The sequence below is a fragment of the Antedon mediterranea genome, chromosome 6 (assembly GCF_964355755.1).
Source record: "Antedon mediterranea chromosome 6, ecAntMedi1.1, whole genome shotgun sequence".
NCBI classification, from domain to species: domain Eukaryota; kingdom Metazoa; phylum Echinodermata; class Crinoidea; order Comatulida; family Antedonidae; genus Antedon; species Antedon mediterranea.
In genome coordinates, this window is record NC_092675.1 from 20797217 (window position 1) to 20908246 (window position 111030).

The 111030-nt window shown below is 32.7% G+C and overlaps 1 protein-coding gene across 1 annotated transcript; it reads right to left on the reverse strand.

Moving 5' to 3' along the window:
• Positions 1-232: 232 nt before the first annotated feature.
• LOC140052170 (extracellular matrix organizing protein FRAS1-like) lies at positions 233-82116 on the reverse strand. Its single transcript, XM_072097605.1, has 63 exons — positions 82059-82116; positions 81316-81541; positions 77805-77836; positions 61170-61277; positions 55208-55297; positions 50357-50516; positions 49736-49869; positions 44417-44602; positions 43533-43590; positions 40698-40831; positions 40259-40348; positions 40027-40174; positions 39601-39741; positions 39263-39403; positions 38691-38834; positions 37905-38045; positions 36301-36441; positions 34790-34960; positions 33933-34073; positions 31193-31333; positions 30634-30789; positions 30048-30191; positions 29058-29201; positions 28700-28840; positions 28315-28455; positions 27919-28059; positions 26985-27664; positions 26055-26214; positions 25471-25649; positions 24863-24985; positions 24341-24596; positions 23716-23976; positions 23177-23576; positions 22546-22841; positions 22004-22194; positions 21276-21512; positions 20519-20699; positions 20057-20245; positions 17096-17215; positions 16615-16919; positions 15517-15657; positions 14811-15152; positions 14050-14200; positions 13360-13586; positions 12961-13056; positions 12432-12597; positions 11773-11853; positions 11480-11649; positions 10885-11008; positions 10533-10744; positions 9997-10144; positions 9291-9653; positions 7452-7652; positions 6959-7146; positions 6436-6519; positions 4926-5842; positions 4502-4629; positions 3968-4128; positions 3443-3555; positions 3031-3197; positions 2535-2740; positions 2082-2228; positions 233-1907 (listed from the first exon to the last, which is right to left on the reverse strand). Exons 2-63 carry the CDS (start codon positions 81407-81409, stop codon positions 1371-1373), a joined length of 11910 nt encoding a protein of 3969 aa, XP_071953706.1. The 5' UTR covers positions 81410-81541; positions 82059-82116; the 3' UTR covers positions 233-1370.
• Positions 82117-111030: the final 28914 nt, after the last annotated feature.

Below are 111030 nucleotides of genomic sequence, written 5' to 3' on the forward strand. Positions count from 1 at the left end.
GTTTTATTTATTATTTTTCAAAAGAACTGTATGCAGTGCTATATCTTCTTTTAGATATGTGGTGAAAATAATAGTTCATTCTTATATAAGCAGGCTCTCAATGAAAATTTTGGATCGGACACGTATGGCCACACAATTCAAGACCATAGTGAGTGCAATTTTGACCTAATCAGAGCTAGAAAGAGAAAAACGCAAGTAAAGTGTCTTGCCAAGGATACGAGCTGTTCTTCTGAAATTCGTTCACTTACCATTTAAACTATTCAATATCATTAACCTATTAACAGTATATTAACAGTATAATAAATAACTTTGCTAAAATTACAGGAGCTTTAACTGTAATAATTGACTAAAATATAAAAGCTATATTTACAGAAACTATCTACAAAGGTCTACCTTTACCTGCCTATATTCCCAACACTAGCATTGTTTTTATCAACTATGATATGACAATTCACACAGACTATATTTATATTTTTTTAAACAATTTTTTATATAAAAAAACTATATCTATAGCCATAAATTAAAATTCAGTTAAACCTGAATCGCATAGTATTAATATTTAAAACTTGACTTATAAAATAATTGTTTTTCAGAATAAACATAATACAGTTAAACACAACTACCGGTGGTAATTCAATGTAAAGTGTGATATAATTTTAAAATCTTTTACACTATCTATTTAAGTTCATATCATATTTAAATTTTTTATAGTTTTTTTTTTAATAGAAATATGTGCTACTGTATTATCGTAAGTCATTTCATTTACATATTTAAAACCTATACATTTTAAAACGTTAAAAAAGTAGATTTTAAAATGCTTTACAATCAATAAAAACTACTAAAAAATTAAACTGGATTGAAGAGAAAAACCTCTCTTGTTCCATTCTGAAAACTGTTTAAGCACCAGACATCTGTATGGGAGTCATTAGAACTTTAGTCATTATGTTATGATACTTATATTGTAATGATACTTATATTGTAATGACAAATGTTAACTAACAAGCGAGGTAGAATTGGCATTCTTGAACCACCATGTTATTATTGTTAAAGTGTATTTATAAAGGTCTGTCTACACTATTAAACTAGTTTTACAAAAAAAGTGTGATGTGCCTAAATATGTTAATGATATGATGTCATCATGTCCATATATGGGCACACCACATTTGTTGTCACATAAAATTATATATAAAATAATGTAGACAGGGCTTTATGAATATTTACTTGTACATTACCAGATTATACTAATATTAAATAATTGATTTTATTCACATTATCACATATTCACATTATTTCCTGAAATTTTTATTACATTAAGTTAAAATTGGATAAATTAAAAAAAATATTCTGGCAATGCTATTGTGTCAGTAGATTTAAACCTCGGTACCGCCCTCGTCTGATGCTTGTGATATTCTATCTAGATGTGCTTCTAAGTTCACTTTTTTAATTCTTGTTGCGGCTGTCGCTCTGTTGTCTGGCTTATCTAAGTTCAAACTACTAACTCTAACATTTTTACTGATGTTCATTTCAAATTCAATTTTATTATCTGATTTATCAGTTCCTGCAATATCTCTATTTGTTACTTTTGTTTCTACTTTCTGGTCTAGCAACTGGCGGCGACGCTTCCTGCGAATTAAAAAACCGACAATGACCATAGAGATGATGAACAACACAGCTATTGCTATAAAGATGGCTGCGATTATATTAGTACTATGATACGGCGTTTCTAATTGGTCAATATTGAGTGAAAATCCTCGCATGTTGGTTCCATCTTGCGATGTGGTTCCGGCAACACCATTTGTGCCTCGTTTGTTGATTGATGACATGACAGAGCGACGGAAACGTGGCGCATCATCTGAGGGACCTATTGTATAAATAACTTGCATGTACCACTGATGGCCAGACATTACCTAAGAAAAGACAATCATATCAGTTTATCACAATTGAAATCATATTAATTTACAACCAGTGTTTAGAGACAATTTCGTAGAAAGCATTGTATAGATCTAATTACATTAAACCAGGAGAAATACCTTATATGGTTCTATGATTTTGCAACCAATGTTGTGTAAACTGAAACTTACCCTATAGAGAGGATCAACAACCATTGTGAATCCATCCACTCCTGGCATTTGATTCACAAGGGTATAATCTTTGTTATATTCAGCAAATTCAGCTAAAAATGGTATATCTTGGAAATTTGATACTGTAGCATCAGGATCACCACGGTCCTATAAAATAAAAAATAAATTTATAAGAATAAAAAATGATAACCATTTACCACGTGAGGCTAGATAATGTGCATCCACCATGATTAATTGTTTGTTTTGTATGTCTATTGTCTCTATGGAAACTTGTGTTGTGTATTTATCAAATACTGATATAGGTACGTTCCGATTTGATAATATTGATAATCAAGCCAGAGTAACTCTCACTTCAGACCTCTTTTATATCAATATCAATCAATATATTGATATTGATAGAACTCTTCTGTACCACTTGTGGAAAATATTGTGTTTTTGACTATTAAAACTTACCAGTACTAAGAAGCGATTCATAAGGTTAGGAGATTCTTGCATACAACCAAATTGTGGTCCATTGTGATATACCTCGCCTGTAGGATCATAGTTGGGTACATATCCATCTTTACCAGTGCATAAGAATAGCTTCTCAATCTGTAATCTATATGCAGTGTCAAGGTTTTGATCTGGATTCCATAAAACACGTCCAAATATTGTTTGACCTGAAAAACATGGCAAAAATATTGATAAATTTAAAACATTTGCTGTAATTAATGTCTGTTTAATATCATAAGCAGATCCATTTGGCAGCGGGGTAGAGCAGCTACAGACAGGGCACATTACAGGCTGGTTTTCCATTATGCATCATTCTTGAGCCTAGAGTGTTGCACAAATTTTGGTATGTTTACAAAAAGCGTAGCGTGCAATAGTACTCCCATCGTGAAAATAGGAGGCAATAATGCACGGCAATCTTTGAAATGGCAGGAACACACTTTTAACATTCTGATTGTACCTTTAGAAAATGATCCTTGGTAGTCCATCTCCTGTAGGGACATCAAATCCTGATTAGGATCCATCAGGAATACTTTCTCATTATTCATCAAATGGAATTCAGTATTGAGGGAATATACAACTGGAACTGGTCTATTTGTCTGCTGGAATGCTATGGGTACTACAAATCTGGTACAAAAAATAAATAAAGTGCTTTGGTAAGTACAGTGTGATTATTTTCTTGATTGCCAACATACAGAGAAAAAACTTGTACAACATCAATTGCATAACAATATTAATGTAAACTTATAATATGTATGCATCAGGAAGATGATCATGTTATATGAAAGAAGGAAAAACAAATAATAATAATAAGGTATTCTTTTTTAAATTTAATAATAAGGCGTAATATAATGCTTTCAAATATTACTTACTTTTCTGGTTGATGCGCTGTACAAATTAAAGGAGAATTGTCTTCAGATTTATAAGATTGTGTTGGTGTCACAGTACATGGCATCAACTCAATGATATAATCACCAGAGAAATCCTAATAACAAAACAGAGTGCTCAAGTTACTTAATTTTGCATTACATTGTCTATTTCATGAGATTCCTACAGTCTATACAGGTAGAAAGTTCACTCATTGACTACCAGCACCATTGTTCATAGACTACCAACACTGCTGTTGGTTTGGGTAATTTTCATCAAACGTATCTATATACTAGAAACAAAGGGCAGAGAACTCTCCCAAAAATTTACTTCAAAAACGTTTAAAAAAACCCAAATACGATTGTGTGTACTATTGTAGAAAACAGGATAGAGTTTCTTAGGATATTATAGTACACAACCAAATGTTCCCATAGCTGTTAAAACATACATTTCCTTTTAATCAGTTTTGTAAACCAAAAAATATGTAATACTGTATATATAGTATGGATATTAAATTACAATTATTTTACCTTGAGATTAAAAGAACTAGTGGCACTCCAAAGTTGTTCAGGTGCATCAAACGTGTTCTCACTCCAAAGCAATTCAAGCTCAAACTTCATACCAACAGCTAGTGGTGACAGAACGCGTGATTTGTATTCTGGCAAGGTGTGGTGGTTCATTACAAACTGACCTGAAGATAAAATAAATGATAACTTAATTCCAAATGAATGTAACAAAAATAAAATACATGGATTTAACTGTTTGTAACCTGCTTTATTTCAAAAGACACTTTTAGACAGCTTACTCATTTCTAACCTCTCATCAGTCAACTATTCTTTAAAGGCCAGATCATGCTTTGCCATTTACCAGGTTAAGTTGGTTTCATGGGCCAATTATCTCTATCTCTGGCAGGTAGATCTCTAACTTACTTGGGTTAATAACTAAGGGTGAACAGACACTAAAACTGTATGGTACTGGTATGGTTTAATTCTTTTAAGCCGATTGGTTTAAAATACAATCAGCTCAATTATAATTGATTTTTTAGATATGCTACACAATATTACCTCTGAATTTTGGTGTTGTTTTAAAATCTATTACTAAGTTTCCTTTGTCTCCAATTCGAATTCTGATAATTTGTAGTCTTCCTGTTATAACACTATCAGTTTCCAGACCTGTACGCCACAGAATTGAACTATAAAAGATAAAAAAGATAACAAATTATTTCAAGAAGTCTCGTTGTAGGAGAGTTTGTGGTTTTCCTGTATTGGGAGAGCCAATTATACTCTTTAGTTTAGCATAACAACAGATCAAATATGAAAACTTTTTTTAATTTATGAGGGATGAGGGGTGACAACTACCTTTGAAGGTAAAAAAAGGGGCTTTTTAGAAAATATTTATGAAGAACTCTATACTCCCATTCACCACCCAATTTCTCAATATCCTTAACCCACCTCTGGTATTTGTGAAAAATAATAAAATCAAAATTACCTGTAAAAGAAGGAGAACTCCATTTCTGTTTTATGGTCAAGAGAGGCCCAGCCAGTTGGTGCCATGACGTATATGTAAGACACATACATTGGTACTGTCACAGTCAAATAACTTTTATCCATATCCCGCACTTGGAAATCGGTTGTAACAGCGCCCCCACACAAGTCCACAAGTTCTGTCATGTGATAATATGCATCAAAACTCCATGTGCAACTTTTCAAGTTCAGATGCCGGTATAGGTTTATTGTCTTCTCCTCTCGAATGTTGGGATCAAATTGGTAAGGGAAGTCGTAGCCTGGTCCGTATTTTAACATTTTATAATCGAGCGGTCCAAGGAAACTATAGTCTTGTAGTCCAGCTGCCATGCTATTTAACATGTTGGAGCAGATGTGCTGACTGCGGTACACTGGTTCTGTTAGAAGCAGCCGGATGTTATGAATTGGAATCGTTGAGAGTAGTGGAAGCATTCCATCCTCATGCGGAATATCAATGTGGATGTGTATCGAGTTGGGGTGATCCACGTCTTCAGGTTCAACATATTTCAAATCAGCTATAAACGACTGCGCTTTGAATCCACGCACATCACCAGATGTCACTGGTGTATGGCACACGCTATTCTCTCCACTTATTTCTACAATACCACTGCGAAGAGGAACTCCGGCCCTACCATTTTTATCGTACGGTTGAGCTACACACCGGACGTGGAACCTTCGACTGAAGTATACACTATCCAATACCTTGGTATTCGGGCTGGTGAATGGTGTATGATCTACGATACGCTCAAAAGGTGGTCTTGAACCGTCCACGTCTGTTGGCATGGCAACCTCCCAATGGTATGCGATGTTTGAAATGTTGATGTTTGAATTCTTGCACATGCTTTGAGTCAGAGTGTATTCTGGGTAATGAGGATCGCAAGACTGTACACAAAACAAAGTAAATATAAATTGTAATTACAATTTAAATATAAACAAATATTTCCAAAACATTCAGATATCTATACTCATTATCTATATTCATTATATACCAAACAAAATGTAATAGTTTTAGCAGCATGTAAAAATACATATAGATAAAAATAAAAAAATATGAAACTTTGAGATTTCATATTTTACCCAACAGGAAACTTATACTACTTTTATAGCAACAAAACTGGTACATGCTAGAATGTAAAAAAAAATTTGGTTTGAAATGAAAAACTATGTAAGTTATTATTATAGAATTCCTATGAAGACCATGTAAGCAACCAACACCTATTTTATCATGCTTGAAAAAAAACAACCGAGTACATTACAATAAAAGCAATGTGAACAATCACAATGAATATGCAAACAGTGAGAATAATTATTAATCCCCAAGAAAGAGTACTTACTTTGCCTTAAAGTTATTGTAAAGCCATAAAGACAAAAGTGCAACAAATTTATACACTGAATGCATATTAAATTGCATAGGGTAATAGGCCTAAATACAATAAATAAAGAGATTTCAGTTTAACATAATTAATGTTACCTACCGTAACACATATTATGGGATATCCTGCAGATGGGTTCTTTTCAATTCCTTCTGCAACATTACCATAGTCCATTAAAGACACAACCTACAGTAAAATAATAATATTGTATTAGTTCACTCCTTTGGAGAACAAAGGAACACATGAAAAGATTCGACCATATAAAACAACATTTACAAAAAATATACAATTGAAATAGAAGAAAAGATACTGAGAGGATTGGTTGAAACTTAAAATAAAAAGAAACTAAGTACAGTTGAAGTAAAACCACATAAATGTAGGGAAGATACCATATATCAGGTTAGGTTAGGAATCAATTGAGTATTTTGAATGACTGAACAGTTAAGAAACAGGCGACAAAAATCATAGCCATTTCATTGGTATGCATATAATTATTTCTTAATGATGAAATATAAAATGACTATTGAATCCTTTCCATGATGACATGAACAGTATTTCAATACTTGAAGTATGTAGGACCAGGGAAGAGTCCCTGGTAGGACTATGTCTTGATCTTGTTACTTACAACAGGTGCAGCAGGCAGTATGGTACTGCCAGCAGCCTCATCATCTATGATGGTCACAGTAGCAGTGGTGACAAGTCCTAGCAGTGCATTGACTGGGTCCTCTGGGCCTAGGATGATGCTGAACGTTTCATGCCATTCAATGTCTTCATTGTGTAAAACTTCTACTTGGAGATCAATTGAACTAACACCTACAAAGAAAAATAGAACCGTTTGTATTAAGAGTGGTTCATAGGTATGTTCACATAAACAAAGTCTTTTGGAGTGGAATACAGGATTTTAATTAAATACAGAACACTGGGATAGGGTAGCCCAGCATTTACCCTCAAACCATAACTGCACATGTCAGATTATGCAAAAGCGAGACTAAAAATATTGTACTGCATACCTAAAACAGAGGATCTTAAACCAGAATACCTTAGACTGTTAATATGACCAATGATTATGCTGGGTGAGGTTCCCATTTTATTTTACTATCAATTAATACTGTACATACCTGGTTTAAAATGAAGAAGTTTAGAGTAAGCATTGTAGTCTAGTCCTGACTGAGCTGAACCATCCCGAGTGCTACACCGTACACGTGATGAGCCAGTTTGATCTCCTGTACGAACAACTGTTATAGTCACGAATGAAACTTCATCGCTGTTTATAGGCTCACGTACGCTGTATGCCATTCTTTTGAATTGGACAGTTGGAGCTAAAATACGAGATTTAAAAAACAAAATGCAACATATATTAATATGTTTTTAAACCTAAATGAGGCAATTCAATCTTAAAATTAATTTAAATTTTAAATGTAAATGCTAGGTTTAATGTATTGAATTTCCACAATTTACCTTTTTCCTGCATTGCACAATTTTGATAATTTCAACTTCAATATTTAAAACTGTATACATTAAATTATTGAAAGAATCTCATTAAGTTTAAGAAAGAAATAGTTAACCTGCCAGTGGCAGATTTTGAAATAAGGGTGAGCCATGACATTGAAAATTGTAAAAACTAGAGCGAAGCGAGCGTACCATCTAGGTCGTGCCCACAGATGGTTCTCGAATACACAGTAATTTCAGCGTTAAAAAACTGGCGATTTCAAATGTACAATAATGCAGGACAATAATATATGTCGTTTACAGGAACGATTAAATAGACACTGTGATTTATGTACTCAACTAAAATTAGCACACTAGGAATTACTTCCGAAAGAGAAACTTGTCACAAAATGAGACCAATTGTTTAAGTCAAATTTAAACAAACTTAATTTGTGTTTTGTATGTAACATTATGGTTGGAGGATGGGGAAGAGGATAGGTGCAAAGAGGAACATTTTTTAAATATATTCTTTATTTTGTAACGAAATATTAATTAACATGTTTTACAAATAATATACCACTAAACACAGTAAAACATTGCGATGTAATACTTTGTTGAAACTATCACCGTCGTAGTCGATTGAAATAGTACAGTACATGTAACGATACACTACGACGTATGTTTATATATAATGTTAAACAATTTGTGAAAACCACCTCTATTCGGGGCAAATCATAAATTCGATTTAATCGGTAATAAATATTAAATTACGGCGACTGAAAACGCTAGCTCATTATCCGTTTAAAAAAAATTATATCCAACCTCTGCAGCACAGATTGAAAAAAAAAATGGATCGAATTTCTGTTATGAGTATACAGTACTTTCCTTTACGACGCCTGAGGGAATAGACACTTGTGGAACGACACAGAGATTGGAATGTTCCATTCATCGCAAATCAATACATTTGTATAAACGTATATTAAATCTATCAAAATAGTATTTTTTTTAAGAAAATCGGCCTGTCTTCAACATTATGATACTGTACTCGAGCTGTTCAACCGGTTTTCAGCTATTAAAAACAATTATCGTAGGAGGAGATAGGAAAATGCGAAGCCTCCTCGCATTTTTGTGGCGGGTATTTTTCAAGATGGACATCCATTAGACAGTGTATACCACGATCGGAAAACACCCCTATTTGGGGCAAATCGTTGAACCTAAATTCGTTTTAATTGTCAATAACTAATTATCGAACTCAATTTAATTAGTAAACAGGGTTACATCAGGTGGTTAAAATCAGTACCGAAAGTACGAACCAACTTTATATACCATCGAGTAAACATTCTAGAAATAACGCGCGATTTACCGAATTTTGCCCTTACGTAAAAATATATAAAGATGATCATCTCAGGTGCCTCAAACCTCAACCAACCTGGAATTCGCCTATCACCTGTGTGTATTATTGGGTATATTATGTCACCAGCATTTGTATGTCAATTGTTAATACAAAACTGTAGTATATTAGTACATACCATCTTCTTTATCACTGATAGTAATCGTAGAAACTTTTGTTTTGCCAATTTTCGCATTACAAAACTCATTGCCTAATGCTGCCGTCAACTTCACTTGAAACACTTCATCTGCCTCGTAAGTTCCATCCTCGACGATGTCAATGCTACAGTTTTTAACTTTCTCTCCTGGCATAAACACAATTCTTGAATCATCTATGTTACGCCTTTCCTCAAAATCCATCATGACCTGGGCTGAACGCTGACGTGTGAAGCAGATTACGGACGACTCGTATGATAGGTCACCTGATCGAATGATTGGCACATGAGCAATTCCAGATTTTTCCTCAACTGTAAGCTTTGACATCATGAACTGCATTGTTGGAACTAAGAGTAAAATAATAACAAAATATTTAAAATGAAAGACCAATTTAGTTTAGTTATTAAAAATTAAAATAAAAAATCCATCATTCTAGCTGAATATATGATTTGGATTTACATAAATTATATATATTGTAGACAGTTTGCTGTCCTTGCATTTCTGTAGATGACAAATTGCCTGATTTACATGAGTTCAATTTATGCAAATTACTATGTTACTAAATTTATTAGATCTTATGCAAATTAGTTATCAAATCCTTTATGTAAATTACCTACTGCATAAACTATAAATAAAAATTACATAATGTATAATTTTTGTAACAGTACATCAGTATTTATAGCTACTTACTGTCATTTTCAGTGTCAGTAATGACAACAGTTGTCTCTGATGGCACTGATATGATAGATCCTGAGGCTGACGCCAGGTGAACAATGAATGTTTCATTGCCTTCAACTTGAGGACTGGCTGAATCATCCATCAAAGTTATCAAACAAGTCTAAAGACAAAATGAAATGAAATAAAAATTCATTTAGTATGTATACTATTTTATTTGTTTTGTTTAAACATAATATTTTCAAAATAATTTTGGTTATTGATTATGTTCTCTTTTCATTTCATAGTTGGGAAATGTTTGTATCATTGAGAAATTTTCTCCATGCATATTTTGTGTTCTTGGCCTGCTCCATTTTTGGTAGGGGTGTTTTAGAATAATATAAACTGCAGATAATGTCTCACAAAACTGATTTCATTAAACTTTTGTGAACGTATGTTGTTGTTGGCAACAATAAATTTAAAAAATGTATAATGGACACAAAGGTTGTCTGTATCAATTTCTTGATTTCAATGCGAAAATAAAAAAAAAATTGAATTGATCACCTCCTTACCTCAACAGTTTGTTGTGGCTGAAAGGTAATCTGACTTGAGCTTGGAACATAATCTTCACCAGGCCTAGCTGAAGGTGGGTCAGACATCCTAGTAGCACACCACACAATAGATATGTGGGACAGGTCTGATCCGTGTCGTACAACTTCTAATTGCACTGTACCGGAATTCTCATTGAATACATATTTATTGGAACTAAATGTAATCGTGGATACTGAAATAAAAAACAGTAAATATTTAAATAAAGAAATAATAAACATATCTGTTGAGAGTCTTCACAAGTCGTGGACAAATGAGGCTAGATTGAACGAATATGTTTATACAAACTCCTTTTAAGTAAAATATGATAATTACCATCATTTGGTCCTTGTATGACAATTGTTGTTTTAGCTTGCTTTCCAATTTGTGTCATCAGAGATGGTTCAGTAAGAACAAGCTCAAATTCCTCCTCTTCCTCATAAACAGAATCATCAACAATCTATACAATTAACATTTATTGTTAAGTTGTGTTCAATAAAAACAAATGTACAGTATGTTGCAATAATATCATTGTCGTGCAATAGACTAATCTAATAGTAATCAATTCACACACAAAATTAACATACGATAAGTGAAAAGAATTTTACTTCCAACACAAAAAGTTTCCAAAATCGTTCTAAAACTTGGCAGTGGCGCAGTGTGTTGAACGTTGGACTAAGATCGTGGGTTTGAATCCAATGCTCGTTGCATTGCTTGTATCCTTATTTTAGACACTGTACATTTGCCTCTCTCCACCCAGGTGTACAAATGGGTACCTGGTATAAGGTCAAGGCACACCTTGGCGCTGACTACTAGCATTTTAATAGGAGTATCTTTCCATATGTGTTTGATCCAGAAATGATCGGGGTAATAATATGTCCAGCACTTTGAAGTTTATAAACCCAGGATATTATTAATTATTATTATTTACCTGAACATCACATGATGCTTTACTGACACCTTGTGGGAAGACAACCATGTCATGAAGACCCACGCCTCTTGTGATATAGTCTGAGCCTGTTTCTAAACCAATCAGTGAGCTACCTCTAGCTGTCTTTGGCACACTCAAACAAACAGCAGTAACTGTTGCTGAATTATCACCTGGCAACAATAAACAACAATGGCAACAATAAACAACAACATAAACATAAGGATTCAAATTATTATATTTTTTTAAATGTTCGTTTTGTTAAATCCCAAATAAATACAATTAATTCAATTTACCTTTCCTGATAACTGGTGCTGAGAAGAAACCAACATCCTCATTAATGCGATACTCAGTGGCTTCAAATTCAATACTTGGTTCTGAAATTATATAAATTACAATAATAGATAATAGGTACTTGCAGTAGAACAATTGAAGAACTAACTTGTTAATTGTTGAGAATATTAAATATTATGACTTTTGATAGTAAACAGTTCAGTTCAGTCTCCTAACCCCTGATAGTTGAGGCACCACTGCTGATTTTTGGACAATCCTCCTCCATCGATCTCTGTCCTCTGTAGCTCATTGCGAGTCAACAAAGGTCAAAACTGTCCATTCCAATATTAGTAAACATTCTTCTCATAAATATTTTATTTGATTAACATACTGTTATGTAATACACAGTTTTGCAATGAATTTGTTTGGAATAATCCAGGAAGTTAATAGATGGTTGTTAACTTGACAATGGTTAACTCTATTTTTCCATAATTAAATTAAAAATAAATTAGTAAAGTCTAAATATTTCCATAAAGTTAAATTCGAAAATAAGAAAAGAAAAAACAATAGCTATATGATATTTGAAACAGTACATATATACTATACATAATATTATAGGAGATTACTTTATGAAAATGTTTTACTTTACTGTGTGCAAAATAACTTTAAATTTAAAACTTACTATCATCAGAATCATCAATAACAACCACAGCATGTGATCGTGGGCCTAGCAGTGAATAATCTGGCATCTTTAGCTCAACAATAAAACTCTCTGGTCCTTCATATACCAAGTCATCTACGATCGTAATACTACATGTCTTGGTTGTTTCACGCTCCTCAAACTGAATCTGCAAAATTACAATTTTAAAATAAAAATTGTACTTGTATCAATAATGTTTGTTCTGGAAATGCACAAATGCTGGGTGAACATCAAATAAAAATCTATATATAAATTTCTGTAAGGGCAAATTTCGGTACATTCGCTATTGTACCATCTGTACAGTATTTAAAATTGCTTGAAATTAGACATTTACATAAGTATTATAAATGCTCTTTAACATCTACACTATCAAACTAGTTTGACAAAAAAAGTGTGATATCCCCAAATATGGTAATGATAATCCCAAATATGCTAGTGACATCATCATGTCATATATGGGCACATTTTCATCACAAAGTTTGATAGTGTAGACAGTGCTTTAGTGTCTTACCTGACTGGCATATTCCCTGTAATCATTTTTACCAGGTCCAGCTCCCAATAGAGAAGTTGCTGTGGCCTGTTTAGTACCACACAGCACAACAGCATACTAAATTAAACAAAACAAATATATTTTTTATACTAATTTCATTAATTCATCTTACAGCAGGTTGGTCTTCTCTAAGTATTATGGAATGTACAGTAAATAAGTACTACAGAAATTTAGCCCAACATCAGACATACAGAAATGGAGATACATATAAAATATAAAACAATATTAACAAAAATGTATGGAAAACACCACTAGAACAGAGTCATAGTTTTTCATGTAGGCCGCAATAAACACATTTTTCTGTGAAGACACTTAACTGTAAATTGAAAAAAATAAATAAATAAAAAAGTAAATGCATACCTGGTTAAGATTGCCTGACCGTTTGACCTTCAAATCAATAGTAGTGACCTTCTCGGAGACATTATACTGCTCATGTTCAAACTGTAAAATCGGCCACTGAATACGGAACACATTACCGGTCACAATATTCGGCATACTATCAGCCAGGTCAAAGATGAAACTGTCGCTACTCACATCCGTGACACCAGATGACAAAACATATTTGATTAAACCATTTGCAATATCCTCTGTTAATAAAGATACAATGACTTAATAAACATTTTAACATACATAGTCAATTTTAATAAATCTATAATCTAGGTGTTTAGGATCTTCTGCACTTCAACCAGAATTACCTATTGATAGTTAGACACATGTATTATTGTCAGTTTAGTCATTAACTTTCAGTCAGGCATCACAGTCTCTATAGCTTACTAGGCTAGAAAGCGTTCAAGTCCTGAGAAGACCGACACTCAACTGGAGCTAACTGCAGTGCATTCGCTTGAACTCTAGTTAGCGACGAAGACATCGACCATACTTTGGGACTGGCATAAACACTCCCATTCTTTTCTTTCAGTTGTTTTACTGACAATTACACTAGTGTATATACGGGCAAATATAAGTGAATATGTGTTAGTGTATTGGCCTACCTATGTTTCAATAAGGTTATAGGTAGCCATGTGGTGGTTGATTAGGAACTAAAATGCCTACCTTGAGTGAATGTGGCAATACGAATATCTCCATGTGCACTTGACAACAAGTAGCCATGTGCTGGCTGTGTTGTTATTGTGTACACCAGCTGCTTGTCTGGTGTGTCATTGTCCATAGCCTGCAGGTTTGTATCTGTTATCAGTCCAACTGCCTACAAATTTATAAATGATAATATTAGTGCATGTGATTATGTTTCTGTTGCTACATATCAATTGAATGTATTTATCTCATGTCATTTTTCGTTCTTAAAGGAATTCTCTTCTCTTAATTCTTTAACAATTCAAAACACTCACCTTATAATAGTGTTAATCTTAATGTTTTGAAATACCTAACCAATACTGAATTACCATTTTCAAACAAGAGACTAGCAGTAAAAGTGATGGTATATATTAGGCCTAACTATAGCCTAGATCATTAGGCCAGAGACTGGAATACCCTTCCATACTCCACAACTGCAACCATTATTTCTAAAACCTTTCTGATTCTTAATTTTGACTAGCTCCCTCTCCTAAACCTCTATCCACACATTGAGTGATATTCCAGTTGGAGTTTTTTAATTACATAATGACGATCAAGATTTTTTCTCCTCTGTATACTGGATACATGCTTGAAATACATGCAACTTTACTATAATTATTTTTTGGGTTTGTTCAGGATACACAACTGAAGAAACACAGACATGTGAATAATAAAGTAATAGAACTCTATCACTGGAGTTCATCAGAAGGGCAGAAGTGAGTGAGTTTTAAGGATATATTTACCTTGTCATCAATGTACTGGAGGAATGAAAGACCAACATTTCGGGTAAGACGTGGTGTGTTATCATCAACAGGAGCCACACTTATATCAAACACTTGCGCAATATCCGTAGATTCCAGATTTCCAGCTACTTCTACCAGGAACAATTGGTTTGTGCCATCAGTAATTGTGAATGAAAAACTATCAGTCAGCGTGTTTGAGCCATCATGGATGTAACTGATACGGCTCTCGTAGATGTCATCCATGGAGAAGACGGTAACGGCTGAATAACTCTGTTCATCTTGCGTAAACTGTATTGCACCGTTTTGTGGGATTTGTCTAACGGTAAATGTTATATCAGTTGGCTGTAAAAAGGAAAAGATATTTAGTTGAAACAAGATTAAAAACATCATGCACAAAACAAATAAAAAAGTAAATACACATAAAAGAAAGTCTTAGGTCAATGGTTGATGAAAAAGAAAATGATGTTAGTAACCTATGGGTTTGAGACCTGTCTTTGCCATATTGCTTGTATCCTTTAGGAATATGCTTTGCCTCACCCTTCGGATGGGACATAAACTTGATACACTATTCAAAAAAAGTAGAGAATCGTCTCTCTGCACTGGTAATCTTGTTGTCATGTAGAGGGTCTAATTTGAATTTTTAAATAAATAAATACATCTACAATTTTTAAACAACAAAATACAGTACCACTATATTATATCTTACCTCTGTGTCTAAATCAATTGCTTTTAGTTCAAACTCGGTGATTGTTTTTCGAATTCCTTCTTGGACACGCATCCCCATGTTGCTAAGCAGCGGGAGTGAGTCATCAACTGGAGTGATTGTGATGTAGAAAGACAATGTAATCTATAAAAACACAATTATTTATTAATTTAGTTTCAATCAATAATTAAGCACTTTATATTGATCTATCTTAAGACATATTCATGTCTTCTCATTTACTCTTTTAATTCCCATAATAACAGATAATTTTAATAGAGTGAATGTTTGGTGTTAAGGAGTACCTAAAATAGGCCTAATATTGAAACTGTCTGGTAGTCAGGGGCATAAAAACAATGGGAGCTCAGGGGTTTGGTTCGAGAGGCAGTGTACAAAGTATGTTTAGGCCAGCTGCATGCAACCATTCCAGTAGAAATCTTAGCTTAAAACACACGAGAATGCCGATGGTAATAAAAAGAGTTGAATGAAAATATCAAACTCCAGAGAAAAAGGGGATTATTAAGGTAATGGTGAACCGTATAGGTTATTGAACCTTCTAATTAGTATTATACACAGAATTGAAGAGCTGCAATTAAAATCTGCCAGCCTACTCAATTATTATATATATCATTATTTAATTTGATCTTAAGGGGTTCCAAGAAGACTTAAAAGATAACCATTTTAGTAATAAAGTGACATTAATTGCTGTAGTTTTCCCAATGGTGACACTCATTCATAAATTAAATTAAAAACCCAGACATATTGAACTATCAATGTATATCCTTGACTGTGGTATATCTGAAGTAACAGGCAAAATGTTTTTTTTTTTACCATTCAGAAGTAATCTTAAATTTTGATTGATTTAGTGAAATTCAATTAGTGAAAAATGAAAACTGCCTAAATGCCTGTAATTGTTATTAAATATTTAATTTAATTAAATTGAAATTAAATTTGATAAGACTGATCACCAGTAAAAATAAAAACCTGTTTATAAGGTGATATTCTGAAAATACATGAATGTTTGTTTATCCCCATCAACTCTTGGTAAATCAAACATCCGTAATCTGCCAAAGTGCTATAAATGACAAATGAAAATATGTTTACCTCATTTGTTCCATCACTTAATGTAAAAATAAAACTATCCATATGGATTTCTTCAGGGCTGGTATGCACGTACAACACACCCTGTTCAGCAAGGTTAGCCTGGGTGAATGAGATGATTGGAACACCAGGAATACTTGTGAATTCCAGCTGGCCTAGCGTAGGCCCATTTGATATGAAATAGGTCAACTCTCCTGGAGAGCTGTCCCTGTCAGTGGCTGATAGGACACTAGTGGTGATTAGTTTTTGGGATCCTTCAACGACTGTAATACCTTTATTGGTAAGAACCTTTGGTGGTATGTGATCCCCTGAATCAAGAAAAAAAAGGTGCATATATAGAATTATTACAGAATAAAAGTAAAAACATACACAATTCATTAATGTTAATACCTCCTACAAACCTGTAGATATCATTTCATACATTATGATCAAGATTGAGGCAGTTGAGAGGGGAAATGTTTTGAGATAGGAAAGCATCACTTACGATAGACATCAATTCGGAAGGATTCATCAATCAACTCATTTCCATCCTCATCGGCAACGTTGAATTTAAAGACTACTAAACCAGATGGCTCAGACGCATCATGACTATACTTAATATATCCTGAAAGGCAAAATGTTTATATATGATCTAATTAAATAAAAATTGCTTAAAAAACTAAAGCTCTGTCTACACTATCAAACTTTATGTGACTAAAAAAATGTAATGTGCCAAGACATGACATGATGATGTCATAATAAAACCATATTAGGGCATATCTCTACCATATTTGAATAAGCATTAGATATCCTTTTAGAGATTGCATATATGGAAAAATGATTATTAAAATGATAATGACTTTTGTTTATGATAATGTTGAGGCTATTAATCAAGGAGAGGATGATAATGTAAATAAGACAAGGATGACGATGTTATGATGATAATGTTGCTGGTATTAATGAAGGCAAGGATGATGATAATGGTGAAGACAATGACAATGGGGTAGATGATTTTGATGTACTGTACTACAACTAGTACTGTTCATGGTGACGATGAAGACAATGACAATGGTGGTAATGATTTTGATGTACTGTACTACAACTAGTACTGTTCATGGTGACGATGAAGACAATGACAATGGTGGTAATGATTTTGATGTACTGTACTACAACTAGTACTGTTCATGGTGACGATGAAGACAATGACAATGGTGGTAATGATATTGATGTACTGTACTACAACTAGTACTGTTCATGGTGACGATGAAGACAATGACAATGGTGGTAATGATATTGATGTACTGTACTACAACTAGTACTGTTCATGGTGACGATGGAGACAATGACAATGGTGGTAATGATTTTGATGTACTGTACTACAACTAGTACTGTTCATGGTGACGATGAAGACAATGACAATGGTGGTAATGATATTGATGTACTGTACTACAACTAGTACTGTTCATGGTGACGATGGAGACAATGACAATGGTGGTAATGATTTTGATGTACTGTACTACAACTAGTACTGTTCATGGTGACGATGAAGACAATGACAATGGTGGTAATGATATTGATGTACTGTACTACAACTAGTACTGTTCATGGTGACGATGGAGACAATGACAATGGTGGTAATGATATTGATGTACTGTACTACAACTAGTACTGTTCATGGTGACGATGGAGACAATGACAATGGTGGTAATGATTTTGATGTACTGTACTACAACTAGTACTGTTCATGGTGACGATGAAGACAATGACAATGGTGGTAATGATATTGATGTACTGTACTACAACTAGTACTGTTCATGGTGACGATGGAGACAATGACAATGGTGGTAATGATTTTGATGTACTGTACTACAACTAGTACTGTTCATGGTGACGATGAAGACAATGACAATGGTGGTAATGATATTGATGTACTGTACTACAACTAGTACTGTTCATGGTGACAATGAAGACAATGACAATGGTGGTAATGATATTGATGTACTGTACTACAACTAGTACTGTTCATGGTGACGATGGAGACAATGACAATGGTGGTAATGATTTTGATGTACTGTACTACAACTAGTACTGTTCATGGTGACAATGAAGACAATGACAATGGTGGTAATGATATTGATGTACTGTACTACAACTAGTACTGTTCATGGTGACGATGGAGACAATGACAATGGTGGTAATGATTTTGATGTACTGTACTACAACTAATACTGTTCATGGTGACAATGAAGACAATGACAATGGTGGTAATGATATTGATGTACTGTACTACAATTAGTACTGTTCATGGTGACGATGGAGACAATGACAATGGTGGTAATGATATTGATGTACTGTACTACAACTAGTACTGTTCATGGTGACGATGGAGACAATGACAATGGTGGTAATGATTTTGATGTACTGTACTACAACTAATACTGTTCATGGTGACGTTGAAGACAATGACAATGGTGGTAATGATTTTGATGTACTGTACTACAACTAATACTGTTCATGGTGACGATGGAGACAATGACAATGGTGGTAATGATATTGATGTACTGTACTACAACTAATACTGTTCATGGTGACGATGGAGACAATGACAATGGTGGTAATAATATTGATGTACTGTACTACAACTAGTACTGTTCATGGTGACGATGGAGACAATGACAATGGTGGTAATGATTTTGATGTACTGTACTACAACTAATACTGTTCATGGTGACGTTGAAGACAATGACAATGGTGGTAATGATTTTGATGTACTGTACTACAACTAGTACTGTTCATGGTGACGATGGAGACAATGACAATGGTGGTAATGATTTTGATGTACTGTACTACAACTAATACTGTTCATGGTGACAATGAAGACAATGACAATGGTGGTAATGATATTGATGTACTGTACTACAACTTGTACTGTTCATGGTGACGATGGAGACAATGACAATGGTGGTAATGATATTGATGTACTGTACTACAACTAGTACTGTTCATGGTGACGATGGAGACAATGACAATGGTGGTAATGATTTTGATGTACTGTACTACAACTTGTACTGTTCATGGTGACGATGGAGACAATGACAATGGTGGTAATGATATTGATGTACTGTACTACAACTAGTACTGTTCATGGTGACGATGGAGACAATGACAATGGTGGTAATGATATTGATGTACTGTACTACAACTTGTACTGTTCATGGTGACGATGGAGACAATGACAATGGTGGTAATGATTTTGATGTACTGTACTACAACTTGTACTGTTCATGGTGACGTTGAAGACAATGACAATGGTGGTAATAATGTTGATGTACTGTAAATACGGTTCATGGTGAAAATTATGTTGATATATTTTTACGATGTTTCTTTTGTATGTCAAGGCAATGATAAAAAGTACAAATGTAACATAGAAGTAGAGAAACAACAGATAGATATAAAACAAACCTACCTTCATCAATGTCAGACTGCTTGAAACTGTTCTTAATGCTATATATACTGATGTCTTGAACTAGTCCTTTTGTGACAAACTGTAGCTTGCCCATTTCAGGGTCTTTAGTGAGTGTAAAAAGTAATTTTTTATCATTTGAATCTACATCAGTAGCTCGTAGGATTTCACTGGTGATAAATGCAGATGTACCTAAACAAACCAACAAAACATATTATAACATCTTTGGTTGATATTAATTCGTTCTACTAAATGGTAAAGTGATATTTGATGATACTATACTACAGTCATCTTTTTATATACATTTTGAGAATTTTGTCTGTAATGTGCACTGTTTACAACTGTTTTACTCCACATCTGAAATTGAGGCACTGCCTCTTAAAAAAGCCTAGCCATCTTCTCCATACTGCGGATAGCACACTGTGCCTCCAAATTCACCACTGATTATTCCTATTCTAAGCTTACCAGTTTCAAGTCTAAGGCCATGATTAATGGTCAGTCTAGGTGTTTCATCATTTAACAGTCCAATTACAATGGTCACTTCACAAGTCACTGTAAAAAGGCCATCGGTCAATGACACAGAGAATGCGTCTGTCTGAAACTCACTGCTATCATGGACATATACGATTAGCTCACTCAAAACATCCTATGAAAACAAAAGAAATGTAAGAAGGCAAATATAATATAATAAGAGATATACACATAATAAGCTATAACAAAAACATTTAAAGTCTCTCGATAATTGCAGAATTTCAAATCTCATCTGCTTCTTAAGCTCTGTCTACAATATCAAACTAGTTTGAAAAAAAAAATGTGATGTGCCTAAATATAGGAGTGGTATGCTTAAATATGGTAGTGATATGATCATATATATATCATCATGTCCATATATGGGCACATCAAATTTATTTGTCACATAAAGTTTGATAGTGTAGACAAGGCTTTGATGTGTGACTGATTGATTTGGACAAAAAGGAACATCTGTATAATGCTGATTCACAAGATTTAAAAAAAATAGCACACTCTATGTTTGGATGTCTTGCATCCACTATGATCTAGCAACGCTTTAATATAATCTCTTAATGTTTTGGTTTTCACAGTCCTCTGATTAAGTGTAGATTAACAAGAAAGATCAGAAATGAGAATTCATAAAATTGAATTACATGAGCTAAATACCTAATAATTTCTACAACAAAGAATAAAGAAAACAAAGACAACTAACATCAAATGTAAACGAGTCTCCCAGCGTCAGAATCTTCCCTGTATGCATCATATCTTGTATATACGTCTTGCGTCTTAACATGCCATGTTCGGGTATCGCGATCACCGTGAATCGCAACTCATCATCGGGAGAGTCAATATCGGATGCAAAGAGTGTGGCATTAGTGATGGTAACACTATCACCTTCCTCAATTTGAAGTGGTTGAACGATGATCTCTGGTTCTTCATCATTTATCAACTATTCAGTAAAAAATACAATACAAAAAATAAATGATACTGTCATTTTTATATAACTTACAGAAGAGCCTACTGTAACGATTGGTTCTTGGCATGCTTTGAATGGCTCTACATCAAGCTCAAGTGTTCTTAAGAAACAATCATATATGTACTGTTGTGACAATAAAGATTTATTGCTGTGTATCTATGAATTTTACAGAAGTTTGTTTTTTATATAACAAATAGGTAGGTATAAGCTATTTGAACGCATAATTGGGTCAAGTTTGGGAGCATGGATTATGCCCAAGTACGGTAGCAACTTGATACATAGCCTATATTTATTCTGTTCTAACCTAAATAACCTTAAATTAAGTCTTCACAAAAGACAAATATGCACATGATGTATTGTGATAATTGGAGTTAGTTGTCAAATAATGTCATTAGACAGGATTTGAACTCAAGACTTGGGAGGTGGTATTTTTCTTTTAAATCTGTGTAAAATGCCTCTTGTACCTGAATTGAGATATTGAGTCTGTACAAAGGTGATCGATTCTCGCCATCAGTAACATAGAATAAAAAGCCATCAACTGTTGGTTCCATGCCTTTATGAATGCTCTGGACATAAAAGATTGAGTTATCCAACAAGTCCTGCACTGGGAATGATGTTATGGGAATTCCTGATTGAGATTTCTCTGAGCCTTGAGCTGTACATGTATGAAAAGTAATTTTAATTAAAATATGCAACAAAATTGAAGTTTATTATTTGAAGAAATCATAATAATAAATTTTAAAGGTATATGGAAGAAGCAAGAATTAAGTAACACAAATTAAGAGTATTTTTTGAGTGAGAAGTTTAATGAAATAGGTTGTCATGCGTGAGAGTGTTGGTGTCCATATTCGGCATAATGGCATTTGTATTTTCAGACAGGGATTAGGATGATATTTCATAAAAGCACCATTTTATCAATTTTAATTCAGATCAGAAAGATTTTCAAAGATTAACTTGAAATATTACTGACAATGACATACCGTAGGACAGAAAAGTAATTGATTACCTGGCTTGATGCTTTCAATATACCCAAATGTTGGTGGTGAATCAAGAACAATGACCAGTTGAGGAACTCTTGTATCGCCATCAGAAGCTGTGATCTCTTGGATTGAAATTGGTGCTCTACCTCCCTCAATCACAAGGATATCACTATGAACGGATGCAGAGGGTGGAAGGTCGTTGACTGGTGTAATAGTGGCAGTAAAGAACTGGTTACTGATGACATTGTTATTCACATCGCTTACATTGAAAGAAAAGATGTCATTGACAATTTGGTTACCAATCTCCCCTTCAGCTTTATATCTAGTGTAAAAAAAACAACACATTTATAATTCCTTCTGATTTTGTATACAGAAAATGTTAGATTAAGCCAGTGACTGTGAATTTCTGAGATCAGTATGATGTGATGGTAGAGTGGGGAATCGTCTTCCAGTGAACCATCTTCCGGTGTACAAATCATTGTCCTGCACTGGGCCCTCTGGGAGAAGGAAAGTCTTGAGCTGAAGAGGTCACACCAATATAAGGACAGAATAAATGTTGGACAATACAATGTATTACAGTCAATATATCATCCTCTTCATTTTAAAACTATAATAGATGGCTATTTCAAATAAATGAACTAAAAATTAACTACAAACCTAATGTTATAGGCATTAATATCTGCCTGACTGAAACGCATTCCAACTTGTATGTCCTCATATCCACCTGCCCGATTCTTTTTCTGAAGTTTTCCATAGCGTGGCGTTGATATCAAACGGAAGAAAATCTCCATGTCATTAGAATCGTCATCGTCGAATGAAAGCTCTGTCCTGGTCACACCAGCGAAGGAGTTTTCCTGCAGTAGTAAGACCAAGCTGGCATCAGGGCTAAGAGTAGGGCTCATGCTGTCCACTTGTACTATGGCAACATGCATGGATATGCGAGTGACATGTGCTCCGTCAGTGACAGCAATCTCAAAGCTGTCTTCATTGGAAGGGGTGCCATCATGGTTGTAGTGGAATGATTCACTTATTAGTTCGGTATGAGAAAATTCATCACCTATAATATTTGTAAAAGGAAATGTCTAAATGTTAGTTACAAAGCATCTGTTAAAAAAAAACCTTCATCATTCACATTTATAAATAACTGGCAACCATTTATGTTTCAAGTTAATACATTTGTGTTTTTAATGACTTACCCTCCTGTAAATAGACTCTTCCGTTTTTCACAATATCTCCATGTTTCGGTGCTACAACTAATGAATACACCAAGTTTGAAAGAGGGGTGTCCAAATCTTCCACACTTATAAGATCCTTGCGAATAGGTGTATGCTCTCCCATCCTAACACTGAGTACTGGATTTGGTACAGGAAATACTGGAGCAGCACTATTCTTTGGTACTACAGACACAATGAATGGCATAGGTGCAAGAGTATTGCCACCAGTAAACGTATCAGATACTGTAAATAAAATAAATATAAATAAAAAACATGATAATTTTTATAGTTATATAACATACCAACAAGGCAATTTAACAAACTGAACCCTTTATTTATGTATAAATCCAAAGAAAAAATTCTGAAAAGATGACAATGCTGTTGGTATCAATGGAGATACACATGAAATACCCTTTTTCTGAGCTTTTTACAAGAATATCTTGATAATCTTGACACAAAAACATCACATATCATAATAATACGGTAATTCTTTATTGACTCTCACCATACATTGCAGTATTATCATAGAAAAAAAATAACAAATAGCACAGAACGAAACAAAATTAAAATGTTTACAAAAAAAAAAATATAAACAAAATATATATACCTGTAAAAGTCATTGTAAACTGCAATGTATTGGGACCTATATCTCTCCTAGGTGGTCTATAGACAATCCTCTGTGCATTAATGTCAGCCTGGGTAAAGTATCTAATAGTGAACTCTGGTTGGTCAATGTTTTCTATAGAGCCCTGATCAGGAGCAAATGGCACTGTGATGTTATAGATGAGGAGAGTATCTGGGCTATCTGGATCGGTGAATGCTAAGTTGGAACGATCAATAGGTGTTACAGTGCCTTCCAAGACCTAAAAAGTAAATAGAAGTAAAAGAAAACAAAGTTAGATTTAACGTATTATTCATTACCATTTTTAAGTTAATAGGTATTTATATTATGGAAGTAGTGTATATGGTTTTTGGTTAATTTTTTAAAACCATGTATAGATTTAGCTTGTAGTAACAGCAATTGGTAACATAACATATTTTGCATTTGTGTTTTCTGATGTTGAACCAGCTATTTTTAATGGTAAAAAGAGATAAATGCCACAATAATAATAAGCCAGAATGTACTTACCATCATTCTAAATGGTTGTGGCACACCAGCGCTAGGCCTTGGTGGTTCATCATTATCAGCAGATACAGAGATTTGGAAGGTTTGGTCTGTCAGAATGTTAGGTGGATTAGCTCCATCAGAAACCTAGACAAAAATATTGGATTCTATTTATAACAACAGATTTTGGAAGGAAATGGTAAACTAAAGCAAACTCTGTAAATTTGTTGAAATAGGTGTTGAAGTTGTTCCATAGAGGGAGCATGTAATATTTTTCTAACAAACAAGGTTTTCCTATGACTAGAAAAAAATAAGTATGTGTTCTTAAAAAAATTTAGTTCTTAATTTTGTTTTCATTCTATCATGCTAAAAATCTTATTTAACAAACAAGATTTGACATAATATTTCTGTAGAATTTATCTGGTTTAAATGATGTAAATTGTTTCTAATTAAATAAAAGTTAAGCTATGTCTACACTATCAAACTTTATGCGACAAAAAAATGTGATGTGCCCATGAAAATATGTCATAACACTACCATATTTGGACATCTCGCTACCATATTTGGGCACATCACACTTTTTGTTGTTGTCACAGATCATTACTCAACATTCTTTAATAATTCATTCTTACTTCAAACCGGAAGGTATCAGAAGTGCTCTCTTGCCCTAAGTGGTGATAGTACACATGGCCTTCTCTCATGTCCTGTTGGTAGAAGTTGTACAGCACAGTATACATCTGTTCTTCATTTAAAGTCTCCCACCCCTCAGGTAGATCGCCTTCCACACGCTCCACAACCATAACAATTTCACCTGCAAATAATTTATGTAGGTTATTGGTTACATGTTTTGTGTGCTTTGAGGAGTATATTGTTATTTTGAAGTGGATTTGTTTTGAGTTTGAAGTGATCATCATAATCATAATGTTGCAACAATAAGTAAAAGGAAACAGAAACATTATCACAGAATTAAGTAGAAGCAGACTAGAATAACATTAAGAATTATAATAATAAACTAAATGCTTAAAGCTATTTGTAAACATAATTTTAAAGTGTGTGTGTTTATTTTAATTCTTATATCGATTTATTAAGTTAATATATAAGTTAATAATTTTGACATTTGACATCTATTCATTCACAGTCATAAACATACTTTATGTATGCCCAGAATTTAAATATTTCATATTTATAGTGAATTATAAAAACAAGGTCAGCTTACCATATTTGGGGTTATTCATTGGTGGGTTAAGGGTAAACATAAGGTCATCATCATCGGTGTCGCTATCTGTTGCTCGAAGTAGACTAGTTGTAATAGGGGTCATGTGACCCTCTTTTACTTCAGCTTGTACATTTGTGATAATCATTGGTATCTGGTTATCCTGAAAATAAATTATGAATAAAATTACACAAACCAGAAATGGTGTTGGTAGTCTATAAGTGCTGCTTACCTGGATAAACCCGACGTTAGATACTCTGTTAGGTGTGTGTTTGTGTGCTTTGTTTAGGCGTTCTTCGTCATCATGCCAAAACAAGAATGCATCCAGTGCAGGGGCCCACGAGCAACACTTAAGTGGGACCGCCACATGCGGTGCGTTAGCTGCCGCACGTGCAGCCAGTCAGATCCGTGCGAAGTTTGCGTACGCTGGACGCCTGCTAAATTCGCATCGCTTCCACGTAATAGACTTAATTTGCATTTATTTTTTTCAATTTAAAACAAAATCCATGTGCTCAAAGAACACAGCACAGCACAAACTCTGGTTGAATTAAATTTTTTTTACAAAAATTCATAATATACAAATACAAAGATGAAGAATGACAACACACAGGTGAGGGATTTTAAAGCTCTGTCTACACTATCAAACTAAATGTGCCAAAAAAATGTGTGCTCAGTCATATATGGACATGATGACATCATATCACTACCAGATTTGGGCACATAACACTTTATTTTGATAGTTTAGACGGTAGAGCTTAACTGTGACAAATAGAAAAGATTAATTTTAAGTTTTGTAAAAAAATAAACACTTTTTTAATAGTAGTGATATATAAAATATAGAACCAGAAATTAGAACCAAAAAGATATTATTTAACAATGTATGGAAAACAAGTATTCTAGCAACAAGCCTAAAAATTACAAGAACTATTTTACCGTTGGAAGAATATGAATGTTAAATAGAAGGTTTCTAAAATTATATCCATCTGTAACTTGAAACATAGCAACATCAAACTGAGTTTCACTCCCATCATGCTTGTAGTAAACACTTCCTGTTCGTAGTTCCTCAAGCGTAAAAACTTGAACATCGACAACTTCAGCCACTCGAAGCAATCGTCCATGATGAGGGTGCTCAATAACAAATAATTTCACATTTTCCGGATTGTCATCGTCATGGATGAGTATATGGTCTGTGCTAGTTATTCGGGCTTGCTGTCCTTCTTCTAATATAAGTGGTTCGTTTCGTAAGACTATTGGCGGATTGGGAGAAATAGCCGTGATGGGCACGCTCTCAATGTTTGAATCAAACTGTCGGTCATTCACTTTGACCATTAATTCCCCGATAAGTTCTCCAGAAGCATCGTGAACAAATCGTATATTTCCGTTTTGAACTTCGACTCCTGTGAATACATCATTATCCACTAAAGTACGTTCTATTCCTTTGTTAATACGAATGAGATGACCGTTGGTCGGTGTTCGCACTAAGTAGAACAGTAGGTCAACAAATGCAGTATCTGGATCGATTGCACTGAAGAAACTTGTGTCCAGTGGAGTGGAACCACCAATTGTGGTGATGACTGAGCCGTTGATGTATAGAGAGGGTGGCTGAACATTCACTGAAATACAATATAATCAATATTATAATAATAAGTAGTTGATACTGTAAATAGATTGATTAGTTATAAGCTTGGCTTGTATTTAACGTTTATGTTTCGGTGACTAAAAACAATTACAGTCATTAAAACACTTTTTGAAAACCATAAAAACATATTAGAGCAGCCTAAGAGGGTCTGCCATCCGCCAACACCATTGGGACCAAACAAGGTGTCCCCTGTTAGGGGTGTTCCAAGAAAGGGGTGCTATAGCTTACCTTCACAAGTATTTGTAAGAGTATTAGTAAAGAACCCGCTACCGCAGTCTTCTACACAGCGCCCTCGCTTCAAGAAAGAATCAGAAGTACATTGGGTACATTCTTGAGGAGTACTACATTCCACACAGTTATTGGGACACCCTAAAAAAAAAAGCAGAATAAATTGTGAGAACATTAAAACAAATATTTAACAAATAAGGTTATGTTTATGCATACAGTGCATGACACAAGCATTTACTGAACTACAATTATTCAATTTCTCTTCATCCCATTGTGACATAGGTCTACTTGTTTTTGTAGCATAGTGATTAACGACAGGGGTTGAAATTGACAACACACCGGGGTAGTGCTTGGCCACTAGACTATTGGGAATGGTGGGTTCAATCAAATACATACCTATGCAATTATGTGTTGAGTAGTCACTATAATAACCAGGGCCACATCGATCTACACATTCACTTCTGAGTAGGAGCTCAGGAGGGTAACAACTTGTGCAACGTCCTTTTACATCGCAACTTTTACAGCCACCAAGACAAGCTGTAGAATTGAAAGAACAGTTTCAAAAGAACCGATTTAACACATTATACCTAGGATGTTAAAATTGTATGTAACAAAAAAATGTGTATCCATATATGGATATGATGATGTCATATCAATACCATATTTGGGCATATCACTACCATATTTGGGCACATCACACTTTTTTTTGTCAAACTAATTTGATAATGTAGACAGAGCATTAGCCTTGCTAACCAAAAAGGAACATCATTATTTTACTAACCTCTGCATCTACTTCTGACATCATAGTAGCCATCACCACATTCAGGAACACATTGACCATTTTTCAGGATCATTCCATCCATGCATAAAAGACAGTCAGTATGTCTCGGGCCCACACATGAATTACATGTCCAATCACATTCTAAAACAAAATTAAAATAACTGTATTTTTTTTTAACTACTGGAGGGATAATGAATGAATATTAGGAATTAAAGCTTAATGTCTGACAGATATTATAAAATAAGATAGTATATACATTAAGTGCATTTTTGGAAAAAAAAGGGGGGGGGGGGGAGAACCTCTCCCCCACACCCTGTATTATATAATCCTGGATACGAAATAATTGAAAGTAAGCTACCTCTACATTCTCTGGTACGTGGATCAATATAGTATTGGTCTGCACAAGAGGATACACATTCACCATATGAAAGAGCTGCCGATGGATCCAAACACTCAAGACATGTTGATTCACTGATACAAAACAGACAACTGGCATCACAAGCTGTTGGTAGAAACAAATCATATATGTTAATTAGGGGTTGGGTTTGTTATCTGAATTATGAAATATACAGCCACAGAAGATATATATGTTATAAACCACTCTACCGTTATTTATAGACTCATTTATAAATAAATAGTGAATTATTAAGAATGTATATTATGTATTATTTTTGGAAAATTAATAAACAACAACAACAATTACCCAAAAAATATGTCAGTTAATTCATAATTATAGCTATTAAAATACCCTCATTGGTGTTGAACGAATTTGCCCTGTGAGGGGCCATATTTATACACTGCTTCATAGACTAATAAGTCAACTGTACATAGTACCTTATATATGTAGTGGTACTCACATGTAAGTTTTTATTTTTAATTTCATACTGATAAAATGTTAATGATCATTCTACAACAACAACAAAGACAACACAAACAATCGGTATCAGTAAAAATAATTTTTAAAATAGTAGCAAAAGAAATGCTGGTGAAACTTCATCTTGTATCAATTCTATTTAATGCAATCGCATCAATATTTTATAATGCTGCTTATCAATAAACACATTCACATATCACCTATCAAACATTCAGGTTTGGCTTAATGTGTGTATACGGATATTGTCTGATAAACATGCAGTAGTCCCAAGTGCCCTTCTTAAACTGTAGATTCATAACCTTTTAAGTTCTATTGCTTCAGCAGATCTTGTTACATTTAGTCCCTAGAATGTTCCAGCAGATTTAAAGATTTGATTGGAATTGAAGTAATATAAATATGGAAGTGATCTAAACAATTTTCTTTGAGATATTACTACTTTATATAACATTTCAGTTTTTTACTCTCATAATTTACCTGTGCAAACTCCATTGTTGTTGTAGAATCCACGGTGACATTCTAATGTACACATCCCATCATGTGCTAGAACAAAACCACTCTTGCATGACAGGCAACCCTGTATTCCATCACGATCACATGTCAGACATGTTGGGTAGCATTCTGAAAAAAATAATAATAATATCAACAAACATCAGGGCAAAGATCAAAAATAAAAGTCATGGCAACCATAAAATATTATGCTTTCCTATTTACATAACTAAATTATATAATTAGGTTTATAATAATATAATAGTTTATTCCTGCTCTTTTCTAGTTTCGAAATCCATGCCTATATGAAGCAACTTAACCTTTTATGAAAAGGGGTGTTTTAAATTTTCTACTTTATACTCTTTAAGGAGATTATGTTATTTTCTGATTATCCAGGTAAGTTAGGCACAAAATATATATATATTCAGTTTGGATACTAAAGCAAGTTTGTTTTGTTTGGATAAAGTCACTTCAAACTTGACTTGTGCTGAGAGGAATATAATGAAACTACTTGGAAAGATACCCTCCATGTGTATGGATGTGTGCAGCAGCAAGTAGCAAACTCTCTATATACCTTTGCATGACCTTGACTGACTATTATAATACCCATCACCACAGTCCTGTACACAACTGTCGCCCAGCGTAAAGAAGCTATCATCAATACACTGATCACAGACACTGTCTTCAAGCCCTGGTAAGCCATAACACGTGCCACAAGATGATGAACAATCTGAAGAAAAAAAGTATAATAAAAAGTAAGAAACATGTTTCAAGGAGATTATACAAGTCATCTACATTTATTTTTTAATCAATGGTCGAAAGTACTATAGTTTAAGAAATTTGTTATTTTTAAGACAATTAAAAAACAAACAGAATGGTCTATGTAAAAATATTATTTATACTAAACATTTGCTGTCATGCTACATAACTATTAACTATTTGATTCTTCTGTAGGCGAAAATCCTTCCTTATCCTTCCAATTAAAATTCTTCACACTGATTGTTTTTAAGTTGTAAAACGTAACAATTTAACAATTATTAAATATATGTTAGATGTTGTCAAATTTATATAGCGCTTTTAGCAATAGCAAAGTGGTGAAAATAAAAATAAAGACAAATTACAAATTGCATTACCTTGACAACTATTAAACATATCCAGATATTGTGTACTAGCACATCCATCAAAACACTGGCCTCCTTGTGGGCTATTAGCTCCACATGATTGACAGTCACCAGTACCTGCCCCACTACAGGTATTACAACTAGCATGGCAATCTGAAAGAAAAGCATTTTTGATTTGTGACTAGTTATGTCATGTTAATTCATTGTGCTCATGTGTAGACACATGGTTTCTCAGTTGATTCCCCCGACAGTTTTGATGGATTATAGGTTGAAATGATGAAAGACACAATGTGACACAAAATGTGCCCATATATAGACGTGATAATGTCATATCACTACCGTATTTGAGCATATCACTACCATATTTGGGCACTTTTTTTGTCAAACTAGTTTGATAGTGTAGACAGAGCTTAAGGTAATAAGGTGCTAGGTCATCCCAATTGGAAAGCTTCCTATTGTTCTGATGGCCAGAGACAACTAACATTATCTCATTACCTGATAATGGCAAATCGTGATATAGTTGTTAGATTTAGTTTTGGTTATAAAAAGAGAATATTGGACATAATACAGTTGAACTCCTATCAAGGGGACAAAAGGTTCATGCTTTTAGGCCTCTAGACATGACATTTTAAAAGTATCATATATAAGTGCAATTTACAAAGTCCTGCAGCTCTATTTTTTAACATTTTCTCAGCTCCGCACCAACTATGGTAGGGCTGGTTCTGGAGAGTTATATATTCATCATCTATCCATTTTCACCCAGAAAAAGGATCTGCATTCATTTGTTTCACAGTGTCCCCTTAATAGAGGTTGTCCTTGAATAATTAATACCAAATAAAATGCTTTTTCAATATTTTAAATCGATGTACTGCAATATAATATGCTTCATCATTGTTGGAACATACTTGAACTAATTTCAAAATGATGTACTAAATTATAAGTGTTTAATTTCATCAGCATTTCCACATGGATGTCTATTCCACAAGGAGACGACCTAGACCCTTAACAACTAATAATGCTTTTCCCAAAACATGCACACTAATCTAATATAATAGAATGTGCTTAATAAGTATTCGAACATAGTTTTATTTATGTGAGTATTACCCACATTTTTTCCCTCATCATTTTATGAATACAATGGTAAGCATCATCACAAATTTTAGTTTTATTACAAAGATTCTTAATTATCATGATTAATTTTATAAAATTTTATTCATGCATAAAAAAACTACGACAAAAAGTCCAATTTGGCTTGGAGTAAAGTCTTTGGTATCACAAATATTTTCTAGACTTAACCCAATCTGCAAATAACAATAACCATATTTTGTACAAGCTATAGTAATTAGCATCTATCTTAATGTACAGGTAAATACAAATTTCCTCTGACCTCCATCCAAGAACATTTTAATAATGAAATAATTTTCCCAAAAGTTTCATTTTCATTTATAAGGGTACACCTGTAACAGGTACGTTGTTCAACACAATTAGCTGCAATGTATTTCCGGGAAATACCTGTCTAATTTACTTTTATCATTCTAGCCTACAGTAGGTATATTTATTCATCAATTAAAATCATACAAAAGGCAGCCAAAGGCTGAAATAAGTGCAATTTTTACAGAGGTAAACATTATTAAAATGTCATGTACAATTACTATAATACAAGGATAAAATGAGTAAAATATTAACGGAAACAAAATTATTTTGATTATTAGCATTCAACAACTCATATGGTACTGTACAAGACTGGTAGGAATCGTTTTAGTATGTGCTTTAGGTATGAAAGTGTGTTAAACATTGTCTACACTATCAAACTTTTTTGACACATAAAGTTTGATAGTGTAGACAAGGTTTTAGCATTATACGCAGTTTTCTATCAGATTTAGGACTGATAGTAGCCAATAAGATAATAGAAAGCACAGTATGTTTATATTTATAGAATTCATCATTGTTTTGTGACGTTACACTACAGTATATCTTGAAAATAACTATCTAAAACATATATAGTATAGTAGCCAATCAGAAGCAGAGTATATTTAAATTTCATAAAATACTGTGTTTATCAATTTGTTGTTGTGTATTTCCTAGAAAAGTATGACCTATCTAAATTACTGTTTCCATGTAAATTGAGAACTATATATTAACCAATCACAAGCAGAGTATGTTTATATATAAAAATAATGCATTCATTAATTTGTTGTGATGAATTTCCTGGAAATACCTGTCGAAATAACTGTTATCTTAATTCGTATTTAAATTGTATGCCAACAATATTCAAGCCAATCAGAAAGTGAGAAGCAGAGTGTTTGATACGATTTAGTTTGTATTTCAACTATAACCAATCAAAATGAAGAGATTTCATGTGTTTACTGTTTAGTTTATCAACTTCATTAAAGTTCAGATTGTTTTTAATTAAATTTTACTTTCCATAAAATCCCAAAAGTACACTTAAATATAATTTTGTTTTTTAATATTAAGCATTTCTTTCTTTGTCTAATACTGAAAAAGAAATGTATTAAATAATAATAACAAACAAATACATAATAAAAATTTATCCCTGTGAGATCATTTACACTTTTGCTAAGAAAAGAAGAAAATAAATAACAAAAATTCCCACTCTAAGTGAATAATGTGAAATCCAAAAATATTTATGAATTTAAGTAAAATACTTTTAAGGGTAACATCTCACATCTCATTGGCGAATACAGCCATGGGTGCATGATTGCATACATGGTTGATAAAGTTTTAAACTTACTAAAACATATGCCAGAATCTTCAAACTGTCTAGTATTACAGGAACGAGCACAGATACCATTCTGTAACACTAATGGAGACCTACAACTTGTACAGTCACTTGGAGTGCCACCGGTGCAGGTTAAGCAAGAAGAATGACAAGCTAAATGAAACAAGAAAGAAAATAGTTAAACTTGAGAAGAGGAAGAACAAAGACACCATTATTATTATTATTATATTTGTGCATGGTGGAAATAATTAAATAATTATTTCAGAGTCAATCAGACAGTACTATTGTATTTTGTTTGCTTTCGAAGTAACATATTTATTTGAATAAACTCCCCCATAAAACATCATTTTGAATAATTGCTCCTCGAATAAATGCCCCAGGGCCTTTATTTATTTACTCGAATAAGCCCTCTGTTACATGCATTATCTACACACTATTGTATTACAACACATTTCTATTTGTAGTAGAATTCATTGATTGACATAATCTACAATTTATCAAGCATTTCGAAAAAATTGTTACTGTATTTGATCACTTCTCGATTGTGTTGTATTTGTTAACAAAATTGAAATGTATTCTATAGTCAGAGCCACTAAAGTAAAACGATAAAAGTACATATTATTAGTGTGTAGAAATATATATATAATGGCATAATTAGCCATTGAAAGACTTTAAATCAATACTACACAACTAACTTTCAACCAGATTACACTCATTAGAGTTAACATTTTCTAGTAACATGTATTTCATGCTAGATAGAGGGCAGTAAACATTTCTACTCTACTATGAACAAATGAAACCATAAAACTTTGAACCAATCAAAGAAAATTATTTTATTAATTTGATAAAAAAAAAAGAGTTTTACTCACGATAACATATACCACTAGGAGTTGGGAAATAGTTGTTTCGACAGCTATCTACACATGCTCCCATGATACCATCATTTGGTGGCAAGGCTTGGAGAAGTCCACTCACTGATTTACAAGATGTACACTTGTCTGGCCCTGGACCTAAACAGGTACGGCAAGAACGGTGACAAGCTAGGATAAAAAAATATCAAAATAAGTTAGTTTTTCACAAATATGAATTTTACCTTATGAAATCTTACATCGATGAAACTGACAAATTAGTGCAGTATATGTGAATAAACAACAATGTTTGCTTATTTTCGAGAATGATTTGAATAATTATTGAATGATATAGATAAGGAAGAGTGACATTCTTCCCTGATATTAAGTATAAAAATCCATATAATTATGTTTACTCTAACAAATCAAAACATAAAACAATAACATTTGTACTGGACTTATATTAGAAATCTTTGTAGAGGCCACAAGAAGAGAAACCTTACCAACTGTCTGCCCATGGAATTTCTTAGTATAGTGAGTTTTATTAGAGTCATGATAAAATTAAGGATTCTTGTGTACAATATGTGAATAAATAAGTTTCATTGAGTGACAGCGTTGGCACCAGATTTTTTAGTTTAGATAAAACTATCTCCATAATTTTTACTGGACAGTCAGGGAAAGTTATACTGGCTGTTAAGTTATTGTGGTATGGTTGGCCCATAAATCTTTTAAGAAAAGCTCTGTCTACACTATCAAACTTTATGTGATGTGCCCATATGGACACGATGATGTCTTATCAGTACCATATTTGAGCATATCAGCACCAAATTTGAGCACATCAAATTTTTTTTGTAAAACTAGTTTGATAATGTAGACAGAGCTTTACTAAAAAAAGCTAGTTTTACTAGTCAATAATAAGGCACACACTTTTTCTGTCATACAGTTATTGTAAAAACGTTTAAAAATAATGTAGACATGACAAGAAAAAAGGATTTGAAGTGATAGACAGAAGAGGTTGAAAGGCTGGTCAATGGGAAGGCATAAAATCAACAAGTATTATAAATGTCTATCAAACGATTAAAAAGGACTAATAATGAAGGAAACATTAATTCAATAAAAAACAGGAGATAATTAAGAAGGAATGAGTTGACCTCAAAATATTAATATCAAAACATGTTTAATTTCAAATATATCTATAAAAAAGCAATGTTTCAATCAGGGTTGAGCTTGAGCTACAGAAAACCCATTCCCATGGGATCCTATAAGGAGACACTTTCCTGTAAAATGATTGAGGGGAAATGTATATTTTACCACTAGGACAAACTCTTATTCTGGGGACAATTCTATTTTATTCTACTTCCGAAGTTATACTGTACTGAAATAGAAAGTGAAGATTTGCCCAAATATGGTAGTAATATACCCAAATATGGTAGTGATATGACATCATCATATCCATATATGGGCACATCACATTTTGTAACATAAAGTTTGATAGTGTAGACAGATGATAGACATGATCTCAACCCACTTACCATTGCAAGCCCCTTGGTCTTCATAGCTACCATAGGAACAGTTAGCCACACATCGGTTATTTAGGAGCACTAAAGGAGCTTCACAGCCTCTACATTGGTCAGCATCGGGTCCATGACAATACAGACAACTAGGATGACACGCTAATAAATATATATAATAATAGAAATTAATAACATCCATAATATCTGACATACTTAACTCGAAAATAATATTAACAATGACAATGTTTTTGAAGAGTAAAGTGCATTGTTTTGATCATTTAAATTTTACTATTTTTATTTTCTTTTAAATATAAAAAAAAATATTTGTAAGTAAAACTTGGTCAAAACAACTATTTGTCAATAGGATCAACCTAATAATATTATGTGGCTAATGTTTTTTCAATGTAATCTTAATAGATTTACAAGCCCTGTGGATGCTTAGTACCATTGCCAAGTGTACATACAAATAATGCATTTCTAGCCTAGAAGAGTCAGATGTAAACAACAGGATGGTCACCTCAACATAAACAGAACTACTTAAATTAAGTAGCTGAAATTGATTTTGATTACTAATCAATAAATTGGTGAAGATGTGTGACAGAGAAAATATAAGAAGGAGGCCCCAAGAGGGAATTAAACAAGGAAGGGACCTGGAGATGGGAGGGGCTTTATTATTATTAAGGAAGGAGGCATAGGGTAAGGGATTATGACGGAAGGGGGCCTGAAGTGATGGATTATTGATGACTACAAAGTGACAATTAATCACTTCTGGAACAAAAAATTATGAGTTCCCATGAGAAATGTCGCTTGAGAAACTTTAAGTTAGGAAACACATAAAAAAACACAGTATTCAATAAGAAAGTTAGAAATCCTTGCCAAAAAATTATCTACAATATACATCACGTTTGATTTTCATTTTAAGATTTTAATGTTTTCCTTTGATTTATATCTTAATATTTTTTTGTTTAGGTTTATTTATAAAAAGGAAATTATTATATTATAATGTCGAGTACTGTATTAAAAAATACCCTTGTTTAAAATACTGTAGTCATAAAATAATGTGACATAGGCCTACTATCATGTCCAATATATTTTATTAAGTTTAATCACAACAGGTGGGTGGCTTTGATCGCCATGCATAATGAGATGAGGAAGTTCTATATTAACGCAGGATCGCAATGAAATTGAGCACAACTGATAGGGATTAACAAATGACACTTATCAGTCTTGCTACTTTCAATCATATGCACCGGAAAAGGTGCAAAAACCTGGATGGAATCAATTTAACAAAAATCACCTTTGATTCAATCAGGTAAATGTTTTAAAAATAAACCAGACAATTTTGTTGAAAAGAAGAGTGTATTAATCATCTTGCTCAAGGCAAGGCAAATTGATTTAAATAATAATTATTATTAAATTATCTAATATTTTATGTAATTTCATTACGGAAACAATGTGAGTTTAGTTTTAATATTTCATTGTCACACAAAGCTTTTGTTTGCTTTATTTTTTGTATTTGAGAAAAAAGTGTTTAAGGTATGTATGGAGAATATTAAAAAAAAAATTCTTGATACGACAGATTTGTTGATGATGTCACTTGTTTATAGGGCAACTATACGTACGTTCACACCGAAGATCGCCAGCATCGTAGAACCTTACGCTGCAAGTCTTCACACATATGTCGCCTTGGAGACGGTATGCATCAGGACATGTACGACAACGAGGATTGTTATGGTAACACGTTGAGCAAGACGCATCACATTCTATTGAAAAATATTTATCAGATAATACTACAGTATGTTCACAAGCAAACAATGCAACAACAAAGAAATGTATCTTGACTATCGTTTGAAAAAGAAATAATTGTTAATGTATGACTGATCAATCTACTAGGGTAATAATAATAATCATCAAGCTATTATATAGATTATAGATGGCCGAGTGGTTTAAGGCACGGCACTGTAATCCATCCATTTCAGTGGTATATTTGTGTGTGGTCAATTGCTCCAAGATCTGCTATTGTACACTATGTGTGTGTGTGTATGTACATCTAACAAAATATTGTTTTTATACTAGTTTCACACTGTCATGGGCATCTGAATCTCAAAGTTACAGCATGTTGTAACATCTGATTTTATTTTTGTATTTGTCCACTTAATGAGAAAAGGGCTACTGGTATGTGTCGGTGGTATATCCAATAAGCTAGGCACGAAATATTAATTAATAATATTATTTATATATACAGTCAACTTTTCCAATACCAGAAACCCTTAGACTGGCCTAATATGTTTGGTTTTCTCTTTTCTGTTTTAATTTTTTTAAAGAAATTAGGACCTTTTGATCTCAAGATGACTGTACATATATTGATGATGTAGGAGAGAATGAATAAAGCATTTTGTGCAACTTACGGATACAAAGTACGCCAGACAAATAGTAACCATCACTACATTCAGTAACACACTTCTCTCTTCTTGATAAATATGCAGAGTCACTGCAAGCCACACAGTCACCTTTCGTTGGACCAGTGCACTCAAAGCAGCCTTGAAAACACTCTGAAAGAAAGATTTAATAATTACTATGATAGTAAAATTATAAGGATAGTATTCATGAATATAGTAAAATACTTTTCCAGATTAATTTTTTTATTTTCAAAATATTTTTTATTTCATCATGAATTTGACCAGCCTTAACACAAAATAGAGGCCCAGTTTAGCAATAAGGAAAATGACAAAATATAATTCTGTATATAAAACTTCGATGTGATTGTTGATGTAATGAGAAAGTATCACAAAATAAGTAATTGTATTTGTTCAACAACAAAAATTAAATGAAAATGTAGATATGACGTTCTATCGATCGTTTGTACATGTCTTCTTCGACTCTTGCATCGATGACGATGATGGCCTCTGTCATAGCCTAAATAGTTTCAAAAACGAAAAAATGGAATTAAAATTCACTTAATGAAATTTCATATACATACCTCCACATTCCCCATCAAGCTGATAAAAACCAGGCCCACATGTAGAAAGACACTGTCCCCACTTAAATACTAATCCAGTCTCACATGCCATGCAGTGAAATTCAGTGCCAGCTGAACATTCTGCACATGAACTATGACAGGCTATTGGGGACAAAAATCATCATTGGTTAATGGACACTAGTAAATACAGAAATTTAAATAACAACAGTGACATTGTATTACATTGGAATTGGCATTAAAGGTATTAAAATCTTACTCTCTAGAAGTAGAACTCAATTTGAATTCCCCATACATAAATAAAACATTTAAACAAAACACAATAACAATGGATGACGTACATAGACAAGTGTTTTGTGTAGATGAGTAAAATCCACGACCACAACGATCAACGCAGCGGCCATTTTGGATGACTTTTGTTGAATCTCTGCATGACGTACATCCAAAGCTGTTACAGTTGATACAGTCTACATCACATTGAACTGAAAAAGAAGACAGAGGTTGAAAATATTTTCGGGTTTCAAGACTTATTTCTAAGGGGCTATATTGCTCTTGTATTCTTTGCCTTTGTATTGCATTATTTTCCTAATAAAGACTAGAATAAGTAAATATCAAAATCAGTACTCAAAATGTAGGAAAACCAATTTTGATACAATGTGAATCTAAAGAAGAAAATAGAATTATTATCCTAAGATTTTCTAAGGTGTTGATTATCACGGCTGTCATCTTCTATCAATAAACATGTCAATTATAAGCAAGACACTCACTAGCTTCACACCGATGGCAACATTCCCCATGTACCAAGACAGGAACAGTCCCTAGTTCACATGGGGAACAGTCAGGTAGGTAACAAAGGATTTCACCATTCACACATCTACAGATGCTACAGTCATCAAACTGCCAGACATCTTCATTCTGTAGGAAAAATGACCAATAATGATAAAACTTAACTTAATATTTAACTCATACATTGTAGTATTTGCATTGTAATATACTCACAGTATAAGTGACACCATCAAAGAAGCAGATTCCCTCAGGTTCACCACATTCTGGACAGCAACGTCCAGCTTGGTGTTTTAATACTTGACCCTATCAAATAAAATATGTAAATATGATCAACCTGACATGTATTTATGGGCTGGCCTAATATGTCTGGGTTTCCAGGTATGTTGGTATTCTGAATGTGTTTTTAATGAATTTGAGAACTATTGGAGAGAGTTTCCGGTTTTGAGAGAATCTGATAATGGGAGGGTCAGTAGTCCATACTATACTTTCATAATTTTTAAAATTTAACTAGCATTAAACATAAAAGTAATCAGTGTGCAATTGGCCAAACATACGGTAATGCAAGCAAGTTTATTTATAGTAAAATGATTACAGGGGTGGGCTTACACCTGTATCAGTATGGTAATACAAATACACATTCAAATTAGCATACCTGTGTACATGTTATACGATCACAGTCTGTCTTATAACAGTTGACAGTTCCACGACTACATATACAATATTGACATGCTGTTGCATTCCACATATCCCCATGATATTTAATACTTTGATCATATTCACAATAATCTGTAAACAAACAAAAAGATAAATAATCATTTTAATATTATAATAGACTAATATTTTTACAAAATTGTTTGTTTTATACTACACTTTGACATTAATACAAAAGATCAATACTTATTTAAAGATGAATTGTCCCCTGAAAAAATAATTCTTAAAAACATTTTTGTTGAATATGCTATTTTAATGTAACTTAGTAGTTATCCACTTTGACCAAAAATTGGATCGAAAAAAAAATGTATTTACATGAAAAAAAACATATTCCATGTCGGATTTAATTAATCTTCATTTACCTCCGCCAAGGAGGTATATGTAATCGGTAGCGTGTGTTTGTTTGTTTGTTTGTTAGCAGGATTACTCAAAAAGTAATTACAAGATCTTTACCAAAATGAATATACAGATAGATATGTGGTCAATGACCATTCCATTAAATGTTGGGACCATTTGGGACCATAATCCCAATTCTGGACCACTTTTTGAGTATACTTTTCAGACCTGCTAGTATTAAAAGATAGGACAGAATTTTTCAAAAGCCGGCAAACAGTCTTAAAGTAAGAAGTAAACTGAAATTGCATTTTCTCGAGAACTACTTCATTCATTCCAAAGAGGCAAGAGTTATAATTTGTGATTTGTAATGTTAAAACATAATTTGATTTAATGTGCAAGTTTTTTGATGCGAGTAGTTTAAAAAACCTTTTGTTTTTTCAAATTCACTTTGATTTTCGCGTTGCTGTTCTATTGTTAGTCAACTGAAGCTATTGTTAATTGAAAGGCTTGTTACATAACCATTACACCAAACTCGCATACACATGCTTGTAGTGAAATTAGCCTAAATCACAAACAGCATTAAGACACGCACAAATATATAAATATATTTTTTTTTACCGGAGAAATCTTATGTAGGAGAATTTTACAGTAGGCGGAGGTATGCACTCTCGGAGTGGCTTTCTAGTTTTTCATGTTTTTGGGGGACAATACATCTTTAAACTTTGTTTCATGCACATTCAATGGATAAACAATATACAAAAGTAGTATGAAGGCTTAGAGATTAGAATAGAAACAGTTGTAAGTTACAGCCCTGTCCCTTTCTGAGGATTGAACCCTGGAGATGGGACAGCAAGGCAAGCATGTTACCACCAAGCTATACATTCACTACTTTGTTACTCCTTAATGAAATATTTTAGCCTAGTGTTGATACGTTACGGAATGTGAACCTAATTATTCCTTTCAATTTATTATTTACCCAATTTTTTGATAAGCCAGAAGCCCACTTTATTAAGCCTAGTGAATGTACTGTAAGTGGTTTGCGTTTCTTCTAAAGCATTCAAATGATCCAAAATGTCATTAAATGATAAAGCACATTCACAGATAACCCAGCTTTTCGTAGACGACATGTCACTTTTATCTTGCTGGGATGTGATTCACAGTATTTCATGTCACGGGAGGGGTGTTTAATAAATCATTCGGAAAATGTCATGGGAAACGACTGAAGGCCATTTTCCACTAGATAATATGATATCTGTTGCAAATACCATAAATGAACGAAGCTAAGATTCCATGCTAATTTGAAATGGCAGAACAAATCAAAATCAAAATAGTGTATTTACAGAAAATGGTGTTTTGACTTAATTTTATTTATTTAACATGCAAACAATACAAAAAGAATGCATGAGGTTGGGCTGTGTTCACCAATCACACTTAAGTGAGATATTTCCCCTAAATTATTTCACTTACCGTAAGTGAACAAATTTCACTTAAAGTGGCATTCATTTTGATAGGTGAATTATAAATGTGCAGGGTTATTTTTTTTCTAATAGCCTATTAGAGTGATTCCATAATGATAATGGTATTTCACTTAAATACAAAGTAATTCTTTATTAGTAATAGTATTATATTATTAGGAAATCTTAAAAGGGTGCTTAATTTTTTTAAATATTATTTGCTATTTTAACTACTGTACTAAAAAACAGAGAGTGTGTTATCTCTATATCAATAACCTCTAAGGATGTAAACAAAATATCTCTTACATTTCCAATGTCATCTGCAGGGAAATTTAATTAACCATTCCCAAGTGCAGATATCTAAATATTATTATTTTTCTATTCCACAAGTTATCCTGGGATTTGGTAAATTAATCACTAATTCCCTAAGTAAAAGATGTGGGATGTCCTTCCTACAGCATCTGTTAAAAGTAGTTTACTCAATTATCAATAAATTACAAATCTAATATCCCAAAATTATGAGAAATGGCATAAAAGAAATTCTATCCTTTCTATTAACAGAGACAAGGCATCACTTTTTTCATCCTTTTGATATAGAAATCTGTTTCTGTTGAATAACTTCAAATAAACAGTTTTCTAACAGTTATTTATTGTAGAACTCATCTTTTTAGACACTCCTTCATTCACAAGCTTCGTTCTCATTTGGACACAACGTAACAATGCAAGTGTATACAACTGAGTTGACCAATCAGTCAGTTTGGATTATCCAGCACATCGTAATTGGTCAAATTACTTGCACCGCATTGTCATTGCGCTGCATCCAAGTGGGAATCAAACAAAATTGATAGCTGTTTTAAACTATTTATTTGAAAACATCATGTCTTAACAAGGTACTTAGTTTTAATTTCAAGAAGATGGACGTAATTTATTCACACACCCTAAGATTTTTCATATTGTTAGCAAATATTTTTTTAAACAATCATTACCTTCTGCAGGTACACATTCTGCACAGCATTCTCCTTCTCGTACAATTCTCCTTTCATTCTAAAATTACAACAAAATTCATACATTATTTAGAATAAAAAAATACCTGTACTAAAATTAAATAAATATCAGTAAATCATATTTCTATAATATATAATTCGTAACACAAATCTGAAAAAAAAATTGTATTGGAAGACCTATTTGAATTATAGCATTTAGATATTGTTTTTTTCATACATATTATACAGTATATATAATTATAATAGATTTCTATGATGTATAATGGTTAGAAATTGAATAAAAGGTTGTTATCATTGTTTAAACATAACCTTTAAAAGACCCTTTGATGTACATATATTTATAACTGTGTACAAACATTAGTAACTGTTTTTGTTTAGATAATCTATTTATTAAAACTGATTTATCAGCTGGCCTATCGATATTGAAATGGTAGCAATTCGTAATTGACTTTATATAAATTCTAAAGTCTAATTCACTGTACTGTACATGATACAACATTTTTTGCACTAATGTTGATAAGCATGATTTACAAAAGCAAGCCTGCTTTCCAAAATTTTTACAGGGGGGTTCGTTTTCCACAAAAAAGACAAACATCATCATGGCCAGTTAGGCCTAGCCTATAATTTAGCATACTTTCACCGTGAAAGGGCACTTCAGGAAAAAGGATTTGTTCACAATGCGTTTGAACAGCAATTGTAGTTTGTACACGCAACTGAGGTGATGATAACCCCTAGAGCAGCTTCAGCCTACCAATTATAACCTTTACAATATTGTGATGCCCAGGCTTAACTATAATTTCTGATATTGCCAATTGATATCAAGTAACTATTACCAACGGGACCTGCAAATTAGCAAAACTACTTACGTTGTTACACCGCCTTTCGTAACAATCAAGCTCTACACATGATATTGATTGCGCTTTACACGAGCAATGATTACACGGACTGGTCTGCCAAACTTCACCCTCAAAGTAAAGAGCGCTATCGTGTGTACAGGGTGGATTTTGACACTCCGGACAACACTGGCCATCTGGAACTACCATCAACTGACCCTATCAATACAAAAAAACACAGTTTAATGAAGATTGCAACATAATAACGTTCAATTTAAAAAACATGGAATAATTGGTTTTGCAATACTATTTATTAGTATTGAAAGAAATCTCAAAATACGAAATATTTTACTAGAAAAATACCAGTATATAAACAAAATGAAAATGATTAAAATGTATTTATCTCTGTGTAATAGAAATACTATTATACTTTAATACAGTAAAACCCATCCTTTAGGACACCATTATTCCCTTTATTAAAGGGACACTTTCCTGTGAAACAAAAGAAGGACAATATATGTCGCTACTCAGGGGACATCTTTGTTCAAAGGGACATCTCTATTCAGAGAACACCCCTATTCAGAGGATATCACTATTGTTGGGCCCTGAAGGTGTTCCTTAGTAGAGATTCTTCTGTATACTGTGACATTAATAAAAATTAAAAATAGAATCATCACGATTTGGCTTTGGATTGAAAATTAAGCAGTGGAGACAATTTAATTCCGAGGTCAACCAATTGCCATTAAAACGTACATCAAAATTTGTATAGATAATATATGTCAGCACTTTCAAAACTCCTCTATGACTCAAAGTGTTACAAAATAAGAAGTACAGTAGTCCTTTAATTTCACAGTTTTTCCTGTCAGAACCTGCAAAATTATCAACATTTTCAAACACCACTTTAACACTTAGGAAATCAGAGTGGTTAAAGGGCAGTAAATATTTGGAGAGAAAGTTATGAGTCATACTGCTATAATGCTCCTCTTAACATTCAACATTATATGAACTGATATTTAAACGTCAAACTAACTACTAAAATGTTCTATAGAGAATTCAAGTACTACATTAATCTTTATTGTAAACAAAGTTAAACAGTTTGCTGAATATGATAGCCCTCATGTTGAGTTTACAGTTACTGTATACGAAGTGTTTGAAAAGTAATATGTACTAGATTGAGAAAGTGTTTATTATTTCTTATAGATGGCATGCTGATGGTGAGGAAGATAGTAAGTGAATGATGTTTAAATGAGAGATGTATGATAATAATTGTATACCTTCAGTAGTGCCAAGTAACAACAAATATTATTTAAATTCTGAGCTAATGTCTAATGTTGACTTTGCTCTACTAACATTAGAGATTTATGGTGTAATGATAATATCTGACTAGCATGGGTTCGAGCCTATCTGTACCATACTGATTGAATTCTTAGACCACATGCTTTACTTTCATTGTCTTGTCCTTCGGATGGGATGTAAAGCCGTTGGTCCTGTGACATATAGTACATGTTAAAGAACTTGGTACACTATTTGAAAACATAGATCATCTCTTGGTGTGCTGATCTGGTAGGCGCTGCACAGCGAGCTGCCGTGGGTTCATGGTGGGCAAAATCCAAATTTTCTCAGTTATCATTTAAGCTTGAGGACCAAGCATTTAACATTAATTCAACATTTGACATTAATAAGAGACTGTTTAAACATATGGAGTTCTTGTTTTGTATCATATACAGTAGGAAGGTACTATGGAGATTAGTGGACTCTATATGCTATGAAAAGAGATGCTTCAAATAGAAAATGTACATCAACTACATATTATTCAGTCAGTAACAAGGGTGTAGATATACAGAAACCCATTATTCTTGATAATAAATAAGGATCTGCAGTTTAACTGCTGAAAAAAAGGCTTATAAATCTGTTAAGTTAGTTGATGTTGTAGACAGTGTTTATATAGCAGCAACTGTTTCACAAGACAAAATACAAGACTTGCTGTTTATTGTTTTAGATACACAGTTTGCTTTTCTTCCTACTAGTTCATATAAAAATTTAGCCGCAAAGATCCAATAAAACTGACCAACAGGAATGCTGGCTGGGTTGGAATAAAGTGAGTGATGCATATAATATGCTCAGTATGATTATATAGTTTCATCTGAAAAAATATGGAAAAATACAGGACTTCTGAGCCTCAATTTGTGTGATTTAGTAAGTCATGGCCAGTATTTTACAAAAAGGGACAAAAACTAGCTAGGCTAGTTAAAAAAAATCACATCTGCTGTTGGTCTCTACTTTGAAAAGAGAAATTCAGGAAAAGGGAGGTTTTGTTTAAACATTTGAACATGGAGGTATAAAGTTTATAATTTTAAACCTTCATGATTTGAACCCCTTGGCTATGGGCTAGGGATACATATATACTACAATTCACACTTTGTTGTAAACTTTTACCTGAAAATGTGTGAGTTACATTGACTTTGCACTCAGCCATAATCAATCAAATTTTAATTTAAAATCTGACAACAATATAAACTAAAGTATTCTTATAGAATGAATGGTGTTTTTTTCTCTTTTAAACAAATGTTCAAATCAATTTCATCACCTAATCCTCTTAATTAGTAAAAAGAAGGATTTAGAAATATATAAATTTATCAATATAAATGAAGAATCTAGTAGAGATATCACTGTAGTAGATTTAATATTGATTCAAGAGTTGATTATTAGGGAAACCATTAATTTCTAAGGAAATTAGCAACATTCAATTTCTATATTTAAAGATTTATTAAAGTAGGTAAATCACTCAAATTAAATTCTCATATGATAATAATTTGTCTTTCTTTAGATCTAGGTTACTTAAAAAACACTAATTAAAAGTATTAAATAAAGTCTAAAAGGGTAAAGCAACAACACTATGAGTGAAATGCATGACTATTAAATAGATCAAATGCCACCATGGTGTCCCCGGAGTTTGAGGGTACACACTGGTTCTTTTGGACTTATTTGATCTGAAATTAATTAGTGGATCTTTTGATATATTGACACAAATTTACTTGCAAGATATTATGTCAAGACATTTTTTTCAAAAAGCTAAATATAAAATATGAAGAAAAAGTAGGTAAAATTGCGTATCACTTCTTACTGAGTCATTGATCAGACATATAATTTGGTGTAATTAAATATTGACAGCAAAAGATGTGAGTAATATCAGAAAGATTATCTTAAATAAGGCTTCTAAAAAAATATTAGCGAGATGCTGTATTTGGCAGATCAAAACTTTGTAGATCGGTCAGCAGATAATTTACAAGGGTTTCAATATTGTATAAATATGCTTATAGTGCATACACATACGCAGACTCTTAATGCGCTGTACACAAATTAAGAAAGAAAATAGCACAGTATTTAGATAAAATGAAAAAGTTTGTTGAAAAAGAGTAGCAGAGGTTGGAGCTGTCACAGCAAAAGCTCTTTGAAAATTGGTAGATGTTATAGCCTGTGTAGTCATAAGCTGACAGTGACAACCTTGCCCTAATAAGAAATCTAGTAGTAGGCCGGTAAATCTGCACAATCTCAGATAAGTAGCCAGATGTTATATTGTGTTGTGCCATGTATGAAAAGATCAACACATTGTATTCAATTCACTGTTGTGATTCTTTTTATAAATTGGGAAAAACCTTTCAAATCGTCGTGCTAAACACAAATATGAAACTTAGGGTTCCGCTATAATGTCACTGTTTCAAATTTAAGTTGGTTGAATATCTGAGACAGTTATGGTACGTCTCCAAGGCGGTTATTATTTTGTCTGTCTATCTCAGAATTAAGCATAATTTATAGATAAGATTAGAAAAAACACAATAACCTATTTAGAGTAGTCCGACAGAAATATATAAACAAGTCTAGAATAATAACAAATTTAATGTTATTGTCTGTGATATAAATTGACCTAAATAATGGTAATAATATAATAAAGGCATAGACCAGTTTGTTGCTAAGTCATTCTTTCTTGCAATTGTAAACACCAATCTTAATTAAGATGTCATATTTTTTTAAGGTACTTTACAGGTCTAAATACTGAGCCGACTGATTAAGGGAATTCCCCAAGAAGCACAATGGATTATAAAAGGAAATCCTTCATATAAATCAATTATTGTTATACAATTTATGAAATACTTATGTTATTATGAGTGCTGGAGTAATATCTCATGGGATATCAATTTTTTTAAACCGATGGAACAGGTGATCCAGGGTATTGTAATAGCTTCAATTGAGAATGATTCCGTGAAGATAGAGAAAGATAGCGGCCTAGCTTTTGCCATAATATCTACAACATTAGGACAAACAGGTGGTAATGATGAAGACAAAGCAAGGGCCGATCTCAATGTCCCAGTGAATTATGAAATGAAATATTGGCGAATTGTCAAAGGATAACTGCCCTAGGATATAAATGACCTATGAAATGGATAAGACATATAGAGAAGTGTAAAAAGCAGAAGAAGAAGAAGTGTTGAAAGCGGAAAATGAATCAACACAATAAAAAAATCAAATTCAGTCATAGGTGAGCTAGCTTTAGGTATATTTTGCGGTTTTATGGTACTTTGACACATCATGATTCGAACCTAGGAGCCTGAAATTAGCCAGAAAGTAGGTTCTGCACTAGGCGAAAGTACCACTAAATAGAGAGCCACTGATTTGCAACAACCTAAAAATTATACATGGTTCCTTTGTAAAGCTTTTTAAAGTTTTCCCCGTTATGAGAATTACATCCAAAAATGTTGAATGTATAAAGTTTAGTTCCCACTAGGACGCAACGCAAGGAAGCAGGCGCAAGTTGACCAATTAAATGTGACTATTCAAATAATCCATCCCTTGAGATTGGTCAAATCAGTTTGCTTTGCAATACGTCCTTGCGTTGCGTCCTAGTGGGAACCAAGCTTAATACAGAATCCAAAGTCATCACCTAGACCAATAGACAAAATTGTGTCCGATGACTTGACAAAAATTGCCAAAGTCAAACTTAACGTATATGAATAGTACCTTCATATGACATCATAAAGGACAAAGGTTGTCGCAAGCTCATTAATGTTGTCTAGCACTTTAAATCTGATTCTACTTACCGTTGAAATATTATGTTCTAGGAACATACATTTCTACTCTAAGCATGGGCATGTAGTCAACTGTAGTTTAATAACAATATTTTTTGTACATCATGTACAATTTCTAATACGGGAAGTAATACAAACAAAATTAAATTAAAAAGATGAATTGATTAACATAGCATATTCATTAACATCATTAATTTGAACATTATATATTCCACAAATTGATTCTTGGGAAATATCGTTTCCCTATCATGTTAACACAGTTAATTACCTGCAGACACGATACTGGCGGACAATCTGCGATATAACACTGCGTTGTCCCGTCGGTACATTTACATAGAGCACATTTGGCAGGACTCCAGGATTGCCCATGACGGTACTGTTGACTCTGATATGCACATTGTCCTAAAAAAAAATGTAGTGAAAAAAAAAAACAATGATGAATCATTAATTCTGACAATTGTAAATGTTCCTTGTCAAATTTAATAAACGTTAAATGAGTTTTTCCGCTTTTTAGAATTATTTTTTTTACCATTGACATGTACAGTAATAGCCAATGTGCAATAACACATTATAAGTCATTTCCCACAGTGTAAAAACATTTGGTTTTATACAAAGAGTTATTTTTCATCTGATTTAATTAATATATAAATCAAGAGTGTTACTTCAATGCAAGTTGCGAGTTGATTAATTTTAACAGTTTGGTATGTAGTTGTTTATTTTTGAAGGACTCTATCTACAATGTTATGTCTATGACTTGAAAAATAGTGTACAGTATTAGGCGAATTCAGGCAGAGGAAAAATGGAGTTTGGTCAAACTAAGCTAATATAACATATTTGGTTCACCAGCATTAATATTCTAATGGTAAATTAAAATTTAATAACCACTTACTTCCGACTTTCACACACTGGGGGCAGCATTCACCATGTACATTTTGCATTACCTCGTCAGCGTTGCACTGAATGTTGGGGCATGTTGAATTTATACATTCTACGACTCCATTTGTACAATAACACGTTGCACAAGGGGTAGGGCTCCACTGAGAATTATCCTGCAAAAAAAAAAATTTATGTAATACAGTAGAACCTCTATTAAGGGGACACCTTCAGGACCAACAAAGTGTCCCTTTATTAGGAATGTCCCCTGATTTGGGGTTTGGCCGTAGTGTTATTAAATACATGAAAGTGGAGGGTAGACTATTCTGATGTAGATGTATGAACATGGTAGAGCTTCATCATTTCAACCTACAATAATGTGAATGAAAAAAATCCTTTAATGATCCCCAATATACAGTAATTGGAAATGAGGAAATGCAGTTAGCCCATCCCATTAATTCTCTTTTCCCTCTCTCCACCCTAACCCTGAGCCCACTATAAAATATGTTGCTAATTTTTGTGTAAATTTTAATTATTTACAGTTCAAAATACTTTGAACTTTTAGTCATTGGTACTCCTGTCCTTTTCATTTATAAAATTTAAACCATAAGGTGATAATATGGATAACAGCATGAGACTAAAATGGTGTATGCTTATAGTTGCTAAAGTCTCTGGTATGGTCTTGCAGAAGAGCACATATACAATTTATAAAATTATTATCAATTTTGCAATAAAATAATGTTTTTGTTTAAATTTCCAGTATATTTGAACTCAAGTCAGTAAATCATCCTCTTACCTATGAAAAGAAACATATTATTTAAACAACACTTATATTTCCAGATGTGGGACAGCAAATTTATTGAGCCAATGGGATACACTCTTGTAAAGTTATGACAAAGTGTTGAGAAGTCTGATACCAATTGTTTAAATTTATGGAATAATAAAATAGGTTTCACACCTTTCTATAAAAAATATGATGTTGTTCCTGTTTATTTTGACAGGTTAACATTCGTTCAGGTATTATAATCCACATTATCAGGAAATAAGGAGTTACAGTATCAACCTATCACAAGCTGTACCGCAACCGGCGTTCTATAAGGTGTTCGTAAGTAGGCTAGTATAGCATGTACAACGTACACAAGGCTAACACTCAGCGTATCTTTTCTCACACGTCGTAACGTTCTCACGTTACGAAAGAAAATGATGACGGTGGTACGTTGGTACGTTCCCACATGAGGGCGTGGTTGCGGACGGGTCCATTATAATACAGGGGTGTTCCAGGAACTTTTCACTTTCGTATCTAAGCCCTCCCTCTGGAGAGCACGGGCTATTGTCGGTTTATACAGGTAAGCTAGGCACGATATAGACAAGGAGTTCCTTCCCTTCAATATAAAATAGCTAAGCTGTAAAACCAATCTCTATAATAATCCCACTGTTTGGCCACTAGGATGTCCTGAATGTCTTTCATTCCCGTAATCATTCCTATCTATTTAGTGGGCTGGTAAAGTTTGCAGGGTACAGATCAGTCCTTTGGGTCTGTGTAGTAAGAATTTTATGGGTGCCAACAGCATGATCCTATGGGACTTTCTAAACTGAGAAAGACCCTGGTCCAACATGTGATTTTCTTATATATAAACGCCTTTAAAAACATGTCTTAATATTGTTTTCCCAATATACTACTTTACTAGATTTTCCGTATCTAAAACATATGGTTGTTTCCCATGTACAGTTCCTTTTTACGGGATATTCCCTCTTTATTAAATGGTTCTCCCTATACAGTACTGCGTGTTCCTCCATCCCCTTAAAACATATTCTCTTCTTATCCTTATGGGATCTGAATCCATCTCTCTAACAAGCTTTTATAGGTTCCCTGTTCCAAATTCTTTCCCATGACACACGCAACAAAACCTACCTTTTCTTCATATAATACAGTAGATATACTAAAGAGTCGGCAATTATTAGATTTAACTGATTACAGTAGATCTACAGATAAGTCATTTCTGTAACACAATATCCATATTATTACAATCCAAAAATTGAGACTGAAGAATATAATTAAATTAAATGTCAGATAGAAAAGTGACACAAAATAATCAAATAAATTGATGAATACTGCTAGCTTTCACTCATATGATAACATCAATATTCAACGAAAGAACAGACCTTCTTTCTTTAGGGACAAACTTCTGCAAACAAAATAAACGGTGACCATACAAGTACATATTCAGCTTTAGACAAATAAAAGCATTTATTAGATATAAGTTGACAACTATCTGATTACATACATATCTAAGTACTCTTGGTATTTAGGGTAAGCACTGGTGCATGTAGTTTATCATTACATATCATCAGTGTAAAGATTTAAAGCATTTACTGATGCAAGTAAATACTTGGTTTCTGTCCCTTTAAATTAATTATTTTTTTAAACTCTGGCAGTCAGACAGAATGTCACTGAGAATGGATGTATGCTGATTGAAAACCATGGACATATAATTATAGGTCAATTTGAAAACGTTCATCAACTTTAAGCTAGGAATGCCTGTGCATTATTATACAATAGCGAGCTTTCGTTGTAGTACGGAAGTAGTTCAGTACGGTAATTCGAACCGAAATGTGATCCACGCATGCGCAAAAATTCGAGACTCACCGTAGCGCTAAATTTGAGAACGGTAGTGAGAAGAAATAGCGTCCTGTCTGAAACGTACATTCAGCTGTGTATTTATGGAGAACACGATGGAAGTAGTATCGTCAAGAGTAAAGCAGTTTCAGTCGTTATTTTAACTTATTGTAATCAAACATAGACTACTAGGCTATAGCATATTAAATGAATGTTCATTAATGTCAAGTTTCAAGTTTATTGTTTCACACAATACAATACAATTATAATACAGAAACATAAATTAATAATTTATTGTGTGAGGAGGACGCACGGCTTTAAGTTTGGTCTTCCAGATAAGTAGCCTAAATAATATTTAATTATTTAATTTAAGCATTACTTACTAACTAAAAATGTAGTACTCTAGATCAATGATGCCAAATATAAAATAAAAAAATTGGCTTAGAGATTCGGCCTAGGCCTAGCCTGAAATAGGCCTAGTAGCCTGAAATAGCTGTTGCATTCATCATCGTTGAATTTATCTAAGTTGAATTGTTGATATTGATCACTTTTATACTGAAAATCAGGATTGCTTGGAGAATTCATACTATACAACATAATGAATTCTTCCTCATCTAGAACATCTGAAATATAGGCAGCAACAAGAGCATCTCGTATGTAGCCTGTGGGTTCGCCATGTTGTGAGCTGCTGAAAGCCGAGTCAACTGATGATGATACCTGATCGCACTATGACGTCGGCCACATGTTCCCCCGTCGCAAGAACAAAACGAAACAGTAACAGACATGACGGGAGCCTAGTAAATGAGTACGGTCACGGTTGGTTAAACCGGCCGTACTGCACGTTTACCGTCCCGTTACGAAAGCTCGCTATTACTTTTTTACTCAGACTCAGACAGATATTATTTGTGGAAAAGTTTCATCAGACTATAATAATGAATATATGAACAAGATTTTTTTCTGTAATTAACGAAAAAGGATTTAGCTAGAATTACAGTACAACAGTATAATTTATAATAATAAGTATAATCTCATGCTCTAGTATAATTCAACTACCTACTGTAGAGGAATTTAGGTGAAATTATGACAGAGGACTTTTGTAAATGCATTAGAATCAGAGTATATCACATCCCCTAACTGTCGCCAAATTTTGTACTCAGGCCTACAAGAACTAGAATATCACGGTAATTATTTTTCAGATGTAGTGCGTGGCCAGTATCGGCTAAAAAGGGTTCATGTAACTTTTTTTTATATTTAAGGAATCCATATTTCAATTTTAATTATTTCAGAGAGTGTATACTCTCACCAAAAATCCAAACTTGTAATATATTCTATGATATAATAGCCTATGGTCAAGTCTTTCATCCACTCATAGAACTAACCTTCTCACAAAGGGTCAACTAGTACAAGGAGACTGTGGTGAACCTGAAATGAACCACCATCAGCAAAAAGGTGTGTATACAGTATTAATGGATATAAAATGTCAGTCTCAATGGTCTGATGATTTCTAAAGGCTTTTAGCTTGTTATTCAGGTGTGACCCACTTTTTGTACATCTTTACCAAGAGTTACAGGCTTTGATGGGACCGACATAAAGAATGTTTAAGTAAATGAGTCACAATCATTTATATTAATGTGAAAAATATTCCATTCAATACTATATGTTGTATAATATATTCTTTGAAAATGAAATTTTATTGGCACTCATCAAAGATATTTATAGCATCTAGGGAAATTGGAATCAGAATAAATTTGTGTTGGTATTGTATGGCCATACCACATTGAAACACCATCAGATCAAATTATGGTAACATTGTGCCAGGAACGTATATAGGAGACCGACTGAGACCAATAATTGCGATATGGTGTAAAGTAAAGCCATGTCTACACTATCAAACTTTATGTGACAAAAAATGTGTTTGATAGTATAGACAGAGCTTAGGGATTATTTGAATAGCATGTAAAGAGATCTGCCATATTATTGCTTGTATCCTTAGACAAAATACATTACTCTTACTGTCTTGTCCTTCGGATAGGACATAAAGCTGCTGGTTTCATGTACATAATTGCTCATTTGCACAACAAACTTTGTACATTATTCAAAAGGTGAGGGAATTTTCTCATGGTGTGTTGATTATATGGTACCTGTACTAACAGAACAGTCTTGTACTGAAGAAGTCACTAATATAAAGGTAGTAAACAGATTTAGAATTCAACTGAATGCTTCAAATACAATACTGCATCCAAAACTTACCCCGATTATTTCTCCATTATATTGACATGACCCTGAGTTCGAAGCACATTCTGGACAGCAATTGTTCGGTGCTATTCTAAGTTTCTCCCCCTAAAAAGTAAAATGAAACAATATATTGTGAGAACAATGGTTAAATAATTAATAATAACTACTAATAGAATTATTCATTAGCTCGACAAAAATAGTGTAACATTCTGTATTTATATAAAGGCTATTTAGATCCAACAATGAGGAATCCAGAGCAACAATAGAGATGAAGACACCCACCAATTCAGTATGTTAACACGATTTGTCGAAATGCACAAAATGGTCTAAAACGTCTCCAAATGCGATTTGAAGCTATTATAAGCACTTTGGTGTTTTTGTGTGAAAAGTTGTATCTATAGATCAATCAAAATAATTGTTGTATTCGATTGGGAACTTTCGTTGTCAACGTAAAGATTCGTTGAGTACTTTTTGTATTCAAATTGTAAATTTGTGCTCAACAGAAAGTTATTCGAATAGAAAACGTTGACAACGAAAGATTTTTCGTTAAGAACAATCTCAACGCTCAAAATACTCCGTTAAAGAGTACTCAACGGAAAAACTGTACTCAACGGTGAAAGTCTTAATCGAATACGACAAATGTGTATGTTCCTGTCATTATACAGAATTGGCCCTCTAGAGGTCAATCTGTTTAATGACACATTTCTCATTCTTCTGAAGAAGCTGTCCGATTAGTACAGCGAAACTGTCAAGCAGGTTAGTTTTGCTAATTGTTAGTTTTTTCAAAAAGAATAATAAATTTATGAATATAATAATATAAATCTAAAAACTTCTTGTTTTATTAAAGATGTATGACTTCCACGTTGCAATTTTTCATGTTCAAACTCAAAATAGCATCAATATGAAATGTGAAATTGCCATTAAAAATTGTGGTGAATTTAAAATAGTAAAGCAACCATTTACATGAACTAAATTTATTTAGAAAGTTTTCAGAATTTCTCAATATTCTGTATCTGATTTGAGAAGTATAGTACTTAGCATTATTTATACTCTATATAATTTTAATTTGCTATCCCTAGTTAATAAAAATATAACTAGGTCTACTGTACATTTTCAGGGAGGGTGAATGTACAGTTAGGACTACTCTACAGGGAGGGTGAATACTCTAACATAGGCCTACATCGGGGAATGGAAATTAATGTTGCGATACGGTACAAAAAAACACTATCAGTAGCAGATACACTTTTCCCTAGGTCAAATATAGGTCAAAAAGTAATGTGGAAGTCTCCTGCTCAAGTACATAGACTTAGTAGTTATATATTATTACCTCAAAACCATCTTTTTAAGTATAGTTTACACTAGGACACAATGCAAAGATGTACAGGTACATGCAATGTAAGTAATTTGACCAATCACATGTGAGAAATCTTCAAAACTAAAGCTGATTTGCATTTCAATCAAGCCAGGTGTCCTCAATATAGTGATATGCCTGGATCCTTAGTGATTTTATAGCTTTTTTTAATAACAAATTGATTTTTATAGGATAAAATATTTAATTAGTTTGATCTAATAATTACAAAAAAACATTTGTTTTATTAGAATAATAAGAGTTATTTCTCTAATAAACTTTTATTGGCAAGACTAGTATGGATAATTAGTTTTAGGATATACTGTACATGGATATTTACTAGTACTGTAAACTATTCAACATTATGCCATTAACTTATTACCTAATTCTTTAACCATAACACAAGAATTCAATTGATGCATTTCGGAAAGGTTCATTGTAGGGCCACCCATTGCATATCACATTATCCCTCATAAATCATACTACTCTATAGATATTTTCCATTACAACATTCAACACTGTTTTTTCTATACAATATTTTGACAGCATTTTATGTAAGGATAAATTAATTTTTCTGGTTTATTTAATTAATCCGCGCTTTCAACGAATGGTAAAAACCAGGCCATTCAAAAAGGTGGTAGTGATTTATTATCCTTTTTTCTGATGAATATTTTTTTTTTTTGCCTAATTTTCTATTAAATTATTATGTTAAAATGAATAAACGCAGTGAACATAAAAAAGTGGCGTTCAGCCTGCCATGTTTTACTAAGTTGGCCATGCAATAGAACCATTGATTAGAACTTCATGCAATAGAACTAAACAACCAATAGCATGGGATAAAAGATTAACCAATCAAATGACAAGGATACACTAGGTATGTTTAGCAGACTAGGAATGGAAATACAGGAAACCATACATATGAAAAGGATACAATAGCCAATGTATGACCTTTGAGAATTGTTTATATTCCAAATAAGGATTGAAGATACAAAAGATTCACCTAGATCTGTAGTGAAAACATGTCAAAGGTATTAGGGCATATTATACATATATGTACACATACTAGAAAATATAACTGTCAGGTACTTCATGGCTTATTTTGAATTTGACAATCAGTAAAGCTATGAGTATAAAGCTATGCATCACTCAAAGATTAACAACTCTTGTAAATTTCCAAAGATATTTAGCGATTCTCACTCAATAAACATCACATTAACCAAAGATGGAAATGATAAAAGCATACTGGGGTATCGTTTGATTTTCCAGAAGCTATACAGTATGTAACAATTTAGTTTTAATACAAAACAAATATAAATCAAGGCTTTAAAAGGTTAAAATAAAACTGCTAAAAATAAATATAAATGTATTTTACGGATGTGTATCATTCAATTTACATAGCTTGGATTACGAACTGACATTACATAAAAAAAACATTTTGATTGTACCAAACACATGTTTAACATGTGTACATCATCACTATTAACATTGCTGACTTTCATTGAATCTCACCAGTGTATTAAGTACTTTACCATTCCATACATAAAATCTTAATTAAACATTGAACTTAAAAAAATAAGTTAGTTTCACATCTTTTTTTATGGCTTTTTTAATCCTAAAAAATTTCTATATTCGGTTAAAAAATTTGTTGAATTTTCGATTAAAAAAAAGCGCTCTGAAGTGTGCAAATATTGGCCGTCAAGTTGAGTGGCCGAGTGGTTAATGGAAGGGCATGAGAATTGGCCTACAGTATGTCCAAATGGGACTAAAAGGAAGAGTAATGATTAAACAATATCATATTTGGTATCACAATCAGCTGTAGCTACTCGTAAGTCCCTCATTCATAACGCGGGGTACCTTCCTCTATTCCTTAACCTTAATCCTGGACGTGAACACAATTGTTTTTATCAGCCTTTGTAAATAATGAAAGATTTTTTCCTCCCGATTTACTAGAAAACTTTACAAACATCAACTTTCCTCTTCACACTTTCATTTTAATATCCTTTTCAATGTTTCTGTAATCATTAGAGACATAGAGTGGTGTTCTAAACAAGTATATTCTTGAACTGGCTTCGCTCCAATAACAATAGTCATGGGAATACACTTTTAGGAAGGAATATATTGAAAACTTTACATCAGAATCATAATCGCTTTGCCTAGATTATTCACTGTACTGTAGATATAGAGGTAGTGGAATTTTTTAAAGGACGGATGTTCACAGGCCTGACCGATCGCTAGAAGTTTCTCAAGATGATGATCACATCATAAAGAACTGAGATCGTGATAAGATAAAAAAATTGGCCAAACTGATTTCATACAGTAACTGCTCTTGATGTTTAGGTCATTATACCTCATGAGCAGATGATCTCAGGCGTGACACCGTGATGTCTTGATGGGCCTGTCGCTAGAACTCTCATCTATTTAAATATTGTTTCCATGCTTTTAACCACCACTTTTTGCAATTTTTTTTTATTGATTTAAAAAAGTTTAGTACTTGGCTCCTTTTATTTTTATGTCACTAAGAATATTGATTTTGTTCTAATCCTTCCCAGTGTGTTACTAATAAAATGTAGTTCATTACAAGTATGTCCACTTTTTATATAGCGTATAACACGTACAGGTATAGCTGTGTATATTTTTAAACCTCTATTACCATGGATTGTTTTTATCATGCTGGTCATAGCAGAAATGGTTGATGCAGGGTTGCCTGTGAATGATTCTCATTTTTGAAGGAATACCAACACATTTAATAGACTACTAATATTTCAAATACTAAACTGCAAGTATCACAGTAACATGTTCTACTTCAATAAAACCTACAGTAGTATTGACAGGAGATTAAATTTAAACATATTCTTCACTGCAGCTTGCAGAATTGACAAATTTCAGTCAATTGAATGTTAGCTGGATATTAACTAATGACTGCTATTTCAGTATATACTGAATAGTAATTCATCCATGTCTATTATGCAGGAGTAATCGTATCATAACAGCTACATAAATAACTACATGTAAAAAAACTACAGGAGACCAAGCTTGCTGGGGAGAGCTTGTAGCAAGTATATCACCAATTTCAATTGGTTTGATAGGAATATATTATAGAATTACCGGTATAGACTAGTAAATGCACAAAATCCAAAAGTTGGTAACAGTATATGATGGAGTGCTATAAATATTTGGATAAGTATATTAACTAAAAAAAGGTAACAAACCTTTTGTTACTTGTTCATATTGTTGGTGAAACTCAAACTAGATTTAAACTTGTTAACCATGATGTCAACATTGTATGTCAAACAAATTTATTTAACATTAGTCTCCTATCCGGGTCTCCTATTTCTATCTGTAGTTAGACGAATATCTCACAATGTGAGAATAGGTCAATTTTACAGATTAAGCTAGGAATGAAATAGCATTTATATTTAACATTATTAATGTCTTCTCAAGCGGAATTAAGATAGAAAAGATTAAACTTGAAAAGTAAGCAGAAGTCACACGAAAACTCTTGTAATAACATTAACTTTTGACATTGGTACAGGTACGTGTGTTTTATTGAATTAATCTGGCTGGGATGCAATTATGAGTAGTAGTGCACATGGTGTCACCAAGTCTACTGGAAAAAAATGTTATTTCAACAGAAAACAAAACATTGGAAAATTTGATGATAAAATGAATAAATAAAAAACTACAGATTGCAGAAAAATGGCGACAAGAGCTGGCAATCATGAGCTGAACTAATACAAAACTTAACAGTAACTTAGACATACGCCAGTGTATTTTGATATGTTGGCATACATATAAATTGGCTAAATGGTCAAAGGCATTAATGTAACTCTGATGATATACCCCAAAGGTGTTTGTAACTGCATAGATGTATTTTAGGAAAGAATGTAATAGTACTGTATGACAAATTCCAAGATAAGGACACTTGATAAAATACCAAAAAATAATATCTGACAGTAATCATAATATTTATACCAATTCACTTTGCAATACATTTCACAACTGTAAACATATCACTAGCCTATTATTTTACATGGATGTTGTATTATTCAAAGTGACTCAAAAGAAATAAGAAACAGTGAATAATGATATAAACATTGAGATTTGATAAATAAGACAGAGATATCTCTTATGTCTCAGCAGTTTGAATCATACAGTACAGATAACATGATTTGTTTAATAAATCACTGTATTTTTTTCTTGTTGGTGAATGTTTCAAACCACAAAAAATAAACATAACCATGTTATATGTAGACTTGTCAGAAGAGTGACAGGTTTAAAGGTTTGAATAATGCTACAGTACAGTATATCCTACTCACCACTATGAATACTATTAGTATTACCATGGAGGCTTTTTTATACCTCCATATATTACAGTGTATTGAACACTGCATACAGGGTAAGAGGAGTTTGAAATATGGTAAAAATGATTTTATAGTTCAATCATTTTATGTTGTTGGCCACCATATTTTTAATATGCTTCCACAGCATTTGTGAGGTGCCCTCTCTCACTAGGTTCAATCAACTCCTAAAATCAAACTTTTACCACACCACTGGTACAACATATCATTGGCAATCGTACTGTTATTGGGAGATGAAATGGAATTACCAATAGCAGTCTCATGAACTTACCCTTTGAAAATCACAACCTGGATCAGAACATTGTATATTTTTACATAAAACAATGCTATCTTGGCAAGAACATACTGTACATGGGTCTGTGGTCCAAACAGAAAAATTCTGAAAACAGAAAGTGAAAGAAATGATTATTGAGGAAGGACCAAGTTTCATGGCATTATAATATTTGATTATACTGTACATCTGCGTAAAGCTCTGTGTACACTAACAAACTAGTTTGACAAAAAAAGTGTGATGTGGCCAAATAGTATGGTAGTGATATGGCCAAATATGGTAGTGATATGACATCATCATGTCCATACTGTACGGGCACATCACATTTTTTTGTCACATAAAGTTTAAGTGTACACAGAGCCTTATTCTGTATAAAATTTACTCTTTGACAATAACAAATATATTGTGACATAGATACAACAAAAGAAAATGTGAAACAATATTACATTGTAATGCATTTCATTAAATAAATATCAAAACTGAATCGTAATTAAACAAGGTAGACATTATATTTTATATGTCTGTGAAGACAATTGATTATTTTATGCGAGTAAAAATCATTTAGACTTTTATAAAACTGATTACGGTAGCTGAAACTGGCTAAAACAACCTTGGGCTAGTAAAAATATTTTGTTTTAGGAAAGGAAAACAATATTATTGTTATTCCTATTACAAATAAAGTTCATATATTATAGTATTAATTGAGTATTTTAAACTTAATTACTGAAAATTGAATGAAAATCTAATTTCTTGCAAATTCAAATTGTTGCCCTGATTTCAAAAAGATAAATTTGTTATGAGAATTAACATTCCGAAACATTAGTAAAGAATGTTCTTAATGAATTGACAACATAATGACATTAAAACACTTTAAAAACTACAAAATGTTAAATATGCCTTCTGAACTGCAAAAATATATACAGTACAGATAGTAACCCATCGTTTTGCCATATAATATTCCTTTTAAGTTTTATGATTAAACCAAAGTTGAATTTTACAGCTGTTTTAGAATTACATAAAGAATAGGGTTGGCATAATCATTAAGTGTAAATTAATATTTTGTTATTCTTACTATAAAATAATTTACTAAATTGTGTTTTTAGGCTATAATACGTGAGGTCAAATGCAGTAGCTTTTAGGCATAAGGTCAATAAATTTCATAGGTTATTATAGGAAAGGTAAAAAGGTTCAATACTACTGGGTTTTAAGGCGTTTCAACTGCTTTATAATTTGAAAATGCAAACACAAATCTACTGTATGGATGACAATTGGCAATTTTCGGAACATGTAGTGGCCAATTTTTGGACAGGTAGTGAATATTAAAAACAATCCACAAAATTGTACTATACAGTATGTCAATTTGTGAATTGTAGAATCCACAATTTAAGAGTACAATGACATTCTCTTGCAAACAAAGTTTACTTTAAATCAAGTTTGTTTCAGAACTATAGTTTTAATTATCAGGACCAACAGTTTATTTGCCATGAACTCAATGTGACACCAATCTGTACACACGTTTGTATTGCAAGTTCTATATAAACAGATCGTGCGACCTAAATATTATACCAATATTGACTTTCTCCATCATTCCACTTGGCATGAAGGAGCCATAGTTCTTGAGCAAACATTCGTTTTATCTTAAAAATCAAGCTACCGAAACTAAGTAAATGCCAAGAAAAATGCACTCATAAATAGTCTTTAAGATTCTTTTTCCCAAATGCTTCCAACCATTGGGAGCCAGAGGCATGACATGCTTTAGAAAATCCTCAAAGGAATAGTTAACAATAATTGGATTTAAACTATACTGCAGTACAGTGATGTTTTGTTGATTGTTATAAAAAAAAACAAGAAAATGTGATTGTTTTGGTATTGCTAAATGCAGCAACCCACTTTGTAAATCAATGGATCAACTATCTCTATAATGACAAACATCATTGGAGATCACCACGGTTCACTGTTCAAAAAGAAGCCGAAAAAAACCACCGAAAATAACTATTTAACGCCACAACAAATTTCACAGTCCCTAAAGTCTCTCTAGCTGATATGAAAACAATTACACTTCATTATCATAACTATCTACTGTTTGGAATGGCTTTAATTTGTAGAGTGTGGAGAGGGGGTCAGACAATTAGTCTGTGCACTGTTTACAACAAAATATAACACCAAAGTTCAAGCCTACATATGTATTATATATTCTACAACATACAAAGTTTTACTGTAGAATAATATTATCTTTACCATAAATTTAAGAAATAGAGAAAACCTTTATATTCTGATTCAGTGTACAGTAAACAACTTGGCAAATTTATCATTGAAAAGTTGTAAACAGATCAAAGGAAGTTGAACACTTAACTTCTTGACCATGGTCAAAATGTGGTCAAATAAAACTGACCTTTTGAGAGTGCCAATGAGATGTTAAAAGGTCAGGTAAATATGTAACTGGTGCCTTAAGCTCGATATTAAAAATGATTATTATCTCAATAGCCTTTTGTAACCTAAGAAAATTGTATGATATGGTGTTAAGGATTATATGGTGTTAAGGATTATATGGTGTTAAAGGACAACTGTACCGAGGACCATATTTTAAAACGTATTAGAGGTGTACATATGATTTCAGAACCATCGCGAAATCGAGGATATCGACGCACGCGCTCGCCGTACAGCCGTCGCCGTAAATTGCTGTGACGTCAGAAGAGCATCGGAAAATTTACGTCATGGTTTTTATACTGTACAGTAAAACGTTTAAATCAGCACATCATAAATTTTCAAGTGTACTTCTTAAAAGGAACATTGTATTCCCATCCCCCATGGTTTTAAGTTTGTTCTAACAAATTATAGTAATTAAGTATGAATTTTTATCATTTGAACACTCATGGTCATTACAAGCAATTTGCCATCACCAACGGTGGGAAAAATTCCAGAGGATTGCAGAGGCTTATGTCACTACAACCAGACTTAAGTTGATGTATTAATTCGTCTGTTTCGTCGACGCTTGTAGATGTTCACAAAACTAGAACAGTGAGATAATGATTTGTCTGAGAGCAAGTTTATGAATAATACAGAACATCAAAAAAGCAATCACATCAACAAATGAATAATGGAGGATAAATACTGCCATTAAAACTTTGATTATGCACGGTTATCAAAGGTCACGAAAGTTGAGAAAGCGAGGTTGAAAACTAGCCTTATGACTTTCATTAGTTGAAGAAAGTTTACTACTGTAGGCTAAACAAACTATCTGATTAACTTTTACCAAAACTGCTCAGTGCTATACAACTCAATCAAAACCGTTTTATTATCAATTTTAATTTATTTTTTTGTTTGTTGTTAAAATTCTGGAAAGTTTCTGAATATACAAAGTCACATATCAAGTTTTCTATTGCAATACTTCAATTCAAATTTCATCTAAAATTACACCAATTGGATGGCCAAAAAAACATATAAAATTATGTATGATTATTATTAAAATAAAATACCTTTACTCATTTAAATAAAAATATTACTGTCATATATTTATTACATTTAATAATTAACTAAATTATTGAAAATCTACTTATTCTCGAAAACAAGGTTGCAATTTCTACCACTTCTCATTTTCTTAAACAACTTCTCTGTACAAAATGTGTATTCTGTTGTACTAAAGGGTTCACAAATGGGTAAAAGGACACTTCCAAAAAATTAAATATAAATAGTCTCTGCCACATGGGAGATATCATTTTTGTAATGCTTAGATGAATGTCAGATGATAATAACAACCTTTAATATAAATTTCTTACTTTCAGGCTGTAAAAACCTTGTCCTCATCCTTGGGTAAGCTGAAATTGCAATCTTTTAAATTGCAACTTTCAGTTGCACAGAAAAAGTAAATAGTGAAAATAAAATATTGTTATTGGAAATAACAAACTTGAAAAAACATCTAAACCTCTGACCACACCATCAAACTAGTTTGACCAAAAAAAGTGTTATGTGGCCAAATATGATAGTGATATACCCAAATATGGTAGTGATATGACATCATCATGTCCATATATGGGAATATCACATTTTTTGTCCCATAAAGTTTAATACTGTAGACAGAGCTTTATAAAAACTGAAGCTTTTGATTTTGTTCATTTGCTCTGTGTCTTGTGGAAAAGTAACACACAGGGGACACCCTAATTAAAGGGGATACTTTCATGTGAAACAAACAAAAGGAAAATCTAACAATATACAGTAGCAACCCTTTATTCAGGACACAACATCCTATTTAAGCGCCACTTTGTTTGGTGGGTCCAGAAGGTGCACTATTTGAAAATGAACTGTACATACAACACCATACCAAAGATTTAGGTACAACTAGATTTGATCACAGGACAGTTGTGTCTCCCTTGAAAATGACAGCTCCATGTGTATAACACAAAGTATACTGTAGTAACATTAAATTAATATAATTATACTAGTATAGTATTTGAATGGCATTAAAACTCATCAAATGTTGTTCATGTATCAAGTGATCGAGGCCACATTTCTTCAGTACTAAAACTTCATTCTTTACAAATTTGTGAGAATCCAAATTGGATTTTGCCTTTGGCTAAATCACTGACATCCTAAAGTCATTGAATAACACTTAGAAGATTATATAAAAACAATGTGCTCTATGTGGGTATACGATTTCAATTAAAACTAACATTCAATCCTTTAAACAATAACACATCCTTTAAGGAAAAATATAATACCCTTAATTTAGATATTGTGTACATTCCTTTGAGAATATAAAACAGAATTTGAAAAAAAAATTTTTTGTTCTGTCCAAATCTGAACTTGGCTCCAAATACGAAGAAGAAATTTTGAAAAACTGTATTTTGAGGGTAATACTAGTAAAGCAAATAAAGGTACTGAATTAAAAATTGAAATGAATAATTCAGTAGTATTTATTTGAATTGAAAAGTTATATGATTGAAAATGTTCATCTCGTTTGTAGTAATAAGTTATTAGAAATATTCTTTTTTCAAAACCAACAATTTAAAGTTTTAGTTGATGCTATCAATTAAATTAGTGTCACTGTTTCAAAGGTGTACATTAAAATATTTTATTTACAAATTATCAATATTTATGAATAATCCATTAGAAAGGGAATTTCCAGGGCCAAAAAAAGGATACATGGTGCATTGTACTTTACAACACTAATTTACATCATACCAAGGGAGTCCTTGTTATCTCAGATATTAAAATATATTTCTGGATATCTCATCATTTTGATGGAAGAACTATGTGGCAGCTGTTTGATAGCCTAAATAAAATGTGGCTACAGTAATGTATCTGTCATGAATGATCCACTGTCTGCCATTAATTTTTGCTGATGATTAAATTTTAAATAAATTTAACAACGAATTCAACGGATATTGACTGGCACAGTTTTAAGAAAATAGAAGCTAAACATTTCTAACTTCATTCAACAAATATCTAGACCAAGTAATTAAGACAATTACAGCACTAATTACCATTTACAATTTAACCTAAAGGTAAAACAATCACTGGATTCTCTATATGTCCAATATATGACATTACAATAAAGTCCGGTATATTTTATATGATATGATTGAGCCACCAAAGGTGATTGTATGTAGATTGTAATATACTGTACTGTAGTGGTTTTTCTTCAATCTTGATGTATTTTTTTTTTCAAGATGTTTTAAGTCATGTAGGCATTTAATATGGTACATACAATTACAATTCTTCAGGCCTGCCTTTTATGTTCACCTTTTGTGTGTGTTTTTTTAACAATAAATACCTCAATATCTTATACAGTAATTCTTATTACAACTTACAAGAGAAATGCATTAACAATTTGAATAATATAATTAAGCAAAAGCCTTGGTAAACTGCAGTATAATATAACCCACAACCTTCAGAAGCTTATCATCAGATATTGGTTAAACACCATTATTCTCTTTACTACACACCTACATGCCTGATGACATAAAAGGTTGTAAAGCCTTGCGTTACAGTATAGGAATTATGACAAAGCTGAAAATTAAAGGACTAAACATATTAAATAAAAGATTACCGGACCTGTTAATTTGGACAGGTTTGTTACAGTACTAAACAAAATGTATTGATTCTTTTTCTAACTCTTGAGGACAATCAAAGCATATACAGTACTTCTATACAAAATATACTGTAGACTATTAATACTTTTTTAATTATCAAATTTTACAATTTTATCAATTTTAGTCTTGGTTTTTTGTAATACAAATTTTTAAAAAAACAGAGGGGACACAAAAATCACAGACAGACGATGGCGCTTAAAGCTCTGTCTACACTATCAAACTTTATGTGACAAAAAAGTGTGATGTGCCCAAATATGGTAGTGATATGTCCAAATATGGTGTAGCTTTACAAGTATATATTTTTCAGGGAGTTGTTAATTAGAACTAAGAAGAAGAATTACGAACTAATTATAAATAAGTCCCTGTTTGATTATGAAAATCACTGCTTCTAAAAATCAATTTTAAAGTTTTATGCCTATAGTACTCAAATTATTTGGTTAATACACATTTAATAGAGTGTAAAGTGTTTATGTTGTGTTGTGTAGGTACATAAGAACAGTTTATTGATTATTTGTCTTTATTCTAGTGGGTTAACAATGTCAAGGGTGATACAATAGATGGGATATAACTTGTTTACTTTTCCACTTGAAAAGATAAGTCAACAAATCATCCCAGTGAATAGCAACACAGGGCCAGAACCTGGGCTCCAAACTACAGTGAATTTCTCAAACGCTGTTAGTTTTGACACCACTTGTAAATGGTCAAATACCGTGTAATCATTCAAGAGACAAACACAGTTAAAAGAAAGATCTGGCCAATTAAAAGTAGGCTAATTGAAAGATTGACCAGTACTCTATATATAATTTAATATTGTACAGTACATCCAATGATCATTGTCACAATTTCACATTTAAACCATAATATGTGTTTTGAGGAAGTAATCATAATAATACTCAACAATTACCAAATCTCATCACCTCCAAAAACCACCTCCCTCACAATCCTACACCTACCTAACTTCTTTTTACCAACCCCAACACAAGAACTAGATGAATAACCATTTTTTTCAAGCTACTCAGACCATGGATAAAAAAGTTAAGACTTATTTCACCATGTTCAGATTCTCAAACAGTGATGTATTTTCTTCAGAAAAATATGTGGCACATGTAAGCGAAATCAGATGTACTGTAAGTCGTATGGCTAGATTTGTATAGACAGCCAAAAACAATGCCACATATCAAAAATATATATATTATATCAGATGATTATTAAAAGTCTAAAAATATTTATTAATGATAAACAACAAAGTGTATTAAACTGTTTAGCTTTGAAGTAGATACTTGGTATGTAATTTGTCTTCATGCACTTAACGTTGACACAACTTGGTATAAAGATAAACATTCTAAGAATATTGTAACTGTATAGGATGATTTTATCACGTTTTTAGTTAAACTAGCCATCTGGAAAAAATACAGAAAGGAATTATATCCAGCGCTAAAAATCAAATTTGTATTCAAAATTAAATGTTTCCTATGGATATTGCTGTCATGTAATGTTATATTAACACATGTCGTCAAATGTTTATGCCATTTAATTTTACGATCAGTTATTTTAGTGGTTTTTACTAATGACCCACTTCACTGACAATAAAATATGTTATTGAATTTGTTTTTCCAATTTTGTTGTCATTTTTTTGTTGGTTGTGTATGTTGATTGGGCTGTTTATTGACCTTCTGAGATGAAGATGTGCTTAGATGAGGATGTCTCCATTATAATTGTGCCAGGCTGTACTACCTCCAGTGGCGTAAAAGCTATAAGCGCTCACTGGCTAAACCGAGGGGCCCAGAGCTTAAGGAGACCCAGAGCATGAGCAGCCCAATGCAGTTACCTAGCATTGGAGGGCTCCATAGGAATGCTCTAGACCAGGGTCTTTGCACCCTGCGTTATGTCGCTATTTTAATTGAAGACATTCTATTCAGCCAAAACAGTACTATAATCAGCAAAGAAATCTATGGGTACTAATAATTTTATCCCATTCATCCTTAACTTTTTGACACTCAGCCCTAGAATTTTTTAATAGAGTTATTTTAATCGACTGACAATACATCTTTTATAATGATATATAAAACAATTCATACAATTTTTAGTTTAAAACTCTGCTTCAATCATTACAGAAGTTCAAGTTCCAACATATGGAAGTAAGTTTATTGGTTCTGCCTGGCTGGTATACTCATGTACAGGCCAGGGTAAATAAACAACAGACAGTGGGTCAGATTTAAATGAATAATTTAGGTTAGGTCAACTGCACTATTTATCAATGCCATAATATACAATATTTCAATAAAATTTAGATGTTAAATAGTTAATAAGCCAAGGGCTAGATATTGAGTTTCTACTGTAAATTGTATCATGACTTGTTCTTTTTTTTCTTCAAACCAACCACAAGTTTTTACTATCAGTAGTACGTGAGCACAACATTGTTATGCCATTGAAAATACTATAAACAATTTCCTAATTTAACCAAATTTAATAATGTTGTTAAATCTTTTGCGGTACTATATAATTGTCAACAAATATATTGTCCTTGAATTGAGAAGTCCTTGAATTGAGAAGTGTTTGAAAGTACCCATGTATGTTAAGTTACCACAGAAAGATGTTATAAAAGATTGTACTTATTTAGGTACAGTATAAAACACTGTTGTACTGTAGCCTGTACTAATGGAGAATAATTTACAAAATTAAAAAATCTTCCACAAATAAATTTCTCATATGGACATTTATCGCAAATAGCATTAACATTCTGGTCGTATGAAACTAGCAAGCAAATAATAATTTTTAAAATCCGAATTTTAAACATTTTTATTTTAATGTAGCCTATTAAAGAAAAATGAAGATGAGAAGAAGAGTAAAATGGGATATAAATTCCTTTTTAAAATTAAAAGCAAGTATTTAGGGAAACATTAATAGCCGTCAACCTTAACTTAGAGAGCACATACTGTACAGTACTAGTATAGTGATAATAACTTCACTTTAATCTCTTAATCTTAAATTACAAAGGAAAGACTCCTGAATATTGCCCATTCAGATCTTTATCTTTGAATAGCTTCTTTTATTAATTGTTCAATACCGTAACACAGTAAAATTGACAAGAAGTAAGGCCACCATTTGTCTAATTATTTTTTAGGTACCTTCTGACTTTACAGTGCATGTATCATGGAGGACATGATTTCCTTTGAATAAAATTGTTCTGACAGTATTGCTGTATACAAAAAAACACAGTAGACAGTATAGGCTAAATTTGCATTTAAAACAAAAAACAATAATATAGAGTACTCTATAATGTATAGAAAGAGTCTAGCTAGAATACTGTATAACATACAGTATCTTTACACAGTTTTACTTAGTACTGTAAAGTAATTTGTGTGGGTCATTCCATACCAAATCACCCAAAAAAATGACATTTTAAACCCTACTTTCTTCAAATTTGCTCAAATTTGGTTTTGGGGTTATTTTTAGCTAAAAAAACCTGAATTTTTTAATTTGAGCGCCATACGACCAACGGTTCGCGCGCTACGCGCCATCGTTTCTTCGCGATTTTGCGCAAAATCGACGCGGCGGGCTATACTTAAATGACTGTATCTCCGTAACGTGTGGACCGATTTTGTGGTGACAGGTATCTTTGGAACTTAGTTTACGGCCAATCAGATCATGAGGAAAAATTTAAATAAAATAGGAAGGTTGGAACAGGATGTTTTAAGGCATTGGCATTTTGAAGATATCTTTCCTTGCACTACAAATACTGGCTTTTTTCAACATTCAATATCACATGCATTTATTCAATAATTTAGTCATCAACGACTGAATATACTTAATAAATTTAACTTGCAACGTTATCTGATGTTACAACCGCATTGCAAATATGGCTGATCTCCTGTCTTATTTCCTTTCAACCATTTTAAATTGACTCATTACAATCCTGGCCTTGATCTTCTGTAAACTAAAAATGATTACTTCCCATCATAAAAAAATTTGGAAAATCTATGTAATAGTTCAAACATTAAATATAGATTTGAAGTTTCTCATCTAAAGACGACATGCAGATACCTTCTCTTTTTTTAAAAAGAACGAACAGAAAAAAAAAACAACAAAAAAGAAAAAAAATAGAAGGAAAAAAACCCCCTTTTTTACAAATTTACAGTTAATGTAGTTGGTTTAATTAAAAACTACTAATTTGCGATTAGTAAATAAATAGTAGGATTCCTATTAATAGGAACAGACACCTTCAGCACCAAAATGTTGCCTTATTAGGGGCGTTGCCTGAAAAATAGGGCGTTTCCATAATAGGGGCATTGCCTGAATAATAGGTGTATGGAATTGCCTTTAAAAGGGTGTCACCTAATAATAATATAGTATCCCATGTATGGATTGACTGTAGTGTTAAAACCATGGAGGTATAATATTATCCTACATGGTTAAAACATATAATTTCCTCTTGTTTCACGGAAAAGTGTCCCTTTAATATGGTTGTCCCTTTAATAAATAATAGCATCCCAAATGAGGAGTATCACTATGAGAAGTTGCAAATGTACATTTTCACTACTAATTTCAAAGTTCAATGAATCTCTGTAACCAAGAAAAACTACTTAGCTTCATATAGCAGCAGTCTCAGTATTAAAACTCTATTGCAACAGCAAGAAAACTGTGTAAGCTCTTTGAAGACATGTTAACTCTTTCATGTCTCGAAAAGAAATAATAATGGTGGTTTGTGGGCAGGCTCCCACTTGAGGGCATAGTTCATGGACTATACCATTTGTTGAGAGGGGAATTCAATGAAAACTTCTACTTTTCGAGTTATATCTCACTCTTCGAGGAGAAGGGGCTATTGTTGGTTTATCCAGGTAAGCTATAGGCACGAAATAGACATTAAAGTTTCAAAATGTTAAATTTGTATCAAAATATAAATACACTTAATAAGACCTTAACACTTTGACTGCCAAACACGAAGATCTTCGTTTTTGGAAACACAACGCTTGACTGCCAAACACGAAGATCTTCGTTTTTCGCGTTTTTTTTACGAAATCCGGTAGATAGGTTAATTATTGGTATATACTATAAATATGGACACTATATTCGGTCTGGACCGCCGTGAATATTTACTTTTTGAAAGTAACTAATCTGGTTACGAACGATTGTCAAAATGGTACCTGTTGAAATAACATACACCGCGCATCACAGCGATGGTTTGGCGCATTGTGTATCGGTCGCGCGCTAGCTATGCCGCCGAAGCATTACAAAGGTTTATGTGGATTGGAATGTTTGTTTGTTATCTGAATAAAAAATAATGGATGAATTTTCAATATGAAGTCTTTAATTTTATTATTGTATGTATACCCTAATTGTTTTGGTGCTTCACTGTAAGTGGCCGAGTTTCACGCAACAAACTTGTTTAGAAATGGTATGAATATTATCATCATTTTACTAGCTAGGTTAAGGCCTAGTCGTAAAACGGTTCTGGATCAACTTTAGGCCTAGTTAACTAGGCCTGGTGTCTTTACTATGTGGATTTTGGCGAAACATTGATGTAAGATTTATGATTTATAAAATATAATACATTTTTCGATAGTGATAACTTGTTTTTATAGGCCTACCGGTGCCGTGTAAGTAATTTTTCGTTGTTTGTTGATCTCACTGGGCGATATTTTCATATTGTGATGTCTTGCACAAAATCGCGTATATCTCAACTTTCTTGCGCAAAACTACGAAAAACTCAAAAAGTGGGTTACTTTCATTTTACTATTACGATTTACATATTGCGATTTGAAAATCGTTCTTGGTACCATTGTAAAGCTAAATCTTTTTGATTATTTTAGTCTAAATTACATGTAAATCAGATCACATACATAGTTTCAATCAGCTTTGATAAAAACATCGAATTGGGCTATAAACGCTGGCGGTGGCAGTTTCTAACTGGAAAAACCTCTGGCAGTCAAAGTGTTAAGAATAACAATACATAAAAACTATTATTAATGAGTTATTTGTTTGCATCTTTGATTTTATTATCTAGTTTAATGTACACCTGGCATAAATCTTCACATAGTTTTTCTTTGACAGTACAATACATATAAATCTGTCAATATGTTAGGTACTGTAGCCTGCTGCGATCAACAGAATGAGACCAGCAGAAGTCTGTATTGTATTGTACATTTGAGTGCTAAACTTTCTCAATATCAGACAATCATGGATTTTGTGTCTTTTTCTGAAACCTATTAAGGGGACACCTTAGGGACCACCAAAGTATCCTCCTCTATACAGTAGTAGTGTCCCCTGAAATCGTTTCATGGGAAAGTGTCGTCTAAGTCTTAACAGGGGTGTCCTACTGTATTCTGAGTTTTTCAGATAGTCTGGTTTTGGGAGAGTCAAATGTACAGTACACTTTATTCAAAGTTTCATTGAATTTCAATTCTTGTACAATAATACACTAATGCCTACAGTAGGCATGTTTGATGTTGAAAAGCATATTTCAAAATGTCAAATGAGGAAATTTAAATGTTTCTGCTAAAAGAATTTATTGTTTAGCTTTGAAACATGATAATAAATAAATATGTACGCAAATGGAAAATCAAAGAAGTTGCGAATGTAGGATTTTTTCCGGAAGTTCAATTATTTTAAAAAGATAATTGACTTCCTCAGTCTTTTGATACTAATAAATTGTCACCAATTGTCATGGTCTATTAGCTTCAACCTTCCCTCAGTAAACGAATTTCCGAGCCTTTCAATCCAAATTCAATAGTAAAACGATACAATGAAAGACTTGCTTGGTTTTCAGTGTCTGTTTTTTACGCATGGTTGGTGTAAATTAATTCATTGTGTATTTAACAGCTTTTTACAGTTACCACACTGTTAGCATTGAATTGTACTTATTTTTGTAATACTTCACAATAATAAATATATAATTTAAATGCATTTTAAATCTCCAAAGGTGTTTAGATTATAATTTACAGAAGAATTTTAACTGAAATTCAATATAGTGTAGTATCAAATTTTACGTAAACTTTTGAACTTGGATTTTAGTTTTTTTTTTATTTTGCACAATTTCTAATGATAATATCTTAAACAAAATAAACATTACTCCAATTATAATATTGTTTTGTTCGTAACTGGTCTATTTTATCTAGAAACATTTAATTTAACTATATGCAACTCCAAAAAAAAAGCTATAAAAAAAATAGGCCTTACGTTCTATACTATCCAACTAGTTTAACAAAACAAATATGGTAGTGATATGACATCATCATGTATTAATATATGGTCACACAAAAGGTTGATAGTGTAGACAGAGCTTTAATATCTACAGTAAGACTGTATTTTTTTTGATGAAACAATGTAAGATAGCAAATGCATAGTGTTATTTAAACTTTCAACAGATTGTCTTTGTGTAGGCTGTAGAAAATAATCAATCAACAATTATTATATACAGAATCACAGCGGCAGCCTGTCTTTGAGGTTATATTCAGTCTGTATTACCTTACCGCTAATAACACCAATATCAATGAACAAAACCATAAAGGAAGGATGAAGTGTAGACAACGTGCTACTAAAAGTCTGCTTTTACAATACATCTTTTAATGTTATCTACAAAATGCTTTATGGCATTTTAAAAGCTTTTGTGTTCAATTTTCGTCATTTATAACAGGCCCATAAATGTTGTAATTGTCAAATAAAATTATTTTGAAGAATTTACGACAGAAAAAAGCGCTCCAGTACTTCATCTAGTATTCATAAAAATAAATATGCGGTTAAAATGTATTTTTCAGTTTTAGTGTGATTATGGTTGTAAAAAACATGTATTTTGTATGGATGGTGTGCTCTGTCTACAATATCAAACTAGTTTGACAAAAAAGTGCCCAAATATGGTAGTGATATGCTTAAATATGGTAGTGATATGACATCATCATGTCCATATATGGGCACATAACTTTTTTTGTCACATAAAGTTTGATAGTTTAGACAGAGCTTTAAATATTCTCAATACAAAATGGTATAAAGTACGTGATTTTTTACAGTTAACAATTTAATTACTGACAGTTAAGCTCCCAAGTATAAATTGACAGAGGATTCATACTGTACAAATATTGTCAAGGACGGGGCTACAAGCTTACACTTACAGTGGGTCTGTAAGTCATTACCCCCTAGACAGAAGAACATTGTCACATCTGGTTGTCACTGAGCAAGTTCCACGCATTGTTTGATGCTTATCTTTAAATTATTTTATAAGTTAATAGGGGTCATGCGACAAATATATTGACAAATACTATACGTGTGTATTTAAACATAATGCATACTGAGCATTTTTAGGCTACTGTGTAAATAGTTTTATAATGACTGAAAATGAACTTGACAAAATGAACCATACAGGTTATATTAATCAATGAAGGTATGATAACGATTATTTTATAACATACCTGGGTGTATCTTTGCAATTTGATTGGTTAATTACATACATGTGACATTAGGTATTTTAGTACTATCTAACAGAAAAGTGACATCTACTGTAAATAATGGTGATAATGGGATTTATTATAGGGTTAGCAAGCAACCATTATATAAAATTAGGAATCCATTAAAAAATTTAATTGTCAAAATTACTGTGGAATTGCCCAGATGTCAAAATATTAAATCCTAACATTTGATGGTGGTGTGTACTGTATTTCATTGGTTGGAGTATCTTGTTCGCACTTCAAGCTAACTTTATATCACTAGCGCCTCTATTGGTGTTACTTTGAATCCCTAGCCAGTTTTTAAACTGCTTTTATTAATAAAATACTACAATAGATTCCCACTAGGGGTTACCTAATGAATTACATCAAACCCAAAGCCATACATGCATTACAAATGGAAACCTGCTAGGTTTAGCCTAGTTCCCCTGGGGTTGTCGGCTTAGGCAGTATATATAATAAGGTCATTGACTTGCTTATTTCTTACTGGGGGTCATGCTTATACATTATGGAACAGTGGAGTAGAGAAGATGGTCTCTTACAGTAGATATATGCTACAAAAAGTATACAATGAAATTACTGTACACATACAGTGTACACTTTTTAAACAATGATGCACGCCATATAGTATTTCAATATTATGTCATTATCAACCCTACTACAGTACTACTGTAGTACATTACATAGTACTGCACCTACTGTGTTGTACTGTAGTTAAACAGAAAACCCAGATTTGATTCTAAATACACAATATTGTATGTTTAGCCTGGGTATAAATGGGATACTTTTTATGTGAATACCACAAGGCATTAAAAAAAAAATTCAATAGAAGGTACAGCCCCTGAGCTGGTTCTTGTATTCAATTTCTGTAATATGAGTGCCGTTATTAATGGCTGGCAATCTCTACTTAAATATCTTAACAAAGGCATACTAACATATAAATCCCATAAGTATAATATATCAATCACTCAAATCCTAGCTAATGGTCCAAAGTGTCATTAAAAAGAATAAAAAGTAAACTTCAGATAGTGAGTAGGATCAATTGGAAATTGTATTTTTTGTTTGTTAAGGCAGGGTTTGTACAGCCAGAAGGTTTCCAACAGCCTAATGCTTACAGCCTTCAAAACAGCTTCATTTCAGTCACAACACCTAATTTGTATTTTTGTCGCCCACCCTTCCATTTTTCTAGCTACCCATGGTGTACTTGTACAGGGTATTTACTGAAGACTGAGTAGGCACAATAGAACAAGGTCAATTTCTAATTAAATTCAGCTCCTTAGAAATAAGCATTGTGACTGTACACAATTATAACAAATTGGAGTTTAGTAAATATAAAGTAATTTACAATTGAGTAACTATCAATTACACCAGAATGAGTAGAAAAGTAACAACCGTTTGCTTCATAAAACAAAACATGCCATATAAAGTTAGCCAACAATTACCAAATATATTTCAAGTCCTTTAGATACACAAAAGAAGTACTTACCTTTAGGGCTAACTGTATGTAAACTTGTAGTTCATTTCATCAGTAAGTATTCATGCAGAAATGTATTTACAAAAGTTTACTTCGTAAAATACAAGTTACAATTCAATCACGTTTTATTCCGAATGCCAATCACTAGGTTTTTTTTTAACGCTATACTTTAGTGAACACTTGAAATGTATTATTTACAGTATTTCAGGGGATTGTTAATTAATAATTAATTATGTAATTATTTATTTCTTGTGACATGAGATTGGTTTGTTACTCACTTTATTGTCTATCAACAGTTTCTAGAAGTATAAATATATGTCCTGGAAATTAGCTACAGTATATTCTTAACTAAATTAATTACTGCCATGAGAGACAGGTAGATCGGAATTCAATATTTTACACTCAAATAGTTCTAAACTAAACAGCAATTTCCATGTTTCTCTGTGGAAATATGGCTAATTTTGGATACAGTTACAGTGTAATGCTGGAAGAAATTAGAAACTTTTGGTTTTCGGATGTGAACTGGATGGAGTCTACACACACCTCATATGTGAAGAATTTTTGCAAGTACTGTATTTCCCTTGTAATATTACTGTAACTACCAATCATTTTAAATCAAAAACATATTTTTACTTACAGCATGCTGTAGTCCTTGATAAAAACATACACCTAGAAGATAAAACAATACTTAATTAGTAATGTTAAACTCCTTAGAATACATCTGGAATTTAATGACTTAGGTCGTGTTCGTACGGTGGTTAAAATAAGCGCTTAATTTCACCCATGCCTCGGGTTATAAATTGAGCGTTGTTCGTACTTGAAATATTTAACCGCTTATAAATGCTTAATCGACGAATCACAAACCGTTTTAAGGTCAGTTGTCTTTACAACCTACGACCCCATTTTCGCACGCTAGTTTCATGTTGTATATTTTTTACTCGCGATCTTTCTTTACAATAACAATTACTTGCTACCTTTTACACTGCTTATCCTTGCGACAAACCTTATGCCTCTTAACGCCGATAATCCTGCCGAAATATGCCTTCTCCTGACGACCATTATTTTACTCCTTGACGAAGAATTTGAGCCCAATGTTACACGAAACACCACCGACCAGCTAGGCCTACTAAGCGGTCTACACCAACAAGGACAGCACCAGCTGACGATCGCTCTCGAAGCGTGTATGGAAGAGCTTCGTAGGAGAAATGACGGGCCTAGGCAGCGAACGTTTGTCAAAATTTGACACATTGCCTCTATCGGAGATTTATTATCCTCGAAGGCCGAGTATAATTGGATTATCGCTGAAATAACTTGCAAATTTGGTGAACATTTTGCCTCGAATTTTTTGTAGCCTGAGGCAAAAGTTAATTGAATCACGCGAACGGAAATCGGGAATAAGCTGGTATTTTCAACCCCTACGAACAGGCCCTTAGTAACTGGATATTCAGAACCAAATATGTCTAAAGCTCTGACTATCGTACACTATCAAACTAGTTTGACAAAAAAGTGTGATGTGCCCAAATATGGTAGTGATATGACATCATCATATTCATATATGGGCACATCACATTTTTTTGTCACATCAAGTTTGATAGTGTAGACAGAGCTTGATGCACACTACTATAGATGACTAAACAATACTAAACAAATGTAGTTTGATGAAAATATCTTTGACAGGCCTTTATTTCCAAAGCAACTTGGAGTTAGGCATTTATCCTTTGCATGTGACAATTTTATATTATTATTCAAAACCAACAGCGATAAATACCGCCACTAACAGGTTTGAAACATAAAACGATACAACATAAAAAACGGTTAACAATTTTTTAGATAACAAGTTGAGTTGACATAGAATGACAGTACTGTAAAAACAATATTTATTTTTTAATGAGAACAAATATTTCAGTACATTACATAGTTTTAAATCAAGCTTGGATATAATTGTGTGGAAGAAATAAAGATGGTGGTTTGCAGTGAGGCTACCACTTGAGGGAATAGTTCATGGACTATACCATTTGTGGAGAGGGATGTTCAATGAAAATTTCTACTTTTCGAGGTATATCTCGCTCTTCGAGGAGAAAGGCTATTGTCGGTTTATCCAGGTAAGCTAGGCACGAAAGACAGACAAATCTGGATACCTTGAAGTATTGTTTTAATTTTTGTTCCCCCCCCCCACCCTCAGATTTTTGACTCCCCTCCCTAGATTTCTCTATCCCCATAATGATTTTACATAGTCCCTTAACTATACCAGTCTGTTAAAAACAAACCTGAGCACTTCTTGCCTATTATTCCTTAATTCTCACCTAAAGTGGGACAATAAAGCTTCCAGAAACAGAACAAGGGTTCTTTTATATTCATTGTCAAAGAACAGAATGAACTACACATAACCTTCCACAGTATCAACAATAGTCTGTAATACCATGTCAACAGTCACATTACTGTGTAGATCTTTAAATACAGTAGGACTTTAAAGAAAATAATTTCACTCATTTAAACAGGTGCTTTATTTATAATTAAACTATGTATACAAACATAATTCTAATTTTAAATGTGCTACCCTGGTATGACCATGGAGGTTATACCTCCATGGTATGACTTAGTATTCAGTTTTGAATAGGAACGCACATTTTCATAAAACTGTTTTATGGAATTGTACTTTATGAAAATTATGCCTTGTATTTTGTTTCTTGTTGCTTCTTTTCCAAATTTTTCTTTACATAATATGGCTTGTTAAATTAAGAAATAATCTTTTTCGTTTCTATATTTAAAGCAGGATTAATTAATTAATAGTAAAACATGGTCTGGCAACCTTATAGTAAGATTCATGAAAGTACATTTATAAGCATATTTTTGTGCAACAATAAAAGCAAAAAAAGGATTATTAATTATAAATTGCGGAGGAAAAATTAGGGCGTTCAGACATGGGGCCATGCTTAATGTTAATTGGTAGTTTCGTCCAGGATGCTACTTATTAACATAGGAAACCTGATTAGATAGAATCTTGAGTTACATCACTGGATGCTAAACGGTACATCAATCTGAACAGAGCCTAAAATGTAAAGTCCGCATACCATATATGACATCATAAGGGATAAATTAGATTAGTTTCTTCAAGGTAAATCCAAGGTAGAAATATAAACTTACTAATGAGTTGTAAAGTGCTTATACAACCAGGTTTCTATGCTTATGAATGAGCAATTTAATTGGATGGTGCATTACTGTTAATGAGTGTTACTACTGTACAGTACAAGATTATCTTATGTTTTTATCTATTTAACCAAGCTGTAAACAGCTCAGCATACTGTCTCTGTGTGTTGAAACTGTTAACAACTTTGAAAGAGGAGATTCATTTCCTACAGTATTTCCTGTGTTAAATCATAATGTCCTTACTGTCATCGGCGGCACACCATTTTTACCCCATTAGGCTAGACTACATACCCTTTTCTGAATAACTTTTTAGGATACTCTAATTTAATTTGTTCAAGTTACTTAATTTTAAGCGGGAATGAGTATAATTTTCTTTGATAATATTATACTGAGCAGAGGTAATCTTTTAAATTTCAAAACGAACAAGATCATATCTGATTTATACGTGATTTGAATTCACTACTAAATGAAGTTAAGCTAAGTCATATACAGGTACGACTCTGGTTACACAATTCTGGATCATCTCCACATTTTTGCCAGTGGTGTTAAAGAGGTTAAAACTTCAGACAATACATATCAGCTTAGTCAGCCAGTATATATGGGTGATTTATCATTACAAAACTGGTAAAAATTCATTCCCTAACAAGTTTAATAGCCGTTTGATTTTAGTCGAGCTTCAAAGGCCAGAGGAGTACTGTACACACCAATTAAGTGACTAGGCTTATTTAAATACAGATTTGATTAGAATGCTAATTATGCAACTTTTACACCAAATTTTAAAATGTTATCTGATAGGGATTCAGTTTTTGTGAATGAATGCTACCGTAGGATATTTCAGCTACTTTTATTGGCAGCATATTAGGAAAAATGACTCAAAGTTTTAATCAATTATATGTTCAAGGTACAGTATTCACCTTTTGATAATTCTAATCATAAGTAAACATTTTATTTTTAAACATACAGTAATCTCAAACATTTTTAATGTACACTAAAATACTAACCTTGAGATAAGGAGAAGGTATTTAATATAACAATCAATCCCAGTATTAAAGCTTGAACCGGCCAAGGTTTCATTCTCCACTCCGCAGCAAACATTGCCTTGCTAATATCAACAACAAATTCCAAACAAAAACGTTTATTCCATAAAGAAGTTAAAATCCACACAATAGCCTATGTTCCTTGGTTGTATATCTTTTAACATCTCTCTAGTATGATTGTGATCATCTTCTGTATAGTTAAAATCAAAACAAGTACAGTACTAAAATAAAATTATTTTCATTTATTGCAATTGGTCTATCGGTGTGTATAAACACTGCTGGTATATTGTATCTCTCTGTACTTAACTTTTTATTTCAGACTTTTGTGTGTAGGTTTGGCTACAAAATTCAAGAAATCAGGTTAGGCAGCCTATTCTTGTCAAGTTAATATATAATTTTAATCAAATAAAGAATGATAGTTATGTAGTGTTTATTACAAACAATACTCAACTTCTTCAAGCTAGGCCTAGAACGAAACTAACACCGTCTAATGATTTCCCTCAAACGAAGCCCTCTCGCCGGCCCTACTATCTATCGATAAGCGTATTCATAGGCTAAATAATAAGCCTTCGCGAGGCCTTGAAAATAACTATATCGTCAACTTTACACACTACATAAAAGTTTCAAACAATGAAATAATACATACACATACGTTAAGAGAGTGGAAATATAATTAATGAGCTAAAATATGTTGTAAATACACTAACCTAATTTCTATCTTTCCCACTCCAGATCTTCTTTGAAGGGTGGTGGAAGACTACTCAGTACTCAGCACTCGCTCTTAAAAGTTTACTTTGTTTTGGGGTACCGGTATTCTCAAGAGAGGGCGCTACTCTACTTTGCAGAATTAGCATGTACTTTTCTGTAAATTTAAAAAAGTTACTACTTATGGGAGTATAATCAGTAGATGATGGTTGCTTGTACAAATGGATGTTTGACATACTTTTTAGATGTGTGCTCTATAGTAATGTTTTAATATCTATCTAGGCAATTAGTTCATCCATTGTTGAATGAAGCCCTCCTCATAACATTTCCATTTCTGTCTAATTCTTGCTGTCCTAGTCCATGCAGCCGTTCCAATGTATGTTGTTAGATCATCTCTCCACCTTCTTTTTTGTCTTCCTCTTTTCCTCTTTCCTACCCTTGGTTGCCATTCTGTTAATCTGTATGTCCATCTATTATCTTGAAATCTCGCCACATGCCCAGCCCATCTCCATTTTGATTGTCTTACTTTCTCCATTATATCTGTAACACCTGTCTTTTTTCTTATGATTGTATGATTTACCCTGTCTCGAAGCGATAAGTTCATCATCTTCCTTTCCATTGCTCTTTGAGTAGTTGTAAGTTTCTGTTCAAGTTCCTTTGTTATTGCCCATGTCTCTGAACCATATGTCATACTTGATAGCACAAATTGGTTAAATAATTTCTTTCTCAGTGACATTGGTATACTCTTGTCAGTCAACATGTGTTTGTGTCTGCCAAAATTCATCCATCCTGCTTTTATTCTTAACATAACTTCTTCCTTCGTGGTGTCTTAATGTTTTAATATACACTTGTATAATTTCAAACGGCGGATTTACCGGCACTGGCCCGGGCGCGATATTTATTTTCGTACATAAGTTGGGGACCCCTCATGAAACGTCACAAAAGAAACATGAATATTATATTCATTAGTCATATTTAAAGGTGTTACATAAGAAATGAGCTAAGCACAATTCGCTAATGCTATCGAGCCGTCTGTTTAGTCGAGTGGATTAGACTATGGACTTTACATGTCGATGTATGGGGGTCGAATCCCATGAGAAACTTCTTTTTACTTTATAGTGAGATAGAAATTATTTAGAGAGTTATGGTTAGGAAGTAGTCTTTCTCATAAGGGGTCCCCAGCTTATGTACGAAAAAAAAAATCTCGGCCCGGGCCACAAAATTAGATAATACGAACGTTAACAGAAATATACATTTTATAAAATAGGTTAATTTAGATAATAAACTATGTATTCTCAATTGTTTGTAATTAAGCGTGTCGCTACATCTTAAAATAGTGGGCTTTGATCCCATTGGTCATTTCAATAACTGAACGTACTGTTATCTGTCAATACACAAATATTAAAAAACATATTGACAGCTAAATACTAGAAACGACCAAAGGTAGGGGGCTATATCAGCAAACGTCCCAAGGTCGTGTTGTCGCCATTGCCTAATTACGTCAATTGCGATTTAGTATTTTGTAGGCCTAATTAATACTAAAAGGATATAGTTATATGAGACGCAGACGATTAATTTTGATGACCCATGGGCTTCAAAATGTCATCTTAAAACATTACAGACAATTATGACGAAAATAGCACAACTTTAGTAGCTCCTGGCACAATATTAAAGAATTAATTATGATAATATCATAAACGATTTGGAGCAATTTAAGAACGAAGAATGGCATATGGAAAATAGAAATATATAGTTTGGCAACAGGCCTGCTTAGTAACAAGATTGTCAGTCTAAATTCAAATGAATGGGACAAACAAAATTAATGTCTTTCAGAATATACAGTAGCAAACATTATATATTAATATACAGTATAAGGTTTGTTTACTCGAAAACGGAGACTGTGTTAGTCTTATGGAAAATGTAATTCCGCCCTCTATTTGTGATCGAAAGTTTTGTTGGGCGGTACACTACAGGTGCACGTTTCTGCATCAGTATCTGTGTGTACTATACTGATAGCAGTAATAGTATACAGTACTGCTATTCAAACATCATAAAACCACTTCAACAAGAGATCTATGAGACGGTAACTAAACGTACGTCGGATTATTTGTGGAATATAGCGAATACCATGAAGTAAAATGAAGCATCAAAATCACATTATTTGTTTTTCTTTTACTGGAGATTACATTGGAGTAGGCCAACAGTAGCTCTTAACATTTAATTAAAGAGTTTGCTTAAAGTTTTATACACTAAATCATTTGAAATGTTAATTATAGACATAGCACATAAATATGCATTGATCTTCTTTAGGTAATAATAATAATAGACATTTTTGATACATAACAGCAACACCGCCATCTACTGTCTAAAGATTGTAAAAAACTACTATATTTCTATAATAAATTACACAAATGATTTATGATGTGTAGACCAACCATATATGGTTATAAACCAGCTTTTCAAATTAAAAACTACTTAGTCCAAGACCATGTATAAATTTAAAAGTGATTGATCGTCGACTCCGGCATCCGAATATAGTCCCGATAGGGGGTTTCCCTTGCCTATGATCTGCGATACATTTCAAAGCTATTGAAAAGAAAATCGTATTCAGGTCATGAGTGTTTTGATAGGCCTAATTTACAAGCAAAACAACCTACCTCAGTTTTTTCCCTACTGGCCCTGGTCCTTCATTCGACATATTTTAAAACGACGATCACTAACACTTTCTTATGGCCTGTAATATTCCTACCTATATAGGAGATAGGATGATTGCCTTCGAATAAACTCAAGAGGAGACATAAATATTTTCCTCGAAATATTTAAATTGTATCGTGTAAATTTACTGTAATATTTTGAATTATTTAACATAATAATAGTGACGATAAAAAATAAAAATTGTCATTAAATCGGTCAAACTTGGCGTTCATTCTAAAACTGAAATCTTCATGTTCAAAAGGAAGTGGTTATAGTAGTAGTTGACAGGTTAAGATGTAAAGGTGCGGCACACCTGAGCATGAGTCATTAGGCGGGAAATGTTGCTTTTTCCCGGCTAAGAAAAATGTAATACGGAAATAATCCAGCCAGCCTGGTACAAACAGCAGCCTGCTTATACAGACACTATGAGAAACAACAGGACAAACGATAAAATGTCACTAGCGAGCGTATTAGATATGGAGTAAGATATTCTCTGGATCGTGATTTTAGAACTTAATTCATACTATGAAATTCATTAAATAAAGTCAATGATGAAATCAAGACGAAATCGTTAGGTTAAAATGTGGAATATGCTTAAGAATCATGATTAAACATATGCCTTGGTAATATTATTTCATATTATATTAGATTTTATAGATTCACATACAATGTTGGCCCTATAATAGTAGGGAGCACTAAAATACAAGCGACCGATCAACTTCTGCTTGCGATTAGTCAACTTTAGAACTTAAAAACAAAATATTATACCTATTATTTCAATTCATTTTTTAATTTACTGTATGTAGAATGAATAATATACCTAGGCCTATATAATTCTCAAAGAATTATTTTAACTGTTTTCGAGTTTATTTTATAAGGAAATTAGGAAGATAATCGCACAAAAATATCTTGTTTACATTATCCAATATGTTTAAATATTATTAAACTCAACAGCTGTTATGATTAGTATCTTGTCACGTCACATTTTACTTTACAAATTAATAATTCTATTGAAAGCGTGTGAGGGTAAAATTTGAGAACTGTATTTGAGGGGTTGTAAACGTCTATGCCACATGCAAGATTTGAACTCGTATCTTTTGGTAACTATAGGCCTAATAGTCGTACTATTAGACCGTTGCCCAGTGAGTCTTTCGATATTGCTCGAACATTATGATGGTCAATACAAGCCGTTGTGACGTTGATCGTGTAGGCGAAAGGTCTTAGGTTCGAGTCCCAAGTGAACCTACTCACCATCATTTCCTCTTGCATTGCATTATGTAGTTAAACTGTCTTCAGAATTAATCATGTCCATTTCAGATCACAGTTGGGCTTACCATATAATGCATGTGATAAATAAATCTGTAAGTTATTTTTGTCCTTTCTCGTACGCGACACAAACGACCGCGTTCTTTATTATTTCAATTATTTCTGGATATTTCTCTCCATGACTTACATTATATTATATTTTAATTATTTTTTAAAAATCATTAATTATACAAGAAAAAAATGCCTGTACATTATTTTAATTTCAACTGTATTCAAATTTTTGTTCAGTATCATATCAGTAGGCCTATCTGTGATACAGACTCGCATGTTTTACTTGTGATGCCTGTATCATAGACCCTGACCGATACCGTAACTACCTTCCACGATACAAGCACCCCATGGGATGCTGTATTACGGAGTTTGCCTATGATACTCGACAAATTAATACTTTCATATAGGCATATTGGCCAATATTTAAACTCAACAAGTGACCTGAATAAAACTATAACTATAAAGGTCAGAGCTAATGGTATTAATATTATCTGTTAGATATAATACCATTAAAATAATATTGATACAAGTCAAAGTATATTTCCTTTGAAATATGACCTATATGTATTAGAATTTTTAAACAGGAAATTATAAAATAGAAATAAATGACGCAATTTGAAATGTATATATACACACACGAATAAAACCTGTTACATGTTATACATTATTTAAATGCATAAGATTTTCCGAGATAAGACATTTCTTCATTTCAATGGGCCTATATTATTAAAAGTCTACATTGCACATTGTACAACCTGCTGTTATTGCAGGTAATAATTTTATATCAGAGTGCCGCTTATATGGATAAACCAACTATTTGAATGAAAAATACGGAAAAAAGAATCTTTGGTTGAACACCCTATTTGAAAATTGGAAAATCCGCAAACCGCACTCCTCTTTGGTATCCGAGCGTAAACAAGGCGTCATCAATTCTTATCCAGGTTAGGTAAGAACGAAATCGACTCATACTATTCATATCTTGAACAAGACATCGTTAACCACCGAGAAATGGCAGATATCTTTAAATGAAGTAAGAAATACCAGGATGCCTTTTAATCCACCGATGAATAAATCAGACCAACACTGATTGAGAAAAGAGGAAAATTAAATAAAAAGATATAGAAGGTATTATATAATGTTTGTACTGTATCATCACGATCAGGCCTTTTATGTTGACGATCGATGAGAATTGGCTAAACGAGTGATTGTAAATGAACTGCACGTTCTACTAGTTGCGGTTAAAAACAATAAGGGTGGGAATGGGGAGGTGGGAAGAGTTCCCCTCTATTGTGTATTTCTAGATTCTGAAATATACAATAGCATAATAATAGCATACGAATACATATATTATCGACATTGTTTATTAAGTTTACTTAATAGACTGTACAATGAATTAGAACTCTTAGATAAAATACCAAATAGCACCCGAGGTAATTTGCACGTTTCTTTGTGGTTAATACAAAAGCCCAACAATCGCAGGCCTTAGGTATTTTGACAATGATAATAAATAGCAAATAATGATGATGATTCACGTAAGGGTGGAAGGGGAATTCCCCAGGTATACCAATTGTTTCAAAGAACTAAACGAGGGAAATATCAAAGGTGAAAGTTTATATTTAAAAGGGTGATAATATCCTGTATTGTACCAATTGCGGAATTTACACTTGCCATGCCCTGTGTTCTAATACTCTACTACTAAGAACAGATCTTGACAAACGAAAAACAACAAATTATAGCGCAGATAATCCTGCAATATAAACGATTATTATTTAACGCAACGAAGATAGGCAAACGTACACGCAACCAATCACAAGCGACAGTTATGATGATACGTCGCTTGTGATTGGTTAAATTATTTGTTTCTCTACGCATGTGCTTTTCGTAATCAGATTACGAGAAAATTTAGGCTACACATTGTGGTGAAGATGAAGATTTAAATAGCACATTACAACATTTATGTGTAAATAAGTATGTTTTTTGATTAACATAAAATTACGTGTTAGCCAGATGTCTTTACAATACTATAAAGACTAATTGTTATATTATACCATCTGCTCAGATGAATTATCATACAAAAGAAAATGTTGTTATAAACCGGTGGACAAAAAGCAAAGGTTTTAACTTATAGTTTAAACACTACACCACGACGTTGAGAACTGACATATGTGTGTATTTCATAAATTGATAATAAAGCACCGGAGTAGTACGACTCACAGGCTTTTATTTGGCTGAAATATTAAAGAAAGAATGTCAAGTTAATGAAAATACACAATGCCTTAATTAAAATGTATACACATTGATATAAAAGGAAACATCAACAAAATAATTTTCCATACATTTCCAACATAACAGCCTTCATGCTATCATAAAACAACTTTCTAAAGAAACACGTGAGCAATCAAATAGAGCGGACCAAATTCACCCGGGAACAACTAAACACAACCTTCAGACCAATGAAACAATCCAATATAACCATCACAATAATAGCCAATCTACAATGAACCACTTTCTAAGGAAACAGTCAAGCAACAAACCAAATTTACCAAGGAAACCGGACAACATAATCAAACAAACCGATAAAACCACCAAAGGCAAACAAACTAGGCATTATTATTCCAAGTTAATACAAACTACCAAATAACCAGATAAATGTATCAACAATATAAACATTCCGTAATTGCATAACTATTTTTTAAATATAGAAAGCGTAATGTAATTAACAAAGAATGTAGGCCCCTATACATATTATTTGAAACCGTCAACGCCCTCTAACCGTAATGCTTGGTTCCCACTAGAGACGCAACACAAGGACGTTACGCAACGTAAGTTAGTTGACCAATCACAAGCGATGGATTATTCGAACTATCGCTTGTTCATTTGTCAACTTTGCGTTTACGTCTTTGCGTTACGTCGTAATGGGAAACAACCTAAAGCTCCGGTAAGCGCCCGATAATCAAAGCCCTATTGCGCTAAGGTATGCAGTAGTGAATAACCCTCGGGAGGAAGGTAGATCTTGAAGGGTGTAATTGTATAATCCCAAATAAAATAGGATACGATAGATGTAGGTCGACCAGGATTTGCAGTAACAGTACCAAAGAAAGATTATAGTCACTGAAACATTTCCTCACATAATGGCACGGAATATTAAAATTTACAATTCAATCAGTTTTGTATTTTATCGCAACAAACAATCCCGTGTGCACTGTGAGTTTAGATAACATAATAATAATAACTAATATATAATAAACAGGGATGCGTGAAAATGAGCAATTCAAGAAAACAAACAAACAGGTGATCACACACTTCATCATTGAAAGTAATAGACACACATAAGCATCTATAAAGATTATCGGATGACAGAGAAGAAATTAGAATCAAGAGATGGAACAAATTCGCATATGGAAACTATGGGCCTAAAGTCCCTCTTTTTCTATAGAATCTTCTCCAACTAAACCCTGGATTCGTCCGAGATTACACAGAAGTGAAGGGAGCAGTCGAGGTGAGTCGAAGATGGGGTTAGATGAGAGATATTAGTGTCAACTCTATACTGAACTTTAAGAAAATGTGAAGATTATTTCTATACCATAACCAGTATGATACCTGTTATGTCATTCTCTTTTTACTTTATGTGACCCATCATACACCAATATACCGTATATCATATTTTCTTACAGTATATCAGAAGATCTTTATTTTCCTTATTTGTATACAAAGATAAGAACATTTGATCAAAGTGTACGTTAAAATCGACTAACCACGCTCATTCAATAAAACACAATAAATGTATTCCTTACGGTTCTAAACCTTTTATTATACAGAAGTACAATGCGGTTATGGGTACTAAGAAAGCAACTAAACGAGTACTTAAAGATATGATCCCGGCATCCGTTAATTTAGAAATCAGTAAAGCGATTTAATCAAAAGCCTAAAGTTATTGTATATCTACAACCTACACAACCGTCAACATGCGTCAAGATAACGCAACAAGTCTTATATCTTAACATTTGATTACGATTATGAATAGAGAGTGATTAACTTATAACTAGAATATTAATGGAAAGGATTTCGTCCACCCAGTGGGCCTAGTGGGCTTAGCCAGCATGCCAATTAGATCGAGCGAACTGAGTTGCTTATCTCTCTTATTTTACCTCTCCAGATGGTGCAGCCTAAATTGTATTGAAGTAAGAGATGTTGACGGAAGCACTGAAACCAGGCGAACATTTCAAAGAAGAGGAGAGGTAGGCCAACATAAGAGGTACGAAAGCACGATGCTGTTAGCAGTGTAAGACCAAATCATGGGAGATGAATTGTATCAACCGAAGTTCTGTCATGTTAACTATTTTTCAACAGCAAGTTTTTCTACGATTCTTCAGATTTCGCAGCTTCTTCGGATTGAAAAATTGTATACAAAAAAGAAAGGACACTATTATTTAAAACAATTAGTAATACATACAACACGTTGTATGTTTGTATTTTTACATCGACTCTTTCAAACCTTTTATACCCCACGAGATTTATTCAATGTCGTACACAAATTTTCCTTAACCACCTTAGGTTACTAACTAATTTATTCATTATCGCAAGTTATCGAAATATAAAAAACATACTATATTTAGTTACATAATCCAATAGTACCCGCAAGTCACGTGAAAAATACAGACATTGGGGCTATTTTGATAGTTGGCATGGCCCGGTGAATCTAAATACAGCATATCTTTCTGATACTGTCTGAAAATGCATAATTCTCCATGGTCTGAAATAACTATAATGGTTTAACAAACTCATCAATTAAACTAAATTGCTGCATGTAAAGTCTTGGATAGATAATAATTTGTGCAAATTGTATTTCATATTTACCCGAAAATCTATATTTTATGCTTTAAAAAAAGGCCCGAGAAAAGACCAGCTTTCGTTTTACTGATTTTGCCTCCCTGTTCAAATTTTATGAATAAAATAAATACAAACTCGTATTTGTAAAAAGAAAAGAGAGAAACCTTCAACGGCCCAAAGTGAACGACATAACAGAGATGATAAAATATGGGATAATGAAGTGATTACAACCAAGATTTGAAACTTTTTTGTAGTGCCGATGCCATTTTTAGACCACCGATTATAATACTATTTTACAGTATTAACTTGAACAAACTTTTCACGTTGCATTTTTCTTTCTCAAAATAAAATCTAAATACGGTATCAGGTAATTGAGAATATATAATTGGGAATATATAATTGGGAATATATATTGGGAATATACATTCCATTTTGTCTGAATTTATTCAGCTTGAATTTAGTATATTTTATATCGTCTACCAGTAAGTGCATAGAACCTAAACTTTTATTTACTTTTTGAAATCTAACAGCTGATTATTTCTCACGTTTGTCTTGCAAACAAAAGGTAGGAAACGTTGAATATCGTCTGGATACCCCGAATTTTGATTGTATTGGTGGAAACACATGACGTTTTCTATAAGGGCATGTCTAGTCAAAATAGTCTTTATATGGGTTTTTTGTTCTTATAAATATTAAATGCATTGTTTAAATGTAGGCCTATGCTATTTATTCCAGATCGAATACGTAGCTTTATTCAATATGAATAATAACAATAACATACAATTATACACAATCGAAATAACACGTTTCATGACTGGCACATAAAACATCTTAAATATCTTAAGTAGGCCTACTTAAATTATAGTATTTCATCCCGACTCCTGGCAGTTCCGTTTTGTAATTGTACAGTTTTACTGTTCTCATTCTACCACTAATAATAACGGCATCCATAATTTCAAAGTTTAAAATTGACAAATTACAAACTAGGGTGAATCTTCTTCATTAATATTTTCTTTCTTCGACAACAGCGTATGCAATTCTCAACAAATTTCAGTTTTGAAGAAAGAAATAAGACCATAAATTATATAGAAGAAGCAATACATTAATTGATTTGTAATATTGAAACTAAATCAAGATCTCAACAATGTTGTAGACATTTTTAGACAAGATTTAACATACAGTTCGAAAGTGATTTATAGTCGAAAGTTCAGTAAAAAGTTATCATTTTTTTTAAAAATACGTTCGACTGTATATAGTATTTATTGTAATATTCACGTCGTTGAAATAATTTAATTAAATATAAATTAATTATGGAAAAGTGGAAATGAGAGAAATGAATTGTTTTAGATATTAAATAATGAATTGTTGTAGGAAATTAACTAGATAAAAATGAGTTGAATTGTGGGAAATTAATTTAGATAAAATGAATTGAATTAAGGGAAATTGATTTAGATAAAAATTAGTTAAATTGTCGGAAATTATTTTAGATAAACAAGAAATGTAATTGTTGGAAATAAATCGAATTGGAAAATACATTGAATTGTAGAAATCAATTGAGTTGGGAAAGTAGGAACCTTGTCGAGATTAACATCTTGAATTCGATCATAAAGAGATGTAGAAATTGTGTTTATTATTTCCATCCCCTGTCGCACTCCTTTTCCAAAACTATCTTGGCAATTATAGCAAATAATAAAGACGATGATGTAATGCAATATACGGTAAACAACAATGTATGTGTTCTGCATCGCCTACCTTCGGAAAAGATCAGCCGGGTTACTATTTGGACATTGCAATTTCTTCTCTAGACTAAACATCCATACACCCTCTATAGCAATCTTATCATAGAAACTTTTTTTTGGTAGGCCTATTGCAGGCTAGATAGCAGTAAATGTAATATTTCGCAGATCAGGCTTTTAATTATCTGTTCATACTACTTTCACCTATTGCGGATACAATGTTACTTTAAAATGCTATGTTGCGACGAGTCTTCCCAACAGTGTTCACGTCAATGTTATATTATCAGTATCAACTCCTACATTCGAAAGAAATGATTTCATAATCATAACCTGCATGAGTCTCTCAGTGCAATCCAACACTCCCAAAGCCAGTTAAGTACACACATGGTTTATTTTATGCGGCTTTAGGGTTGGATACACGTATCCTTATTACGCTGAGCCAGGCTGATTCAGTTGGCGATGATGGTTATAACGTAATCTACAAAATCAAGATAAATTACACACTGACAGCTCACGTAATATTGACATATCTGAATTGAGATCATCTATGTGTCTATGCCTCATTTTCTGTTTATATTTTCCCTAGTTGCGTATTGAGATATTCCCGGTAGCAGAGCTGACACAAGTTTTGTAAGCCATTGGGGCATGGCAAATACGTCCAAATTGACCTGTTTTGACCTCGTGACACGTGACAAGTCAGGCGGCAAAGGGGATTGTCAGCTAGTAGCAATGTGTCCCCCTTCTTACTGATTAGAATTAAGACAGATTTCCCTGAGTTTTAAGTCGGCCTTCCTTGGCTGCCTTCACTGACACGTAAGGGACGTACAATTTTAATCCGCTGCTTTAATCGTTAAATAAATTTGGACTCAGTAGTCAACGCGCCACCTGGATAGAATGCACGTTTACAGTAGGGCCTACTAATACATCTCTATTTCGTGTGAGATGCTTATCAGTGGCTCAATTCCAACATCTTGGTCTACATATGGACTTATCGCTTACAGAATTTTATTAATTAATCGCTTTAGATTCTTGTATAGGGCTATTGGACACGTTCTGCAATTTAGTAAAAGGATGTGCCCACTCTACGCACTTTACTGAGCTGACTTAAAAAGAAGAGTTAACATTTCGACAAAGCTGATTACTTTTTACATCAATAAACTAAAAACATGAGTCGAAAGTCGTATAAATTTGCATTGATGTGTTTTGTAACATACAAAAGCTCCATGAACGGTTTTGGCATAATAAGATTAATGCTAGTACATTTAATTTTCTCGACCTTTTAAAGCTCATAGTGATTGTTATCATATATTTTTAGAATGTTATAGGCAGTCATAGACAAAGTAATGTTTAACTTAACGATCCGTTATGAATTAAAATATATTTAGTAAACACATTTTCGAAATTCTTTTAAAAAAACCGTGCGCTATCGTTTTTATTATGACTATAATTAATTTAACTACATATACATGGTCTCTTGGATCAGCAAAGCCTACAGAGACAAATGTAATAATTGAATTTAACGTTATTTCCAATTACTAATAACAAGACCACGTTTAAAAAAAATGTATGCTAAAATGGTTATGTTAAGAAATGAATATGCTAGAATATGAATTATGTTAAGAAATGTATGGTAAAATGATTATGTTATAAAAAAAAGAACTGTGTTTAAGAAAATGAATACGAAATAATAATATGCTAAGTGAATGTGTTAAGAACGTAACATTTAAAGAAATGTACTGTATATGTTAAGATGAATATTATGAAATGAATATATTTTTAGTAATAAAAGAAAAAAAAAGACAAAGTTATGCCTAAACAAGATTTGTAAAAATGAAAAAGTGAAAAGTAAATCGTCAAATGGATAAAAAAATAAACAAATAATACCGGTAATTATTAGGACGAACACGACCAAAGTCGTGCCAATTTGAGATTTCAATGCGTTTTATTTTCTTGACATGCATAGGCCTATAGTACGCCGTGCAATATTACCACTGATTTGAAATGTAGATTAAACGTATACGCCATTTTGTATATGTATGCCATACCATTAAACCACTAGGCCTACAGATTATAAAATGTAAGCGAACAAAGTTACGTACTGAGAAACCTGCTGCAGTCCTAAAAAGCCTATCAGCCATCATTAGAAAAGTTCACATTCATTTTGATTCGCGTTTGTGTCTTTTATGTGTAAACTGACTTTGGGGTTGGGTCCACCGGTTCAGCTACAGTGATTAAGTTTACTTCAACAAATTCTTTAAAATACTCAATTTTCCACATATTTCCCCGTGCATGGGAGGAACTACCGGTAGAAATAAGGGATTCATTAATTTTAAATACAGGTATTAAGACTTTTATAAATAAGCTTCAAATATATTTTAAGTAAGATTTCGCTATGTATTGACGATTTTTAATGATATTGTAATATATTTTAATTTATTTTGATATAGTATTATATGCAATTTTAATGTTTAATACAAATTTTATTCTAAATGTTTTTTATACAATCAGTGCAATAGATAATGATTAAGTTCGCTTTTTAGGAATCCTGTCTCTGCCTGGTTTTGTGTGATGTTTTCTTGTTCATGTCCATGTTTTTTTATATTGTATTTTTATGAGACAAAAATAAATGAAATGAAAGTTGACTCTGGTCTCCCCAAATTCATTTCTTTTATGACGGTATGTACTGAAATAGACCGAATAAATAATGAAATAAAGAAATGAAATGAAACACAGAATATATTTTCTTGTGAATGCACAGACGACAGCATTTACACACTTTAGCAAATAACTTATAGTAAATACAAAATAACTAGAAAAAAATAACGTAACACAAAAACGTATTATCGTACTAATTAAAACATTACAAAATATGAAAGATCATAATAAAATTCATATCATTAATAATGTTAATTTTATCGATTCAAAAATACTAGGGCCTAGGCCTATGCCAAAATAACAAAATATAAATCATTTGAAACAATAAATATACTGTATAGGCCTACACTAAAATATTTATTTAAAACATTTTTATTTTAACCACATCCAACACCGAAAAATCGCCAATTATAGGATGCTTAAAAAATATTTAAATGTAGGCCTAAATAAAGACATAAAAACATAGCAAATACAACAAATTTACCTTGGATTTACCAGTAATATAATACAAAAATAAATATTATTAATCAAATGGTGATAATTGAGGTGTAGTGTAGAATAAAGAAGATTATTATTACTAATATTTTAAAAATATAATAGTTCAATTTTTCAATTATTCAAATCAAAATAATTAATAACACACATACTACACTAATAATAAATAGATAGAAGGTTTATATAAAAATTAACCATAAATACTTTCATACATAACTAGGCCTATTTTATATTAATGTAAGAAACGTTGTACAGCAGTTTAATATTCTATTTTTATGTGAGAACATCATGTAAAGCAACGACGGATAAAATTCTAATAAACCGGGTTTCTGTCCATATAATATTACGGAAAATGTCGAGAAAAACAAGTCTGAGGTTAAAATAAAGATAGTTTTGGACAGAGAAGGCTGATCACTTCCCGACTATGTAATGACCATATCTTTTGACATGCCTAGCCAGTTTCCGTGAGAAAAACAGAATATTATTAACAATTTTCCTTAATAAGGAATGATAGTTTAACCATTAAGACCATTTGTAAACAGTAATACGAAGTATACAAAAACAGTTAACTCAATTTAAATTGGCATCATTTTGATCGGATGGCAAAGGTAACTGGAGATGAATAACAAACAGAATGGCGTGGGACTGTAAACAGGTGATTGGATCGGTTTGACCAGTCGAGAAACAACAGAAAATAACATGCTTTTACACAAAAATAATATACAGAATCTTCGACGATTGTTTGTGTATAATTTTACATTAATTATAGTTTGTGTACTGAAAAGGATAGAAAATAAAATAAAATTAAGTATACAATTATTGTAAGTAAATAACAGTTTGTTTTGTTATCAGATTGATTTAATTATATTTAATAAAACAAAGTTTTAATGTCTCTTTCTTCATTAATCAGGCATTAGCTGAATGTATGTATATGTATGAACTTTGTTCAATCAATCGTACATTTTTTTTGGTATTATAATGGTAACCATAATAACGTGTATTTACAGTGATTTTTACAAAAAGATATTAAATATAAAATATATACAGTGATTATTTACAGTAATGATAATAATAAAAATTAATTGAATTATATTGACTATTATTGAAAACAGAAGTTGAATAATAAAATACTGAATAGACCTAAATGTAGGTAATGTAAGTAGGTAAATAACATATTATTTTTATTATTACCATCAAATTGACGTGATATGCCTATTTGGCAGATTTTATTATTAACTTTAACTATCAGACAATTAAATACTCACACATGCATTATGATATTGTTAATTCGTCATAATTAAGCAATAACTGATTAAGAAAGCATTGAAAGCTGTGATGATGTGTTTTAAAATAGAGTGTACTTGTCTTCGCACTCTGTGTAAGCCTTAGTGATGTTTGTCTTCGGGTCTAATCTGTTTTCCGTGGGTTTTATCATTTCGTAAAGAAAATCCATATTTAAGCAAGAATTAATTAAACGATTTATTGAAAACGTTAGCGACGTACTTCACATAAGTATTACCCTGCCAATCATCCACTTAAATACGTCAATAGTTTTGCATAGTTGACCACAGTTCAAGTGATGTTAATACTTATCGTTGTTGCTTACATCAATTAAGTGTCATTCGCCTGTGTCCAATGAGGTTTGTCTGCGTGTATTTATACGCACGCGTCTAAGCATTACGCATTAACTCTAAGCCAATAGCATTCGGCCGAACAAATCAATATACATAATTATTCATAAGGCAGCTTATAAGTAAATTGGTAACTAAAATCATACATGATATAACGTTAGCCAAAGAACAGGCTAAGCAATTCAAATAGTATTACAATTATAATTATGTATTTTTTTAAACATGAAATTTCGAAAGCCAATCATAAGAAAACATGATCGATGTGATTTTTGGAAATGTCACATGTCAAAAGTTTAAAATAGAGGTAGATTGACAAACTATTGTGAAAGAAAAATGATGATTTATATAGATTAGAATAGACAGCAGGATACTGTTTTCCCGATAAATGAGTGAGCAAAAATTGATGGAAGATGTAAGGATAGGCGTGAAAAGCTTACCGATTATATCCACTGACTTTTTGTTTAAAAAAAAAAGAAGAGATAGAAAAAAAGAAAGAAAAACGTAATTTTAATGTCAATTTTTCTCAATGTACAATGAAATGTTTTTTTAACAATTTTGTTCATCTTTTACTGTATACTCATATATAATCATGAATTAATTTATATCTTACTTATTGTTACTTTTATGATTGAATTTCTATCTTGATAACATCTTTAAATGTCATAAACTTACAATATTTGAAACAATTTTGTCCAAAATTGGGGCCATTTTTAAATGGCTGCCAATCCTCCTTGCGTATGAAAAAAAAATGGAGCAAATAGTTTTTGGATTCAGTGATGTCTATTCTACAACATATCTAATTTTTACCAAATATATGTGAATAAAAGTTGAAAGAAATATTTGATTGATATATGTGGCCATTTTAGATAAAATGATGGCCATATTGGATAAAATGGCAGCCATTTTGGGCATAATGGCGGCCATTTTGGCTTGTTCAGTTACAAAAATGATGTGAAATATTATTTGAACATTTATTGTTACTTTTATGATTGAATTTCTATCTCGATAACATCTTTTAATGCCATATACTTACAATATTTTGTCCAAAATGGCGGCCATTTTGAAATCCCCCTTGCGTATGAAAAAAAAAAATGGAGCAAAATACTTTTTGGATTCAATGATGTGTATTCTACAACATATCCAATTTTTACCAAATATAGCAAAACAAAATGCAACTTATCATATCGCTACATTTCATACTGGACTACGCTCCCCCTCTAGGAAGTGTAGACGATGGTTCTCGGAATGATAATGTTCTCCTTATACATTTTCTGTCGGTTACCATTATTGAAAATGCTTGACATTCGTAAAACTAAACTACTTTGTTTCACAGTGTTTTAGATGATTAATAACATTTTAAAGTATAGTTTTTATTGTTTGGTAGGGCCCTTTGGGGAGGCGGAGGTCATTTGAGGGAGGTGCTTATTCGAGGGATATATGTTAAATTTTTTAGTTCTAATAATATGGTAACATTTATAATCAAATGAAATCCTCTTATAGATATGAAAAGTGGTAAAAAAGAATAACAAATGCTTGGTAAATTGCAGATAACAGTGCGGTGAATTCTACTACAAATAGTATAATTCTGTTATCATAAATATGTGGATGGACGTTTATTAGATAGTTGGGTTGTGGGGGGGGGGGGGGGTTATTATTCAAAGTGATGTTTTATTGGAGAGGCGTTTATTCAAATGAATACCATCCTAATAATTATTAATACATTATTTAATTTAATCATCTTTTGAAACTAACTGCCGTGACAGAGTGGGCCCAAGAAAGAATTAAGACATTACGGCTTGCAACATGGGCAGACATCTCGGTCCTAACGGGACACAGGAAGATAGCCTACAGTTATTCCTGCAAGCTTACTCAATAAAACTCAGCTATCGGGATTTCACTCGAAAAATGTCTTATCAAATCTCCCTATGTAATTTTATAATACTATTCCCCACAATATATTCTGATTCTTTATGGCGTATATTTAATTTGATTATGTGCACTCTGCTGATAATATATAATGCAATGAGGACGATTGTTGTAAATTAATATTAATAAATTATAATAATAAACATACTACTTAAAACTACTTACCAATTATTTAATATCTAAATTAGTAAAATTTAAAACAAATATAAAATTGTGTTTATTTTAAAGTCCGTTCATGTATGGGAAAGTTTGTTGTTATGGTAATATTACAAAAATGAAAGGTTCACATTGATCACTGGTAAACACTAAACTTCACAACACAGCAAAATCATTGATAAGGTAAGACATTAAAGAACCAGGATGTTATTCATTATAAATAGGTAGTAAGGCATGCTGAAAAGAGGCTAATTTGCGGTTCTTCACTCACCAGGAAACAGTGTACACTCTGGAAGGCAATTTGTGACGCGATACAAAATGGTGAGTTAGAGATCATACAGTTTCACTGAATTCAATTATAAACGCCGAATGTCTATTCTAATTCACCTTTTAACATTAAAGTTTCTTTGTGAAGTTACGTCATTTTTTAACCGTTGTTAAAGACTTTTTAATATAATTTAACGTTATGTTTACTTCATTGAAGAAAACTTAATTACGTTAAAGCTGCATTGGATTTTAATTTTAGATAATGAATGTAGAAACTGAATATGTCACCTGGATAGGTGTTGGCCGGAGTGTTAAAATATATTTCCCCCGCTTGTTCGACTCATGGGAAAGTGCCTCCTTAACAAGGATGTTCCATAAATAGGGATGTCCCAATGGAGGGGTTATACAATACTATTACAGATTAAAGGAGACCATAATTATAAACATTTAAAAAAAAAGCATAAATGATATAAACAATAATAATTTGATAAAAACGGTACTATAATTACCCAGAGTATTTTGTCATAAATATTTTGCACAATTATATTTTACTTCAACCTTACTGTCAATAACAATAATTTACACATTTGGCATACCGTAGTTAGATAATTGAAAAAAAAAATGGGGGAGTTTAATAAACGTAATCACTCAAAATTACAAAGTGTTTGTTGTAGTCCTACAATGGGCAAAAGTATAACAAAATTAGTAAATTTATTTATATTATCTATGATACTTATTTTTACTTATACTATACTAATTTCAGCTTTAATTATGGTTATAATTAATTTTGTTCTTAAGTATTACCTGTAATTATACGGTATGAAATATAATAAACATGGTCTTACATATCTTTAAACAAAAAGTCTTGCGAGGGAAAAATATTTGGCCTCATGTATAAATAAATAATATACTGTATAAGATCTATGGGCACAAAAAGACAAAAATACTCGATTGCATTTAAATTTGATGTTAAGAAATACAATATTAGTTTAATCTTTTTATATTAAATATTATTTACTGGTAAATTGAGAAGAAAGGGTCGCGCCGCCAGACTACGCAAAGCATAGTCTAAACAGGCCTAGCTTATGCGCGGATGCATAACTGGAACACGATAAACAAATACCTCACCTGTTTATATGTGTCCTGCACCTTTATTCAGAGATATCGCGAATCGTTCTTAGGCCTATAACATTTTAATTGATCTAATTTTCTATCGGAACAATGGAAGTTAATTTGGGTCGGATTGCTAGATTATGGGATTGAAGGCTTAAAGGTTTAAGATCTGAATGCAAAAATAGGTTATCGAAAACGTGTGCTATGAAATATAGTATAGTTTGCTTGAAATTAGTAGTTTACTGTTTTCACTGGGAAATTATTACAAATAAAATGTGCCTTATGGTCTCCTATAATTATATATTTTTTTACGAGAAAACAATTGTCATTGTAAAACTAGGAACGCTTTCGATCGCAACGCGGTTGATAGTCGTGCAACCAAGCAAAGTTAGCCAGGAATAAATTCAGATACAACCTTTACATTTATTAGGTTAGTGTAAAATTAGGAACGCTCTCGATTACAACACGGCTGAGAGTCTTGCAACCAAGCAAAGTTAGCCAGAAATAAATGCAGATACAACCTTTAAATTGATTAGTTCGTGGAATTACACCTAGTTGAATTAGTGAGCAAACTAAACTACATTACTTAAACATTAGTTGTACACTCTTAAATGCCCACTTTTTAGAAGCGTGCAAACGCGAATCTACAGCTCACTATGTCGGTAGGTTGGTCGGTTGTTTGGTCGGTAAACTCACATTTGAGCACGCGGCTGCAGCCATGTACATGGCCTTGTTTTTAGAAGGCACACCCATCCTCCTTACAGGCGCCACTCTGTTTTAAAGGCACACCCCTAAGAAAAGGCACATATGCCTACTAAAAAGTAACCACGACGAAAATGATGTCTTACATTTTTGAGTTGTGTTTGTCTCGTATGTAACGATCTCTCTTTTGTTTTATTCTCTTCGCAATTTTTCGTATATAATAATAGCCTATGAATAGATACAATATAATCATCGAATTCTATATATCGGTATGTTCAAATGTTTCAAATGGTTATTCCAAAATGAACGAACGGAAGAACGAATAGAATGAATGTATGGGGAGGGATGGACGGACCGACGTACAAAATGAACGAACGACCTAGGCCTACGAACGGTATTAGGTAAACCTTTATCAGAATGTCTATGATTGTAGTAATGTATAGTTTTAGTTAAATATAACCGACATATAAAAGTATCAAACATATTATTTTATGTTGTTTACTATTTACAGTAAGTATGTACAACAATCTGTTAAATTCATTCATACGTATTTACACCAAATCTGACTTGTTACAATTTCATAACGTTATGACGTTTATGCATAACGTCATTTTATTATTTAATCACCCATAACGGAAAGTACGGTAACTAGCGCCATAACAATGTTATTCTATAACATGGGGAATCAATATTAACGGACATTTAAGATTTTAAATTCTAGTGTTGCATATCAAATTGCTAACAAAGAGATTAAAGGGAGATATTTAAAATGTACAAGAAAGACTTATTCATCTTTGGGAAAGGCTATACACCCAGAACAGGGAATTATTTTTATGTTCACCCTTTTCATGTGTGTTTATATTTGCTTTATCCTCATTTGTTCATTCTTTATATTAAATTACCTTTATCTTTAAAAAATAGATTATCGTCATATACTGATGTAAAATGTATAATTGTTTCTTTATCATTTTTTTTATGGATACCTTCTATAATTTATTTTGAGAAAGATATAAACGTGTGGTTTACCACACAAGAAAAAGATGGTCACGAGCAGGATTAAAATGATGGGGACGTGTGGAATATCATTCCCCGTAGTTATCGTTATCGTGATGATACGCGCTTTTGCACAATTAGCGCTCCATAGTAAGATTAGTGTGTGCCACTAATACTTAATACTAAGTCAATTTACGTAGGTCTTACGTCAAGATGTGTTAGTTATTGTGCACCATGTACAAGTTGACAATGTTAATAAAGCTGATCATAATTCATTAACAGTAACGTTCGTTGATACGGACACACTGATTAAACAATCTTGTTGCATTTCTTAGCGCGATAAAAAAGAGGATCACTCGGATAAGAATGCTTATCATGCTAAAAAGTAGCTTCCTTAGTTATCTTCAATGTGCGCCTAATCTTAATGCGTACGCCTGCTACAACAGGTCAAAGAAAGCTGACAATTGTGCCAGTATTCTCTATATTCTATATCCACATATAACATTAGCTATGCAATATCATAGCAAACTCTGTAATAAAGTTTCACATGTGTATCACATGTTTCAGCAGTATTGGGTTATGGTTAGGTTAGGCGTATATATGGTATTGATATATAATAGGCATTGTGCATTACTAAATTTGCCTGATGCTGGAGAAAACAATTATTGTAGATACGAGAATCGGCCAGCATTTGACCCATGAATTAATAATAGGCCTACTACTTGCATGATAACACAGGTATAATGCACCTTTCCCACATTTAAGAGATCAATTCAATTTTTTCTCGAAAGTGTCGACTTAATTAAACTCCAGAGGGCGCTGCTGTCGATATGAAATTAAGAGTGATCTGACAACCTTAATATTTGGCTCCATATTTGACATTTATATTGTTTTTTAAAATATAATGTAAATATCAGTTTGACATGATCTTCTGCTGGGCACTGACTGCATTAGATTAAACATGTTTTATCAATGTGCTATATGGCTTTTAAATCATATTTTATATGAATAATATATCAAATTGTACTAAAGTTCCTTAAAAGAAAAGATAAGACCGTATGTCCCGTGATCAGAAGAATATATACCAGTGGCCTATTCTACCAAAAATATCGGTGTATATATATATTATAAACTTCATGAGTTAATATACATATTCTATTTGAAAGTTTGTTTTTTTTCCTCTTTTGTGGCGTAAACACCACTTTTATTCACATTCATATATCTTCTTCACATAAAATCATATCATTTATCACATTTTTGTTAATTCCTAATGTCATTACAATTTGATAAACTTAATCAGTAACATTTTAAACTTTGTATTCAATATTACCTCATTTTTTGCCATTAATTTTCTTATATTTTTCTATAATAGGCCTACACATAACACATTTCTATTTGAAAGTTAAGAATACAAGTTGAACTATATTAATTGTCCTAATTTGATGACCCTATCTACTGCACCCCTTCATCAGCCACACTATATTTACACTAGGAAACTTTCGATTTGTATTTTGTCTAAATTTTGTGTAAAAGGTCTTCACAAGAATGGCGTGAACGGTCCGATTAGGCCGGAATAGGATAGTGCTAATTGGGTCATACGTCTGGAAAGGCGTGAAAATTATATGTATTCTCAGTAAATAAGTACAAACTAAACTGTATTCACAACATCTTTTTTATCTTGTAAGCAATCTTAATTAAAAGCAAACTTTTAAATAAAATCACCTAGAATTGCATAATCTAACGACACACTCCTTATCGACACAGGCAGCCAATTAGGGTTATTAAGCTTCTCCATGGCCACAAAAGTGAAGATAAGAACGAGTGTCAAGAATTCATATTAAAGAATTATATTAAAAAAATATTTTGTAAAAATAGAACCTGGATGTAAACCTGACCTGTTTGAGGTTATCTTCATTTCCAAATCTTTAAAATTGTTGTACAGTATTAATTAAAATAGATGTTAACACGATGAATCAATTATGACATTGGTACGGACTGCTACGTTACAAGTGTGAGAGTGATGGTAGGTAGGCATACTCACGTGGTAACTGGTAGAGTTCCGTATAAACCCAGTAAAACCACTATTAAAGCGTGGTTCCCACTAGCGACGCAACACAAGGACGCAACGCAACGCAAGTGAATTGACCAATCACAAGCGATGGCTTATTCGCTTGTGATTGCTAACTGTCTATAACTTCGCTTGTCATTGGTTAAAACGCTTGCGTTGCGTTTACGTCCTTGCGTTACGTTCTAGTGGGAACCAAGCTTTAGGGAACACCTTCAAGACCCAACAAGGTGACCTCTAATAGGGATGGTCCCTCAATGGGAGTTGGCCCTAGTGTTAAAACATACATACTGCACCATTCCTTCTCACTTAACATGGTGTTCCCTAGAGGTATCCCAAACAGGGGTTCTATTGTAATATCGTGTGCCTAATGTATTTGTTTCTTTTTAATATAAATATCTCCTTAGGAAAAATTTCCTCTCATTGACGCGTCCTTAGGATAAAACGTAAAGCCGCTGTTCCGAGTACTGCATATGCACGATACAGGTATATACACTATTCAAAAAGAGTAAGATGTTGATCATTTTTTTAAATTTTTTTCCCCTGCAGAATAACAAAATCGTTTGACAACGCCCTAAACAAACAAACTGGTTTATGTTTTCAAATTGAGGTGAAGCTGAGAAAGATATTGGCATTTGTCGTGTGAACCAACAATCACGTTCCTGTTTTTGTTAAAATTAGAAAAAAAAAAAACAATAGAATGTTTACATTTCATTCAAAGTATGCCTATAAAATTCACAACATTCCATACAATTTAGATAAAACAAATTATTGTTAATATGACAAAATACTTTTCAAGATGAAAAAAATAACATTCAGATAGAAACAAATTAAAACAAAGATAAAAATTGTTTATAAAAATACAATAAAAAGTAAACATTTTTGTCTATCTTCGTCTTTTAAACGCAAACAATGTTAACATTTGGAAAATATTAAAAGCGAGTATAACAAAAACTATAAACAATGTTTCAAAACAACACGCATTGGAATATTAAAACAAAAAACAACACACCAGGATCAATTTTAAATGGGTCAAACTCAGATATTATATACCATAATAAAATGTAATTTCAAATTGATAGCGTTATCGCGGTGTTATTATTATAATTCGTTGTTTACAAATTGAAAATGATTGTTCTTCCAAATATTTTTATTTTTTTTATTTTTTTTATTTTATGTCTTTAGGCAATGTGGCCAAGGATTACCAATAGTGAATTAATCACTGTCCTATCAGATAGGTGGTAATCCCCCTGATACAGGGGCTATTGTGTGAACCAGTTCACCGGGGTAACCCCCTACTCTTTTTCGAATAATGAACTGGGTTTCTTTAAAGTACACACAGGTTATAACTGTGTACACTGGACCTACGGTTTATAGTCCTTATCCGAGAAGACTTGTTCCACCACCAGAACTAGGAGCGAGTCGGCCTCGAACCCTTGCCGATGTTGTTTATGACATATGACAAATCATCACCACGTACGCTGAACGTTTTGCAAGTCTAACAAGACTCCTTCAATCAGAGCGATTATTGGCCTGTGTGTCCATAGACTTATTTAAAAACCTAGCCTCTTACGAAGATTTAAAGCAGCATTATAGTAAATTCAAGTTTTAAGAAAAACCTACAATTTTTTTTATTTGCCACGAAATTGACCCTGACAACGACCTGAAAATGTAGAGATAATGTTTGTTTCTGTTGAGAACCAGGAAGCATTCTTGATGTTGTAGATATCAGTTGTTAGTCATTACACCTGGGATCAGGAAAAGGTGCGATTATAATCTCAATTTGCTCTGATGGGACGGACCAACGGCTTAAACTTCTTATCCGAAAGACGGCACTGTAACTGTTCTCTCAACATTTGGAATGCATCAAATCTTGATGATCTAATAGTGGGTCTAAATGTTCCACACGTCACAATTCTTTCTCTTAAAGATGTATTGTCCCCCCAAAATATGAAAAATGAAGATTAATTAAATCAGACTTTGAATGTTATTTTGTAGTTTTAACCAAGTTAATCACTTCTGTAGAAAAAAAACTAAAAAAAAATATTGTTTTCACTTATAAAATGACAAAATAAATGGTTAAATTCAACAAAAAACCCATTGGCTGGCAGCCAATTTGACAATTTTTTACTTTAAATGAGTTTTTTCAGATAATTAAACATTTGTTTTGATCCAATTTTTGGTTAAAGTGGATAACTATTACGTTACATTAAATTTGTTAGGAATTATTTTTTTCAGGGGGACAATACATCTTTAACAAAATAAAAAGGTTGTGTTCAGGTTTTGCTATCAAGTCATGTTGAGGAAAGTCATCCTGAGGTTCTGAGGAATTATTGATAATAAATAAAATAAAATAATGCTAGTTTCGCGTATTGTTGAAGCCGAATAACTTTGTTTACTTTGGCCATTTTTATTTTAATGATAATAAAATGTTTTTAAATTTAAATATTCGTTCAATTTTTTATCGCGATCGCGATCGTAAAGTAGGCCTACTTTGAGGTATGAAAAAAACCCATACAGGATGAACGATTTATTTGTCCTTACCTTAAGCTCTCTCTTTACCCAATAGACATGGATCAACGGTACAGAAATGTGACCCACATCAGCGAAATTAGGATCCTAGGCCTAAAACTCTGAAGTACAGTACCAGGGAAAAGTGAGTCTAATAATCTCACTCTTCCCTGAGTATATCTTAAGTTATATCAAGGATGTTATCGCAATGATTTCTATGATGACTAAGACATTTACTTTCACCTATGATTCCGGTACGCGCTACAACGTTATTACTCCTAGTTATTGTATAACGCTCCTTTGACAATTATTAATTTGATCATAAATGCTAACCGACTATCTTTTCCCGTAGCAATGGTTAACCTTCAAATGCTGATAGCATCTTAAAACGTCACCCTAGATTTTAGCCTAGTTTCACTGTAAACACACGATCATCTTATTAGCAATAAACAACAACAGGTAAATAAACAGTAATAACATCATAATTTAAATCATATTGATAATTGATATTAATAACAACGAATGTGTAAACAATTATGTAACAATAATTATGCAAAACTGAAAATACAAATGAATAACGATACGATAAATGTTGATAATAAAAGATTCTTTTATTTTATCTATCTGCAAAGGGCGTTGGTTGCGGGGGAATAACAAGGGGTTAAAGGTTAAGAATAAAATACGAAAGGGTCGCTAAGGCGAAATTAGATCAGTTTTGATTTAAAGGATTTTTTGTATATTAAAATAGACGTATACATGGTACATAATATAGCAACGGTGATAATAATAAATCAAAATCTCCAATCAATTAAAGTTATTAATAGTGACATTTTATAATGTCATTGGGGTAAATTTATTAAATTACATTTATATCAAAACCATTATAATTAATCTTTACAAATAATTTAAATATACTTACAAAAATTGATACAATAAAAAAATTACGAAACACAGAAAAAATGCTTTTACGAATAATATTTTACGAAGTATTTACGCAAAAGGGAAATACAGTATTTATTGTATCTCAAATCATACCATGATGTATACAACCCACTGTAGGATGAAAGCCTCTCTCTATTCATGGAGGAAAACACATCATTTTTTCCTTCATGCTCTAATTATTAGTAATTTAAAACACGGTGAAATATTTGTCCATGGTAATAATAATATTATTATCTCAAACCTGGTATCTTTTCAGGTTTGAAGATTATACAAACTTATGAAAAAATCGAATAATGTAAATATTTATACAAAGAAGGTGAAATCAGTAAACAAATCGAGAAAGACTTTCCGTTGTTAAACTTAACACCTTCCGGTTACATATTTACCTGGATGGAACACAATCTTACAAAATACACACATTTCCGGGAAATAGAATTTGTACAAATAATATAATAACGAATTTTGTAATATTTTATAATAAAACATTAACAAAAAATTCATCGACAATGGACAATTACACCATGCTTAGGTTTACACTGAATAAAAATATATATAATGTATTGGATTATAAGAAATTAAAGTTGACGTTATTGTATTTTTCTGATGAAAATATCAGTGTCATTGGGTTTTAAAACCATGAACTCTAAATTAACGAGATGGAAGCCATGGATCGAAGTTTCAATCTTTATTTGGAAATCCATGATCAAAATTCAATTCAATTCCGAATTCACATTTATTTAGCCATCGTTTATAATTACAATTTCAGTATAATTGATGGCAAGGATGCTGCATGAAGAAGTTTACAATTCTGTTTTTGCAGAGCTCTTTTAAATAAAACACCACAATATATAAATTAAATATAAGTTAGAAATAAACGACATAAAGATCGAAACGTCGAATCATGGCTTCCCTCTTGTTATTTGGAGTCATACTTGCGTCATTGGGTTAAAAAAAAATGTTTCAAATTTTTTTGGGCGAAAATTACGTTATAATTCGAATGGGTTTCGGGCGTATGTTAATATCTACAGATAAAATAGAGTACTCATACGTTTAAGGCCAAAACTCTAGCGGCTAGCAATCAGTGGTGGCGCCAGCGGGGGGCCGGGGGGGGGGGGGCAGGTCCCCCCGTCGGGGAAAGCTGGCCCCCCCCCGTCGGGGAGTATTGGCCATATTTGTCGGGGAGAAAAATGTGATCATTTCTTTTCTGGTAAAAAATAAAACCATATTAAGTGTACTACTATATATTTTAAGTAACTGCGGCATTCCATTTTTGACGTACGTACGATATACTGACAGCGAAGTAAACAGTATGATGTGGTACGCATTTGTCTGGCGGTGTCTCTTTGTACGAATCTTTCATGGCTCACTGCGGTATACGCGTCGACATACCTGGGCTGTATCATATTACATCCAGGGACCAAAATGTGTATTTTTCAGATTCCAGGCGAAAATCGAAAATTCATTTGCAACTACGCATCGAGGTACGTTCATACAGGGATAAAGGTACAAGTTATGTTCTCACGGTTGAGTTTACGAATTGTTTCAATTTACCAATTATCCTTGGTGTACCGCGTATATGTTCGCTGTCGATTAAAGGCGTTTGGGTGGGGGTTCGATTGGGAAAAGGAAGCGGTTGGCCCGAACCATAAAACAGGGTCTGGTCACGTTTCTTTTCGCGCATAAATCTCGATCTAGGGTAGGTGGGTGAATAGGGTGTCTAGGGAAAAATAAGATGCACCAACCGGATTCAACGCACTTGACTTTTTTAATTAAGAAGAGTAGGCTAGAGCTATAGTTGTGTAAATAGGCCTACATAGTGAAAGAACTATTTATGAATTCAAGAGTTTAAAAAGAAAACGCATTTTAAAATCTTCGGAAAATACCCACAACTGAGTTATTTTTAAAACACATGCACTCCCACTACCAGCATCACGTTGTCTTAGCTCGCTCCTCGTGTGAATGCTGACGTCATCACTCTCCAAAAATACACCATTTTCCGCCCTGGTCCGTGTGCAAGCGTTAGCGTGGACCTGTATATTTACACCCCTGTACAGAGTAGAGTGTAATATAGTGAACTCTTTTCTTGCGTATGAAGGTTTTTTTATATAATGGTATGCAGTATAAACGATAAAAAAAACGATAAACATGATGTTCTTTTATTATTATTTCATAGGCATAACATAAACATGAAATGTCTTGTTCTATGTAGGCCTACACGGCCGAAAAAACGGCATTTTATTGATTTGTGTTATAGACACGGCGATTACGGCAATCATCATTGTATACGGTACTAAATTACATTGAGTTATTCACCCGGCTATAGGGTATATATCTGAGGTTAACAGACCACCAAAGCACAGTCGTACACTAAACACATGCACTATCGAGGCATTTTCGGATCAAAGTTTATTATTAGTTCGTCGTCCGTATTAGAGTATTTAGGAAAGATTTATTTAAATTTACATTATTATGTGACATTGTTATTAAATGTAATGGAAACAGTTGCTCTAGCCTATTAAACAGTGTGTATGCATCTATTTTTTCAAAATTTTCTGAGACTCTCCCAAACCCACCCCCGCTTTCGCGCGTACGGCCCCCCGTGGGGAATTCGGCCCCCCCCGTCGGGGAATTCGCCCCCCCCCCCGTCGGGGAAATCCTGGCGCCACCACTGCTAGCAATTATGCTGCATTAGGAAAGTTGAAAAGAAAGAGCTGTTCAGTAGTCTCGAACTCGGTTTTCTTGACAGGCGCCATACTATTAGACCACTGTTATTATATTCTAATGCATTTAAATTTTGAGCTAAAAAACATATACGTGTGTAATAATAATTGTGAAAGATTCTTTGTTACTGACGCATGCACTATCATTCATATACACTCCTATACAAAGTGATGTCCTACATATATGATATACACGACAGTTTAACGAAATCAGCGACACG

Bases quoted from the DNA above. Each gene is read 5' to 3' on its own strand.
- LOC140052170 (XM_072097605.1), bottom strand. From the start codon at position 81,409: ATGTTTGCTGCGGAGTGGAGAATGAAACCTTGGCCGGTTCAAGCTTTA. The intron at 43,591-44,416 runs GTAAGTAGTTTT...TTGTAATTTTAG, and splicing joins ACGAAAGGCGGTGTAACAAC to AATGAAAGGAGAATTGTACG. The intron at 2,741-3,030 runs GTACAATCAGAA...CATGTTTTTCAG, and splicing joins CCAAGGATCATTTTCTAAAG to GTCAAACAATATTTGGACGT.